This window comes from Hevea brasiliensis, chromosome 13 (genome assembly GCF_030052815.1).
Source record: "Hevea brasiliensis isolate MT/VB/25A 57/8 chromosome 13, ASM3005281v1, whole genome shotgun sequence".
Lineage (NCBI taxonomy): Eukaryota > Viridiplantae > Streptophyta > Magnoliopsida > Malpighiales > Euphorbiaceae > Hevea > Hevea brasiliensis.
The window spans coordinates 38,753,804-38,897,982 of NC_079505.1; positions in this window are offsets into that span (position 1 = coordinate 38,753,804).

The window sequence follows — 144,179 nt, forward strand, 5'->3', positions numbered from 1 at the left end:
AATCTGGATATCCATACACTGAACCCAGAAAAATGACTAAATGAACAGTACATGTTCATTTAGCCATAACTCCCTCTAGATAGGTCCAAATGACCTGAATTTTATATTGTTAGAAAGCTTAGACATAGGACTATAACTTTCATTGAGAACACCCAACCCATAAATGCTCCTAACCAAATGAATTGCTGGCCCAAGTGAGGTCACCAAAATGACCAGAACCATTCTGCCCAGAATTTCCTGGACTAAAGCTCACCCAACTAGTTTTGACAAAATGGCCATAACTTGGTCTATAAAAACCCAAATCCAATGAAACAAGTGGAAAATTTTCCAAAGACATACATCTACAACATTGATGATTTGACCAAAACCCAGAAACTTAGGAAACTAGGTCAATTGACTAGGTTAAGTCAGTGTGAAAATTTCTAGAAATTTCCTAGGGGACCATTTGACCCTAGAATGCTCATTCAGCCATATCTCCCACTAGAAAACTCCAATTAGGATGAGCCATATTGATCTGGAACCCTAAGAAACAGGGATCCAACTTTGGTTTAGACACGGTCATCAAATTATGAACATAAGAACCCTAAAATGGAGGTCAAAGTTACTGACCAGAACTTGGACCCTGAGGACACAGCGTACCTGAGTCCAGGCCAATGATTTGGCTATAACTAATTCTAAAAAATTTGGAAAATTGTAATTAAAATTTTTAAGTTACCATAAGACATAGGGTAATAACTTTTATGAAGAACATTAAGTCTAAAAATGACTATAACATATCCAATTAATTTGACTAATATACACTCCAGAATCTACGAAATTCTGGACCCAGAAAAAGATAGTGAACCAGTTATGGTTATTTGACTATAACTTGAGTTCTAAAACTTCAAATGGCATGATTCAAAAGGGAAAAAAAAGACAAGACATAGAGGAACAACTTACATGGAGGAAGTGTAGCCAAATAAGGGCCACATCTTGGCCAAATTGCTAGGTGAATCTAAGATACTAAACCTAGACCTTGAGAAAGGTTCCTAATATGATTTGGCATATGAGATGAAATAAATTACAATAAGTTACTAAGCATGAAAATGACATGAATCAATGAAACTATGAATATTAAATAACATTATTTTGCCTAGAGTACACCTAGGCTAGTTTATATAGCTTAGATCGATTGGTATACTAATTAAGGACTACATATTGCAGTACTGCCCACAAGAATAATCATTGACCGACAACATATGTCTAAGATGATTGTTCTACTGGCTTTATGCCTGCTTGATGGCCATAGTGCCAATTTTCATTATTTCTGGCTTATGCCTGCCTGCTGGCTTTATGCCTGACATGACCGTTGTATACTGGGTAGACATACGGATGTCTAACTAGTATACACCCGTGTATCCAGTCTTTATAGTCCGTCATTGTAACATCCCCACTGTACGTGTTATGTACGTTCTGTTGCTCCAGTGGCCAAATATCAGTCCAGGCAAGTCAGGATGTCTGGAACTACACTTCGATGATAGTGAACAGACATATAATGATGAAATAAATAAAAAAAATACAAGAAAAATCAAAGAAAAATGAAAGAGAGAAAATGAAACTAAGTTAAACGAGCCCGCACCGCAACGATGGATGATTGCACTGGGAAGGCCGTTGTCGACCCCAGGACCACGGGAAATCCTCGAAATTAAATTTTGGGACGTAAGTAAAGGTCTATTGAAATATAATTCACACTAGAATTATCAAAAAGAAATTAATAAATTAGTACAAAGAAAAACGAAAAATCGAGAAATAGACAAAAATTGGTGTTACCGAAAAATTGAGAATATAACCCGAAGTGGGGCATTTTGGTCATTTGACACTAAGAGCTGCCTTTTGACCTCAATGTCCATTAAGAATAAATGATATTGCACTTAGGAAATGTCATGAAAAATTAAAATAGGATACAATGTGTAAATAGTAAAAGATTAGTGGCAAATGAGCAAAATTAAGGAAATTAAGATTAATGAATTATTTAACCAAGTTAGTGCTCCACCAGTGACATCTTAAGGGACCCATATTAAGCTTTAGTGGACTGAAACTACCATCTTCAACCTCAAAGATAAGAACTAGCCAAATGGAAAACTCCATGAATCCTCCATAGCCGAAGTTTGTTCAACCACCATGCAACCATCTTCAAGCCATCTTTCACCAGAATTTCTTCATTAAAGCTTGCACACTCAACTTGAGGAAGCTTTTGGGAACAAGAAAGGAATGATTTAATCAGGTTTTGGGAAAGCTCTCAAGAGGTAAGTGTCCAAAACCTCTCCCTTGGTTTAATAAACCTTGTGTTTAGGTTGAGGTGAGTATTTTGGTGAGGAGAAATGAAGAAAACATTGAGATATGTAATTGTCCATTTTCAATAGCCATGAATATTTGTTGTATTTGAGTTTTTCTTACCTCTAATGGATGGGAATTATGGTTGATTAACTAAAATGGAAGATGTAGTAAATTAAAATCTAAGTATGAGTATGTAATGCTTGAATTAAGGGTTTGAAATGGAACCTTGATGCTTTGGCAAACTGCCATTTTTGGCAGCCCATAATATCGTGAATTTGTGTGTGAATGTGAAGTTTATTAATGAAATATGATAGTGCTAAATTGTGGGCAGCATGTGCAATTGATATTGAAGTGTGAGTGTATTGAAGTGTATGTGTAATATTGATATGGAGATATGTTGAAATTTGGTAGAAGTGAATGTTGAACTTAATTGTGAATTGTGTGCATTGAGCACTTGAATGTTCTGCCCAAAATTGTTTGCTGGAATTGTGTATAATATATATATGGAAGTGCCATTAATTGAATATTGAAGTAATGAGGAGGAGAAGGAATATCAAATTGGAAGTGTATGTGTTTTGTGCAGGTTGTGTATTGATGGCAGTACCTAAATTAGGTCATAAGTTCCAATTTGTGAACCCAATTGGTATGAGGCCAATGGGGGGTGAAACTAGATACCAAATAGGCCAACTTTCATGTAGAAATGTTTCCAAAATTCTGCCTAGAAATTGACCTTAAAAATGACCAAATTCGGAATAGCAACCTTGCAACCCAGATTTTTGACCATATGAACAGTGATTATTAGGATGACCATAACTCACTCAAAACAGGTCCAATTGACCGGAAAGTTTTACCATGGATAGCTTAGATATAGAGCTACAATTCTTGTGCAGACACCAAAGCCCAGAAATTACTAAAACCAAGTCAAATAGCTTACATAATTTCGGGTACCAAAACTGCCAGGACTAAAAGTGACCTAAAATTGACCAAATTTTGCACTAAAGGTGCAATCTGTCCAGCTTTAGTAAATTGACAATATCTTGGTCTATAAAACTCAGAATGACCTGAAATTTTGCCCCGCTTGCAATAATGCATAGAGCTACAATTTTACTTCTTTGACCAGAAGATAAAAACCAAGAGAAATAGGACTTTAAGCTAAACAAATCTAGCACACCAAAAATTGAGAATTTGACATTTACATACAATGTTGCTTGAAGCAATTTGGCAATGAATGCCAACTTATCAAAATGGTAAATTGCACTATATTGGCAGCATATTGAATTACAATATGTGACATGTTGATGCTAGAAATAACTTATCCATAGTACCTAAAAAGGTCAACATATGCATTGACTTATGAATTACATAATAGCTAGTAAACTCAAAAAAAATTTTGATGAATTAAGCAAGTAATTTATAATGTGCCCTAGTTTGCCTAGTTGACTACTTTGGATAGGTTGGCATGCCAATAGGATTCTGATAGCTGTTCTGTAAATGGCTTCATGCCATACTATATTTTTACAGCTTATTATGCCACACTGTGACTTTAATAGCCTACTGCTATACATATTGTGTAATTATTCTTGGCTTATCGCCAGATTGACAATATGGCTTTTTAGCCACACTATTTGCACACCGGGAGACACTTTGTGACCGATGGTGTGACAGCCCGAGGTATTAGGTACCTAGTGCCAGTATATTCGTTTATCCAGTCTGGTCAGTATATAGGCTACACGGGCAGTTAATTCAAGTACTATTAAATTTAAATAGCTAAATCCAATCTACTGACATACAGCACTACCAAAAATTAGCAAATATTGAAATGTTAGCAAATAAAAGTAGAATCAGCAACTGCAAAGTATATAGATGTTATAAATTCGTAAACACTTTATTTACTTTATTTTAGTGTATATTTCTTTATATTTGGCACCACTAAGCAAAATTGCTTAGCTCGTTGCTTTTGTAACGCATAGGTATTGGAGACATAGCTAGGGAGCCCAGCAGACCTACGACCGGGTGAGACATCAGATCTACACAGGAGTTCAGAGTCATCTGCATTGCATTACATACATGGTAGGACTTAGGATATCTTGTATTTTGTACTTTTGTTGTATTTTTAAAATTCGGCCTTGTATTTTGTAATGTTATGAAAGCTTTAAAGTTTGTAATATTTGGTACATATTAAATAACATGGAGATTTTCTGGATATATTTAAATCATTATGGACCATATTATGGAACTGTTTAATGACTGTAAAAGTCTATTGACTTTACTGAGAAATAGAGACTGTGAAATATTTGAGATTTTGATATTATCATATTAAACTGTTTTCAACAGGTTTGGAAGGACAGTTTGTCCGAAATACAGACGGCACCTTGCCAAATTTTTATTATCATTTTTGAAACACTAATTTTACCAAAGTATGAAAATAGTATCAGCATGATATGAATATTACATAAAAGACTTCTTAAAATTAAACTGAGTTCAGGAAATGAGATAATCACAAACTAGGTGTTCCGGCACGCCGTGTAGCACGCCTTACTCGGCTATGCTATAGACAGGTGAGGGGTGTTACAGTCATAGGTTACTTGGGCACAGTTACGATAAATAAAATTTTAAATTCAAACAAATACATAAGAGAACCATTAATATAAATTATATAAGATCGAATATAATATACATGACTAAAAAGATCCTGATTAACTTAATTGCTTCCAAAAAGACTATAAATTCATATAATTGTATATTTCTTTATAATGTTATACACAGGATAATTATTTCAATTATTTCGATATTTTTATTTCAATTTATGCACCACTAAGCAATATGCTTAGCGCGTTGGTTCTTACCACGCGTAGGTACTAGAGAGCAGCAGCAGCAGTAGTGTTTAGACCGAACTTGGACCATATCTGCTACAGTGTGGGTTGTCACCTCAGCAGTTGTTTTGGTAGGGGTTGTCACCTCATCAGTTGTTTTGGCAGGGCTCATGTACATATTAGATTTTGTATTTTGGTATTGTAAGTAATTAAATGATGTAAATAATTTTGGATTGTATATGAATTGTAAATATTGTACTTGACTTTATATGAATGAAATAAAGTATTTTATTTTCTTGAAAATTGATATAAGCATGAGGAATAATATGATGAATGAATAGATGTAAAGGATATGAATTGTTTTAACAGGTAACATGAAACCCACCATGCACTAATAGAACAGAGGAGACTCTGTCTGGGTCTCCATAAAAATGAAATGGAATAAAAAAAAAAGAAATTTCTATACGTAAGATAATATAATTGAATTAATATTATACATGACAAGACAGTATAAGGTGCTCCTGTAACACCCCTATGTTCGGTAGTACATTCTACTGTTCCGGTGACCAGTGTTGTCCGGACAGCTAGGATGCCTAGAACTACACTTCGTTATGAGTGAGGAGACATAAAATAATGAAATACAAGAAAAGAAAATACAAGAAAAACAAAGGAAAAATAATAGCAAAGAAATGTAACCAAGTTAAGCGAGCCGAGAACCCTAGCGATGGGTGATCAGACTTGGAAGTCACGGCGTGGACCGTTGACTAGCTCGGATCATGGAAACCCTAGAAAATACTTTTAGGACTTAAAGAGACCCCTATTGAAGTATAAATATCATTAGAAATATCAAAGAAAAATTAATTAATTAGTACAAAGAAAAGTGAGAAATCGAAAAACAAACAAAACTCGGTGTTACCGAAAAATCGGGAATACAACCCGAACAGGGGCATTATGGTTATTTGACATCCCGAATTGTCTTTTGACCTAAATGTCCATTAAAAATAAATAATATTATACTTGGAAATATAATGAAAAATTAAATTGGTGGTACCTAAAGTAAATAGCAAAAGTTAAGGGTTTAATGTGGAATAAATGGGAGTTAAACATATAATATGATTAAATTGAGTGAGTAGGCCACTATAGAATAAAGTAAGAACAAAATGGGCAGGTGTAAGTTCATTAAACAATCTGCAAATTCATTTTCTCCAAACCCTTCACCCATGGCCGAATGAATTTCTCCAAAAAGCTCCCATGGCCGCCACCTTCAAACCTTCACAATCCTATGATCAAGCCTTCTTTTCTCACACCTATCTTCATTAAGTTTTATCTCCACATCATAAGGAAGATTTTGATACCAAAATCAAGAGGTTTAGTGAAGGTTTAGCAAGTCCCAACAATAGGTAAGTTTGAGATTTTGAATATTGCTTTGTTAAACTTTGTATACATGTTATGGGTGTTTGATTTGTGAAGAAATTTGAGGAGTTCTTGATATGTCCAATTTTGGACAGCCATGGAGTTCTATATTTGATGAAGTATTCTTACCTATATTTGATGTGGATTCATGTTGAGTAGGGTGATTTAATGTCCTAGTAAGTTATTTCCATATGTAATGGTAATTGTGCATTTGAAATTAAAGTTGAGGAAATTATGTGAAACTTTGGCAAGGTGGAACATTTCGGCAGCTTTGAGACTCCATGATGAATGTATGAATTCATGAAGATATTGGCAGAATTATGACATTGAGGATTGATGGATATGTATATAAATTAGTTGTGGAAATTGTATGAAATAATGAGTAGTGTTTATGTGTATTTCTGGTTGTATTTGGACTTTATGAATTAGAGTGTTATTTGGTGTGTTAAGGATGTTTGTAATCTGCCCAAAGTGACTTTAAAGTGAAGTGGTATATGGTTTTGGTAATGTACCGAAACAGAATTGGGTTGAGGAGTGGATTTATGATAAGGTAAATGTGTAATTGCTACATGTTTAAGCAAGGTAATTAAGGACAGTGTGCATTTTAACCTATAAAACTAAATGTGTAACTCCAATTGGTATGAGACCAATTGGAGGTGAAACTAGGCACAAAATGTGCCAACTTTCATTGAGAAAGCATACCAAAATTCTTCTTGCAAGGTAGCATGAAAAATGACCAATTCGGATTAAGTGCAAATGAGGCCTGAAAATTGACCAATTGGGCAGCAGTTAGTGTTTAGCCCATAACTCACTCAAAACAGGTCCAATTGACCTGAAATTTTAACCATGAATAGTTAAGCCCATATCTACAAGTCTTATGAAGACACCAAAGCCCAGAAATGACCATAAGCAAGTCAAACAGCTTGCACAAGTTCGGGTCCAAAAACTGGCTGAACCAAAGTTGACTAAATTTGACCTAAAATGACCTAATTTGATGCCATTTCACCAGCAATAGTAAAATGACCATAACTTGGTCTACATAGTTCAGAATGACCTAAAATTTTGCCCCGCATTCCACAAGACATAGATCTACAAGTTTGTAGTTTTGACCGAAACCCAAAAACCAAGGGAACTAGGTCGTCCGGCTAGGTCAAACTACTAACCCGGAATCCAGCAATTTGCAATAAAAATGCACTAAACAAGGAAATGAAATTGGTAACGAGTATCAACCCTAAAACACTATCGAATGTGACATATTAGTGACACTAAAACCTAAATTACCTAGAACGCATCGAGGGTCGGTATATTAGGTGATTAAGCAAATAATAGCTTTCAGTGAATTATTTGTCAAACATTATCGATAGAGACAGTTTAATTTAGTACTGAAACACTTCAAATTGTGTTTCTCAGTTACCAAAGACTCAGGAAAAGGGAAGGATATACTGAGTCTAGACCAGGAGACAGTTATCAGAGGTTTGTGCACAACAGCTATTTCCTTTGAATTATTTTCAATTGAAATAAATTTTGACTATCTGTATATATTATTGTTTTAAATTGTGAAACTGTGAAAAATTGTTTGAATGATATTGATGGATACTTATTGATTGAAAAGCATTGGAAATGGTTTGAAACCACAGCTATCACGTATATTGATTTTATTCCCCGCTAGCTTGTCTAGTGGGACGAATTGAATTCCCTCTCTGGCTGAAGTGTTGAGGTGTGTGCCTGTTGAGGACGAATCGAATCAGTACTCATATTTTTGCTAGCTAGCTATGTTATTCCTCATTAGTCATCGACTTTTGGGACGAATTGAACTTTGGAACATGATTAAGCTGTGTGTGATTTATTGATTTGTATTATGAGATTGTGAAATGGAGTTAAATCTTTATTGACATTTACTGTCTTTTGAAGTGAACTATGTTTTGATCTCTGAGATTTATTGTAATATTGTGTTAAATTCCTTCTGACATTCATTGTCTTGAATTTAACTATGATTTTACGTATCCATCATTTAAATGATTTATGAATTGTGATTTAAAGTTGTATTTGGTTAATGTTGTGCACCACTGAGACATTGTCTCGGATAGCTTTTATTATTGTCGCAGACAGTATGCATGCATGTGTTAGCAGATTAGGCTGTTAGTACGTCCAGCGAGAGATTTTTGGGTATAACGAGTATACCATATTTTGCATTTTGTACTGTAATGTATAACCACTGTATGTATATATTGTTTTTGGTTTTGAGCAGTTGTAAATTAAAATTGTACATTGAAGTTGTAAAGTAAATTATGAGTTATTTTGACTTGTAAAAATTGTATTATATTTCTTTTATCTCAGTCTTTGAAAAATTACTGTGGATTTGAGTTGAGAAATATATTATGTTGAGAAATATGTTGGAGTTGAGATTTGGAAATATATTGAAGTGTTTTTTATAGGTTTTCTGAAGAACTGTTTTATCCAAAATACAGATGGCACTCTGCCAAAATTTTTACAGAAATTCCAAATAATTCAAATGTGTTAGTTCTATCACTTCAGTTCAAAAAGGTTTTTAACACCTGTAAATAGTGCTCACCACTGTAAAAGAAGTAAGAAAAAATTTTAAAATCCCTTGTAGTGTATTTTATGGGTTATCAGTAGACGGAGTTGGTAATTCATTAGGTATACTACGGGATCATCTTATGCCTTACCGAGGGGTAGGGTGTGACATGTTTTAGTGGTATCAGAGCTAGTTTTTAAATTATGTTTTCACATGTTACTTGAATATTATTTCTTCATAGTACAACTGCTCAATATCATTGTTTGATAGATACAGTACATTACATTATAAATATGCACTAACGAGAGGAAATCTCCTTATGTTATTTGTTCAGGAGATTTAAAATCCTCGCATTGACTATGGAAGAGGGTGATCGTTCAGTCGATCAATCTATTGAGGCTGAGGTGCAAGGGGATGCCCCAGGCCTACACAAGGTCGATGGTTCAAGAAGACCACCCAAAGAAGACTGCAGCTTTCTGCTCGGGTCACAGATGGTCGCAATGTTCCAACAAATGGCTGGTAATGTGCCTACTCAAGTCCCAATACAGACACCAGTGGTACAACCGCAGTCTCCTACTATGCAGTATGACAAATTGATGAAGTATGGGGCTATAAAGTTCAAGGGGACAGTAGATCCTCTAGAAGCTTAACAGTGGTTAGAGAGGATGAATAGGGTATTCAAGAAACTACATTGCACAGAGGAGCTCAGATTCGAATACTCTGTATCTTTGCTACAGGGGGATGCCTATGACTAGTGGAAAACCATTCCCCACAGTCTGGTAGAACCTGCAGTGCTAACATGGAATGACTTTCTCAGGGAATTCAGACAGAAATATGTCCCTGTTGCTTATGTAGACCAGAAGCTATAAGAATTCCTAAGTCTGAAACATGGGAACAGATCAGTGGCTGAGTATGAAAGAGAATTTTCCCGCCTGAGCCATTATGCAGTAAGTTTACTTGCTACCAGCAGGGAGAGATGCAAGAGGTTTGAAACTGGCTTAAAGCCCAGTATCAGATTACAAGTGGTCGGCTTCAAACACACTAACTTCTCTGAACTTGTTTCTCTAGCCCTAGAGTTGGAAAGAATTGAGTCTGAAGCTGCTCCTGAGAAAAAGAAATCAGAGAAGACAGAGAAAGAGGGAAAATCTATAGAACAGAGTTCCAGTGGTCCTACTGGAAAGAGGAAGAACTATGGGGGACATGGCAGAGGTGGCAAGAAATCTGGTAGGGGAAGATATTCAGGACAGAAGCCTCCCCTATCTGGTCAGCAGAGTACTAGAGGTTCCTACCCTCCCCGCCAATGTGAAACTTGTGGAAGAAATCATGGTGGGATATGCTACAAGGCTATTGGAGCCTGTTATAAGTGTGGAGGCATAGGACACTTTGCCAAGGACTGCACCAGTAGTCGCAGAGTTGGACCACCTCCTACTACTGCAGAAGGGTCAATTCAGAGCCCTGTCACTAGAAGTTCTCAACCACCCAGCAGAGGTAGAGGCAGGGGTAGAGGTATCCCAGTAGGCAGCCAAGGCACAGTGAAACAATCAGAGCAAGACAGTGCTCCAGTCAGAATGTATGCAATGAGACAGAGGGAAGAGGCCGAGACATCTGATGTTGTGGCTGGTACCTTCTCAACTTTTAATCAAGATGTGTTTGTGTTATTTGATCCGGGTTCTACCCATTCTTATGTGAGTGCTAGCATCATTGATTGCATTGCTGTTCCATGTACAAAAATGGACTTTAAGGTGCTAGTAACAAGTCCACTAGGACAGGAAGTCAGGGTTAATAGAATGTATAGAGATTGTCCTTTGGTGATCCAAGGACACACTTTTCTGTCTGATCTCATTGAAATGCCCTTCAGAGATTATGATATCATCTTGGGCATAGATTGGTTAGCTAGGCATCATGCCAAGATTGGCTGTAGGCTGAAGACAGTCACTTTTGGCCTTCCTCGGTACAATGATGTGGTAATACATGGGGAAAGGCAGTTATTACCATCAAACATCATTTAATTTTGCACTAGCCGTAAAAATGATCGAGAAAGGGTGTGAAGCCTACTTGGCACATGTGGTAGACACCCAAGTGGGAGTCGGCATTGAAGGACATCCCTATAGTACATGACTTTCCAGATGTGTTTCCTGATGAATTGCCAGGATTACCTCCAGAAAGAGAAGTGCAGTTTGAAATTAATGTTATGCCTGGTGTGGATCCAATCTCCATAATGCCATACAGAATGGCACCAGCAGAGTTGAAGGAGTTGAAGATACAATTGCAAGAACTACTTGAAAAGGGCTTCATCCACCCTAGTGTGTCACCTTGGGGAGCACAAGTGTTGTTTGTTAAGAAGAAGGATGCTACTCTCCGCTTATGCATTGACTACCGGCAGTTGAATAAGGTGACAATAAAGAACAGATATCCATTGCCTTGCATTGATGATCTGTTTGATCAGTTGAAGGGTGCAGCTGTATTCTCCAAAATTGATCTGTGATCTGGTTATTATCAGTTGAAGGTGCAAGAGCAGAGTATTCCAAAAACTGCTTTCAGAACAAGTTATGGCCACTATGAGTTTCTAGTGATGCCATTCGGGTTAACAAATGCTCCAGCTGCTTTTATGGATCTGATGAACACTATCTTCAGACCATATCTCGATCAATTTGTGGTGGTGTTTGTTGATGACATTTTGATATACTCGAGGAATGCAGAGGAGCATGACAGACATCTGCGGATTGTACGGCAGACTTTAAGGGAGAAACAACTATATGCCAAATTGTCGAAATGTGAATTTTGGCTGAAAGAAATCTCTTTTTTGGGACATGTTGTGTCAGCTGAAGGGATCAAGGTAGATTCCAGCAAGGTAGAAGCTATCCTTAATTGGAAACCGCCCAGGAACATCACAGAAATTCACAGTTTTCTGGGTTTAGCTAGATATTACCGTCGGTTTGTGAAAGGATTTTCTATGTTATCTTCTCCACTGACCAAGCTGCTTCGGAAAGATGTCAAATTTCAGTGCACAGATACATGTCAGCAGAGTTTTGATGAGTTGAAGAGGTGTTTGACTGAAGCTCCAGTCCTCACTTTACCTACTCTGGGTAAAGAATACACAGTTTATAGTGATGCTTCTCACAATGGGTTAGGCTGTGTACTGATGAAAAATCGGAATGTCATTGCTTATGCATCATGCCAGCTGAAACCGCATGAGAGGAACTACCCAACACATTATCTGGAGCTAGCAGCTATTATTTTTGCTCTGAAGATCTGGAGACACTATTTGTATGGGGAGAAATGCTACATTTACACAGATCACAAGAGCTTGAAGTATTTGGGCACGCAGAAGGAATTGAATTTGAGGCAGAGGAGATGGTTAGAACTCATTAAAGATAATGATTGCTTAATAGACTATCAGCCAGGGAAAGCAAATGTGGTGGCTGACGCCTTTAGTAGCAAGACTATGGCAAGTCTCAGAGTTTCTCCTTTGTCCATTGTATATGAATTGAAAGCACAGCATGCCAGTTTAGAGATTGATGATGAGGGACAGACAGTAGTTGCATGGCATGTACAACTAGTGTTGATTGATCAGATCAGAATGGCTGCTCTGTAACACCTTAGGCAAATCCCACATCGACAAAACACGGGAGAGATGCTGGGTTTATAAGTTGATGGTTCGTAACCCATAGTAACGCGTTTTAAAACCGAGAGGGCTTCGGCTCAGAGCGGACAATATCACTAGTGGGCCAGGCCATTACATTTGTGGTATCAGAGCCGCTCCGCTTGCAACCTTGAACGATGGTGGGGCAAACCTCAGCGAGGACGCTGAGTCCCATAAGGGGGGTGGATTGTAACACCCTAGGCAAATCCCACATCGACAAAACACGGGAGAGATGCTGGGTTTATAAGTTGATGGTTCGTAACCCATAGTGACGCGTTTTAAAACCGTGAGGGCTTCGGCCCAGAGCGAACAATATAACTAGTGGGCCGAGCCATTACATTTATGACAAATGTAACAAATGTAATGGCCCGGCCCACTAGTGATATTGTTCGCTCTGGGCCAAAGCCCTCACGGTTTTAAAACGCGTCACTAGGAGTTACGAACCATCAACTTATAAACCAAGCATCTCTCCCGTGTTTTGTCGATGTGGGATTTGCCTAGGGTGTTACAATCCACCCCTTATGGGACTCGCCTCACAGGCGTTTGCCCCACCATCGTTCAAGGTTGCACGCGGAGCGGCTCTGATACCACAAATGTAATGGCCCGACCCATTAGTGATATTGTCCGCTCTGAGCCGAAGCCCTCATCTAGGAGTTACGAACCATCAACTTATAAACCCAGCATCTCTCCCGTGTTTTGTCGATGTGGGATTTGCCTAGGGTGTTACATGCTCAGAGTGATGAAAAATATCAGAAGCTACTGAAAGAAGTCCAGCTGGGTAAGAAACCTGAATTTTCTATGAAAGATGATGGTTTATTGCTACATCAGGGTAGAATGTGCGTTCCTAATGATGCTGAATTGAGACAGATCATTATGAAGGAAGCACATGAGTCTCCTTTTGCTATGCACCCTGGTGGAACTAAAATGTACAGAGGGCTGAAAGAGCATTACTGGTGGATGGGTATGAAGAGGGATATAGCTGAATTTGTTTCCAAATGCCTAACTTGTCAGCAAGTAAAGGCAAAACATCAAGTTCCAGCAGGTTTGTTACATCCTTTGTCAGTACCAGAGTGAAAATGGGAACGAATAACTATGGATTTTGTTACAGGACTTCTAAGGACACAGAGTGGTCATGATGCAGTATTGGTCATAGTTGATAGATTGACCAAGTCTGCTCACTTTTTGCCAGTTCGGATGGACTATAGCCTGCAAAGATTGGCCAGATTGTACATATATGAGATTGTAAAATTGCATGGAGTGCCTGTATCAATTGTGTCTCACAGAGATCCTAGGTTCACTTCTAGATTCTGGGGTAGTCTTCAGAGAGCCCTAGGAACTAGATTGAACTTCAGCACAGCATTCCACCCACAGATAGATGGCCAGTCTGAGAGGGTTATTCAGATATTGGAGGATATGCTACGGGCTTGTGTGATTGAATTTGAAGGTAGTTGGGATACACACTTGCCTTTGATTGAGTTTGCTTATAACAACAGCTACCAATCAAGCATTGGAATGCCTCCATATGAAGCTTTGTATGGCAGAAAGTGCAGAACTCCCTTATGTTGGGATGAAGTAGGTGAAAGAAAGATGATTGCGCCATAAATTGTTCAGCAGACAGAGGAAAAGATCAGATTGATTAGAGATAGACTCAAGGCTGCATCAGACTGTCAGAAGTCCTATGTTGATTTGAAAAGAAGAGATATTGAATATGCAGTGGGTGATAAGGTATTCCTCAAAGTTTCTCCTTAGAAGAGGATTATGAGATTTGGCAGAAAGGGGAAACTGAGTCCTCGTTTCATCGGACCATATGAAGTTCTGGAAAGAGTGGGTCCTTTGGCATATCGGTTGGCATTACCTCCAGTGCTAGCAAGGATACACAGTGTCTTCCATGTGTCCATGTTAAGGAGGTACAGATCTGACCCATCTCATGTACTATCAGTTTAGGAGATTGAGGTAAATCCAGACCTCTCATATGAGGAAGAACCCATAAAAATTCTAGCTTATGAGGTGAAGCAGCTGAGGAACAAACAGATACATCTGGTTAAAGTGCTGTGGAACCATCATTCAGGCCAGGAAGCTCCTTGGGAACGTGAAGAGGATATTAGGAGACAACACCCATAGCTATTCAGAGACTAATGCCAGGTAAAATTTCGAGACAAAATTTTTTTAAGGGGGGAGAATTGTAACACCCCTATGTTCGGTAGTGCGTTCTACTGTTCCGGTGACCAGTGTTGTCCGGACAGCTAGGATGCCTAGAACTACACTTCGTTATGAGTGAGGAGACATAAAATAATGAAATAAGAGAAAAGAAAATAAAAGAAAAATAAAGGAAAAATAATAGCAAAGAAATGTATCCAAGTTAAGCGAGTCGAGAACCCTAGCGATAGGTGACCGCACCGGGAAGTCACGGCGTGGACCGTTGACTAGCCCTAGCCTGCGGGAACCCTGGAAAATATTTTTAGGACTTAAAGAGACCCCTATTGAAGTATAAATATCATTACAAATATCAAAGAAAAATTAATTAATTAGTACAAAGAAAAGTGAGAAATCGAAAAATAGACAAAACCAGGTGTTACCGAAAAATCGGGAATGCAACCCGAGCAGGGGCATTATGGTCATTTGACATCCCGAATTGTCTTTTGACCTAAATGTCCATTAAAAATAAATAATATTACACTTGGAAAATATAATGAAAAATTAAATTGGTGGTACCTAAAGTAAATAGCAAAAGTTAAGGGTTTAATGTGGAATAAATGGGAGTTAAACATATAATATGATTAAATTGAGTGAGTGGGCCACTATAGAATAAAGTAAGAACAAAATGGGCAGGTGTAAGTTCATTAAACAATCTGCAAATTCATTTTCTCCAAACCCTTCACCCATGGCCGAATGAATTTCTCCAAAAAGCTCCCATGGCCGCCACCTTCAAACATTCACAATCCTATGATCAAGCCTTCTTTTCTCACACCTATCTTCATTAAGTTTTATCTCCACATCATAAGGATGAATTTGATACCAAAATCAAGAGGTTTAGTGAAGGTTTAGCAAGTCCCAACAATAGGTAAGTTTGAGATTTTGAATATTGCTTTGTTAAACTTTGTATACATGTTATGGGTGTTTGATTTGTGAAGAAAATTTTCAAGTTTGAGGAGTTCTTGATATGTCCAATTTTGGACAGCCATGGAGTTCTATATTTGATGAAGTATTCTTACATATATTTGATGTGGATTCATGTTGAGTAGGGTGATTTAATGTCCTAGTAAGTTATTTCCATATGTAATGGTAATTGTGCATTTGAAATTGAACTTGAGGAAATTATGTGAAACTTTGGCAAGGTGGAGCATTTCAGCAGCTTTGAGACTCCATGATGAATGTATGAATTCATGAAGATATTGGCAGAATTATGACATTGAGGATTGATGGATATGTATATAAATTAGTTGTGGAAATTGTATGAAATAATGAGTAGGGTTTATGTGTATTTGTGGTTGTATTTTGGACTTTATGAATTACAGTGTTATTTGGTGTGTTAAGGATATTTGTAATCTGCCCAAAGTGACTTTAAAGTGAAGTGGTATATGGTTTTGGTAATGTACCAAAACAGAATTGGGTTGAGGAGTGGATTTATGGTAAGGTAAATGTGTAATTGCTACATGTTTAAGCAAGGTAATTAAGGACAGTGTGCATTTTAACCTATAAAACTAAATGTGTAACTCCAATTGGTATGAGACCAATTGGAGGTGAAACTAGGCACAAAATGTGCCAACTTTCATTGAGAAAGCATACCAAAATTCTGCTTGCAAGGTAGCATGAAAAATGACCAATTCGGATTAAGTGCAAATGAGGCCTGAAAATTGACTAATTGGGCAGCAGTTAGTGTTTAGCCCATAACTCACTCAAAACAAATCCAATTGACCTGAAATTTTAACCATGAATAGTTAAGACCCATATCTACAAGTCTTATGAAGACACCAAAGCCCAGAAATGACCATAAGCAAGTCAAACAGCTTGCACAAGTTCGGGTCCAAAAACTGGCCGAACCAAAGTTGACCAAATTTGACCTAAAATGACCTAATTTGATGCCATTTCGCCAGCAATAGTAAAATGACCATAACTTGGTCTACATAACTCATAATGACCTAAAATTTTGCCCCGCGTTCCAAAAGACATAGATCTACAAGTTTGTAGTTTTGACCGAAAACCGAGGGAACTAGGTCGTCCGGCTAGGTCAAACTAGTATCCCGGAATCCAGCAATTTGCAATAAAATGCACTAGACAAGGAAATGAAATTGGTAACGAGTACCAACCCTAAAACACTATCGAATGTGACATATTAGTGACACTAAAACCTAAATTACCTAGAACGCATCGAGGGTCGGTATATTAGGTGATTAAGCAAATAATAGCTTTTAGTGAATTATTTGTCAAACATTATCGATAGAGACAGTTTAAGTTAGTACTGAAACACTTCAAATTGTGTTTCTCAGTTACCAAAGACTCAGGAAAAGGGAAGGAAATACTGAGTCCAGACCAGGAGACAGTTATCAGAGGTTTGTGCACAACAGCTATTTCCTTTGAATTATTTTCAATTGAAATAAATTTTGACTATCTGTATATTATTGTTTTAAATTGTGAAAATATGAAAAATTGTTTGAATGATATTGATGGATACTTATTGATTGAAAAGCATTGGAAATGGTTTGAAACCACAGCTATCATGTATATTGATTGTATTCCTCACTAACTTGTCTAGTGGGACGAATTGAATTCCCTCTCTGGCTGAAGTGTTGAGGTGTGTGCCTGTTGAGGACGAATCGAATCAGTACTCATATTTTTGCTAGCTAGCTATGTTATTCCTCATTAGTCATCGACTTTTGGGACGAATTGAACTTTGGAACATGATTAAGCTGTGTGTGATTTATTGATTTGTATTATGAGATTGTGAAATGGAGTTAAATCCTTATTGACATTTACTGTCTTTTGAAGTTAACTATGTTTTGATCTCTGAGATTTATTGTGATATTGTGTTAAATTCCCTCTGACATTCATTGTCTTGAATTTAACTATGATTTTATGTATCCATCATTTAAATGATCTATGAATTGTGATTTAAAGTTGTATTTGGTTAATGTTGTGCACCACTGAGACATTGTCTCAAATGATAGCTTTCTTTTATTCTTGTCGCAGTAGACGTATGCATGTGATAGCAGATTAGGCTGTTAGTACGTCCAGCGAGAGATTTTCGGGTATAACGAGTATACCATATTTTGCATTTTGTACTGTAATGTATAACCATTGTATGTATATATTGTTTTTGGTTTTGAGCAGTTGTAAATTAAAATTGTACATTGAAGTTGTAAAGTAAATTATGAGTTATTTTGACTTGTAAAAATTGTATTATATTTCTTTTATCTCAGTCTTTGAAAAATTACTGTGGATTTGAGTTGAGAAATATATTGTGTTGAGAAATATGTTGGAGTTGAGATTTGGAAATATATTGAAGTGTTTTTTATAGGTTTTCTGAAGAACTGTTTTATCCAAAATACAGATGGCACTCTGCCAAAATTTTTACAGAAATTCCAAATAATTCAAATGTGTTAGTTCTATCACTTCAGTTCAAAAAGGTTTTTAACACCTGTAAATAGTGCTCACCACTGTAAAAGAAGTAAGAAAAATTTTTAAAATCCCTTGTAGTGTATTTAATGGGTTATCAGTAGACGGAGTTGGTAATTCATTAGGTATACTACGGGATCATGTTATGCCTTACAGAGGGGTAGGGTGTGACATGTTTTAGTAGTATCAGAGCTAGTTTTTAAATTATGTTTTCACATGTTACTTGAATATTCTTTCTTCATAGTACAACTGCTCAATATCATTGTTTGATACATACAGTACATTATATTATAAATATGCACTAACGAGAGGAAATCTCCTTATGTTATTTATTCAGGAGATTTAAAATCCTCGCATTGACTATGGAAGAGGGTGATCGTTCAGTCGATCAATCTATTGAGGCTGAGGTGCAAGGGGATGCCCTGTGCCTACACAAAGGTCGATGGTTCAAGAAGACACCAAAGAAGCATCGCAGCTTCTGCTCGATTCGCTCGTAGATGGCTGCAATGTTCCAACAAATGGCTGGTAATGTGCCTACTCAAGTCCCAATACAGACACCAGTGGTACAACCGCAGTCTCCTACTAGGCAGTATGAAAAATTGATGAAGTATGGGGCTATAAAGTTCAAGGGGACAGTAGATCCTCTAGAAGCTTAACAGTGGTTAGAGAGGATGAATAGGGTATTCAAGAAACTGCATTGCACAGAGGAGCTCAGATTCGAATACTCTGTATCTTTGCTACAGGGGGATGCCTATGACTAGTGGAAAACCATTCCCCACAGTCTGGTAGAACCTGCAGTGCTAACATGGAATGACTTTCTCAGGGAATTCAGACAGAAATATGTCCCTGTTGCTTACGTAGACCAGAAGCTACAAGAATTCCTAAGTCTAAAACAGGGGAACAGATCAGTGGCTGAGTATTAAAGAGAATTTTCCCGCCTGAGCCATTATGCAGTAAGTTTACTTGCTACCAGCAAGGAGAGATGCAAGAGGTTTGAAACTGGCTTAAAGCCCAGTATCAGATTACAAGTGGTCGGCTTCAAACACACAAACTTCTCTGAACTTGTTTCTCAAGCCCTAGAGTTGGAAAGAATTGAGTCTGAAGCTGCTCCTGAGAAAAAGAAATCAGAGAAGACAGAGAAAGAGGGAAAATCTGTAGAACAGAGTTCCAGTGGTCCTACTGGAAAGAGGAAGAACTATGGGGGACATGGCAGAGGTGGCAAGAAATCTGGTAGGGGAAGATATTCAGGACAGAAGCCTCCCCTATCTGGTCAGCAGAGTACCAGAGGTTCCTACCCTCCTCGCCAATGTGAAACTTGTGGATGAAATCATGGTGGGATATGCTACAAGGCTATTGGAGCCTGTTATAACTGTGGAGGCACAGGACACTTTGCCAAGGACTTCACCAGTAGTCGCAGAGTTGGACCACCTCTTACTACTGCAGAAGGGTCGATTGAGCCCACACTAGAAGTTCACAACCACCCAGCAGAGGTAGAGGCAGGGGTAGAGGTAGCCCAGCAGGCAGCCAAGGAACAGTGAAACAATCAGAGCAAGACAGTGCTCCAGTCAAAATGTATGCAATGAGACAGAGGGAAGAGGCCGAGACATCTGATGTTGTGGCTGGTACCTTCTCAACTTTTAATCAAGATGTGTTTGTGTTATTTGATCCGGGTTCTACCCATTCTTATGTGAGTGCTAGCATCATTGATTGCATTGCTGTTCCATGTACAAAAATGGACTTTGAGGTGCTAGTAACAAGTCCACTAGGACAGGAAGTCAGGGTTAATAGAATGTATAGAGATTGTCCTTAGGTGATCCAAGGACACACTTTTTTATCTGATCTCATTGAAATGCCCTTCAGAGATTATGATATCATCTTGGGCATGGATTGGTTAGCCAGGCATCATGCCATGATTGATCAGAGGTCAAGATACCACTTTTGGCCTTCCTCGGTACAGTGATGTGGTAATACATGGGGAAAGGCAGTTATTACCATCAAACATCATTTCGGCTGCACTAGCCAGAAAAATGATCAGAAAGGGGTGTGAAGCCTACTTGGCACATGTGGTAGACACCCAAGTGGGGAGTCCAGCATTGAAGGACATCCCTACAGTACATGACTTTCCAGATGTGTTTCCTGATGAATTGCCAGGATTACCTCCGGAAAGAGAAGTGCAGTTTGAAATTAATGTTATGCCTGGTGTGGATCCAATCTCCATAACGCCATACAGAATGGCACCAGCAGAGTTGAAGGAGTTGAAGATCCAATTGCAAGAACTACTTGAAAAGGGCTTCATCTACCCTAGTGTGTCACCTTGGGAAGCACTAGTGTTGTTTGTTAAGAAGAAGGATGGTACTCTCCGCTTATGCATTGACTACCGGCAGTTGAATAAGGTGACAATAAAGAACAGATATCCATTGCCTCGCATTGATGATCTGTTTGATCAGTTGAAGGGTGCAGCTGTATTCTCCAAAATTGATCTGCGATCTGGTTATTATCAGTTGAAGGTGCAAGAGCAGAGTATTCCAAAAACTGCTTTCAGAACAAGGTATGGCCACTATGAGTTTCTAGTGATGCCATTCGTGTTAACAAATGCTCCAGCTGCTTTTATGGATCCGATGAACACTATCTTCAGACCATAACTTGATCAATTTGTGGTGGTGTTTGTTGATGACATTTTGATATACTAGAGGAATGCAGAGGAGCATGACAGACATCTGCGGATTGTACTGCAGACTTTAAGGGAGAAACAGCTATACGCCAAATTGTCGAAATGTGAATTTTGGCTGAAAGAAATCTCTTTTTTGGGACATGTTGTGTCAGCTGAAGGGATCAAGGTAGATTCCAGCAAGGTAGAAGCTATCCTTAATTGGAAACCGCCCAGGAACATCACAGAAATTCGCAGTTTTCTGGGTTTAGCTGGATATTACCGTCGGTTTGTGAAAGGATTTTCTATGTTATCTTCTCCACTGACCAAGCTGCTTCAGAAAGATGTGAAATTTCAGTGGACAGATAAATGTCAGCAGAGTTTTGATGAGTTGAGGAGGTGTTTGACTTAAGCTCCAGTCCTCACTTTACCTACTCTAGGTAAAGAATACACAGTTTATAGTGATGCTTCTCACAATGGGTTAGGTTGGGTACTGATGCAAAATCGGAATGTCATTGCTTATGCATCATGCCAGCTGAAACCGCATGAGAGGAACTACCCAACACATGATCTGGAGCTAGCAGCTATTGTTTTTGCTCTGAAGATCTGGAGACACTATTTGTATGCGGAGAAATGCTACATTTACACAGATCACAAGAGCTTGAAGTATTTGGGCACCAAGAAGGAATTGAATTTGAGGCAGAGGAGATGGTTAGCACTCATTAAAGATTATGATTGCTTAATAAACTATCAGCCAGGGAAAGCAAATGTGGTGGCTGACGCCTTAAGTCGCAAGACTATGGCAAGTCTCAGAGTTTCTCCTTTCTCCATGGTATATGAATTGAAAGCACAGCATGCCAGTTTAGAGATTGATGATGAGGGACAGACAGTAGTTGCATGGCATGTACAGCTAGTGTTGATTGATCAGATCAAAATGGCTGCTCAGAGTGATGAAAAATATCAGAAGCTACTGAAAGAAGTCCAGCAGGGTAAGAAACCTGAATTTTCTGTGAAAGATGATGGTTTATTGCTACATCCGGGTAGAATGTGCGTTCCTAATGATGCTGAATTGAGACAGATCATTATGAAGGAAGCACATGAGTCTCCTTTTGCTATGCACCCTGGTGGAACTAAAATGTACAGAGGGCTGAAAGAGCATTACTGGTGGATGGGTATGAAGAGGGATATAGCTGAATTTGTTTCCAAATGCCTAACTTGTCAGCAAGTAAAGGCAAAACATCAAGTTCCAGCTGGTTTGTTACATCCTTTGTCAGTACCAGAGTGGAAATGGGAACGAATAACTATGGATTTTGTTACAGGACTTCCAAGGACATAGAGTGGTCATGATGCAGTATTGGTCACAGTTGATAGATTGACCAAGTCTGCTCACTTTTTGCCAGTTCGGATGGACTATAGCCTGCAAAGATTGGCTAGATTGTACATATATGAGATTGTAAAATTGCATGGAGTGCCAGTATCAATTGTGTCTGACAGAGATCCTAGGTTCACTTCTAGATTCTGGGGTAGTCTTCAGAGAGCCCTAGGAACTAGATTGAACTTCAGCACAACATTCCACCCACAGACAGATGGCCAGTCTGAGTGGGTTATTCAGATATTGGAGGATATGCTACGGGCTTGTGTGATTGAATTTGAAGGTAGTTGGGATACACACTTGCCTTTGATTGAGTTTGCTTATAACAACAGCTACCAATCAAGCATTGGAATGCCTCCATATGAAGCTTTGTATGACAGAAAGTGTAGAACTCCCTTATGTTGGGATGAAGTAGGTGAAAGAAAGATGATTGGGCCATAAATTGTTCAGCAGACAGAGGAAAAGATCAGATTGATCAGAGATAGACTCAAGGCTGCATCGATCGTAAGTCCTATGTTGATTTGAAAAGAAGAGATATTGAATATGCAGTGGGTGATAAGGTATTCCTCAAAGTTTCTCCTTGGAAGAGAATTATGAGATTTGGCAGAAAGGGGAAACTGAGTCCTCGTTTCATCGGACCATATGAAGTTCTGGAAAGAGTGGGTCCTTTGGCATATCGGTTGGCATTACCTCCAGTACTAGGAAGGATACACAGTGTCTTCTATGTGTCCATGTTAATGAGGTACAGATCTGACCCATCTCATGTACTATCAGTTGAGGAGATTGAGGTAAATCCAGACCTCTCATATGAGGAAGAACCCATAAAAATTTTGGCTTATGAGGTGAAGTAGCTGAGGAACAAACAGATACATCTGGTTAAAGTGCTGTGGAAACATCATTCAGGCCAGAAAGCTACTTGGGAACGTGAAGAGGATATGAGGAGACAACACCCACAGCTATTCAGAGACTAATGCCAGGTAAAATTTCGAGACGAAATTTATTTAAGGGGGGGAGAATTGTAACACCCCTATGTTCGGTAGTGCGTTCTCTCCTAGGTGACCAGAGTTGTCCGGACAGCTAGGATGCCTAGAACTACACTTCGTTATGAGTGAGGAGACATAAAATAATGAAATACAAGAAAAGAAAATACAAGAAAAACAAAGGAAAAATAATAGCAAAGAAATGTAACCAAGTTAAGCGAGCCGAGAACCCTAGTGATGGCGCATCAGACGGAAGTCACGGCGTGGACCGTTGACTAGCCCTGGACTGCGGGGAACCCTGGAAAATATTTTTAGGACTTAAAGAGACCCCTATTGAAGTATAAATATCATTGGAAATATCAAAGAAAAATTAATTAATTAGTACAAAGAAAAGTGAGAAATCGAAAATGCAGACAAAACCGATTATTCTTGAAAAATCGGAATGCAACTAACAGGGCATTATGGTCATTTGACATCCCGAATTGTCTTTTGACCTAAATGTCCATTAAAAATAAATAATATTACACTTGGAAAATATAATGAAAAATTAAATTGGTGCTACCTAAAGTAAATAGAAAAAGTTAAGGGTTTAATGTGGAATAAATGGGAGTTAAACATATAATATGATTAAATTGAGTGAGTGGGCCACTATAGAATAAAGTAAGAACAAAATGGGCAGGTGTAAGTTCATTAAACAATCTGCAAATTCATTTTCTCCAAACCCTTCACCCATGGCCGAATGAATTTCTCCAAAAAGCTCCCATGGCCGCCACCTTCAAACCTTCACAATCCTATGATCAAGCCTTCTTTTCTCACACCTATCTTCATTAAGTTTTATCTCCACATCATAAGGAAGAATTTGATACCAAAATCAAGAGGTTTAGTGAAGGTTTAGCAAGTCCCAACAATAGGTAAGTTTGAGATTTTGAATATTGCTTTGTTAAACTTTGTATACATGTTATGGGTGTTTGATTTGTGAAGAAAATTTTCAAGTTTGAGGAGTTCTTGATATGTCCAATTTTGGACAGCCATGGAGTTCTATATTTGATGAAGTATTCTTACATATATTTGATGTGGATTCATGTTGAGTAGGGTGATTTAATGTCCTAGTAAGTTATTTCCATATGTAATGGTAATTGTGCATTTGAAATTGAAGTTGAGGAAATTATGTAAAACTTTGGCAAGGTGGAGCATTTCGGCAGCTTTGAGACTCCATGATGAATGTATGAATTCATGAAGATATTGGCAGAATTATGACATTGAGGATTGATGGATATGTATATAAATTAGTTGTGGAAATTGTATGAAATAATGAGTAGTGTTTATGTGTATTTATGGTTGTATTTGGACTTTATGAATTAGAGTGTTATTTGGTGTGTTAAGGATGTTTGTAATCTGCCCAAAGTGACTTTAAAGTGAAGTGGTATATGGTTTTGGTAATGTACCAAAACAGAATTGGGTTGAGGAGTGGATTTATGATAAGGTAAATGTGTAATTGCTACATGTTTAAGCAAGGTAATTAAGGACAGTGTGCATTTTAACCTATAAAACTAAATGTGTAACTCCAATTGGTATGAGACCAATTGGAGGTGAAACTAGGCACAAAATGTGCCAACTTTCATTGAAAAAGCATACCAAAATTCTGCTTGCAAGGTAGCATGAAAAATGACCAATTCGGATTAAGTGCAAATGAGGCCTGAAAATTAACTAATTGGGCAGCAGTTAGTGTTTAGGCCATAACTCACTCAAAACAGGTCCAATTGACCTGTAATTTTAACCATGAATAGTTAAGACCCATATCTACAAGTCTTATGAAGACACGAAAGCCCAGAAATGACCATAAGCAAGTCAAACAGCTTGCACAAGTTCGGGTCCAAAAACTGGCCGAACCAAAGTTGACCAAATTTGACCTAAAATGACCTATTGCTGTTCCATGTACAAAAATGGACTTTGAGGTGCTAGTAACAAGTCCACTAGGACAGGAAGTCAGGGTTAATAGAATGTATAGAGATTGTCCTTTGGTGATCCAAGGACACACTTTTCTGTCTGATCTCATTGAAATGCCCTTCAGAGATTATGATATCATCTTGGGCATGGATTGGTTAGCTAGGCATCATGCCATGATTGACTGTAGGCTGAAGACAGTCACTTTTGGCCTTCCTCAGTACAGTGATGTGGTAATACATGGGGAAAGGCAGTTATTGCCATCAAACATCATTTCGGCTGCACTAGCCAGAAAAATGATCAGAAAGGGGTGTGAAGCCTACTTGGCACATGTGGTAGACACCCAAGTGGGGAGTCCAGCATTGAAGGACATCCCTACAGTACATGACTTTCCAGATGTGTTTCCTGATGAATTGCCAGGATTACCTCCGGAAAGAGAAGTGCAGTTTGAAATTAATGTTATGCCTAGTGTGGATCCAATCTCCATAACGCCATACAGAATGGCAACAGCAGAGTTGAAGGAGTTGAAGATACAATTGCAAGAACTACTTGAAAAGGACTTCATCCGCCCTAGTGTGTCACCTTGGGGAGCACCAGTGTTGTTTGTTAAGAAGAAGGATGGTACTCTCCGCTTATGCATTGACTACCGGCAGTTGAATAAGGTGACAATAAAGAACAGATATCCATTGCCTCGCATTGATGATCTGTTTGATCAGTTGAAGGGTGCAGCTGTATTCTCCAAAATTGATCTGCGATCAGGTTATTATCAGTTGAAGGTGCAAGAGCAGAGTATTCCAAAAACTGCTTTCTGAACAAGTTATGGCCACTATGAGTTTCTAGTGATGCCATTCGGGTTAACAAATGCTCCAGCTGCTTTTATGGATCTGATGAACACTATCTTTAGACCATATCTTGATCAATTTGTGGTGGTGTTTGTTTATGACATTTTGATATACTCGAGGAATGCAGAGGAGCATGACAGACATTTGCAGATTGTACTGCAGACTTTAAGGGAGAAACAACTATACGCCAAATTGTCGAAATGTGAATTTTGGCTGAAAGAAATCTCTTTTTTGGGACATGTTGTATCAGCTGAAGGGATCAAGGTATATTCCAGTAAGGTAGAAGCTATCCTTAATTGGAAACCGCCCAGGAACATCACAGAAATTCGTAGTTTTCTGGGTTTAGCTGGATATTACCATCGGTTTGTGAAAGGATTTTCTATGTTATCTTCTCCACTGACCAAGCTGCTTCGGAAAGATGTGAAATTTCAGTGGACAGATAAATGTCAGCAGAGTTTTGATGAGTTGAAGAGGTGTTTGACTGAAGCTCCAGTCCTCACTTTACCTACTCTGGGTAAAGAATACAAAGTTTATAGTGATGCTTCTCACAATGGGTTAGGCTGTGTACTGATGCAAAATCGGAATGTCATTGCTTATGCATCACGCTAGCTGAAACCGCATGAGAGGAACTACCTAACACATGATCTGGAGCTAACAGCTATTGTTTTTGCTCTGAAGATCTGGAGACACTATTTGTATGGGGAGAAATGCTACATTTACACAGATCACAAGAGCTTGAAGTATTTGGGCACCCAGAAGGAATTGAATTTGAGGCAGAGGAGATGGTTAGAACTCATTAAAGATTATGATTGCTTAATAGACTATCAGCCAGGGAAAGCAAATGTGGTGGCTGACGCCTTAAGTCGCAAGACTGTAACACCCCTCACCCGATTATAGTATAGCCGAGCAAAGTGTGCTACATTCGTTGCCGGAGCACCCTATCTTATCTTACTTTATTCGTTTCATAATTTGATCTCATTATATTTTAATATTAATTATTTTTCGACGAAGAAACCAGCGGAGTTTCCCTTATTTTATTACTAGTTGACGTATTTTACTATTTACCTGTTTGAAAATTTCAATAATATTTTACAAATAAAATCTCATCAATTATTGTCACACCTTACCCCTCTGTAAGGCATAACATGATCCCGTAGTATACCTAATGAATTACCAACTCCGTCTACTGATAACCCATTAAATACACTACAAGGGATTTTAAAAACTTTTCTTACTTCTTTTACAGTGGTGAGCACTATTTACAGGTGTTAAAAACTTTGGTGAACTGAGGTGAAACAACTAACTCATTTGATTTATTTGGAATTTCTGTAAAAATTTTGGCAAGGTGCCATCTGTATTTTGGATAAAACAGTTCTTCAGAAAACCTGTAAAAAAAGCACTTCAATAATTTTCCAAATCTCAACTCCAATACATTTCTCAACACAACAATTTATCAACACAATTCCATAGGAATTTTTCAAAGTCCGAGATAAGGAAATATAATACAACTTTTACAATCCAAAACACTCATAATTAATTTACAACTTCAAGGTACAATTTAATTTACAAATCGCTCAAAACCAAAAGAAAATATACATACAAATGTCATACATTACAGTACAAACTGCAAAATACTAGTACACTCATAATACCAGAAATCCTCATTGGATGTATATGCACCTAGTCTGCCTCTGTCTGCTCTCTACTGCGATAAAGAATAAAGCTATCATTTGAGACAATGTCTCGATGGTGCCCAACATTAACCAAATACAATTTAAATCACAATTCATAAATCATGTAAATAGTGGATACTTAAAACCATAGTCAAATTTAAGACAATAAAGGTCAATAAGAATTTAAACTCCATTTCTCAATATCACAATAATTTTCCATAAGTCAGATCAGGTTTGAATTCAAAAGACAAGATATGTCAATGAGAGTTTAAAATCCATTTCACAAACACACAATACACATCAAGAAATCACACAGCTTAATCATGATCCATAATTCAATTCATCCCAAAAGCCGATGGCTAATGAGGTATTCAATTCATCCCAAAAGTCGATGACTAATGAGGAATAACATGGCTAGCTAGCAAAAATATGAGTACTCATTCTATTCGTCCTCAATGTGCACACACCTCAACACTTCACCAGAGAGGAATTCAATTCATCCCACTAGACAAGCTAGAGAGGAATACTATCAATATACATGATAGCTGTGGTTTCAAAACATTTCTAATGCTTTTTAATCAATAAGTATCCATCAATGTCATTCAAACCATTTTTCACAGTTTCAAACTATTCACAATATTTTTCAATCAATAAATATTCCTCAAACACATTTCCACAATTTAAAATAATGATATACAAATAATCAATATTTATTTCCATTGAAAATAATTCAAAAGAAACAGTTGTTGTGCACAAACCTCTGATATTTGTCTCCTGGTCTTGACTCAGTATTTCTTTCCCTTTTGCTGAGTCCTTGTTAACTGAGAAACACAATTTGAAGTGTTTCAGTACCAAATTAAACTGTCTCTATCGATGGGGTTTGGTAAATAATGCACTGAACTCAATTATTCGCTTAATCACCTAATATACCGACCCTCGATGCGTTTTAGGTAAATTAGGTTTTAGTGTCGTTAATATGTCACACTCGATAGGGTTTTAGGTTTGGTATGTTTTACCAAAGTCATTTCCTCGCTTAGTGCATTTTAATACAAATTGCTGGATTCCGGAACACTGGTTTGACCTAACCGGACGATCTAGTTCCCTCGGTTTTCGAGTCTCGGTCGAAACTACAAACTTGTAGATCTAGGTCTTATTGCACGCGGTGCAAAATTTCAGGTCAATCCGAGTTAAGTAGACCAAGTTATGGTCATTATACTATTGCTGGTCAAGTGGTACCATTTTAGGTCAATTTTAGGTCAAATTGGTCAATTCTGGTTCGGCCAGTTTTTGGACCCGAACTTGTTCAAGTTGTTTGACTTGCTTATGGTCATTTCTGGGTTTTGGTATCTTCATAAGACTTGTAGGTATGGGTCTTAACTATTCATGGTTAAAATTTCAGGTCAATTGGACCTGGTTTGAGTGAGTTATGGCCTAAATACTCACTGCTGCCCAATTGGTCATTTTTCAGGTCCTAATTGCACCTAATCCGAATTGGTCAAATTTTTAGGTCACCTTGCAAGCAGAATTTTGGCATGGTTTCTCAATGAAAGTTGGCACATTTTGTGCCTAGTTTCACCCCAAATTGGTCTCATACCAATTGAGGTTACACATTCAAGGTTATAGGCTAAAATATACACTGCCCTCAATATGCATTTCACACCCCAACTTCAAACACATACTCACCTTGCAAGGTTTACTTCCATACCCTACCAAACTGTTTTGGCACATTACCAAAAACATTTTCTACATTACATTAGCATTATTTTGGGCAGATTCCAATCACCCTCAACACACCAAATATCATTCACAATTACAATTTCTAAATACCATTACAACCACACCTAAACATTACAAACTTTACATACACTTTACAACATTCATTCACATACATATCATCAATCCTTCTAGGTCAATATTCTGCCCACTCTTCCTTCAATATACACCATTTCTCAAGTGTCCACAAGCTGCCACAAATCATTCATCAACATCACATTGCCGTACCATATGCCAATTCCCATCAAAGTGCATAATTCACCATATAAACATGCAATAACTCACTAAGTTACTAAATCACCATTATTAACATTCTTTCCCATCAATTATATGCACAAATACCTCATCATAAACGTGACCCATGGCTGTCCAAAATGAAAATAACAATAACCTTTCAAACTCAAAATTTTCCTTCACCAAACTAATACCCATAACATGCACAAAAACTTTAACAAAGGATTTCTCAAAAATGCAAACTTACCTTTATTTGTAACTTGCTAAACCTTCACCAAACTTCCCAAAATTGGTATTAATATCTTCCTTGTGGTGTGTAGACCATTTTTCATGAAAGAACCTAAGTGAATGGAGTTGAAATGGAGAGAGGAAATCAAGCTCAAAGAAAACGTCAATGGAGGTTTTCAAGGGTTCTTCAATTTGGCCATTTGAGAGGATTTGAGGAAGATGGGATTTCAGATGGTTAGTGGACCACTTCAGCCATATTTCATGTTTAATTAATCCTATAGTGGTCCACTAACTAAAATTAAAACATATTATAAGTTAACTTTCAACTAATCCACATTTAACCCATTATTTCCACTATTTATTTTAGGTACCACCAAATTAATTTTTCATTTCATTTTCTAAGTGTAATACTATTTATTTTTAATGGACATTTAGGTCAAAAGACAATTCGGGATGTCAAATGACCATCATGCCCTGTTCGTGGCTTTCCGATTTTTCAGAATAACCATATTTTGTCCTGCTTTTTCGATTTCTCACTTTTCTTTGTACTAATTATTTAATTTTTCTTTAATCTTTCTAATGAGATTTATACTTCAATAAGGGTCTATTTATGTCCAAAAATGTTTTCCGTGGTTCCATGATCCGGGGTTAGTCAACGGTCCACGCCGTGACTTTCCTAAGTCATCACCATCGCTAGGTTTCAGCTCACTTACTCGATTACATTTCTTTACTATGAATTTTCCTTTGTTTTTCTTTTCTTGTATTTCATTATTTTATGTCTCCCCACTCATATTGAAGTGTAGTTCTAGGCATCCTAGCTGTCCGGACAACACTGGTCACCGGAGCAGCAGAACGCACTACCGAACTTTGGGGTGTTACAATTCTCCCCCCCTTAAATAAATTTCGTCTCGAAATTTTACCTGGCATTAGTCTCTGAATAGCTGTGGGTGCTGTCTCCTCATATCCTCTTCACGTTCCCAAGTTGCTTCCTGGCCTGAATGATGGTTCCACAGCACTTTAACCAGGTGTATCTGTTTGTTCCTCAGCTGCTTCACCTCATATGCCAGAATTTTTATGGGTTCTTCCTCATATGAGAGGTCTGGATTTACTTCAATCTCTTCAACTGTTAGTACATGAGATGGGTCTGACCTGTACCTCCTTAACATGGACACATGGAAGACACTGATTATACTTGCTAGCAATGGAGGTAATGCCAACCGGTATGCTAAAGGACCCACTCTTTCCAGAACTTCATATGGTCCGATGAAACGAGGACTTAGTTTCCCCTTTCTGCCAAATCTCATAATCCTCTTCCAAGGAGAAACTTTGAGGAATACCTTATCACCCACTGCATACTCAATATCTCTTCTCTTCAGATCAACATAGGACTTCTGGCGGTCTGATGCAGCCTTGAGTCTATCTCTGATCAATCTGATCTTTTCCTCTGTCTGCTGGACAATTTCTGGTCCAATCATCTTCCTTTCACCTACTTCATCCCAACATAAGGGAGTTCTACACTTTCTGCCATACAAAGCTTCATATGGAGGCATCCCTATGCTTGATTGGTAGCTGTTGTTATAAGCAAACTCAATCAAAGGCAAGTGTGTATCCCAACTACCTTCAAATTCAATCACACAAGCCCGTAGCATATCCTCCAATATCTGAATAACCCTCTCAGACTGGCCATCTGTCTGTGGGTGGAATGCTGTGCTGAAGTTCAATCTAGTTCCTAGGGCTCTCTGAAGACTACCCCAGAATCTAGAAGTGAACCTAGGATCTCTGTCAGACACAATTGATACTGGCACTCCATGCAATTTTACAATCTCATATATGTACAATCGCCAATCTTTCCGTGCTATAGTCCATCCGAATCGCAAAAAGTGAGCACTTAGTCAATCATCAACTATAACCCATATCGCATCATAACTACTCTGTGTCCTTGGAAGTCCTGTAACAAAATCCATACTTATTCGCTCCCATTTCCACTGCATCGACAAAGGATGTAATAAACCAGTGGAACTTGATGTTCGCCTTTACTTGCCAAGTTAGGCATTTGGAAACGGATTCACCGTATCTCTTTCATGCCCATCCACCAAGAATGCTCTTTCAGCCCTCTGTACATTTTAGTTCCACCAGTGGTGCATAGCAAATGGAGACTCATGTGCTTCCTTCAAAATGGTTTGTCTCAATTCCACATCACTAGGAATGCACACTGCTCGATGTAGCAATAAACCATCATCTCTCACAGAGAATTCAGTTTCTTGCCCTCTGAACTTCTTTCAAGACTTCGATATTTTTCATCACTGCGTGCAGCCATTCGACCGATCAATCAACACCGGCCGTACATGCCATGCAACTATCTGTCCCTCATCATCAACCTCTAAACTGGCATGCTGTGCTTTCAATTCATATACCATGGACAAAGGAGAAACTCTGAGACTTGCCATAGTCTTGCGACTTAAGGCGTCAGCCACCACATTTGCTTTCCCTGGCTGATAGTCTATTAAGCAATCATAATCTTTAATGAGTTCTAACCATCTCCTCTGCCTCAAATTCAATTCCTTCTGGGTGCCTAAGTACTTCAAGCTCTTGTGATCTGTGTAAATGTAGCATTTCTCCCCATACAAATAGTGTCTCCAGATCTTCAGAGCAAAACAATAGCTGCTAACTCCAGATCATGTGTTGGGTAGTTCCTCTCATGCGGTTTCAGCTGGCGTGATGCATAAGCAATGACATTCCGATCTTGCATCAGTACACAGCCTAACCCATTGTGAGAAGCATCACTATAAACTGTGTATTCTTTACCCGGAGTAGGTAAAGTGAGAACTGGAGCTTCAGTTAAGCACCTCTTCAACTCATCAAAACTCTGCTGACATTTATCAGTCCACAGAAATTTTACATCTTTCCAAGCACTTGGTCAGTGGAGAAGATAACATAGAGAATCCCTTCACAAACCGACGGTAATATCCAGCTAAGCCCAGAAAACTGCGAATTTCTGTGATGTTCCTGGGCGGCTTCCAATTAAGGATAGCTTCTACCTTGCTGGAATCTACCTTGATCCCTTCAGCTGACACAACATGTCCCAAAAAGGAGATTTCCTTCAGCCAAAATTCACATTTCGACAATTTGGCGTACAACTGTTTCTCCCTTAAAGTCTGCAGTACAATCCGCAGATGTCTGTCATGCTCCTCTGCACTCCTCGAGTATATCAAAATGTCATCAATAAACACCACCACAAATTGATCAAGATATGGTCTGAAGATAGTGTTCATCAGATCCATAAAAGCAGCTGGAGCATTTGTTAACCCGAATGGCATTACTAGAAACTCATAGTGGCCATACCGAGTTCTGAAAGCAGTTTTTGGGATACTCTGCTCTTGCACCTTCAACTGATGATAACCAGATCGCAAATCAATTTTGGAGAATACTACTGCACCCTTCAACTGATCGAACAGATCATCAATGCGAGGCAATGGATATCTGTTCTTTATTGTCACCCTATTCAACTTCCTGTAGTCAATGCATATGCGGAGTTTACCATCCTTCTTCTTAACAAACAACACCGTGCTCCCAAGGTGACACACTAGGGCGGATGAAGCCCTTTTCAAGTAATTCTTGTAATCAGTATCTTCAACTCCTTCAACTCTGCTGGTGCCATTCTCGTATGGCGTTATGGAGATTGGATCCACACCAGTGCAACATTAATTTCAAATCGCACTTCTCTTCCGAGGTAATCCTGGCAATTCATCAGGAAACACATCTGGAAAGTCATATACTGTAGGGATGTCCTTCAATGCTGGACTCCCCACTTGGGTGTCTACTACATATGCCAAGTATGCTTCACACCCCTTCCTGATCATTTTTCTGGCTAGTGCAGCCGAAATGATGGTTGATGGCAATAACTGCCTCTCCCCTTGTATTAACACATCATCAGCATCGAGGAGACCAAAAGTGACGTTTTCTTGACAATACCAATCATGGCATGATGTCTAGCTAACCAATCCATGCCCAAGATGATATCATAATCTCAAGGGCATTTCAATGAAATCAGACAGAAAGTGTGTCCTTGGATCACCAAAGGGCAATCTCTATACATCCTATTAACTCCTCGACCTCTGTCTAGCGGACTTGTTACTTGCACCTCAAAGTCCATTTTTGTACATGGAACAGCAATGCAATCAATGATGCTAGCACTCACATAAGAATGGGTAGAACCCGGATCAAATAGCACAAATACATTCTGGTTAAAAGTTGAGAAGGTACCAGCCACAACATCAGATGTCTCTGCCTCTTCTCTCTGTCTCATGGCATAGACTCGATCGAGCACTGTCTTGTTCTCGATTGCTTTATCGTGCCTTGGCTGCCATCGGGTTACCTCTACCCCGCTCTACCGCTAGGTGGTTGTGAGCTCGTGACAGTGGCTCGAATCGACCTTCGCAGAGTAGGAGGTGGTCCAACTCTGCGACTACTGGTGCAGTCCTTGGCAAAGTGTCCGGTGCCTCCACAGTTATAACAGGCTCCAATAGCCTTGTAACAGATTCCACCATGATTCTTTCCACAAGTTTCACATTGGCGGGGAGGGTAGGAACTTCGGTACTCACGACGGATAGGGAGGTCTCATCCTGAATGTCTTCCCTACTGCATTTCTTGCCGCTCTGCCATATCCCCATAGTTCTTCCTCTTCCAAGATGACCACTGGAACTCGATCTCGATTTCCCCTTTTTCTCTGTCTTCTCTGACCTCTTCTTCTCAGGAGCAGTCTCAAACTCAACTCTTTCCAACTCTAGGGCTTGAGAAACAAGTTCAGAGAAGTTAGTGTGTTTGAAGCCGAGCACTTGTACTCTAATACTGGGCTTCAAGCCAGTTTCAAACCTCTTGCATCTCTCCCTGCTGGTAGAGAGTAGACTCACTGCATAATGGCTAAGGCGGGAAAATTCTCTTTCATACTCAGCCACTGATCTGCCCCTCTATTTCAAACTTAAGAATTCTTGTAGCTTTTGGTCTACATAAGCATCGAGGATGTATTTGCCTCAATTTCTGAGGAAGTCATTCCAGTGTCAAGATCGCAGTTCTACTGCATCGTGGGGAATGGTTTTCCACCAGTCATAAGCATCCCCTTGTAGTAAGGATACTGAGTATTCAAGTCTGAGCTCCTCTGTACAATGAAGTTTCTTGAACACCCTATCCATCCTCTCTAACCACTGTTCAGCTTCTATAGGATCTACTGTCCCCTTAAACTCTGTAGCCCCATACTTCATCAATTTATCATATCGCTTGTAGGAGATCGTGGTTGTACCACGGTGTCCGAATTGGGACTTGAGTAGGCGCATTACACCATTTGTTGGAATATTGCAGCCATCTGCCGAGCGAATCGAGCAGGAATCGCGATCGCAGTGGTCTTCTTTGAACCACCGACATTTTGTACACTGGGGCATCCCTTGCACCTCGGCCTCAATAGATCGATCGATCAACGATCACCCTCTTCCATATTCAATGCGAGGATCTTAGCTTTCTGAACAATAACACAAGAATATTCACTCGTTAGTGCATATTTATCTTTGAATGTATTGTATGTATCAAACAATGATATTGAGCAGTTGTACTATGCAAAAAGAACATTCAAATAACAGGTGAAAACGGAATTTAAAAACTTTGCTCTGATACCACTAAAACATGTCACACCTTACCCCTCTGTAAGGCATAACATGATCCCGTAGTATACCTAATGAATTACCAACTCCGTCTACTGATAACCCATTAAATACACTACAAGGGATTTTAAAAACTTTTCTTACTTCTTTACGATGGTGAGCACTATTTACAGTGTTAAAAACTTTGGTGAACGAGGTGAAACAACTAACTCATTTGATTTATTTGGAATTTACAGAAAATTTTGGCAAGGTGCCATCTGTATTTTGGATAAAACAGTTCTTCAGAAAACCTGTAAAAAAAAGCACTTCAATAATTTTCCAAATCTCAACTCCAATACATTTCTCAACACAACAATTTATCAACACAATTCCATAGGAATTTTTCAAAGTCCGAGATAAGGAAATATAATACAACTTTTACAATCCAAAACACTCATAATTAATTTACAACTTCAAGGTACAATTTAATTTACAACTGCTCAAAACCAAAAAGAAAATATACATACAGTGTCATACATTACAGTACAAAATGCAAAATACTGGTATACTCATAATACCAGGAAATCCCTCGCTGGATGTATATGCAGCCTAGTCTGCTGCCCTGTCTATCTCTCTACCTGCGACAGCAATAAAAAGCTATCGCTGAGACAATGTCTCAGTGGTGCACAACATTAACCAAATACAATTTAAATCACAATTCATAAATCATGTAAATAGTGGATACTTAAAACCATAGTCAAATTTAAGACAATAAAGGTCAATAAGAATTTAAACTCCATTTCTCAATATCACAATAATTTTCCATAAGTCAGATCAGGTTTGAATTCAAAAGACAGTATATGTCAATGAGAGTTTAAAATCCATTTCACAATCTCACAATACACATCAGTAAATCACACACAGCTTAATCATGATCCATAATTCAATTCATCCCAAAAGCCGATGGCTAATGAGGTATTCAATTCATCCCAAAAGTCGATGACTAATGAGGAATAACATGGCTAGCTAGCAAAAATATGAGTACTCATTCTATTCGTCCTCAATAGGCACACACCTCAACACTTCAGCCAGAGAGGGAATTCAATTCATCCCACTAGACAAGCTAGAGAGGAATACTATCAATATACATGATAGCTGTGGTTTCAAAACATTTCTAATGCTTTTTAATCAATAAGTATCCATCAATGTCATTCAAACCATTTTTCAGCTTTCAAACTATTCACAATATTTTTCAATCAATAAATATTCCTCAAACACATTTCCACAATTTAAAATAATGATATACAAATAATCAATATTTATTTCCATTGAAAATAATTCAAAAGCAGTTGTTGTGCACAAACCTCGATATTTGTCTCCTGGTCTTGACTCAGTATTTCTTTCCCTTTTCTTTGAGTCCTTGTTAATCGAGAAACACAATTTGAAGTGTTTGATACCAAATTAAACTATCTCTATCGATGGGGTTTGGTAATTAATTCTCTGAAATCTATTATTCGCTTTATCTCCTAATATTCCTACCCTCGATGCGTTTTAGGTAAATTATGTTTTATTGTCGTTAATATGTCACACTCGATAGGGTTTTAGGTTTGGTATGTTTTACCAAAGTCATTTCCTCGCTTAGTGCATTTTAATGCAAATTCTTTGGATTCGGAACCGGTTTGACCTAACCGGACGATCTAGTTCCCTCGGTTTTGGTCTCGGTTGAAACTACAAACTTGTAGATCTAGGTCTTATTGCACGCGTGCAAAATTTCAGGTCAATCCGAGTTAAGTAGACCAAGTAATGGTCATAACACTATTGCTGGTCAAGTCCTACCAATTTAGGTCAATTTAAGGTCAAATAGGTCAATTCTGGTTCGCCCACTTATAGGACCCTAACATCTGCAAGTTGTGTCACTTCCTTATGGTCATTTCTGGGTTTTGGTGTCTTCATAAGACTTGTAGGTATGGGTCTTAACTATTCATGGTTAAAATTTCAGGTCAATTGGACCTGGTTTGAGTGAGTTATGGCCTAAATACTCACTGCTGCCCAATTGGTCATTTTTCAGGTCCTAATTGCACCTAATCCGAATTGGTCAAATTTTTAGGTCACCTTGCAAGCAGAATTTTGGCATGGTTTCTCAATGAAAGTTGGCACATTTTGTGCCTAGTTTCACCCAAATTGGTCTCATACCAATTGAGGTTACACATTCAAGGTTATAGGCTAAAATATACACTGCCCTCAATATGCATTTCACACCCCAACTTCAAACACATACTCACCTTGCAAGGTTTACTTCCATACCCTACCAAACTGTTTTGGCACATTACCAAAAACATTTTCTACATTACATTAGCATTATTTTGGGCAGATTCCAATCACCCTCAACACACCAAATATCATTCACAATTACAATTTCTAAATACCATTACAACCACACCTAAACATTACAAACTTTACATACACTTTACAACATTCATTCACATACATATCATCAATCCTTCTAGGTCAATATTCTGCCCACTCTTCCTTCAATATACACCATTTCTCAAGTGTCCACAAGCTGCCACAAATCATTCATCAACATCACATTGCCGTACCATATGCCAATTCCCATCAAAGTGCATAATTCACCATATAAACATGCAATAACTCACTAAGTTACTAAATCACCATTATTAACATTCTTTCCCATCAATTATATGCACAAATACCTCATCATAAACGTGACCCATGGCTGTCCAAAATGAAAATAACAATAACCTTTCAAACTCAAAATTTTCCTTCACCAAACTAATACCCATAACATGCACAAAAACTTTAACAAAGGATTTCTCAAAAATGCAAACTTACCTTTATTTGTAACTTGCTAAACCTTCACCAAACTTCCCAAAATTGGTATTAATATCTTCCTTGTGGTGTGTAGACCATTTTTCATGAAAGAACCTAAGTGAATGGAGTTGAAATGGAGAGAGGAAATCAAGCTCAAAGAAAACGTCAATGGAGGTTTTCAAGGGTTCTTCAATTCGGCCATTTGAGAGGATTTGAGGAAGATGGGATTTCAGATGGTTAGTGGACCACTTCAGCCATATTTCATGTTTAATTAATCCTATAGTGGTCCACTAACTAAAATTAAAACATATTATAAGTTAACTTTCAACTAATCCACATTTAACCCATTATTTTCACTATTTATTTTAGGTACCACCAAATTAATTTTTCATTTCATTTTCTAAGTGTAATACTATTTATTTTTAATGGACATTTAGGTCAAAAGACAATTCGGGATGTCAAATGACCATCATGCCCCTGTTCGGGTGGCTTTCCCGATTTTTCGGTAACACCGTCTTTTGTCTGTTTTTCTATTTCTCTCTTTTATTTGTACTAATTTTTTAATTTTTCTTTAATCTTTCTAATGAGATTTATACTTCAATAAGGTTCTATTTATGTCCAAAAATGTTTTCCGTGGTTCCCATGATCCGAGGTTAGTCAACGGTCCACGCCGTGACTTCCGTCATGATCACCCATCGCTAGGTTTCCCGGCTCACTTACTCGGTTACATTTCTTTACTATGATTTTTCCTTTGTTTTTCTTTTCTTGTATTTCATTATTTTATGTCTCCTCACTCATATTGAGGTACGGTTCTAGGCATCCTAGCTGTCCGGACAACACTGGTCACCGGAGCAGCAGAACGCACTACCGAACTTTGGGGTGTTACAATTATTTTCATAACCATCTCATTCATATGTCTCAATTTCATATTCATTTCCATGCATTATCTATATATTTCAAATCTGTCTTCGAATCCATACAATCTCATTCATGCTCAAATAACATAAGTAAAATTTTCAAATTTCTTTAATTTACATAATTTCATAATTTACATGATATATATAAATTAATTACATAAATTAATCACTTGAGAGCTTTTCAAGAGCTCAAATTCTTCACTTTCTTTCTTTTTCTAGGCTGCCAATCACTTTCCCAAGATGAGTGGACAAGTTTTAATGAAGAGACATAAGGGTTTTAGGGTAAGAAATCAAAGATTGGAAGGTATAAAAACAACAAAAGCTATGGAGGAAGAGGAATGGATTTTCGGCTGGTTGAAGATGAAGAAGGAGACTAGAAATTTTTGGTCTATTTTTGACTCTTTTAAGTGTTTTAAGAATGCTTGTTAACTTGTGATTGGTTGGGAGTAAGTGAGTGACATCATGTGATGTCATTATCTTTAATTTTCTTTATTTTATTTTCTTTTCTTTTCTACTAACTTCAAATTAATTTTTCATCAACATTAATTCATATTTTATGTCATAATAATTATTTACTCAACTGGACAAGTCGGCCAAAAATCGTCTCTGAAGGCGAAATGACCAAAATGCCCTCCGTTTGGCTTAACGGGTCAAAATTATCTGTACTGATTGAAAATTTTTTCTAAATATTTTCTTGGCATTCTAATGCCATAGGAACCTCAATGACCCTTCTCTGGAGTCCCAAAAATTATTTTATGAATTTTTCCCCGGGTCTAGGGCTCCTCGTTGCGAGAACCGCAACTTCCCTTTGGTTACCCATCGCTTGGGCACCGGCTCGTTTAACTTGGTTGTATTTTATTTCTAAAATTTTTCCTAAATTTTTCTTATTAATATTTGAGTTAATTTTGGTTCCTGACTTTAGTTTAAATATTTTTCTGGACGTTCTAGCTATCCGGACTGACACCGATCACCGGAACAGTAAAATGTACTGAGTTGCTACCGGGAGGGTGTTACAACTCTTCCCCTCTAATTTAAATTTCGTCCTCGAAATTTACTGGGTGTTTTAGGTTCTCAGATAATTCTTTTACCTTTCTATTACTCCATCTGTCTACTTCTTTTGTATATATGGTACTATTTAGTTTTTTTTTTTTTTGAATCCATTTTTATACACTTAGGCATATCATAAAGGAAATACTTTACCTTAAATTCACATCTGGGGCTTCTTGTTCCTCTCCGACTTGGGTAACATTTGGAAGTGGTGTTACTGTTGTACTTGGTCCTTCCACGACCTGCATGCAGGTCCGTGGTAAATTCTTCTTAGGACAATCTTTCAGACGATGGTCTATGGCCCCACATCTATAACAGGCTCCAGTCAATCTCCTACATTCACCTTTATGCCACTTGTTACAATGGCCACATTTTCTTGCTAATCCTGGCGCACTCACTACTTGTGTTTCTGGTTGATCTCTTATGGGTCTAGATCTCCTACTTTGATCAGATGTCTGACTTAACTGTTCTCTCGGCCTCTTATTACTAGATTGTCCAAATTTCCTCTTTTGCTGATCACCACTCCTCTTTTGTTCCTCTTTATGAACACAGCTAATATATTTCTTTCTGAACTCTATCAGAAAGAATTCCCAAGTTACATTGGCTAGTGGCACTACCTTGGTTACGACATCCCACCATCGATATGCAGCTTCTTGTAACAATGAAACTGCACACTCCAAACTCTGTTCTGGTGTGCAATGGAGTTGCTGCAAGACTCTTTCAGTCCTTTCTAACCAATACTCAGCCGCTGTAGAATCGTCTTCCTTTCTACCATTGAAATCTACAGCTCCATATTTCCTAATTTTTCCTAGAGGTGATTTCATTTGACGGTGGTGGAATAACTTGATCATCTGTCCGAAGAATTCAGTCATCTGCTCAAACAAGGCCTGTTGGGGTTGTACAGGCACCTCTCGCACTGGTGGAGCAGGATCTCCCTGATTTCCAACATCACTCCCAGTCGGGATACAACTTACTACTTCTTCTTCTACTGCCCTCTGCGATTCTGAGTCCGTACCTTAACCTAAAATAACCAAGAAAATAGATCTGTATTAGTGTCACCTCAACTCATATAAATGCAATGCATGTTATGCACACAATCTTATTCTATCTATCTATGCCTAGGAATGCCTAAACCGCGCTCTGATACCAATAAATGTAACACCCCTCACCCGACTACAGTATAGCCGAGCAAAGTGTGCTACATTCGGTGCCGGAGCACCCTATCTTATCTTACTTTATTCCTTTTATAATTTGATCTCATTATATTTTAATATTAATTATTTTTCGACGGAGAAACCAGCGGAGTTTCCCCTATTTTATTACCAGTTGACGTATTTTACTATTTACCTGTTTGAAAATTTCAATAATATTTTACAAATAAAATCTCATCAATTATTTTCATAACCATCTCATTCATATGTCTCAATTTCATATTCATTTCCATGCATTATCTATATATTTCAAATCTGTCTTCGAATCCATACAATCTCATTCATGCTCAAATCACATAAGTAAAATTTTCAAATTTCTTTAATTTACATAATTTCATAATTTACATGATATATATAAATTAATTACATATGAAAAAGCTAATTTATTAAATTACATTACATTTCTATTAATTACCTGCTCATAATCTACATTATAATACAATATCTAGCATTTTATACTAAATACAAAATATGATCTATATGGGCCCTATCTACATGCATTACTGAGGAGGTGACAACCTTGAATACTTCAGGCACTTCTGCAGATCTGGACTCCAAAAATCTTAGTCAAAGTACTGCGAGGAAACAAATCCATCGCTAAGCATTCTTTGCTAAGTGGTGCAATAATAGAACAAGAAAATAAAATATACAAATAAAGAAAGAACGAAGCATAATTTGAATATTTAAGAATCAATTTAATTTAATACAATGTGTCTAATATTAATTATCTTTTGTTCTCATTTGTTTCGCTTTGGAAGCGTTTAATTCCGAAATTCAAAGTAATAATGTACGATATACAGAATTAATAAAAATACTCAATTTATATTCATATGGCAAGAGAAGGTACATTTAAAATATTTAGTTAAGTTATACCTATTTTTGCAACTCTTTTGTCATTTTACTTAACAATTTTTATGTGGTTTGGATCATTTCATAATTGTAACTAATTCTTTTAAAGTCTTATTAACTCATTTATTTGATTTCTAATATTTTTAATTACTAATAGTCTTAATTTAGTTCAATAAATTACACTGTCCAAGTAACCTACAACAGGCTGACTAAATTGGATAGCGGGTCGTTGGCACTAGACACCGCGGTGCCTCGGGCCGTCATACCATGGGACGCAGAACGTCAACCACGTATGCAGTCAGTATGGCTAAAAAGCCATGATAACATATAATCAGGCATAAAAGCCATGAATGTTGGCATAAAGCCATGAATGCAGGCATAAAGCCATGAATACAGGCATAAAGCCTTTCGCAGTACTGCTAAGACAATACCCTATTGGCATGCCAAACTATCCAATCTGACACACATGTCTAGGCAATACAAGGGCACATAATATCATTAAATATTAATATGTTGTGTTTTATGACTTCATTATTTCATGATAAATTTCAATTATGATTCATACATTCCTTTCTCATTTATACATTCAAAAATCTACTTATGTAATTACAAATTTTATATTTCAAGTTGAGTTACTAATATTTTATGAATTCCATTTGTAATGGGCATATAAGCCCTAACTATCTATTTACATCAATTAGATGACTTATTTTTCATGTTTCCAGTAATCCATGAAAATTTCATGGACTTCAAATTTATGCTCTTAATTTCCTTTTAACAATTTTGACTAAGATGCATAGTCCACATTTGTCATACCATTCTAAGCATTTAAGCTTAGAATTGGTTCTAGGTCTTCATCTTAATTTGCTAATTATTTTGATTACTATTCACCTTACTTGTCAACCAAAATGTTGACTTTTTCATACATAATAAATTTATTGAACCTAAGTTCTCAAAGATACCACATTTTGCATTCAAAATTTGTTGGAATTAATCTCCAAATCCATTTCCAAGCTTAGCACTAAGGGGGCAGAAATTTCAGATTTTGTGCCCTAACTTCACTGTTCCATTAGGGACTGTTACATTAAGAATTTGAGGAAATGGTAAACATGAAAGTTGTTCCTTATTTTCTCTAGTTGAATTTCTTTTTTCGAATCACTCCATTTGGAGTTTTGTAGCTCCAGATATGGTCCAAAAACCACAGATGGCCGGATTAGAGAACTGCAGAATTTACCAAATCTACAGTACCATGAATAGTGACTGCCACTGCCTTGTTGAATAGGTTCTGGTCATATTTTGGGGTAGGTTTCTTCATGAAAGTTGTTTGTCTATGTCTTATCTTGTTTCTGTAAAAATTTCAGGTCAATTGACCCATTCTACAGTGAGTTATGGCCAAATGAACAGTTACTATTCATTTGGTCATTCTGCAGAAGCTGATTGCAGGGTATCCGGATTGGGGCCAACTTTTGGTCCTCTTGCTTTGGTCTATTGGGCATGGTTTCTTCAGAAAACTTGTGCCATTATAAGTCTAGTTTCATGTCCAATTGGCCAAACACCAATTGAACCTACACAGCCAAAGATATGGCAGTCCAAACAGGCTGGACTCACAGCCTCCCTGCTGCTGTCACTAGGCAGCCTGCCCATTTCACTTTGCCATGCAATAGTTCACTCCTAATTATGGTCAACTTACCTCAAATGGTCACTAATTGACCATTAGAATGTTTTTTTAACAATTTCATAAGCAAAGTCAAATTTTCACTCCCAAACCCTAGCTCAAATTCATGGTTTTGTACAAACTACCCTAGTTAACTAACTAAATCAATATCCTTATGTTTATATACTTTAAACATAATTTCTAGTTCACTCCAAGTCCATCAAAAACACTCAATCCTATTCCTTCCCTAGGGCAGCCGAAATTCATAGAGTACATATACATGAGTTTAGTTCATTTAATCTACCATTTCATAACAATTTCAAGTTCCTAACATGAAATAAGAGAAATACTTATATAAATAAGCACTAACCTCACTTGAGAGCTTTTCAAGAGCTCAAATTCTTCACTTTCTTTCTTTTTCTAGGCTGCCAATCACTTTCCCAAGATGAGTGGATAAGTTTTAATGAAGAGACCTAAGGGTTTTAGGGTAAGAAATCAAATATTAGAAGGTATAAAAACAATAAAAGCTATGGAGGAAGAGGAATGGATTTTCTGCTGGTTGAAGATGAAGAAGGAGACCAGAAATTTTTCGTCTATTTTTGACTCTTTTAAGTGTTTTAAGAATGCTTGTTAACTTGTGATTGGTTGGGAGTAAGTGAGTGACATCATGTGATGTCATTATCTTTAATTTTCTTTATTTTCTTTTCTTTTCTTTTCTACTAACTTCAAATTAATTTTTGATCAACATTAATTCATATTTTATGTCATAATAATTATTTACTCAACTGGACAAGTCGGCCAAATATCGTCTCTGAAGGCGAAATGACCAAAATGCCCTCCATTTGGCTTAGCGGGTCAAAATTATGCATGCAGATTGAAAATTTTTTCTAAATATTTTCTTGGCATTCTAATGCCATAGGAACCTCAATGACCCTTCTCTGGAGTCCCAAAAATTATTTTATGAATTTTTCCCCGGGTCTAGGGCTCCTCGTTGCGAGAACCGCAACTTCCCTTTGGTTACCCATCGCTTGGGCACCGGCTCGTTTAACTTGGTTGTATTTTATTTCTAAAATTTTTCCTAAATTTTTCTTATTAATATTTGAGTTAATTTTGGTTCCTGACTTTAGTTTAAATATTTTTCCGGACGTTCTAGCTGTCCGGACCGACACCGGTCACCGGAACAGTAGAATGTACGGAGTTGCTACCGGGAGGGTGTTACAACTCTTCCCCTCTAATTTAAATTTCGTCCTCGAAATTTACTGGGTGTTTTAGGTTCTCAGATAATTCTTTTACCTTTCTATTACTCCATCTGTCTACTTCTTTTGTATATATGGTACTATTTAGTTTTTTTTTTTTTTTGAATCTATTATTATACACTTAGGCATATCATAAAGGAAATACTTTACCTTAAATTCACATCTGGGGCTTCTTGTTCCTCTCCGACTTGGGTAACATTTGGAAGTGGTGTTACTGTTGTACTTGGTCCTTCCACGACCTCTGTCTGGGTCCGTGGTAAATTCTTCTTAGGACAATCTTTCAGACAATGGTCTATGGCCCCACATCTATTACCGGCTCCAGTCAATCTCCTACATTCACCTTTATGCCACTTGTTACAATGGCCACATTTTCTTGCTAATCCTGGCGCACTCACTACTTGTGTTTCTGGTTGATCTCTTATGGGTCTAGATCTCCTACTTTGATCAGATGTCTGACTTAACTGTTCTCTCGGCCTCTTATTACTAGATTGTCTAAATTTCTTCTTTTGCTGATCACCACTCCTCTTTTGTTCCTCTTTATGAGCACAGCTAATATATTTCTTTCTGAACTCTATCAGAAAGAATTCCCAAGTTACGTTGGCTGGTGGCACTACCTTGGTTACGACATCCCACCATCGATCGATATGCGACTTCTTGTAACAATGAACCGCACACTCCAAACTTTGTTACGGTGTGCAATGGAGTCTGCAAGACTCTTTCAGATCCTTTCTAACCAATACTCATTGCCAGAATCGTCTTCCTTTCTACCATTGAAATCTACAGCTCCATATTTCCTAATTTTTCCTAGAGGTGATTTTCGCTGAAGCGGTGGTAGAATAACCCCAGTCATCTGTCCGAAGAATTCAGTCATCTGCTCAAACAAGGCCTGTTGGGGTTGTACAGGCACCTCTCGCACTGGTGGAGCAGGATCTCCCTGATTTCCAATATCACTCCCAGTCGGGATACGACTTACTACTTCTTCTTCTACTGCCCTCTGCGATTCTGAGTCCATACCTTAACCTAAAATAACCAAGAAAACAGATCTGTATTAGTGTCACCTCAACTCATATAAATGCAATGCATGTTATGCACACAATCTTATTCTATCTATCTATGCCTAGGAACGCCTAAACCGCGCTCTGATACCAATAAATGTAACACCCCTCACACGACTACAGTATAGCTGAGCAAAGTGTGCTACATTCGGTGCCGGAGCACCCTATCTTATCTTACTTTATTCCTTTCATAATTTGATCTCATTATATTTTAATATTAATTATTTTTCGACGGAGAAACCAGCGGAGTTTCCCCTATTTTATTACCAGTTGACGTATTTTACTATTTACCTGTTTGAAAATTTCAATAATATTTTACAAATAAAATCTCATCAATTATTTCATAACCATCTCATTCATATGTCTCAATTTCATATTCATTTCCATGCAATATCTATATATTTCAAATCTGTCTTCGAATCCATACAATCTCATTCATGCTCAAATCACATAAGTTAAATTTTCAAATTTCTTTAATTTACATAATTTCATAATTTACATGATATATATAAATTAATTACATATGAAAAAGCTAATTTATTAAATTACATTACATTTCTATTAATTACCTGCTCATAATCTACATTATAATACAATATCTAGCATTTTATACTAAATACAAAATATGATCTATATGGGCCCTATCTACATGCATTACTGAGGAGGTGACAACCTTGAATACTTTAGGCACTTCTGCAGATCTGGACTCCAAAAATCTTAGTCAAAGTACCTGCGCGAGGAAACAAATCCATCACGCTAAGCATTGCTGCTTAGTGGTGCAATAATAGAATAAGAAAATAAAATATACAAATAAAGAAAGAACGAAGCATAATTTGAATATTTAAGAATCAATTTAATTTAATACAATGTGTCTAATATTAATTATCTTTTGTTCTCATTTGTTTCGCTTTGGAAGCGTTTAATTCCGAAATTCACAGTAACAATGTACAATATACAGAATTAATAAAAATACTCAATTTATATTCATATGGCAAGAGAAGGTACATTTAAAATATTTAGTTAAGTTATACCTATTTTTGCAACTCTTTTGTCATTTTACTTAACAATTTTTATGTGGTTTGTATCATTTCATAATTGTAACTAATTCTTTTAAAGTCTTATTAACTCATTTATTTGATTTCTAATATTTTTAATTACTAATAGTCTTAATTTAGTTCAATAAATTACACTGTCCAAGTAACCTACGACAGGCTGACTAAACTGGATAGTGGGTCGTTGGCACTGGACACCGCGGTGCCTCAGGCCGTCATACTATGGGACGCAGAACGTCAACCACGTATGCAGTCAGTATGGCTAAAAAGCCATGATAACATATAATCAGGCATAAAAGCTATGAATGTTGGCATAAAGCCATGAATGCAGGCATAAAGCCATGAATACAGGCATAAAACCTTTCGCAGTACTGCTAAAACAATACCCTATTGGCATGCCAAACTATCCAATCTGACACACATGTCTAGGCAATACAAGGGCACATAATATCATTAAATATTAATATGTTGTGTTTTATGACTTCATTATTTCATGATAAATTTCAATTATGATTCATACATTCCTTTCTCATTTATACATTCAAAAATCTACTTATGTAATTACAAATTTTATATTTCAAGTTGAGTTACTAATATTTTATGAATTCCATTTGTAATGGGCATATAAGCCCTAACTATCTATTTACATCAATTAGATGACTTATTTTTTATGTTTCCAGTAATCCATGAAAATTTCATGGACTTCAAATTTATGCTCTTAATTTCCTTTTAACAATTTTGACTAAAATGCATAGTCCACATTTGTCATACCATTCTAAGCATTTAAGCTTAGAATTGGTTCTAGGTCTTCATCTTAATTTGCTAATTATTTTGATTACTATTGTCAACACCATATTTTGGCCGATCCCCAAAATCAATAAAACTTTGAAACCGATCCCCGGTACTAAGTCTCCTTCGGACAGCTAATCACATTTCCGATCCCTCTTTAATAGGCTGTCACAATTCCGATCTCTCCCCGCAAAGAATTAAATCAAATTGTTAAGTTCTTGCATCAGTCAAAGCCTTACCAGTCTATCGCTCACCAATCTCTCAAACCCATTGTCGAAACTCAGGACCCGTCAAGTATATTCCTAATAAACGAAATGAACTGGCACTAGATCTTTTCTTACCAGTTTTATTACCGATCTCCTTTTCGAAAGATTAAGAGCTAAGGTTTTGGTTTGGTTTAATGAGGATTCCGATCTTAAGTGTTCAAGTTAAATTTTCAATTTTAATCAAGTCCCATTCAGCATTTATTCCCCACCGATCTCATGCTTATTGTGCTTTCCGATCTCTTATACTTAGATTAATAATTGCATTTAGTTCTTGTTTCGCTATGCTCATACAATCAAATACTTAGGCAATTCAGAGATTTTCCAATCACATCCATTCATTGAACAAAAGAGACATTCCATTTTATTTCATTTTTTGTACAAGCTATTCAGCTGGAGGGTCACCCCACTGATTTACATTTGCTCACTCTCTCTCCCACCCTCGGCTTCCTCCTCACTGTCCTCATCGTCGCCCTCAGGAGCCAGGTCGGCCATCCAAGAGAAGTCTTCTTCTGGGTAACGCTTCTGGAGTTCGGCCAAGAGATCCTTGTGAGCATTCACATAGGCTCCGGCTATTCCCGTCACCATCTCTTCATCTTTCTCCTTAAGCTCCCCATCTTTCTCTTTAAGCTCCTCGATGAGTTGGGCGACTGAGCGGCTCGTTGGCTGTAGCGCTGGACTTCTTGAGAACCCGATTCCTTTCGGGAACAAGAGAGTTCGGCGACTTGTCTTCATAGTACTTCGCCCGTCCCTCAACTAGAGATATATAATCCGGCGGATGAGAGTTGGGATCGGAGGAAGCCACTTCCTGGTTTTTCTTCCCGATCTCCTTACCCAGACGCTGAACCTTTTCCCAAACCATGGTCTGATTCACCAGGCACTCCACGTTCAGGCTCATGGATTGAGTCAAGATATCATCAAGGCTATTCGAGGATAGCCTGTCCCGATCCTCCCGGAGGAAGATGGAAGACCCCAAGACTTGGGCAAAATCGGGGTTCTCCCGAACAGTCCGGTTATTCTTCAGGGACTCGATTAGCTTTTGAGCGCCACGAGAAGAGGTCCTCCCAGAAGATTGAGAAGGACCCCTTTCTGTGCTTGGAACAACTGGAAGAGCCGGAGGCTGCTCTTCCAATCTAGGAGGAGATCGGACAGCTTCAGCGGTCGGCAGATCCGAAGGTTGAGGCGGGTCCCCTTGTACTTCCCCAGATTCATGGCCAAGTGTTCGAAGCATTTCCGAACGCTTCATCTCCTTTATTTTCTGGGAGATCTCTTTGTCCTTCTTCCGCTTCCTAGAACCCTCACCACCCGCCATACCTGCACAAAGAAAAGGTCAGTGAGATCGCTAAGGTCCTGAGAGCTGAGATATAGAAAATACCAATGCCGAGGTCAGAGAGCGGAAGTTCGCGGTCTCGGTCGGTGAGCAGTTGAATAGTCTAATGGTGCAACTCGGCAGTCACCGCATCTAAACAAGAATACTTTTGAGTGGCGGCCTGACTCTTCAGATCCATCACTATTAAGCTTTCCTCTTGGTTCAGGGTAATATGCTTCGGAAGCAAAGGCCCCTGGTACCACCAGCTACGGGGGAAGTCCTCAAAGCAGCTCGGATCTTTGCTCCTCAGAATGAAGAAACGGTTCTTCCAATTCTTAAGGGATGAGGGCAGATCGGAAAAGAGCCCGCAATGGGGCTTCGCCTGAAAGAACCAGTGTTCGTCATCCTTTCGGCGAGTTAGTCTGTGCAGCTCGGCGAACACCTTAGCCGTAGGTCTGATTCCCTTAGCTCGGCATAGACCTCGGAAGGCTACCAAGATCCGCCATGAGTTAGGGTGAATTTGAGCGATGCACGCTCGGTGAAGTTTTAGGACCTCCTTATAGAAGTCATCTAGAGGAAACCGAAGACCGGCCTTTAACTGTTCCTCGTACACCATAACCATGTCATTCTCTTCAAAGGAGTGATCGACACGAAGATCGCCGTGGCACTTGATTAGCTCGTCTGAATCGGGCGAATGTTGTATTCTTGGCTAAGCGATTGCGGTCAATTCTCGAAGAACAAGCGGTAGCTCGTCTATAGGAGAATCTCCTCCACGAAAGCAGTGCACACCTTGATGGTATGATCCGCCCCCGAGCTGGAACGGAGACCCTAGGGGGTTCAGGTTGCGTGCTTGGCCCGACTACCTCTTCTTCATCGGACGACCATGAGAACTGAATGGAAGGAGGGCTCGCCGCTCTCTGACCTTCGACACCGCTCATTTTCAAAGGAAATAAAGAACTTAAACTAAAAAGAAGATCAAAGCCCTTACCGGAGTCTGATCGGCGTCGGAAGAACTTGGGAAAAATGAGAGAACTTCGAAGTTGTGAGCAAGAGACAGAAAATGGAATGAGAGAGCAAATGGCTAACCCCCCCATCCCTATTTATACTAGTCCAAGCATTTAATGCTGACGAGGTTCCATGCAGTGCATCGGTTAACGGGATTCGCCAGCTGTTCTGACACGTCTCTCGAACATTCCGAGATCGGTTAACTGGAGATCGACATAATAAGTTGAATGTTTTGAATGAAGGATTAGTTAAGAGTCGTTTTGTTAGGAACCAGATCGGACAAATATATCAGAGATCGGAAAATAATCAATAAGATAATAATTGGGGAAACGAGACTTTTATTTCCAAAAAGATCGGATTACATCATTAGGGCGATCTCTAGGGATCGGATTACAATAAAGGTCTAACTACATCATTTGGGCGATCTCTAGAGATCTGATTACATTAATGAATTACATCATCTGGGCGATCTCTAAGGATCGGAATACATTGGAGATCTGATTATATCAAAAGGCTGATCTAAGGATCAGTTTGTAACTGATCCCAAGGATATTGCCGACCGGATGCTTCATCCGCTGTCGGAACACCCAATGTGGGAGGAAACCGCTGTCGGAACACTCAATGTGATGAGAAGCCGAATGAACTCAGTTGAGCGACTCAAGATCGGTACAACCGAGGTCCGCAATACAGATCGGTCAAATCCAGTTCTCTCACCATCGTCAGTTAGGGTTATGCGATCACCGGGATCGTAAATTTTCAGCCGGTGGTTAAAGAAGCCCATCGGAAAAAGATCAAAAACCACAATCATGGCCGGAGCGACCGCCGGAGCAGCTAGAACTAGAGAAGTAAGAAGGAAGAGAGGGAAATCAGATGAAGGAAATGTCTCTACCAACAGGGGTATATATAGGGGAAAATGAGCATTTATTCTTTGAAGCGAAAGCGAGCGGCCGGGAATCGAGGGGCAATTAATGCTTTGACCAGACCGGACCTGAGGAAGGGAAAAGATCGGAATAATAGATCGGAAGATGGGAGACCAGCATGAAAGATCGGAAAGAACATGTGAAAGAGATCGGAAAGAGGAGGGATCGAAAGGCAAAAAGAATAAGACAAATCCCAAATAACCGTCGTCAGAATCAGAGCCGAGGTAGTTAAAGTGTTGCGAGCAGAGATCTCCACCATACGCCTAAGAATCGCCCTAATCTTGACAGTGCGAGGTATGTCATGTGATCCTGTACATCCCAATCTCCACCGTTGATCCCACTTGTAAGGACAAACCCGGAACCCTTGGATCAAGAGAGAAGACGACAATGCCAGCATCTTTCGCTCTTAGCCCTTAGATCGTTCCGGACAAGAAGATCTGGGACCGTCAGATTGAAAGAAGAAAAGGACAAACATTCTGAAGAGGGATCTCAGCCATTCATTTTGATTCTCTTTAATTCCTGGACATCCGATCATGTCTTTCGAAATCTTGACCCTCCATCTCCCTCAAAATAAATCCTGACCCTCCACGGGGAGCGCCCGATTCCTATAAATACCTGCATGAAAAACTGTTCAAGGGACGGACGGACAAAAAAGAGAGGCTGTTATTATAGTGGAAGAACTCTGAAAACTTCATTCAGTTTGTTATTCCGCTACTTTGAAGTGTTGATTGGAAAAACTTTTGAAACTAGTTTTCTGAAGTGTTTCTTGAAAAGGATTCTGAATACTGGAACTCTACATTTCCAGTTTGTTCATTATCTGGTCACACCCTCACTTTCAGCCCTTTATCATCTCTGTTTTCATTCCCACTGTCTAAGCTAAACTTCATTCCACTCGGCTTTTATCTTAATCTGATTATATTTTAGCTGAGCTCCCTTCACTTCCCGACGAACATCAGCTCTCAGGCTAATCAGTCCACTGTCTTATCTCTATTTGCCACCCCGTAGCTATTTCAGTAGATTTGGCTCCTCACAGGTTTTTCTGGTTCTTAGTAGCGTGTAAATAGTCAGGCAAGACGTAGGTAACTGCAACTTAGGGGTCTCTTTTAAAAAGAGAGAACCTGAATAACGCGTCAGGAAGATAGCCAAACTACTAGGGCGTGAAATTACAATTCGACAAAGATGTCATAAAGTGGAATAAAACCAAAATAAACAAAACAGAATAGATCGGTCATTAATAGATATTGGCAAAATGAATACATGGAAGGTCGGTAAATCAAGTCTAGTTATCCCCATCTAGCCAAAAGGTATCGAGAAGCCTTATCTCCAGCATCTTTGAATGCCATAATCCTTAGCTTTAGGCTCTTATGTCATGTAGCTGAAATTAAAATCCGGGAGATCGGAAAAGTCCCTTTCAGGCTCCTGTTAATCTAAAAGAGATCGGAGGAGAGTTCTTATCCGGTCTCAACTCAAAATTTTAATAACTATTAAATAGGTTCTTATCCGGTCTCCACTCAAAGTTTTAATAAATAACCATTAAATAGAGATCGGAGGAGGGTTCTTATCCGGTCTCAACTCAAAAAATTTTAATAAACATTGAAAAGAGATCGGAGGGGAGTTCTTATCCGGTTCCAACTCAAAAATTTTAATAAACGTCTAGAGGAGAGTGGAGGAGGGTTCTTATCCGATCTCCCCCCCCAAAATTTTAATTTAAAAGAGATCGGAGGAGGGTTCTTATCCGATCTCCCCCCCAAAATTTTAATTTAAAAGAGATCGGAGGAGAGTTCTTATCCGATTCTCACACCAAATCTTAACCCGTACGCAAAATAATCTCAGAACTTAAAAATTCGTAACGTCAATTCACTAAGGTGGTCTCATTTACTTGTGTATTTGGGTGATCCAAATTCAGTGAGAAATCAAATGTTCCTTTAGCCAAAAGGATTAACATTCCCATGCAAGCCCTCCTAATTAATTTATAAAGAACGCAAAATTAAATCTACTTACCCTTATTAAGGGACGAGGTGGGGTGCCTAACACCTTCCCCACCCGTTTACGGACCCCGAACCTAGAATCTCTGTTTTGAAGTGGTTTCATTTTTAATTTATCTTCCCAAATGGTTTTCTTTAGTTTCCCTCAAAACTAACGTGGCGACTCCTCACTTTTCCCACTTCGGTGAGTGATCGTCCAGGCGACCGCAAAATCCCTTTGCGACAGCTTGGCAACTCCGCTGGGGAACTTAATTTTAACCCCGGTCTAGTGGTCCAAAAGTAGATTTAATTTTGTTAGATCAAATTATAGTTAGATGGGCTCATTCGGCGATGTTTTATACATTAATTATTATTGCTGCTAACTATTTTGTTTTGCCTGTTCTATTTCCTCACAGTGCTCTTCATTTCAAAAAAGGGGAAAAAGGGAAAAATGGAAAAATAAAATCCCCCTGAATTGGGAAGAGGTAAAGGTGTCCCTTCACACACTGAACACTCACACGATGTCCTCACACACTATGGTCCTAACCCGGGCTTTCTTACCCTTTTAGGAAAGTAGGAGGGGGTCATGTAGCATGCAGTGGGTTTTACCCGTTAGTATCCGTGAAGGCTTCGCTCAAATTGAAACTCGTTCTATTCACCGTGATACGTGGAATTTTCCGATAATATCATGGGGGTAGAATGGGGCTCTCTTGTTCTGATGAGGGGCAATTTGGGAACACGTGGCTTTTAGAAAATTAGATCTGAGCTAAACTATCACGATAGTGAAAGCGTAGTAAGCTACCTTGTAAGGTAGAACTATCCAGATAGGTAGCGCTCGTCCGATATCAGGAGTCTCCCTATTATAGGACAAAAGGGGCATACTTACCCTTATCCTTTTTCTGCTTTAATTTCCTTTTGTTCATTTTTTTTGTGAGGGTAATCTTGAATTCTACTAAAACACCTACACATTGTCCTACTTTGATAAATGTGTACGTGTCATCCTGTCAATAGTATGATTCAAAATTACCCTGATTTATCTTGCTAACAAATTTTCCCGCAGGCATTACCAAACCAAGAGTCTGTAAAAGGATAGGCATCATATTTATCATGGCATCCTCGAGTCAGTCGGTAGAAGAAGTTCAGAATGCTAAACTTTGGTCCAAATCGATTCATACTCCAGTACCCCCACAAAATGATGTTTCCAAGGCACATGCTAGCTTACTACCTTCATTAGATCTCAATAAAATTGAAGTCAGAATGAACAGCCTCGAGGGTCTGTCTAATGGATGGAGGTCGCTTCCTGATCAGGTCAAGGTACGATTTGAAGAGAAGTACGGGAGGATTGCAACCTTAATGCGAGCCAAGGTCCAAATCCCGGCATTAAAGGCCATGTTGTCGGTTTGGAACCCTAAGTACGGGGTATTCTCTTTCAATGATATTGATATAGTTCCCACTATGGAAGAATATCAGGCATTACTAGGGATCCCTTATTCAACACAAAATCAGATCTACCTACACCTTGAGCATAGGCAGACCTGGAAATGATTAACACATTTGTTGGGTACTCCCCAAGAAGAATTGAAGTCAAAAGAAACCTCCAAAGGAGACACGCATGGTTGGTATTGGACATATCTCCAGAAATGGTTAGATCAATGCCTCCGAGAAAAACGGTGGGATCAAGCTTCGGTAGCACTCGCCTTGGGAATCTATGGTCTGATTTTGTTCCCGGGACCATTGGGAATCATAACTTGCAACGCGGTGGAAGTGTTCTGGACAGTAGAAAGGTAGCAGATCAATCCAATACCGGCGATCCTTGCGGAGACTTTATTAACCCTTACCTACTGCAGACAACAGGGCAAAGGGTCCCTTAAGTGTTGTTCTCAACTGTTATACCTCTGGATTATCAGTCACATGTGTCCCGTGGAGACGAAGGGATTGACTTGGTACCTTGACCAGCCTCCCATCGAGAGAATGACACAGTTAGTAATCGATCCGAAAAATGAGCAGCGATGGTGGGAGCGGATTTTGAGTTTCAATGGCCATAATTACCGTTGGAGGAAGGCTGTGGGCGTCGAGGCCAACCCGTTCTAATGCATGCGAAGTGTCGGCGGTGTCCCTAATTGGAATAACCGGGTATACAAGTTACACTCTGGCATTGGTAATGAGGCAGTTTGGCTCAACACAGTCTGTGATTAACATCAAAGAATACCACCAAGGTCTCTTCTACCATGAGCTCAAGGAAGAAGAAGGGTTGAAAATGGCTCACAAGTCTTGGGAAAACATCACTCTGATGGAGAAATCACCCAAAGGCCCAAGTGCCTCGGGCGATTATCTTAAATGGAGAACTGACAGGGACCGAGAACACTCTACTGTAGAATTCAAGGACAGCAACCCTCACCAAAACGCCCTATTAGAGGAAGCTGATAATCGCCTGGTTGACTCGCTACAAAAGGCAAATACCGAGAACTCACAGTGCAAAGCAGATGAAACAATTGGAGGACCAATAGCAGAAACTTAAGAGAAGGGTGAGAAGACTCAAGGAAGAGGCAAGAGCCAAAAGGATGGAGTTCGAAAAGCAAGAGCTGCAGTGGGAAAAGGAAAAAGACTCTCTTCAAGCTGAGGCCAAAGAAATAAAAGTGCAGAATAGTAAGCTTCAGGAAAAGATGAAATACCAAGAAATACTCATTGAAGAGTATAAGCAAGAAAACAAAAAGAAGAAGCTTGAATTAAAAGAACAAGCACTACTCATCAACGATATCTTGAAAGAGTGTGCTAAAGAAAGGAAAGAGAAAGAAAAACAAGCTGCTCTCTATCAAGGACTGAAAGAGAACGTTGACCAGCTGGAAAAAACGATAGCACAGGGAAAACAAGAACTATTACCTGAATCCGAGTACGCTCTGAAAGCATTCGATCCTGCCAAGCAAGAAGAAAGGTTGTATGAGTATCTCAGAAAATGTCATCTCATTATAAAGAACCTCCCAGAGCCTAGGCCGATGTAAAGAATATGGTGTACAAATTATTCAGTTAATAAAATGATTTTTGGACCATTGTTTAGTAAATTTGTGAATGAATAATATGACTCCCGTAGGAACTCCCTCGCTAGGGTTATGTGAAAAATTGAATGCGCTATATGGACAGGTATCATAAATGCGCATTCAATCCCGTCATTCACAGTCAGACTATCGGACGATGCCATGATAAAGTTGATGCGATTGTCCTTTTACAGATTTCAACCTGGCTCTCAAATGCCACTGTATCCTTCGTCCAGACCAGGACTTTTAGTTTCTTTGCAAAATTCAAAGTTCATTTAAAATTTTCTTTTTTTTACCCCTCACAGGAAATCAATATTGCTTCAAACAAGGCAAGTCTGACCAAGCACTGCAGTTCAACCTAAGCAAGTGTACTTAAAAAGATCTCGAACATGGAAGATAATGGAAAATCTGGAACAAGTACAGAACCTACGGGGCAAGTCTCCGAGTTGAAAGATCAGCTTTTTGAAATTATGAGACTAATGAAGGAAATGTCTCAGAATAAACCTACTTCAGAGCCTAGCCCATCATTACCTCCTCCGCCTCCTACGACAAATGATCCTCATCAAGCTTCAACTTCTTTTACCTTTCAGTCTCCCATCCCGGACCCGACAATCACTGTCAATCCGGTTACCACAAATAATGACCTACCTTACTCTCATTACCCAACCATTCCAAACACCGACCCTTACCCTTCAAATTCAATCCCTCCAATTCACTTCACCCCTCATCTCCCAACTGGGGGAATATCCCAGGCAGTGGGAGGGGAAAATAAGTCAAAAGAAAGCGGCTATGCTCTAGAGGAAAGATTGAGAGCAATTGAAGGGCTGAATTTGGATGGCTCTGTGGATGTGGCATCACTTAGATTGGTTCCCGATGTGGTGGTACCTCCTAAATTCAAGGTCCCCGATTTTGACAAGTATACTGGGAATTCGGACCCTCGAATTCATTTGGCCACCTATATTGCCAAGATGTCCTCTATGACAGATGATGACAGATTGTTAATCCACTTCTTCCACGAGCCTCTCTGGGCGGCCACGAGTCTTTGCGTTGATTAGATAGGAGCGGACTACGCTCTGGAAGGATTTAGCCGAGGCCTTTTTGAAGCAGTACAAATTTAACTGCGATGTGGCCCTCACAAGGAGGGATCTTCAGAATCTGGTGCAGAAAGACCGGGAAAGCTTCAAGGAGTATGCTCAAAGATGGAGAGAAAAGGCGGCAGAAGTCCACCCTCCGGTGATTGACAATGAGCTGTGCTCTCTATTTATTGAGACTTTGAAGGCTCCCTACTTCAACTTGATGATTGGGAACACTTCCAACAGTTTCTCTGACATCATCCAGACGGGTGAGAGAATTGAAGCCAACTGAAGAATGGGACATTGCAGAGTCGGTGAGAACTCAGAAAGAAAGCGCCAATTTTGGCAAGAAAAGGAGAGTGACGTGCATTCCATCACTCGGCGAATAATTACTCCAGTTCCCCAAAATAACTACCGGCCATATCCTCCCTCTCATGGCCAAACCATCGCAAACATTCCACCTCCTCTCCCAAATTATCCACAACCGCGCCCACAATATGCCCCACCTACAAATTTCCAACCAAGACCACCTCCTCCTCCCGTTCAACCAAGACCACCACAAAACAACCCAAGACCTCCAAGAAACCCTGATCCACCTCTTCCCCTCCCACTCAGTGAAATATATTGATACCTTGTCTGTATAAACCAAATTGTACCAGTCCCCTTAGACCTAATCCAGCCACCATACCCCAGATGGTATGATGCCACTGCCCGTTGTGAGTACCATGGAGGGGCACAAGGGCATTCAACTGATAACTGCGAGGCACTCAGAGGGAGAGTGCACGCTTTAATCCGAAACGGGTGGTTGAAGATCGAGGGAAATGGTTCCCTCCCCAATGTTACCTCAAACCCACTGCCTAACCATAATACGGGCAGTGGTGTAAATATGATAGAGTCTAAGGGAGAAGGATCAACACCAGAAGTGGATAAGCTGGTTCCTTACTTTAAGGAGATTTTTGCTGTAGCAATGAGGGAAGGCTACCTTTGCCCTCAGGTAGCGGGATTTGAAGAGAGTACGGGGTGTCCTTACCATGGAGGGGCAGCTGACCATGAGCTGCGAGATTGTGAGGGGTTCAGGCAAGAAGTCCGGAACTTGTTGTCTCTCAAGGTTCTGAGGTTCCAGGAAAAGTCAAAGACGGAAGAGGGAGTGAACGCCACTAGGTTCAGCCAAACTGCTTCTACCTCCCAACCCAGAATCACCTTCTCACCCCCGGTAGCCTCACCGCCAGTAACGGTTATCCGAACTCTGCCTCAGCTCTCCGTCACCAATACTCACGCCGTCCCATGGAATTATAATTTCCAAGTTTTCACTCAGGGAGCGTCAAGCAGTACGTCGGCTCCTAGTCTTGTCTCACCTCCGGCACCACCAAAACCATGTTTCGCTCCTCATGAGCACTTCAGGATGACTTATGCTGGACCTGCCAGCGACATTACTCCCCAGACCATTTCTCAGCCCATTATCACAACAAAGCCTTCTCCACCTGAGCAAGAAGTCGAGTTTATAACTCGAAGTGGGAGGTGTTACGGAAACGAAGAAAGAGAGAGGAGGAAAGGGAAAGTAAAAATGGGAGAGTCATCAAGAAATACAGAAGAGGAGGTGGAGAAAGCGGGGAAGTAGAGCACATGAGCACAAGGAAGAGGAAGAACTGCTGCTCCAAATAATGAAACAGAGCGAGTATGATGTGGTGGAGTAGTTGAGAAAAACACCCGCCCGAATTTCACTGTTATCACTGATCCTAAGCTCGGAAGTCCACCGACAAGCCTTACAAAGAATCCTGGATCAAGCCTTTGTAAACCCCGACATTACTCCGGCGGTTTGAGAAGATAGTAGAACAAATCCGGGCATCGGCTTTGTAGCCTTTTACGAAGAGGAGGTAGACCCGCAGCTTAGGGCACAATAAAGCTCTATATGTAACTGTGAAGTGTAAGGGTTGTATAGTGGCCAAGGTCCTCATCGATAACGGATCAGCCCTCAATGTACTGCCTAGCGCTACCTTAGCCAGGCTGCCGGTCGACCAATCATATATACGTCAGAGTGCTATAATGGTAAGAGCCTTTGACGGTACCAGGAGAGAGGTGCTGGGAGACATTGACTTGCCAATCCAAGTCAGTGCATGTACTTTCAACGTCACGTTCCAGGTGATGAACATTGGTAGCTTACACTATCTTTGTTGGGAAGGCCGTGGATCCATTATGCGAATGCTGTTCCTTCGACTTTGCACCAGAAGATCAAATACATTAAGGACGGCAAAATCATCACTGTAAGGGGCAAAGAAGCCATACTGGTCACCAAGCCGCAATCACTTCCTTATGTGGAAGCGGCCGAGGAATCGTTGGAGAGTTCTTTCTAGGCCCTTGAATTGCAAGATACCGGGAAGGAGGGGGCTATGGCTATGGTGGCCAAAGTGATGTCGAGGAACGGGTATCAAGAGGGGAAAGGATTGGGCACCGCACTGCAAGGAATCGTGGAACCCATACCGGCTATTCAGAAGATAGGCCGTTGTGTTTTGGGATATGAGGAGGATGCCCTCGTGGATGGGCGGTTCTGGATGAGGAAAATACTTCGGGATCAGAGGTTTGACCAGGAGATGGGAAAGATGAAAATAGTCCCGAGAATTACGGAGATCTTCACTAAACCGGTCATTCAACATCCGCAAATCTGGAAGAATCACCCGATGATCCATCCATAGATGTCATCCAACTGGACTCCTTGTATGAGGCCCTAGTATCGCCAATGGCTGAGGGGCAGGAGTTGGACAACTGGACAACAGAGGATATCCCTGTACTCAATCTCGAGTAAAGTACCTTTGGTTATCAACACTTGATCATTTTGTCCATGGTGACAAGTGTAATACTGTAAATGGACCTTTTCTTATGGCATTAATATTAATGAATTGATAGCGCATTTTAAATCCAATACTCTCTTCCTTTCCTTTTTAATTCCATCCTTATAACACGTTCTATTCTTTATTTATTCAGGACCATTCATCAATTAACACCTAATAATCCAATAGACTCAGAAATCCCTCTGGTTAATTTTGAAATCCCCATAACTGCCATTACTTCAAGTGATTCTGAGGAAGAACTTACACAAGAAGACAGTGAAAAGGATGAGCCCTCCCTCGTGCCTTGTGGAGACGAGACGCACACAATAAACTTGGGCACGGAAGAAGTAAAAAGGGAACTTAAGGTAATGGAGAGTGAAGAATTGGGAGATATGATCAGTCTGCTTAAAGAATTCCTCGATGTATTTTCCTGGAGCTATGATGATATGGTGGGTTTGGACCCTCAGATAGTAACGCACAAAATTCCCTTAATTCCAGGAACGATTCCGGTGAAGCAGAAACTAAGGAGAATGAATCCCGACACACTGCTCAAGGTTCGGGATGAAGTCAAGAAACAGTATGACGCCGGGTTCTTGGAAGTGGTCAAATATCCCCAATGGGTGGCTAACGTCGTCCCGGTAATGAAGAAGGACGGGAGAGTCAGGGTGTGCGTTGACTACAGGGATCTTAATAAAGCTAGCTTGAAAGACGATTTCCCTCTCCCCCACATTGATGTGTTAGTTGACAATGCTGCGGGATTGGGCAGGTGTTCGTGTATTGATGGGGCATCAGGGTACAATCAGATCCCAATGGACGAAGAAGACAAGGATAAAACTGCTTTCATCACTCAATGGGGAGTATTCTGCTATCGGGTCATGCCCTTCGGGTTGAAGAATGCCGGGGCTACTTACCAGCGCGCAATGGTCACATTATTCCACGATATGATGCATAAAGAAGTGGAGGTATACGTGGATGATATGATCATCAAATCCAGGGGAGAAGAGAGCCACGTTCAGGTGATGAGGAGGGTATTCAAAAGGCTCAGGAAATACCACTTGAAGCTGAACCCTGCTAAATGCATATTCGGAGCTAGATCGGGGAAGTTGTTGGGATTCATAGTAAGCGAGAAAGGGATAGAAGTAGATCCAGATAAAGTCCGAGCTATTCAAGAAATGCCGTCCCCAAAAACAGAAAGGGAGGTGCGCAGTTTTCTGGGAAAGCTGAACTACATTTCGAGGTTTATTTCTAATCTCACTGCCAAAGCTGAGCCTATTTTCAGATTACTCCGGAAGAACAACTCTACTCAATGGGATTCAGTTTGTCAAGAGGCTTTTGAGAAAATCAAGCGATCTCACAAATCCACTCAGATTGGTTCCACTGTATGCGTGCCTTTGATCCTGTATATGGCGATTCAGTGAGCTCGATGGGATGTGTTTTGGGACAACATGATGATACCGAAAAGAGAGAGGGCCATTTATTACCCGAGCAAGAAGTTCAATGATTGTGAGTCAAGGTACTCTTTCTTAGAAAAGACTTGTCGCGTTAGCACAGACAAAGAAATCGCCTCAAGCACTACATGTTGAATCACAAGACATGGCTCATCTCCAGGATGGATCCTATCAGATATGTATTCGAAAGCCCATTCGTGCCAGGAAGGATAGCCAAGTGGTAGGTTATACTCTCCCAATACGACATAGTCTACGTGACCCGGAAAGCGGTGAAAGGTAGCGTGATCGCTGACCTCCTAGCGAAAAATCCCATCCAGGATTATGAAGCTCGATTTTGAATTCACGATGAGCATATTAATGAAGTAGATCAGAAGAAGAGGGCCCAGCCGATGTATGGGAAATGTATTTCGACGGAGCTGTCAATTTGTCCGGTAATGGAATCGGAGCTGTACTGATATCCCCGGACGGAAAACACTTCCCGATAGCTGTCAAGTTGAGATTTTACTGTACCAACAATGTCGCAGAGTATGAAGCTTGTGTAATGGGTCTACAAGCTGCTATCAAAATGAAAATCAGAAAGTTAGAGGTGTACGGAGACTCGGCTCTGATAATTTATCAAGTCAAGGGAGAATGGCAAACTAAGGATCCCAAGTTGATCCCATATCAGAAGTACTTACTGAAGCTGATTAAGGAATTCGAAGAAATCTCTTTCACTCATCTTAGCAGAGACAAGAATCAATTTGCTAATGCTTTAGCTACTCTAGCCGTTATGGCTCAAATGGAAGAAGGGCAGACAACTCAAGCATTGAGGGTTAAAGCAAGGGATGAACCAGCCTACTGCTTCATGATTGAAGAAGAGCCCGATGGAAAGCCTTGGTATCATGACATCCCGGCTCTTCAGAGAACTGCAGAATTCCCCTCAGGGGCAAGCAAAAATGAAAAGAAGATGATTCGGAGATTAGCATTGGGATACTTCCCCAGTGGAGAAACCCTATACAAGAGGAGCTCCAACGACGAATTATTGAGATGTGTAGATGCAAAAGAGGCAAAGAGAATCCTCTTTGAGACTCATGAGGGAAATTGTGCAACCCATGCCAATGGGCACATGATGGCCAAGCAAATCATGCGACGTGGGTATTTTTGGACCACAATGGAGAAGGATAGCATCGAGTATTTTCGGAAGTGCCGTAAGTGTCAGATCTATGCCGATCCGATAAACGTCCCACCTCATAAGCTGTTCAACCTCGTCTCACCATGGCCTTTCGCAATGTGGGGCATCGATGTAATTGGTCCCATCAATCCCAAGGCATCCAATGGACATAGATTTATCCTAGTGGCCATCGACTATTTCTCCAAATGGGTCGAAGCAACGTCGTATGCTCACATCACGCAAAACACGTTTCTTAAATTCTTCAAAAGCAACATCATCTGCCGGCATGGCCTCCTGAATGAAATTGTCACTGATAATGCCAAGAACTTGAATGGTCCGAAGGTTCAGAAACTGTGTGATCAATACAGAATCCGACATCTCAACTCCTCCCCATACCGTCCCCAGATGAATGGAGCGGTGGAAGCCGCAAACAAAAACCTCAAGAGGATAATTCGGAAAATGACGGTCACATATAGGGATTGGCATGATATGCTCCCCTACGCTCTTCACGCATACCGGACTTCCGTGAGGACCTCAACCGGGGCAACTCCATACTCACTGGTCTACGGGATGGAAGCAGTATTACCTATTGAGGTCGAAATTCCTTCCTTAAGGATTCTGAAGGAATCAGGAATTGATGAATCAGAATGGATCCAGTCAAGGTTGGATCAGTTAAACCTGCTGGACGAGAAAAGATTAACAGCAGCATGTCATGGGCAATTATACCAGAGGAGAATGGCTAGGGCATTTGATAAAGGTGTCCGCACACGCGAATTCCAACCCGGGGACCTAGTACTGAAGAAAGTGCTGCCGAACCAAAACGATCCCCGGGGCAAATGGTCACCAACCTATGAGGGACCCTATGTGGTTAAAAAGGCATTTTCTGGAGGAGCCTTGATCTTGACCCACATGGACGGTGAAGAATTCCCGAGACCTATGAATGCCGACACTGTCAAGAGGTACTATGCATAAAATGAGTGAAGGATGAAAACCCGAAAGGGCGTCCCAAAAAAAAAAAAAAAAAAAAAACTTGGGATGAAAACCCGAAAGGGCGCCCCAAGAACCAAAATGGAGAAATAAGGAAGGGGATATGAAACCGAGGATGGAGAGGAAACTGTCGTGGCATGAGGCTTCAGAGAACTTGAAATAATGGCAGTTAAAAGACTTCGAAACCAACTATAAGGAATATGTGAGATCTATCCTTGTACCCTTCCTTTTCCTTTGAAAGTCTATCCCTATTTTTCCTAAAGCCATAATAAAATTATACTTTATTCCTTCTGCTTTTGTTTTCCTGTTTACTCACTTTTTAAATACTATCCTTTCTCTTTGTTTAATGCGCTATTGATTAGTTAAAATTTTTGCCATAAGATTTGAATTCGAAAATTGATAACCTCACGTACTTTACTATGAGATTTGCAGGGAATCGCCCTTCAAAAAAAAAAAAAAAAAAGAAAAAAAGAAAAAACTAGGAGTGAAAACCCGAAAGGGCGCTTCTGGTCGAATGGACGAAAAGAAAGTAAAAACCCGCAAGGGCGCTTTCCGTAAAATAAGGAGAAAGTCGGGAACAGAAAAGGGGCATCCGAAGGAATGGGATCATGGGTCAAGTCTTGCAACTCCTCCTCCATTAATCATCGGCCTTCGGTATCTTGTTAAGTACACTTCGTCAGGGAAAGAACTTCATGTGTCAGGGTTAGACTTGCTTTGTAAGTTGATTTTAATTTCATGCAATTTAAATTTCCTGTCATCAACCTCTGGTTCCTTGATCTAAGTTGATTTTAATTCCATGCAATTTAAATTTCCTGTCATCAACCTCTGGTTCCTTGATCTAAGTTGATTTTAATTTCCTGCAATTTAATTTTCTTGTTATCAACCTCTGGTTCCTTGATCTAAGTTGATTTTAATTTCATGCAATTTAAATTTCCTGTTATCAACCTCTGGTTCCTTGATCTAAGTTGATTTTAATTTCTTGCAATTTACATTTCTGTTATCAACCTCTGGTTCCTTGATCTAAGTTGATTTTAATTTCCTGCAATTTAATTTTCCTGCTATCAACCTCTGGTTCCTTGATCTAAGTTGATTTTAATTTCCTGCAATTTAATTTTCCTGTTATCAACCTCTGGTTCCTTGATCTAAGTTGATTTTAATTTCTTGCAATTTACATTTCTGTTATCAACCTCTGGTTCCTTGATCTAAGTTGATTTTCATTTCCTGCAATTTAATTTTCCTGCTATCAACCTCTGGTTCCTTGATCTAAGTTGATTTTAATTTCCTGCAATTTAATTTTCCTGTTATCAACCTCTGGTTCCTTGATCTAAGTTGATTTTAATTTCATGCAATTTAAATTTCCTGTTATCAACCTCTGGTTCCTTGATCTAAGTTGATTTTAATTTCTTGCAATTTACATTTCTGTTATCAACCTCTGGTTCCTTGATCTAAGTTGATTTTAATTTCCTGCAATTTAATTTTCCTGTTATCAACCTCTGGTTCCTTGATCTAAGTTGATTTTAATTTCCTGCAATTTAATTTTCCTGTTATCAACCTCTGGTTCCTTGATCTAAGTTGATTTTAATTTCATGCAATTTAAATTTCCTGTTATCAACCTCTGGTTCCTTGATCTAAGTTGATTTTAATTTCTTGCAATTTACATTTCTGTTATCAACCTCTGGTTCCTTGATCTAAGTTGATTTTAATTTCCTGCAATTTAATTTTCCTGCTATCAACCTCTAGTTTCTTGATCCAAGTTGGTTTTTAATTTTCTAAGTATTCCAACTTCCGTTACCAATTTCTAGGTCGTTAACTTAGGTACACCTAATCGTCCAAAATATGAGTCTGAATCTTTACATAATTCCTACACGGAAATTTTTTTCCTTTAATAGAAATTATGTAAAGAGGGGCAGCTGTCGACACCATATTTTGGCCGATCCCCAAAATCAATAAAACTTTGAAACCGATCCCCAGACTAAGTCTCCTTGGACGACTAATCACATTTCCGATCCTCTTTGATAGGTCACACAATTCGATCTCTCCCCGCAAAGAATTAAATCAAATTGTTAAGTTCTCGCATCAGTCAAAGCCTTACCAGTCTATCGCTCACCAATCTCTCAAACCCATTGTCGAAACTCAGGACCCGTCAAGTATATTCCTAATAAACGAAATGAACTGGCACTAGATCTTTTCTTACCAGTTTTATTGCCGATCTCCTTTTCGAAAGATTAAGAGCTAAGGTTTTGGTTTGGTTTAATGAGGATTCCGATCTTAAGTGTTCAAGTTAAATTTTCAATTTTAATCAAGTCCCATTCAGCATTTATTCCCCACCGATCTCATGCTTATTGTGCTTTCCGATCTCTTATACTTAGATTAATAATTGCATTTAGTTCTTGTTTCGCTATGCTCATACAATCAAAAACTTAGGCAATTCAGAGATTTTCCAATCACATCCATTCATTGAACAAAAGAGACATTCCATTTCATTTCATTTTTTGTACAAGCTATTCAGCTGGAGGGTCACCCCCAGCCTGATTTACATTTTGCTCACTCTCTCTCCCACCCTCGGCTTCCTCCTCACTGTCCTCATCGTCGCCCTCAGGAGCCAGGTCGGCCATCCAAGAGAAGTCTTCTTCTGGGTAATGCTTTTGGAGTTCGGCCAAGAGATCCTTGTGAGCATTCACATAGGCTCCGGCTATTCCCGTCACCATCTCTTCATCTTTCTCCTTAAGCTCCCCGTCTTTCTCTTTAAGCCCCTCGATGAGTTGGGCGACCTGAGTAGCTTCGTTGGCCTGTAGCGCCTGGACTTCTCTAAGAACCCGATTCCTTTCAGCCAGAACAAGAGACTGTTCGGCCAGCTTGTCTTCATAGTACTTCTCCCGTCCCTCAACTTGAGATATATAATCCCGAGCGGATGAGAGTTGGGATCGGAGGGAAGCCACTTCCTAATTTTTCTTCCCGATCTCCTTACCCAGACGCTGAACCTTTTCCCAAACCATGGTCTGATTCACCAGACACTCCACGTTCAGGCTCATGGATTGAGTCAAGATATCATCAAGGCTATTCGAGGATAGCCTGTCCCGATCCTCCCGGAGGAAGATGGAAGACCCCAAGACTTGGGCAAAACCGGGGTTCTCCTGAACAGTCCGGTTATTCTTCAGGGACTCGATTAACTTTTGAGCGCCACGAGAAGAGGTCCTCCCAGAAGATTGAGAAGGACCCCTTTCCGTGCTTGGAACAACTGGAAGAGCCGGAGGCTGCTCTTCCAATCTAGGAGGAGATCGGACAGCTTCAGCGGTCGGCAGATCCGAAGGTTGAGGCGGGTCCCCTTGTACTTCCCCAGGTTCATGGCCAGGTGTTCGAAGCATTTCCGAACGCTTCATCTCCTTTATTTTCCGGGAGATCTCTTTGTCCTTCTTCCGCTTCCTAGAACCCTCACCACCCGCCATACCTGCACAAAGAAAAGGTCAGTGAGATCGCTAAGGTCCTGAGAGCTGAGATATAGAAAATACCAATGCCGAGGTCAGAGAGCGGAAGTTCGCGGTCTCGGCCGGTGAGCAGTTGAATAGTCCAATGGTGCAACTCGGCAGTCACCGCATCCAAACAAGAATACTTTTGAGTGGCGGCCTGACTCTTCAGATCCATCACTATTAAGCTTTCCTCCTGGTTCAGGGTAATATGCTTCGGAAGCAAAGGCCCCTGGTACCACCAGCTACGGGGGAAGTCCTCAAAGCAGCTCGGATCTTTGCTCCTCAGAATGAAGAAACGGTTCTTCCAATTCTTAAGGGATGAGGGCAGATCGGAAAAGAGCCCGCAATGGGGCTTCGCCTGAAAGAACCAGTGTTCGTCATCCTTTCGGCGAGTTAGTCTGTGCAGCTCGGCGAACACCTTAGCCGTAGGTCTGATTCCCTTAGCTCGGCATAGACCTCGGAAGGCTACCAAGATCCGCCACGAGTTAGGGTGAATTTGAGCGATGCACGCTCGGTGAAGTTTTAGGACCTCCTTATAGAAGTCATCTAGAGGGAACCGAAGATCGGCCTTTAACTGTTCCTCGTACACCATAACCATGTCATTCTCTTCAAAGGAGTGATCGACACGAAGATCGCCGTGGCACTTGATTAGCTCGTACGAATCAGGCCGAATGTTGTATTCTTGGCTAAACGATTGCAGATCGGATTCTCGAAGAACCGATGGTAGCTCGTCTATAGGGAGAATCTCCCTCCCTGAAACAGGTGCACGCCTTGATGGTATGATCCGCCCCCGAGCTGGAACGGAGACCCTAGGGGGTTCAGGTTGCGTGCTTGGCCCGACTACCTCTTCTTCATCGGACGACCATGAGAACTGAATGGAAGGAGGGCTCGCCGCTCTCTGACCTTCGACACCGTTCATTTTCAAAGGAAATAAAGAACTTAAACTAAAAAGAAGATCAAAGCCCTTACCGGAGTCTGATTGGCGTCGGAAGAACTTGGGAAAAATGAGAGAACTTCGAAGTTGTGAGCAAGAGACTGAAAATGGAATGAGAGAGCAAATGGCTAACCCCCCCATCCCTATTTATACTAGTCCGAACATTTAATGCTCACGAGGTTCCATGCAGTGCATCGGTTAACGGGATTCGCCAGCTGTTCTGACACGTCTCTCGAACATTCCGAGATCGGTTAACTGGAGATCGACATAATAAGTTGAATGTTTTGAATGAAGGATCAGTTAAGAGTCGTTTTGTTAGGAACCAGATCGGACAAATATATCAGAGATCGGAAAATAATCAATAAGATAATAATTGGAGAAACAAGACTTTTATTTCCAAAAAGATCGGATTACATCATTAGGGCGATCTCTAGGGATCGGATTACAATAAAGGTCTAACTACATCATTTGGGCGATCTCTAGAGATCTGATTACATTAACGAATTACATCATCTGGGCGATCTCTAAGGATCGGAATACATTGGAGATCTGATTATATCAAAAGGCTGATCTAAAATCAGTTTGTAACTGATCCCAAGGATATTGCCGACCGGATGCTTCATCCGCTGTCGGAACACCCAATGTGGGAGGAAACCGCTGTCGGAACACTCAATGTGATGAGAAGCCAAATGAACTCAGTTGAGCGACTCGAGATCGGTACAACCGAGGTCCGCAATACAGATCGGTCAAATCCAGTTCTCTCACCATCATCAGTTAGGGTTATGCGATCACCGGGATCGTAAATTTTCAGCCGGTGGTTAAAGAAGCCCATCGGAAAAAGATCAAAAGCCACAATCATGGCCGGAGCGATCACGAGCAATAGAACTAGAGAAGTAAGAAGGAAGAGAGGGAAATCAGATGAAGGAAATGTCTCTGCCAACAGGGGTATATATAGGGGAAAATGAGCATTTATTGCTGAGCAGAAAACGAAGTTAAGGCTTCGGGAATCGAGGGGCAATTAATGCTTTGACCAGACCGGACCTGAGGAAGGGAAAAGATCAAAGCAATAGATCGGAAGATGGGAGACCAGCATGAAAGATCGGAAAGAACATGTGAAAGAGATCAGAAAGAGGAGGGATCGGAAGGCAAAAAGAATAAGACAAATCCCAAATAACCGTCGTCAGAATCAGAGCCGAGGTAGTTAAAGCGTTACAGACGAGATCTCCACCGCACGCCTAAGAATCGCCCGCAATGCTGACAGGTGCCAGGGTATGTCATGACAGTCCTGTACATCCCAATCTCCACCGTTGATCACACTTGTAAGGACAAACCCGAAACCCTTAGATCAAGAGAGAAGACGACAATGCCAGCATCTTTCGCTCTTAGCCCTTAGATCATTCCGGACAAGAAGATCTGGGACCGTCAGATTGAAAGAAGAAAAGGACAAACATTCTGAAGAGGGATCTCAGCCATTCATTTTGATTCTCTTTAATTCCTGGACATCCGATCATGTCCTTCGAAATCTTGACCCTCCATCTCCCTCAAAATAAATCCTGACCCTCCACGGGGAGCGCCCGATTCCTATAAATACCTGCATGAAAAACTGTTCAAGGGACGGACGGACAAAAAAGAGAGGCTGTTATTATAGTGGAAGAACTCTGAAAACTTCATTCAGTTTGTTATTCCGCTACTTTGAAGTGTTGATTGGAAAAACTTTTGAAACTAGTTTTCTGAAGTGTTTCTTGAAAAGGATTCTGAATACTGGAACTCTACATTTCCAGTTTGTTCATTATCTGGTCACACCCTCACTTTCAGCCCTTTATCATCTCTGTTTTCATTCCCACTGTCTAAGCTAAACTTCATTCCACTCGGCTTTTATCTTAATCTGATTATATTTTAGCTGAGCTCCCTTCACTTCCCGACGAACATCAGCTCTCAGGCTAATCAGTCCACTGTCTTATCTCTATTTGCCACCCCGTAGCTATTTCAGTAGATTTGGCTCCTCACAGGTTTTTCTGGTTCTTAGTAGCGTGTAAATAGTCAGGCAAGACGTAGGTAACTGCAACTTAGGGGTCTCTTTTAAAAAGAGAGAACCTGAATAACGCGTCAGGAAGATAGCCAAACTACTAGGCTGACGTAAACAGCAATTCGACAAAGATGTCATAAAGTGGAATAAAACCAAAATAAACAAAACAGAATAGATCGGTCATTAATAGATATTGGTAAAATGAATACATGGAAGGTCGGTAAATCAAGTCTAGTTATCCCCATCTAGCCAAAAGGTATCGAGAAGCCTTATCCCCAGCATCTTTGAATGCCATAATCCTTAGCTTTAGGCTCTTATGTCATGTAGCTGAAATTAAAATCCGGGAGATCGGAAAAGTCCCTTTCAGGCTCCTGTTAATCTAAAAGAGATCGGAGGAGAGTTCTTATCCGGTCTCAACTCAAAATTTTAATAACTATTAAATAGAGATCGGAGGAGGGTTCTTATCCGGTCTCCACTCAAAGTTTTAATAAATAACCATTAAATAGAGATCGGAGGAGAGTTCTTATCCGGTCTCAACTCAAAAATTTTAATAAACATTAAAAAGAGATCGGAGGGGAGTTCTTATCCGGTCCCAACTCAAAAATTTTAATAAACGTCTAGAGGAGATTGGAGGAGGGTTCTTATCCGATCTCCCCCCCCCCCAAAAAAAATTTTAATTTAAAAGAGATCGGAGGAGGGTTCTTATCCGATCTCCCCCCCAAAATTTTAATTTAAAAGAGATCGGAGGAGAGTTCTTATCCGATTCTCACACCAAATCTTAACCCGTACGCAAAATAATCTCAGAACTAAAAAATTCGTAACGTCAATTCACTAAGGTGGTCTCATTTACTTGTGTATCTGGGTGATCCAAATTCAGTGAGAAATCAAATGTTCCTTTAGCCAAAAGGATTAACATTCCCATGCAAGCCCTCCTAATTAATTTATAAAGAACACAAAATTAAATCTACTTACCCTTATTAAGGGACGAGGTGGGGTGCCTAACACCTTCCCCACCCGTTTATGGACCCCGAACCTAGAATCTCTGTTTTGAAGTGGTTTCATTTTTAATTTATCTTCCCAAATGGTTTTCTTTAGTTTCCCTCAAAACTAAGGTGGCGACTCCTCACTTTTCCCACTTCGGTGAGTGATCGTCCAGGCGACCGCAAAATCCCTTTGCGACAACTATTCACCTTACTAGTCAACCAAAATGTTGACTTTTTCATACATAATAAATTTATTGAACCTAAGTTCTCAAAGATACCACATTTTGCATTCAAAATTTGTTGGAATTAATCTCCAAATCCATTTCCAAGCTTAGCAATAAGGGGGCAGAAATTTCAGATTTTGTGCCCTAACTTCACTGTTTCATTAGGGACTGTTACATTAAGAATTTGAGGAAATGGTAAACATGAAAGTTGTTCCTTATTTTGTCTAGTTGAATTTCGTTTTTTGAATCACTCCATTTGGAGTTTTGTAGCTCCAGATATGGTCCAAAAACCACAGCTGGCCGGATTAGAGAACTGCAGAATTTACTAAATCTACAGTACCATGAACAGTGACTGCCACTGCCTTGTTGAATAGGTTCTGGTCATATTTTGGGATAGGTTTCTTCATGAAAGTTCTTTGTCTATGTCTTATCTTGTTGCTGTAAAAAGTTCAGGTCAATTGACCCATTCTACTGTGAGTTATGGCTTACTGTTCATTTGGTCATTCTACAAAAGCTGATTGCAGGGTATCCGGATTGGGGCCAACTTTTGGTCCTCTTGCTTTGGTCTATTGGGCATGGTTTCTTCAGAAAAATTGTGCCATTATAAGTCTAGTTTCATGTCCAATTGGCTAAACACCAATTGAACCTACACAGCCAAAGATATGGCAGTCCAAACAGGTTGGACTCACAGCCTCCCTGCTGTTGTCACTAGGCAGCCTGCCCATTTCACTTTGCCATGCAATAGTTCACTCCTAATTATGGTCAACTTACCTCAAATGGTCACTAATTGACCATTAGAATGTTCTTTAACAATTTCATTAGCAAAGTCAAATTTTCACTCCCAAACCCTAGCTCAAATTCATGGTTTTGTACAAACTACCCTAGTTAACTAACTAAATCAATATCCTTATGTTTATATAATTTAAACATGATTTCTAGTTCACTCCAAGTCCATCAAAAACACTCAATTTTATTCCTTCCTTAGGGCAGCCGAAATTCATAGAGTACATATACATGAGTTTAGTTCATTTAATCTACCATTTCATAACAATTTCAAGTTCCTAACATGAAATAAAAGAAATACTTATGTAAATAAGCACTAACCTCACTTGAGAGCTTTTCAAGAGCTCAAATTCTTCACTTTCTTTCTTTTTCTAGGCTGCCAATCACTTTCCCAAGATGAGTGGACAAGTTTTAATGAAGAGACCTAAGGGTTTTAGGGTAAGAAATCAAAGATTGGAATGTATAAAAAAAATAAAAGCTACGGAGGAAGAGGAATGGATTTTCGGCTGGTTGAAGATGAAGAAGGAGACCAGAAATTTTTGGTCTATTTTTGACTCTTTTAAGTGTTTTAAGAATACTTGTTAACTTGTGATTGGTTGGGAGTAAGTGAGTGACATCATGTGATGTCATTATCTTTAATTTTCTTTATTTTCTTTTCTTTTCTTTTCTACTAACTTCAAATTAATTTTTCATCAACATTAATTCATATTTTAGGTCATAATAATTATTTACTCAACTGGAAAAGTCGGCCAAAAATCGTCTCTGAAGGCGAAATGACCAAAATGCCCTCCATTTGGCTTAAAGAGTCAAAATTGTCTGTACCGATTGAAAAATTTTTCTAAATATTTTCTTGGCATTCTAATGCCATAGGAACCTCAATGACCCTTCTCTGGAGTTCCAAAAATTATTTTATGAATTTTTCCCCGGGTCTAGGGCTCCTCGTTGCGAGAACCGCAACTTCCCTTTGGTTACCCATCGCTGGGCACCTACTGCTTAACTTGGTTGTATTTTATTTCTAAAATTTTTCCTAAATTTTTCTTATTAATATTTGAGTTAATTTTGGTTCCTGACTTTAGTTTTAATATTTTTCCGGACGTTCTAGCTGTCCGGACCGACACCGGTCACCGGAACAGTATAATGTACGGAGTTGCTACTGGGAGGGTGTTACAAAGACTATGGCAAGTCTCAGAGTTTCTCCTTTATCCATGGCATATGAATTGAAAGCACAGCATGCCAGTTTAGAGATTGATGATGAGGGACAGACAGTAGTTGCATGGCATGTACAGCCAGTGTTGATTGATCAGATCAGAATGGCTACTCAGAGTGATGAAAAATATCAGAAGCTACTGAAAGAAGTCCAGCAGGGTAAGAAACCTGAATTTTCTATGAAAGATGATGGTTTATTGCTACATCAGGGCAGAATGTGCGTTCCTAATGATGCTGAATTGAAACAGATCATTATGAAGGAAGCACATGAGTCTCCTTTTGCTATGCACCCTCGTGGAACTAAAATGTACAGAGGGCTGAAAGAGCATTACTGGTGGATGGGTATGAAGAGGGATATAGCTGAATTTGTTTCCAAATGCCTAACTTGTCAGCAAGTAAAGGCAAAACATCAAGTTCCAGCTGGTTTGTTACATCCTTTGTCAGTACCAGAGTGGAAATGGGAACGAATAACTATGGATTTTGTTACAGGACTTCCAAGGACACAGAGTGGTCATGATGCAGTATTGGTCATAGTTGATAGATTGACCAAGTCTGTTCACTTTTTGCCAGTTCGGATGGACTATAGCCTGCAAAGATTGGCCAGATTGTACATATATGAGATTGTAAAATTGCATGGAGTGCCAGTATCAATTGTGTCTGACAGAGATCCTAGGTTCACTTCTAGATTCTGGGGTAGTCTTCAGAGAGCCCTAGGAACTAGATTGAACTTCAAAGACAAAGATTCCACCCATGCATGATGGCCACCGAGAGGGTTATTCAGATATTGGAGGATATGCTACGGGCTTGTGTGATTGAATTTGAAGGTAGTTGGGATACACACTTGCCTTTGATTGAGTTTGCTTATAACAACAGCTACCAATCAAGCATTGGAATGCCTCCATATGAAGCTTTGTATGGCAGAAAGTGCAGAACTCCCTTATGTTGGGATGAAGTAGGTGAAAGAAAGATGATTGGGCCAGAAATTGTTCAGCAGACAGAGGAAAAGATCAGATTGATCAGAGATAGACTCAAGGCTGCATCAGACTGTCAGAAGTCCTATGTTGATTTGAAAAGAAGAGATATTAAATATGCAGTGGGTGATAAGGTATTCCTCAAAGTTTCTCCTTGGAAGAGGATTATGAGATTTAGCAGAAAGGGGAAACTGAGTCCTCGTTTCATCGGACCATATGAAGTTCTGGAAAGAGTGGGTCCTTTGGCATATCGGTTGGCATTACCTCCAGTGCTAGCAAGGATACACAGTGTCTTCCATATGTCCATGTTAAGGAGGTACAGATCTGACCCATCTCATGTATTATCAATTGAGGAGATTGAGGTAAATCCAGACCTCTCATATGAGGAAGAACCCATAAAAATTCTGGCTTATGAGGTGAAGCAGCTGAGGAACAAACAGATACATCTGGTTAAAGTACTGTGGAACCATCATTCAGGCCAGGAAGCTACTTGGGAACGTGAAGAGGATATGAGGAGACAACACCCACAGCTATTCAGAGACTAATGCCAGATAAAATTTCGAGACGAAATTTATTTAAGGGGAGGAGAATTGTAACACCCCTATGTTCGGTAGTGCGTTCTATTGTTCCGGTGACCAGTGTTGTTTGGACAACTAGGATGCCTAGAACTACACTTCGTTATGAGTGAGGAGACATAAAATAATGAAATACAAGAAAAGAAAATACAAGAAAAACAAAGGAAAAATAATAGCAAAGAAATGTAACCAAGTTAAGCGAGCCGAGAACCCTAGCGATGGGTGACCGCACTGGGAAGTCATGGCGTGGACCGTTGACTAGCCCTGGACTGCGGGGAACCCTGGAAAATATTTTTAGGAATTAAAGAGACCCCTATTGAAGTATAAATATCATTAGAAATATCAAAGAAAAATTAATTAATTAGTACAAAGAAAAGTGAGAAATTGAAAAACAGACAAAACCCGTTGTTACCGAAAAATCGGGAATGCAACCCGAACAGGGGCATTATGGTCATTTGACATCCTGAATTGTCTTTTGACCTAAATGTCTATTAAAAATAAATAATATTACACATGGAAAATATAATGAAAAATTAAATTGGTGGTACCTAAAGTAAATAGCAAAAGTTAAGGGTTTAATGTGGAATAAATGGGAGTTAAACATATAATATGATTAAATTGAGTGAGTGGGCCACTATAGAATAAAGTAAGAACAAAATGGGCAGGTGTAAGTTCATTAAACAATCTGCAAATTCATTTTCTCCAAACCCTTCACCCATGGCCGAATGAATTTCTCCAAAAAGCTCCCATGGCCGCCACCTTCAAACCTTCACAATCCTATGATCAAGCCATCTTTTCTCACACCTATCTTCATTAAGTTTTATCTCCACATCATAAGGAAGAATTTGATACCAAAATCAAGAGGTTTAGTGAAGGTTTAGCAAGTCCCAACAATAGGTAAGTTTGAGATTTTGAATATTGCTTTGTTAAACTTTGTATACATGTTATGGGTGTTTGATTTGTGAAGAAAATTTTCAAGTTTGAGGAGTTCTTGATATGTCCAATTTTGGACAGCCATGGAGTTCTATATTTGTTGAAGTATTCTTACATATATTTGATGTGGATTCATGTTGAGTAGGGTGATTTAATGTCCTAGTAAGTTATTTCCATATGTAATGGTAATTGTGCATTTGAAATTGAAGTTGAGGAAATTATGTGAAACTTTGGCAAGGTGGAGCATTTCGGCAGCTTTGAGACTCCATAATGAATGTATGAATTCATGAAGATATTGGCAGAATTATGACATTGAGGATTGATGGATATGTATATAAATTAGTTGTGGAAATTGTATGAAATAATGAGTAGTGTTTATGTGTATTTGTAGTTGTATTTGGACTTTATGAATTAGAGTGTTATTTGGTGTGTTAAGGATGTTTGTAATCTGCCCAAAGTGACTTTAAAGTGAAGTGGTATATGGTTTTGGTAATGTACCAAAACAGAATTGGGTTGAGGAGTGGATTTATGGTAAGGTAAATGTGTAATTGCTACATGTTTAAGCAAGGTAATTAAGGACAGTGTGCATTTTAACCTATAAAACTAAATGTGTAACTCCAATTGGTATGAGACCAATTGGAGGTGAAACTAGGCACAAAATGTGCCAACTTTCATTGAGAAAGCATACCAAAATTCTGCTTGCAAGGTAGCATGAAAAATGACCAATTCGGATTAAGTGCAAATGAGGCCTGAAAATTGACCAATTGGGCAGCAGTTAGTGTTTAGGCCATAACTCACTCAAAACAGGTCCAATTGACCTGAAATTTTAACCATGAATAGTTAAGACCCATATCTACAAGTCTTATGAAGACACCAAAGCCCAGAAATGACCATAAGCAAGTCAAACAGCCTGCACAAGTTCGGATCCAAAAACTGGCCCAACCAAAGTTGACCAAATTTGACCTAAAATGACCTAATTTGATGCCATTTGACCAACAATAGTAAAATGACCATAACTTGGTCTACATAACTCAGAATGACCTAAAATTTTGCCCCGCGTTCCACAAGACATAGATCTACCAGTTTGTAGTTTTGACCGAAACCCGAAAATCGAGGGAACTAGGTCGTCCGGCTAGGTCAAACTAGTATCCCAGAATCTAGCAATTTGCAATAAAATGCACTAAACAAGGAAATGAAATTGGTAACGAGTACCAACCCTAAAACACTATCGAATGTGACATATTAGTGACACTAAAACCTAAATTACCTAGAACGCATCGAGGGTCAGTATATTAGGTGATTAAGCAAATAATAGCTTTCAATGAATTATTTGTCAAACATTATCGATAGAGACAGTTTAATTTAGTACTGAAACACTTCAAATTGTGTTTCTCAGTTACCAAAGACTCAGGAAAAGGGAAGGAAATACTGAGTCCAGACCAGGAGACAGTTATCAGAGGTTTGTGCACAACAGCTATTTCCTTTGAATTATTTTCAATTGAAATAAATTTTGACTATCTGTATATTATTGTTTTAAATTGTGAAATTGTGAAAAATTGCTTGAATGATATTGATGGATACTTATTGATTGAAAAGCATTGGAAATGGTTTGAAACCACAGCTATCATGTATATTGATTGTATTCCTCGCTAGCTTGTCTAGAGGGACGAATTGAATTCCCTCTCTGGCTGAAGTGTTGAGGTGTGTGCCTGTTGAGGACGAATCGAACGAGTACTCATATTTTTGCTAGCTAGCTATGTTATTCCTCATTAGTCATCGACTTTTGGGACGAATTGAACTTTGGAACATGATTAAGCTGTGTGTGATTTATTGATTTGTATTATGAGATTATGAAATGGAGTTAAATCCTTATTGACATTTACTGTCTTTTGAAGTTAACTATGTTTTGATCTCTGAGATTTTTTGTGATATTGTGTTAAATTCCTTCTGACATTCATTGTCTTGAATTTAACTATGATTTTACGTATCCATCATTTAAATGATTTATGAATTGTGATTTAAAGTTGTATTTGGTTAATGTTGTGCACCACTGAGACATTGTCTCAGCGATAGCTTTCTTTTATTCTTTATCGCAGTAGGCAGATGACAGTAGCAGTTAAATTGAAATGTTTCACGAGAGATTTTCGGGTATAACGAGTATACCATATTTTGCATTTTGTACTGTAATATATAACCACTATATGTATATATTGTTTTTGGTTTTGAGCAGTTGTAAATTAAAATTATACATTGAAGTTGTAAAGTAAATTATGAGTTATTTTGACTTGTAAAAATTGTATTATATTTCTTTTATCTCAGTCTTTTAAAAATTACTGTGGATTTGAGTTGAGAAATATGTTGTGTTGAGAAATATGTTGGAGTTGAGATTTGGAAATATATTGAAGTGTTTTTTACAGGTTTTCTGAAGAACTATTTTATCCAAAATACAGATGGCACTCTGCCAAAATTTTTACAGAAATTCCAAATAATTCAAATGTGTTAGTTCTATCACTTCAGTTCAAAAAGGCTTTTAACACCTGTAAATAGTGCTCACCACTGTAAAAGAAGTAAGAAAAATTTTTAAAATCCCTTGTAATGTATTTAATAGGTTATTAGTAGACGGAGTTGGTAATTCATTAGGTATACTACGGGATCATGTTATGCCTTTCAGAGGGGTAGGGTGTGACAGCTCCAGCACCAAATTTAGCCCACCTTGCTCGACTACACTGTAAACGGGTGAGGGGTGTTACAATTACAACCCTATTAAAGACTGTTGGATCCAGGTGTCTTAACCCATGTTTTGATGATAATAAACAATTAGTGTGCTACTAATGTACTTTGGAAGTGTTTGTGTTGATATTGTAGGTCCTAGATTCAAAATTCTCAAATTGCTTCAAATCTAAGTTAAGGAAGAGCAACATAAGGAAGCAAACATTTATGGGAACCTACAATGTAACTTTTATTTATTTTATATCTTGTAAATCTCATTTTATTAATTATGTTGGCTCAAGTTTAAGTGGTACTAAAAATATCTTGTTCAACTTAGTTTTCACCTAATTTTTTATCAAGGGAAAATTAAATAAAATTTTCAAAAATGCAAAATTAATTTTGAAAAGTATTTTAGTTGCAAAGTACATTGAATTAGCTTTCCAATGGTTCAAATGGATCAAAAATCCGAGTTCGGATAAAAAAGTTATGAGTTTTCTAAACTCTTAATTTCTTAGTGTCTTTACTTATAACTTTTTCTTGACCAAGGCAGACTAAAATGAAATTTTTACATTTAAGAAATGCAAATTTGTTTTTGAAAGTGTTTTCATCGAAAATTTTATCAAATTAGCTTTCCAAGGGTTCAAACGGATCGAAAATCCGAGTTCCGGTGAAAAAGTTATGTATTTTCGAAGCTTAAGTGCTCATTTGACACATTATGTCCAGAGAGCACTTCGGCAGTCGAAAGTGGGAAGTTCGGCAGCCGAAGTTCACTCTTTATATCATGGTTTTTTAGCATTAAAAGTCATTTTGTCCAGAGAGCACTCCGGTAGCCAAAAGTGGAAACTTCGGCAGTCGAAAGTGACTTTTCAAAAGCTGTCTTTTGGCACTTCAACTTTCGGCAGCCGAAGTAAATAACTCCAGCAGCCAAACCTGGGTTTCTGTAACTTGATAAAATAGAGCTTTGGGTGGTTGAATAGCTAGTTTTGCATTTAATGCACCCCCAACGGCTATTTTCTTTTAAAAACTATAAATAGGCACCATTTATGACTGGAAACAAGTTTAGACAACAACAATCTTTTGGAAATTTATTGGGTTCTAATTATTTTCTTCATTCTCTCTCTCTAGAACTTGAGCTACCATAGTTAATATTAAGAACTTGATATTTGAGTTGTAAATTCATTGTTCTGAGAGTTCCTTTAAAGTTGTTGTGAGCACTTATTGTAATTTTGAGTGTGATAGAGCTTTAAATAGCTCTTGAGTGTAAAGAGATTTGTAAAAGAGCAAGGGTTTGCTCTTGTGGTGATTGTAAGGGGTTATTCTTCACCCAAAGAAGACTTTTAGTGTAGTTAACTCTCAAGGAGGGCCTTGAGGAGAGGACGTAGGCTTGGGATAGCTGAACCTCTATAAATTTCTTGTGTCATCATTCTTCCTCTATTCTTCTTTGTGTTTAAATTCCATTTAGTCTTTAATCTTGCAATTAGAACCCAATTCACCCCCCCCCCCTCTCTTGGGTTACTACAAGAGACAACAAGTGGTATTAGAACTAGTCTCCATTCAAAGACTTAATCATCTTAAAGCAAAGATTAATAGCAACCCTCAATGCACAAGAATGTCAATCGATAGTAAATCCCCCTTTCTTTAATGGACATGATTTTCTTTATTGGAAGAATAGGATGTATTACTTCCTTAAATCAGAAGGTGTGGATTTATGGGATATAATTGAAAATGGTCCCTTCATTCCTATCAAAGTAGTAGATGGTGAGCATGTGCCAAAGACAAAGGGTGAATGGAGTAAGCATGATAAGTATATGTTTTCTTTGAATATAAGAGCTATGCATATGTTGAGAATTTCTTTACATGATTTTTCTTATGCTAAAATTTCTAAATGCTCCAATGCTAAAGATATATGGGATTCTCTTGATTCTATATATAATTCTAACCATTGTTGTCAAGTTGATGAAGTTGAGTACACCAAAAACTATTCCTCTCATCAACAAATGGAGCAAATGCTACAAGTGGATAACGCTCATGAGCAAAGCTTCAAAGAACACTCCATGATTGACATGTGCTTAATTGCTTTGAAAGACAAAGAAAAAGAATCAAGAAGAACAAGAAGCATGGAATGTTCAATAACCACAAGATGTGAAGGTGAAGAGATCAATGATGAAGTTGCCAACATGTGCTTCATGGCAAAGGAGGAAAGCTCTAATGTGGTGACTTTAAATAATGATATTGTTGAATTTTCTTATGATAAACTAATTAGTGCTCTTAAAGCTATGAATAATGAACTAGAACTAAGTTATAAGAAAAATAAGCTCTTAAAAACGGAAGTAGCTAGTTTGAGGAAGGAAAATGAGACCTTAACTAAGGATGATAAACCTTTAGGGGATGATATGCAAAAATCCTTAGATGAGCCCTCATTAGAAAATAAGAAATTGAAGAATGAAATTATTGAGCTAAAAACTTCTCTTTCCATATTTGCTAAAGGAAAGGACAAACTTGATGCAATTTTGGACTCTCAAAAGTCTCCTAGCATCAAGGATGGACTTGGCCATAGTAAATTTGCCCATGCACCTCCTTCCAAAACCATCTTTGTTAAAGCATCTAGCTCTAACGAGCCTAATCCCCAAGTGCCTAGTCCAAAGGTGTCCAATCCTAAAGCACAAGATCCAAGGAAATCTTATGGTAATGACACTAGAAAGACTTCATTCCATCACATGCTCCTAGATAAAATGTAAATAGGACATATACATCTAGGAGAGTTGTATCTAGGCCAAACCTTTATAGGGGACATGCTACTACGACTCATAACTATTATCACACTCACCATGCCTCATGCTCACATTCACATAACAGACATAAAAAGATTGGTCATATGAAACCATTTGCTCACCCTCATACACATAGAAGGTTCAATGGACATTGTCACTATTGTGGTAAGATTGGTCACACCAACTATAGATGTGCTATTAGGAAAATCCATCTTGGATATGATAGAATATTTGATTTTAATGATGGAACTACTAACCTCGAAGGACCCAAGTACATCTGGGTACCTAAAGTAAATTGAATTATCATATGTAGGTGTGCTTGAAATCCTCAAAGCTTGAAAGCAAGTGGTACTTGGATAGTGGATGTTCAAGACACATCACCGGAAATGCCAATCTCTTCCTTTCACTTGAAAAGAAAGATGGAGGTGGGCAAGTGACTTTTGGTGATAATGGTAAAGGTAAAATTGTGGGAATAGGTAAGGTTGGTAAGGAAAACTCTCCTATTCTTGACAAAGTGCTTTTGGTTGATAGTTTAAAACATAATTTGCTTAGTGTTAGTCAATTATGTGATAAGGGTTGTAGAGTTGTTTTTTAGTCTAACTCTTGCTTTGTGTCTAGGATGAGTGATAACAAAATATTGTTTATTGGTGAAAGAATTGAAAATATTTATGTTATCGATTTGCATGCTTTGTCTAACAAAGATGTCAAGTGTTTTATTTCTATTAGTAATGACTCTTGGACTTGGCATAGAAGGCTTGCACATGCTAGCATGGGCCTTCTTGCAGACTTGAACAATAATGAGCTAGTTGATGGGCTACCAAAGATCAAGTTTCAAAAGGATAAGGTGTGTAATGCATGCCAAATGGGTAAGCAAGTGAAGAGCACTTTTAAATCTATTCATAAGGTATCTACTTCTAGACCCCTTCAATTGTTGCATATGGATTTGTTTGGTCTTACTAGAGTAGCTATCTTAGGTGGTGCTTATTATGCCTTGGTGATTATTGATGACTACTCTAGGTATACTTGGGTTGCATTCCTTGCTTATAAGGATGAATGTTTTGATATTTTTGAGAGATTTTCAAAAAGGGTTCAAAATGAAAAGGGTTTTCAAATATCTTTTATTAGGAGTGATATGGTAGAGAATTTGAAAATGAGAAATTCGATAAGTTTTGTAACTCACTATGGATCACTCGCAATTTTTCTTCTCTTAGAACTCCCTAACAAAATGGTGTTATTGAAAGAAAAAATAGAACTCTTTTAGACATGGGGAGGACTATGTTAAATGAATATAATTTGCCTACTTATTTTTGGGCAAAAGCCATTAATACGGCTTGTTATGTTTCAAATAGAGTTTTGATTAGACCTATTTTAAAGAAAACCCCTTATGAGCTATGGAATGGCAAGAAACCTAAAATAGGTTTTTTTAGAGTTTTTTTATTGTAAATGCTTCATTTTGAATACCAAAGATAACTTAGATAAATTTAGCTCTAAAACTGATGAAGTTATCTTCTTGGGGTATTCTACATTTAGTAAAGCATATAGAGTCTTCAATAAGAGAACCTCAGTTGTTGAGGAGTTAATGCATGTTGTATTTGATGAAGCTAACCCCTTTGGTCCTAGAAAGGATATTTCTTGTGATGATGATGTTGTAGGTAATCTTGATGAGTTAACTCTTGAAGATCCTCAATCTAGTGGAATTCAAGATCAACACATGGAAGATCCCTTGAAGGACTTGGGAGTTGATCAAGCTGAGCTTCAAGAGCAACAAGGTCAACTAGTTCCATATCAAGAAGTTCAACAAGATCTACCCAAAAATTGGATATTCAAGAAGGATCATCCTAAAGACCTAATCATTGGTGATACATTAAAAGGGGTAACAACTAGATCCTCTCTTAGAAATATATGTAATAACCTTGCATTTACTTCTCAAATAGAACCTGGGAGCATAGATGAGGCCATTAATGATGAGAGTTGGGTACTTGCAATGCAAGAGGAGCTCAATCAATTTGAAAGGAATAAGGTTTGGACCTTAGTTCCTAGGTCAAAGGACCATCTTTCTATAGGCACAAAATGGGTGTTTAGAAACAAATTAGATGAGGATGGAAACATAACTAGGAATAAAGCTAGGTTAGTTTAACATCCTCATTTTTGTAGTCCGTATGTCCTACTATTTTGATAGCTAATGTATGCCCCAGAAAGTCAGAATGTCTGGAACTACACTGTAATGACAGTGAGGAAGTATAAAATAATGAAATATGTGATGAGTAAAATTAAGAAAAAATAAAAGAGATAAAATATGACTAAGTTAAACGAGCCGAACACGTAGTGATGGGTGACCGCACTGGGAAATTACGGCGAGGACCGTTGACTAGCCGTGGACCACGGGGGACCCTGGGAAATATTTTTAGGACATAATTAAAGGTTTACTAAGGTGTAATTGACATTAGAAATATCAAAGAAAAATTAGTAAGTCAGCATAAACGAAAAACGAAAATTAAAGAAATCGGCGGTACAAGGAGTTAATCGGTAGTATCGAAAAATTCGAAATATAAACTAAAGTGGGGCATTTTGGTCATTTGACACCTAGAGTTGACTTTTGACCTAAATGTTCATTAAAAATAAGTGGTATTAAAATTTTAAAATGCCATGGAAATAAGAAATTTTATAACTAATGTAATTAGAGGACTTATGGGGGATTAATTGAAATGTTAATAAGATTTGATTATTATAATGTTAATTATACTTAGCGGACAATTAGTGGAACACTAAGTGGGATTATAAAATGCCAAAATTCTATCCACTTTCACCTTCATCTTCCTCATCACTTGATCTTGCTGAATCCATTTTCTCTCCATTGTCCTCCATGGCCGGCCGCCCATGCAAAGCTCCAATCTTTACTTTCAAGCCATAATTTCTTGTAAGTCTCTTCATCAAAAGTGGTCCTCACATCATGGGCAGTAAGTAGGCAGCAAAAAGGAGAGAAAATATCAAGGTTTAGCAAGCTTCAAAATAAGGTTAGCACTTAATCTTCCCATTTTCCTTCACTAATCCTTGTGTTGAGCTTTGGGTAAGTTGAATTGCTAAGTAAATTTGAGAAAATTGGTAAGTATTGAAGAGTCAATAATTTGGCAGCCTTGACGATATGGGATATTGTCAATTTTAAGAATTTGAATGGTGATTTATATTGTTGATGAATAAGTAAATATAGGCCATGTATAGATTGATGGAAATAATAGTGCCAAAATTTGATGGAATGTGAATTATGTTGACATTGACCAATTGATTTAAGGTATTGTATTGATTATTGAGGATTTGTGTATACTACTGGAAAGTGACCAAATTGAGATTTATTTGATGACAATTAGAAGTGCTTGTATGTAATTGGGTGTTTGGAAGTTGAAGGAATTTTTTTAGAAGTGAAATTGTTTGTGCAATTGAGAATTGGTTGAGGGCAGTGTGCATTTTGAGCCCTAACCTAATTTGTGAAACCCCAATTAGTAAGAGGCCAATTGGAGGTAAAACTAGACATAAAATGTAACAACTTTTCATACAGAAACTTTGCTTAAATTCTATCCATAAAGTGACTCAAAAAGTGACCAAATCCAGATTGCCATTAGTGAACCCAGAATTTTTGACCATATGAACAGTAGCCAGTATTTTGGCCATAACTCACTCAAAATAGGTCCAAATGACCTGCAATTTATATCATTGGAAAGCTTAGACATCGAACTACAACTTTGATAAAGACACAAAGCCCAGAAATGCCATTAAGCAAGTTAAATTGATTGCCCAAGTTGGGTTATAAAAACTGGCCAAATTGACTTTGACTTAAAAATGACCTAATTGTGCAATATAAGTGCAACTTAACCAGCCATAGTAAAATGATCATATCTTGGTCTACACAACTCCAAATGACCTGAATTTTATACTAATGGAAAGCTTAGACATAGAGCTACAACTTTGGTGAAGATAGCAGAACCCAGAAATGCCATTTACTAAGTCAAATTGCTTGCAAAAATTGAGGTATCAAAACTGTCCAGAACCATTGCAACTCAGAATTTGACCATATGAACAGTAGTCACTCATTTGATCATAACTCACTCAAAATAGATCCAAATGACCTAAAATTTATATCATTGGAAAGCTTAGACATAGAGCTACAACTTTGGTGAAGATCACAGAACCCATAAATGTCATTTACTAAGTCAAATTGCTTGCACAATTTGAGGTAACAAAATTATCCAGAACCATTGCAACCCAGAATTTGACCATATTAACAGTAGTCACTAAAATGACCATAGAGTCACTCAAAACAGGTCCAAATGACCTGAAATTTATACCATGGAAAACTTAGACATATAGCTACAATTCTTATGAAGACACCAAAGCCCAGAAATGACCAGAACCAAGTCAAATTGCTTGCCCAAGTTGGGGTACCAAAACTGCCAGAGCTAAATTTGACCTAAAATTGACCAAATTTTGCACTAAATATGCAATCTATCTAGCTTTAGTAAATTGATCATATCTTGGTCTATACAAGTCAGAATGACCTGAAATCTATGCCAAAAGTTCAATAAGACATAGAGCTACAAATTTGCTTGTTTGACTAGAAGCTAAAAACCAATGGAAATAGAACATTTAGCTAGATCAATCTAGCACACTAAAATTAAAAAATTGACAATAATATGCAATGAAGCGTAGAAATAAATTGGCAATAAATGCCAACTTGTGAGAATTGTAAATTGCACTATACTGGCAGCATATTAAAATGCGAATTGTAACATATTGATACTAGAATCAACTTATGCATGATGTATGAAAAGGTCAACATTTTCATTGACCAGTGAATTGTATAATGACCGGTAAACCCAAAAAAATAAAGAAATAAATATTTAATCTTGTAATATGCCCTAGTTTGCCTAGTTGACTAGTTTGGATAGGTTGGTATGCCAATAGGATTCTGACAACTATTCTGTAAATGGCTTCAGGCCGTACTGTGTTTTATGGCTTATTATGCCATATTATGATTTTAATAGCCTATGGCTATATAGATTGTGTTATTATACTCGGCTTAATGCCTGATTGATTATATGGCTTTTTAGCCACACTATTTGCACACCGGGAGATACTTTGTGATCGATGGTGTGACGGCTCGAGGTACTAGGTACCTGGTGCTAGTATATCTGTTTATCCAGTCTGGTCAGTGTATAGGCTACACGGGCAGTCAATTAAAACATTAGTCAATTCAGGCAGTTAAGTTAAGTTAAGCATAAGGAAATTTCACCCGACGATGGGTGACGGAAACGGGAAGTGACTGCGAGCTCGGCTGCTACCCTAAATTTGTGTGAGACCCTATGACACCCCAGGCCTAGGAATAATTGCGAAGTTAATGGGTAATGTGAAAACCACAGAAAAGAATAGATAACCAACTCTAATAATTGTATCAGAGTTCAGGAAGCAACCTAGTGTTGTTGGAAAAACTGATCAGACCGATAAGGGGCAATATGGTCAATTCACCCTTAGAGGTGACTCTTGGTCTAAATGTCCAATAAAATGTAGGAAATTAAAATTGTGAAAAATAGATTACAAGTGAAGAGGTAAGTGAAAGAAAGGGAAAAAGAAATGAAAAATCCAAATTTATGGAAAATCTTTAATTGAGCTTTAAAGAGAAGTTTAGAAGAAGGAATTCAAGGAAAACTAAGAAGAAATGGGAGTTAGGAAAATCATCAATTTAAGGTAAGTCCCTTCCAAACTTGAATTTCCTTTTTAATTCATTGAGTTGAGATTTAAAAGAATGATGATATTGCATAAAAATTTGAAAGAATCATGTGGGCGTGGAAGACCACAAATTTCGATTACTATAGAGGGGTTTAGGGTTTGATGGGTTTGAATGAAATTAAGGGTGTAATTAAGCTTAAATGAATATGTAAAAGTGATTAGTATGTTTGAATTGACATAAATTAAGCAATTGGGAAATTAGGGTTCTTAGTGATTAGAGTTTTAGTAAAATTTAAGGATTTTTTAGGATTGATCACAAATGGGTATTTTTGATGCTTAAATTGATCAATTGGTATGCTTATAAGTGCAATTGAATGCATGGAATTGAAATGAAAATGAATGTGGTAAGAATGAATTCTAGACAGCTTGACCCCTATTCACTTAAAAGGCTATAAGTTGAAATATGTTACTCCAATTTGTGTAAGGCCAATTGGAGATGAAAATAGGATCATAATGCAACAATTTTCATGCAGAAATCTTGCTATAAAACTAACCACAAGTGGACCAAAAATCTGCTTGAATTTGGAATTGGTACCCTATTACTGGGAAGAATTGACCAAATGAACAGTACATGTTCAAATAGTCATAACTTTGTGTAGAGAGGTCGAAAGGACCTGATTTTTAAACCATTGGAAAGCTTAGACATAGTAGAACAACTTTCATGGGGAACAGAAACCTAAATTTTGACCATAGCCTAGTCAAATGGTTAACCAAATTTAGGTCACCAAAACTGTTAGAACCAAAATTTGCCCAGAAAATCTATAAATGACCAATCCAGCCAGTTATGGTTAAAATTCCATAACTTGAGTTACGAAACTCCTAATGAAGTGATTCAAAAAGAGAATTAAACTAGATACATTAAGGAACAACTTTGATGAAGAAAGTTCAGCCAAAGTTTCACTGTAGATTAGTCAAATGGAACAGTAAACATTGAAGACAAAAACTGAAATTTTGGAAATTAATACTAATAAGCCTTGGGTTGCAATTGGCAACCAATGCCAACAAAATTGTGACCCAAAATGTGGTAGGATCATGTGTTTAGAAATTTTATACCTACTAATTATGAAAAAGGTTAACATTTTGAATGAATAGTAATGTGAATAGTAACCATAAACATACCAAATACAAAGAACTTAACTCTTAGGAGAATTTACAATTAAAAATTAAGTATGCAAAAATTCAATTGTTGGATTTATTATTAGAAATAGTTTGAAAGTGTAACACCCTTACTGTAGCAATTCCGTACATTCTACTGTTCCGGTGACCGGTGTCGGTCCGGACAGTAAGAATGCAACACCCCCGTTTGCATAACCTGGTAGATTTCACTGTTCCAGTGACCGGTGTTGGTCCGGACAATTAAGGGGATTAGAACCACACTTAAGACAACTAGAGAAGCCATAAACACAAATAACTAGTAATGTTCAATTAGTTGAGTATAAATAAGAAAAACAGAACATAAGAAGTTAAACGAGCCAAGAGTCACAGCGATGGGTGACCATCTCGGGAAGGACTGCAAAGTCATTTTAAACTCAAATTTCGAATCATAAAATGTGACGCCGCGGTCCTTAGGACCCTTATAAACACAGTGGAAAAGAGAAAATCATGAAAAATAACTGTTAAGCCAGTCAAATAATTAGGTCAGGGAGCTGGAAGAAATATGGAATTAATTGCAAACCGGGATGAACCGGCGAGGGGCAATTTGATCAATTGACCCCGAGAGCTGACTCCTGACCTAACTGTCAAATAAAATCGGAGGAAAGAAAATTTCGGAATTGAAAATTAAATTAAAGAACTAATAGAAAAAAAAAAGGAAAATGAAAAAGGTGTAGGGAAATGACATCATGCATGATGCCATAAATCCCATAATTAATAATTTGATTAAATAGATTTTTGGGTCTTCCAAAAGACAAAAGACATAAAGAAAGAAAAGAAAAAAAAAAACACAAAGTCTTCTTCTTCAAAACGTCACTTTCCTTCTCCCTCACATCTCCATAGTTAAACCTCCATTAAAGCTTGTCTTCCAGCTTTGAAACCCTTACCAAATCCCAACTTCTTCCATAATCACTCCATAAAACCTTATTCCCTTCCCTTGAGAAAGAAATTTAACAAGAAAGAAAGAAGAATAGAGGAGAAAAATTGAAGATTGGAAATCAAAGTTGAGGTAAGCACATCAAATTGAAAGTTTGAGATTAATTGTTGTGTTTTTAGCTTGAATTACTTGTAAATAAACTTAAAATAAAAAAAAATGCGTGAAGGACTAAACTGAAATTCATCCAGAAGGGAGGGGAGAGTGATTTGCATGAGTTTGATTGAGTTAAACATGTTAAAATGCTTGAATGAGTTGAAAGATTGTGTTTATATGCTTTGAATAAGTTAATTACAATGAATTAGTGTGGTTAGGGTTTGAGACCTAGGGTTTTGAGGCAAACATTTTGGAGAAATTGGTAAATGATATATTTGACCTAAAGTGAAGTGAAAAATGGTCACTTGTGACCAAATGAGGTGTGTTAGAAGTGTTGGAATTAAAAGCTAATTCGGATTGGATAAGGTCATGTGCTGGCAGCATGACCAAAATTTCCTTTGAGGGACCAAAAATGAAATTTTACAAGTCCAATGGATATGGGACCAATTGGGGATGAAAATAGGCACTAAATGACACAATTTTCATTTAGGAAGCCTGCCCAAAAAGTGACTAAAACCTAGTGAACAAAGTGACCAAAGTTGAAAAATCGCAGGCTGCCCTGCACAAACTGACCAAATGAACAGTGTTTGTTCATTTGGTCATAACTCGAGCTAGGCAGGTCAAAATGCCCTGAACATTTACCAGTGCTTAGATGAGATATAGATCTAAAACTTTTATGAAGAATACAAACCCAAATTATGCCATTAACCAAATCAAATTACTAAGCAAAGTTAGGTCACTGAATCTGCAGACTGCAGATTTGCCATTTGAGTAGTAAAGTTTCAATGGCTATAACTCTTTTTAGAAAACTCCGATTTAGGTAATTCTTGAACCGATGGAAACCTAAGTCATAGTAGAACATTTCATATGAAGAAAGTTAGACCAAATTATGGACTTAACTTAATCAAATTACTGAATGAAGTTGGATCAACAAATGTGTAGAACCAAATTCTGTAGCATGAATAGTAAACATAATTTGCTTATAACTTGAGCTACAAAACTCTAATTGGGGTGATTCAAAAAGGACAATAAACTTGAGACAATATGGAACATTTTCTATCAAGAAAGTTTTGCCAAATTCCAACAGTAAACTGACCAATGAAATAGTACAATTAGGGATACCAAAACTGAAAATTTGGCAATTTTGCCTAAAAGACCTAAGTTTTGAGAAAATGACCAAAACCAACAAATTTAGTGACCAAAATGTGGTATGTGGGTGAAGTTGGAATTCCCATACCTATTGAGCCTTAGAAAGTCAACAATTTGACTTGAATAGTATAGTGAATAGTAACCCAAAACACAAAATTTCGAGAACGTCGAGTTTAGCACGTTAGAACTAGGTAAAAATAAGGCTAAATTAATTTTTGGATTTATATTAAATTATGGTACTGAAACACAGTAAAATTGTGTGTTTCAGTTGAAAAGAATACCGAGAAAGAACTCGAGGAACCGAGTCAAGGCCAAGAGGCGACTCCCTTGAGGTTTGTGCACAACATATACTTTTTATAATTATCTTCTGCATACAGTTTTGAATAATGTGACATATTGAATTATGGCATTCTTATGATGTTTGATTTAAATTGTGAAAGTTATTGTGCATATTTGAAATGACAATGTTTAGCAAATTGTTAAGATAAGTTTTGAAACCACAGTGTCATGACCATATATTTGAACACCTCACTAGCACGACTAGTGGGGGTAATTAGTTTCAAATTTTGATTCCTTCTCTGGAGAAGTGTTGAGGTGTGCCAGTAGAAGAGGATGTGAATGGATATCCATATATTTGAGCTAGCTAGCCTTGTGATGTGATTTCTCTTTAGCCTCTGACTATTGAGATTCTATTTGTTTCGAATGGCATGATTTAACTATGGGTTTTATGAAATGTGTTTTGATACTTTGAAATGAACTTGGTTTGCATTTAAAATCTCATAATTCATGATTTGTATTTAATTCTCATGTTCAGCCAAATTTTTGAATAAATGTGATTTAAGTTTTGCATAAAAATTATTTTAGTATGTTGTGCACCACTGAGTCCTAGTACTCAGCGATAGCTTCTATTGCTGTCGCAGATATAGAGACTAGAGGAGCAGCAGACTGAACTGCTGAGGTGTGAGGAGCTATCAGCTTGAAGTCACTGGGTATAATTTATACCCTAATTGTAAATATTTATTTTGATGTATGTAATGCACATAAATGTATGGACATGTAAAAATGGGTCTTGAGTAGTTTGTATAAAATTTGTATAAAGTTATAATATATATTGTAGTTTGAAATTTTCTTAATGTAAATTTTGTAATGATGTATCTAAATTGTTTTGTTTCTAATGAAATATGAATGGAACTATTTTATTTAATTTGAATGAAATGGATTGCTAGTATTTTGATGATCATTGGATAGTGGATTTGAAATTTGAAAGTTGATAAATGTGTTGAGAAATTGTTTGAGATTGAGTATGAAATTGAAGCAGTTGTTGAGAAAAATTTTTAGAAGTGCTTTTTACAGGTATTTGAAGAACTGTTTTCTCAAAATACAGAGGGAACTCTGTCAAAATTTTTATAAAATTTGTGTAAAAATAAAATGGGCCAAAAATATTAACTAGTTTTAATTTTAACTAAATGTTTTAAATACTTATTAGAAAATGCTCACCACTTATCAAAAATAAGAAAATTGTTTTAAAATCCCTTGTAGGGTACTTAATGAGTTATTGGTAGGTGAAGTTCGGTAGTTCATTAGGTATTCTACGGGATCATGTTATGCCTTACAGAGGGGTAAGGTGTGGCAATGTTTTAGTGGTATCAGAGCAAAATTTTTGAAGTATGTTTTAACTTGTGAATTTATGTCTTTTCTTTGTTAAGTACAACTGCTCAATGTCCATATTTGTTGCATACAGTGCATTACATCATAAATATGAACTAACGGACGGAATCTCCATGTGTTACTTGTTCAGGAGATACCCTAACTTCAGACTTAAATGGAAGATGGAGATCTCTCAGTTGAGTAGTCTGTTGAAGCTGTGGCACAAGGGGAAGCCCCAGCTTTATCGAATGTCAGTGGATCTGTAGCACGAACCCGGCAAATGCCGCAATTTCCTGCACAATTCGCACAATAGATGGTGGCAATGTTTCAACAAATGGCTGGGGGTATGCCTATTCAAGCTCCACCCCAACCACCTGTGGCACAACCACTGCCTCCAGCCAGACAATGGGGCTAGAGAATTTAAGGGTACAATGGACCCTTTAGAGGCAGAGCAATGGCTTGAAAGAATGGATAGAGTATTTAAGAAGCTGCATTGCCAAGATGAACTAAAGTTTGAGTATTCCGTGTCGCTACTGCAAGGGGATGCGTATGATTGGTGGAAGACCTTCCCCACGGCCTTAGTGAACCACGGTGTTGACACAGGATGACTTCATCAGAGAGTTCAGACAGAAATACATCCCAGATGCGTATGTTGATCAGAAGTTACAAGAATTTCAGAGTCAAAAACAAGGCAACAGAACAGTAGCAGAGTATGAGAGAGAGTTCTCCCGCTTAAGTCATTATGCTGGGAGTCTCCTTTCCACCAGCAAGGCAAGGTGCAAGAGATTTGAGACGGGTTTGAAGCCCAGCATAAGGATGCAAGTTGTGGGATTTCGACACATCAACTTTTCAGAGCTCATGTCTCAAGCACTTGAGTTGAAAAGAATAGAATCAGAAGCAACCCCAGTGAAAGAAAAATCAGAGAAAGCTGAGAAATCAGAAAAAAGACAAGGGGGAAAAATCAGTAGAGCCGAGTTCTGGTGGGACTTCTGGGAAGAAGAAGAAGTTTAGTGGACCCAGCAGGGGTCGAGGTGGAAGATTTGGTAGGGGCAGATTCTCTGGACAGAGACCCCCTAGGTCTGGTCAGCAGTCGAGCAGGGGTTCACATTTTGCCCGCCCCTGCGAGACTTGTGGCAAGATTCATGGGGGGGAGTGTTATTGGGCCACTGGAGCCTGCTTTAACTGCGGAGGTAAGGGTCATTTAGCAAGAGACTGCACTAGTGCTCCGTCTTCGAGATATGGTCCAGCTCCTACTACTGCCGAGGGATCTATTCAGAGTCCTGCTCCCAGAGGTTCACAGTCAGTTGGCAGAGGAAGAGGCAGAGGTAGAGGCACTGCTTCAGGCAGTCAGGGCACAGTTGGTCAGTCTGCACAAGGAAATGCGTCAGCTAGAGTCTACACAATGAGACAGCGAGAAGAGGCTGAGACTTCTAATGTGGTAGCTGGTACATTCTCTATCTCTGATCAAGAAGTATTTGTGTTGTTTGATCCGGGTTCAACCCACTCATATATTAGTGCTAGCATAGTCAGTTCACTTGTTGTTCCATGTGTGCAAATGGATTTTGAAGTACTAGTAACTAGTCCATTAGGACAAGAGGTCCGGGTCAATAGAATTTATAGAGACTGTTCTTTGGTGATCCAAGGACATGTTTTCCTGTCAGACTTGATTGAAATGCCCTTCAGAGAGTATGATATCATCTTGGGCATGGATTGGTTAGCCAGGCATCACGCCATGATTGACTGTAGACTGAAGACAGTCACTTTTGGTATCCCTCTGTATGATGATGTGGTAATACACGGGGAGAGGCATTTACTACCATCAAACATCATTTCGGCTGCACTAGCTAGAAGAATGACCAGAAAGGGGTGTGAAGCATACTTGGTACATGTGATAGACACCCAAGTGGGGAGTCCAGCACTAAGGGACATCCCTACTGTATGTGATTTTCCGGATGTATTTCCTGATGAATTACCAGGATTACCTCCAGAAAGAAAGGTGCAGTTTGAGATTGATGTTATGCCTGGTGTGGACCCAATCTCCATAACGCCATATAGAATGGCACCTGCAGAATTGAAAGAGTTGAAAGTGCAGTTGCAAGAATTACTGGATAAGGGCTTTATCCGCCCTAGTGTGTCACCTTGGGGAGCGCCAGTGTTGTTTGTTAAGAAGAAGGATGGCACTCTCCGCTTGTGTATTGATTATCGGCAGTTGAATAAGGTGACAATAAAGAATAGATATCCATTGCCCCGCATTGATGACTTGTTTGATCAGTTGAGGGGTGCAGCTGTGTTCTCCAAAATTGATCTGAGATCAGGTTATTATCAGCTGAAAGTACAAGAGTAGAGTATTCCTAAAACTGCCTTTAGAACCCGCTATGGCCATTATGAATTCCTAGTCATGCCATTCAAGTTAACTAATGCTCTGGCTGCTTTTATGGATCTGATGAACACTATCTTCAGACCATACCTCGACCAGTTTGTTGTGGTATTCATAGATGATATATTGGTCTATTCGAGGAATGCAAAAGAGCATGGTAGACATCTGCGGATTGTACTGCAGACTTTGAGAGAGAAACAACTATATGCCAAATTATCGAAGTGTGAATTTTGGCTGAAGGAGACCTTTTTGGGGCATGTAGTATCAAAAGAGGGCATTAAGGTATATCCAAGTAAGATTGAAGCTGTCCTTAATTGGAGGCCACCTAGAAATGTCACAGAGATTCGCAGTTTTCTGGGTTTAGCTGGATACTACCGTAGATTTGTGAAGGGATTCTCCATATTGGCATCTCCATTGACCAAGCTGCTTAGAAAAGATGTGAAATTTCAGTGGACGGACAAATGCCAGCAGAGTTTTGATGAATTGAAGAGATGTTTGACTGAAGCTCCAGTCCTGACTTTACCTACTCCGGGTAAAGAATATACAGTATATAGTGATGCTTCTCACAATGGGTTAGGCTGTGTATTGATGCAAGATCGAAATGTCATTGCCTATGCATTACGCCAGCTAAAACCGCATGAGAGGAATTATCCAACACATGATTTGGAGCTTGCAGCTATTGTGTTTGCTCTTAAGATCTGGAGACATTATTTGTATGGAGAGAAGTGTTACATTTACACAAATCATAAGAGTTTAAAGTATTTGGGCACCCAGAAAGAGCTGAATTTGAGACAGAGGAGATGGTTAGAGTTGATAAAAGACTATGATTGTCTGATAGACTATCAGACAGGAAAAGCTAATGTTGTGGCTGACGCCTTAAGTTGCAAGACTATGGCAAGTCTACGGGTTACTTGTTTGTCTTTGGTACATGAGTTAAGATCATTGCATGCCAGCTTAGAGATTAATGATGAGGGGCAGACAGCAGTTGCATGGTATGTACAGCCAGTGTTGATTGATTAGATCAGAATGGCTGCCCAGAATGATGAAAGGTATCAGAAGCTGTTAGAAGAAGTCAGGCAGGGCAAGAAACCAGAATTCTCAATCAGAGATGATGGTCTATTGCTACACCAGGGCAGAATGTGTGTTCCTAATGATGTTGAATTGAGGAAGATCATTTTGAAGGAAGCACATGAGTCTCCTTTTGCCATGCACCCTGGTAGCACAAAAATGTATAGAGGGCTAAAGGAGCATTACTGGTGGATGGGTATGAAAAGAGATGTGGCAGAGTTTATTTCTAAATGCCTAACTTGTCAGCAAGTAAAGGCAGAGCATCAAGTACCCGCTGGGTTGTTACATCCACTACTAGTACTAGAATGGAAATGGGAAAGAATAACAATGGATTTTGTAATGGGACTTTCGAGGACACAGAAGAGTCATGATGCAGTATGGGTCATTGTTGACAGACTAACCAAGTCTGCTCATTTATTTCCAGTTCAGATGGACTACAATTTAGAAAGATTCGCCAAGTTGTACATTGATGAGATTGTGAGACTACATGAAGTGCCAGTATCCATCATATCAGACAGAGATCCTAGGTTCACTTCTAGATTCTGGGGTAGTCTTCAAAGAGCCCTAGGAACTAGATTGAACTTCAGTGTGACATTCCACCCACGCATGCATGGCCGATGCGAGAGGGTAATTCAGATCTTGGAGGACATGCTACGGGCTTGTGTGATTGAATTTGAGGGCAGTTGGGATACACACTTTCCTTTGATTGAGTTTGCTTACAATAACAGCTACCAATCAACCATTGGAATGCCTCCATATGAAGCTTTGTATGGCAGAAAATGTAAAAGCCCGTTGTGTTGGGATGACGTGCGTGAAAGAAAGATGATTGGACCTGAAATTATCCAGCAAACTGAGGAGAAGATCAGGGTGATCAGAGATCGACTTAAGACTGCATCAGACCGTTAGAAGTCCTACATTGATTTGAAAAGGAGGGATATTGAGTATGCAATGGGTGAGAAAGTATTCCTCAAGGTTTCTCTTTAGAAGAGAATTATGAGATTCGGTAGAAAGGGGAAACTGAGTCCTCGTTTCATTGGGCCATATGAGGTTCTAGAAAGAGTGGGTCCTTTGGCATATCGTTTAGCACTACCTCCAAAGTTAGAGAAGATACATAATGTCTTCCATGTGTCTATGTTGAGGAGGTATCGATCAGACCCATCTCATGTACTACCAGTAGTGGAAATTGAAGTGAATCCAGACCTCACATATGAAGAAGAACCCATAGAGATTCTGGCTTATGAGGTGAAGCAACTACGGAACAAGCAAATACCGTTGGTAAAAGTGCTGTGGAACCATCATTCGGGATGAACCGGCGAGGGCCAATTTGGTCAATTGACCCCGAGAGCTGACTCCTGACCTAACTGTCAAATAAAATCGGAGAAAAGAAAATTTTAGAATAAAAAATTAAATTAAAGAACTAATAGAAAAAAAAAAAAGAAAAAAGAAGGAAAATGAAAAAGGTGTAGGGAAATCCATAAATCCCATAATTAATAATTTGATTAAATAGATTTTTGGGTCTTCCAAAAGACAAAAGACATAAAGAAAGAAAAGAAAAAAAAAATAAAACACAAAGTCTTCTTCTTCAAAACGTCACTTTCCTTCTCCCTCACATCTCCATAGTTAAACCTCCATTAAAGCTTGTCTTCAAGCTTTGAAACCCTTAACAAATCCCAACTTCTTCCATAATCACTCCATAAAACCTTATTCCCTTCCCTTGAGAAAGAAATTTAACAAGAAAGAAAGAATAATAGAGGAGAAAAATTAAAGATTGGATATCAAAGTTGAGGTAAGCACATCAAATTGAAAGTTTGAGATTAATTGTTGTGTTTTTAGCTTGAATTACTTGTAAATAAACTTAAAATAAAAAAAAATATGTGTGAGGGACTAAACTGAAATTCGTTCAGCAGGGAGGGGAGAGTGATTTGCATGAGTTTGATTGAGTTAAACATGTTAAAATGCTTGAATGAGTTGAAAGATTGTGTTTATATGCTTTGAATTAGTTAATTACAATGAATTAGTGTGGTTAGGGTTTGAGACCTAGGGTTTTGAGGCAAAAATTTTGGAGAAATTGGTAAATGATATATTTGACCTAATGTTAAGTGAAAAATGGTCACTTTTGACCAAATGAGGTGTGTTAGAAGTGTTGGAATTAAAAGCCAATTCGGATTGGATAAGGTCATGTGCTGGCAGCATGACCAAAATTTCCTTTGAGGGACCAAAAATGAAATTTTACAAGTCCAATGGATATGGGATCAATTGGGGATGAAAATAGGCACTAAATGACACAATTTTCATTGAGGAAGCCTGCCCAAAAAGTGACTAAAACCTAGTGAACAAAGTGACCAAAGTTGAAAAATCGCAGGCTGCTCTGCACAAACTGACCAAATAAACAGTGTTTATTCATTTGGTTATAACTCGAGCTAGGCAGGTCAAAATGACCTGAAATTTTACCAGTGATTAGATGAGATATAGATCTAAAGCTTTCATGAGGAACACAAATACAAATTATGCGATTAACCAAATCAAATTACTGAGCAAAATTAGGTCACTGAATCTGTAGACTGCAGATTTGCCATTTGAACAGTAAGTTTCAATGGCTATAACTCTCTCTAGAAAACTCTGATTTAGGCGATTCTTGAACCGATGGAAACATTAGGCAATTAGAACATTTCATATGAAGAAAGCTGGACCAAATTATGGACTTAACTTGATCAAATTACTGAATGAAGTTGGATTAACAAATCTGCAGAACCAAATTCTGCAGCATGAACAGTAAACAAAATTTGCTTATAACTTGAGCTACAAAACTCCAATTGGGGTGATTCAAAAAGGGGAATAAACTTGAGATAATAGGGAATATTTTCTATGAAGAAAATTTTGCAAAATTCCAACAGTAAACTGACCAATGAAACAGTACAATTAGGGACACCAAAACTGAAAATTTGGCAATTTTGCCTAAAAGACCTAAGTTTTGAGAAAATGACCAAAACCAACAAATTTAGTGGCCAAAATCTAGTATGTGGGTGAAGTTGGAATTCCCATACCTATTAAGCCTTAGAAAGTCAACAATTTGACTTGAATAGTGCAGTGAATAGTAACCCGAAACACAAAATTTCGAGAACGTCGAGTTTAGCACGTTAGAACTAAGTAAAAATAAGGCTAAATTAATTTTTGGATTTATGTTAAATTATGGCACTGAAACACTGTAAAATTGTGTGTTATAGTTTAAAAAAAATACCGAGAAAGAACCCATGGAACCGAGTTAAGGCCAAGAGGCAACTCGCTTGAGGTTTGTGCACAACGTATACTTTTTATAATTATCTTCTGCATACTGTTTTGAATAATGCGAAATATTGAATTATGACATTCTTATGATACTTGATTTAAATTGTGAAAGTTATTGTGTATATTTGAAATGGCAATGTTTAGCAAATTGTTAAGATAAGTTTTGAAACCACAGTGTCATGACCATATATTTGAACACCTCACTAGCACGACTAGTGGAGGTAATTAGTTTCGAATTTTGATTCCTTCTCTGGAGAAGTGTTGAGGTGTGCCAGTAGAAGAGGATGTAAATGGATATCCATATATTTGAGCTAGCTAGCCTTGTGATGTGATTTCTCTTTAGCCTCTGGCTATTGAGATTCTATTTGTTTCGAATGGCATGATTTAACAGTGGGTTTTATGAAATGTATTTTGATACTTCGAAATGAACTTGGTTTGCATTTAAAATCTCATAATTCATGATTTGTATTTAATTCTCATGTTCAGCCAAATTTTTGAATAAATGTGATTTAAGTTTTGCATAAAGATTATTTTAGTATGTTGTGCACCACTGAGTCCTAGTACTCAGCGATAGCTTCTATTCTTGCAGATCTGAGACTAAAGGAGCGTGATCGAGTCTTGAGGTATGAGGAGCTATCAGCTTGAAGTCACTGGGTATAATTTATACCCTGATTGTAAATATTCATTTTGATGTATGTAATGCACAGAAATGTATGGACATGTAAAAATGGGTCTTGAGCAGTTTGTATAAAATTTGTATAAAGTTGTAATATATATTGTAGTTTGAAATTTTCTTAATGTAAATTTTGTAATGACGTATCTAAATTGTTTTGTTTCTAATAAAATATGAATGGAACTATTTTATTTAATTTGAATGAAATGGATTGCTAGTATTTTGATGATCATTGGATAGTGGATTTGAAATTTAAAAGTTGATAAATGTGTTGAGAAATTGATTGAGATTGAGTATGAAATTGAAGCAGTTGTTGAGAAAAATTTTTAGAAGTGCTTTTTATAGGTATTTGAAGAACTGTTTTCTCAAAATACAGAGGGAACTCTGTCAAAATTTTTATAAAATTTGCGTAAAAATAAAATGGGCCAAAAATATTAACTAGTTTTAATTTTAATTAAATGTTTTAAATACTTATTAGAAAATGCTCACCACTTATCAAAAATAAGAAAATTGTTTTAAAATCCCTTGTAGGGTACTTAATGAGTTATCGGTAGGTGAAGTTTAGTAGTTCATTAGGTATTCTACGGGATCATGTTATGCCTTACAGAGGGATAAGGTGTGACATAGAACGTCTGGAAAAATATTTAGATTAGATTGAGGAGTCATAAATAACTCAAATAATGGTAAGAAAAATTTAGAAAAATTTTAGAAATAAAATACAACCAAGTTAAATGAGCCGGTGCCCTAGCAATGGGTAACCCAGTGGGAAGTTGTTGTTTTCACAGCTAGAAGCCCTAAACCCAGGCGAAAATTCATGAAATAATTTTTAGAACTCCAGGGAAGAGTCATTGAGGTTTTTATGGAATTAGAATGCCAGGAAAAGGCTTAGAAAAATTTTTCAATCAATACAGACGATTTTGGCTCAATAAGCCAAACGAAGGGCATTTTGGTCATTTCATCCTCAGAGATGATTTTTGGCCAACTTGTCCAGTTAAATAAATAATTTACATGACATAAAAATATGAATAAATATTGCTAAAACTTGAATTCAAAATGGGTAGTAAAGAAAAAAAAAGAAAATAAAAGAAAAGTGGAAATATGATATTACATGATGTCATTAGTGAGCTCTCCACCAATCACCATTTAATAACACAATTAAAAGTCATTAAAAAGGGAAAAAATGGGTTAAAAATAAAATAATTTTTTTTGTCTCTTCTCTCCCAAAATTGGCATCCCTCTCCTTCTCTCTCTCAACCTCCATTAAAGCTCCCTTGTGAGCTTGATTTCCCCCACCATTTCACCATAAAACCCCATCATCCCTTCACAAAAATTGATCCTCACCATTAGCACAATACTTGGGCAGCAAAAAGAAAGAGAAAAAGAGGAATTCTCAAGCTTTGGGAATTGGCTAAATCAAGGTTAGTGCCAATTCATCCTTAAAACTTTGTGTATACATCATGTGGAGTATGAAATGAGTGTGAAATTAAGAGAATTGAAACAAATTTTGCATGAATAAATTCCACCAATTTTAGTAGCCTTAGGGTATATTAGGGCTTCATTGATTAGATTGAATTATAGTTGTACATGGCTACCATTGAACATAAATTTGATGCTTTGATTCATTGATTGCATGCATATGGAGAATTGAAGTTGTTGGAGTTAGGGTTTGGGCAATAAATTTATGATTTTGCTCATGTATTGGTGAAAGGAAATTCTAATGTTCAATTAGTGACTATTTGGTTATGTTTGTGTAGGAAAGGAAGTGAATTTTGCCATGGGCATTGAGGTTAGTGGTGCTGCCTTGAGTAACCTGCAGGGTTGGATGTGAGTCTAGCAAGGTTGGGCAGCTTTAACTTGAGTTGTGTAGGATCAATTGGTGCAAGGCCAATTGGATATGAAATTAGACACATAATGGCACAACTTTGATGAAGGAACCCTACTTAGAAAACAAACTTAGGATGCTCTAAAGTTTTACCAAATCTGGGTAACACACATTCTGTCTGGGCAAAATGACTAAATGAACAGTGTTTAGTCATTTGGTCATAACTTAGTATAAAAAGATCCAATTGATATGAATTTTATATCAATGGAAGGCTTAGAAAATTTATAACAACTTTCATGTAGAACACAAACTCAAATTCTGAACTTAACCAAATGAAATTGCTAGCCAAATTTGAACTATCAAATATGGCAGAACCAAATTTGCCCACAAAATTCTGGGTAAAAGGCAATCCAAACAGTTATGGTAAAATGGCTATAACTTGAGCTAGAAAACTCCAAATGAGGTGATTCAAAAAGAGAAATGTAACTAGACACAATAAGGAACAACTTTGATGAAGAATACTTGGCCAAATTCTCACTATAGAATGGCCTAATAGAACAGTGAACTCTAGCACCCAAAATTGAAATTTTTTATTTATTCTCCATTGGCTAGAAGTATGGATTGGCAACTAATGCCAATACTTTTGGGAACCAAAATGTGATAAATTTATGTAATTAGGACTCATGTGACTACTATGTATGGGAAAGTCAATATTTTGACCTAAATGGTAAAATGAATAGTAATCTTACATGTGAAACACCAAAAATTCAATCAATAACCTTGTAATGTGCCCTATTACACCTAGTAAGATTGGTTTGGATAGGTTGGCATGCTAATAGGGTTCTAATAACAGTATTGCATATGACATCACGCCATTCTGTGATTTATGGCTTAAGTGGCCATTCTGTAATTTTATGGCTTTTAGCCATTATGATATTAGTATGATACTTGGCCTTGTGCCTAATGTTTATTACAGCTTATCAGCTATTCTGTTGCACACCGGGAGACACTATGTGACCGATGGTGTGACGGCCTGAGGTACTTGGTACCCAGTGCTAGTTGAGCCATTTATCCAGTCCAGTCATCCAGTATAGGTTACTTGGGCAATAAAAAAATGGAAATGGATAAATTTAAGTAAATAACTAATATAAACAGCACTATAAATAATTACACAAAAAAAAATGTGTCTGTATGAAAAATCAACACATACACTGCATATTTATTTCTTTTTAGTTCTTTTTATTTTATTATTGGCACCACTAAGCAGTATTGCTTAACGCGTTACTTTTTGCCACGCGTAGGTTCTGGAGAGACTGATAGAGAGTCCAGCAGACCACAGATTGGGTGAGGCCTATTCACAGATCTGTATAGTGTCCGTGTCACCTCACAGGCTACAGTGCATTGGTAGCATACTAGGTCCCATTTTGGTATTTTATACTATTTATACTTTGTAATTAAACTTTTATTTTATCATGTATATGTGAAACCCATGTAATATAATTTTGTATGAATGTTAGTATTTGTAAATTTGTAATTATAAATGAAAATTGAGTATTTATTTATGTTTTGAGATGTAAAATGAATGAATGACAAATGGAAGAATTTTTGAGAATTGATGAGAAAATTGGGAGTTGTGGAATTGAATGACTATTGGATGTGTTTTTCATAGGTTCTGAAGAACTGTTTTCTCCATTTTCAGCCGATACTCTGCCGGATTTTCTATAAAATTTTCAGAATCTCAAATTAATTTATAATTTCAATAAATGATCTAAATGAGATCAATTTCATAAATTTCACTTAATAATTATAAATAAATAAATCAAGAATGGATAATAATGAATAAGATAAAATATGGTGTTCCGACACACTGTGTGGCATATCTTGCTCGGCTACACTGTATACGGGTAAGGGGTGTCACATTTAGTGCTATCAAAGCACGGTTTAGTGCATTTCTAGGTCTAGATAGAGTCCATACCATGCATTGCATTTGTAAGAGCCGAGGTAATATTAATGCAAATCTGTTTGTTTTTCTTATTTTGATTAGGATATGGACCCCATGTCACAGAGAGCAGTAGATGAGGAAGTTGAGAGTTATGCTCTACCTGCAGCTGAGACTGGAGGTAGGGGAGAACCTACTCCACCTGTTAGTAGTGTGCCCTAGTGCATATCATTTAGTATGTATCTTGTACATATTTTACTAATAAAAGGCATTTTTACTTTTCCGTTTACATAATATATTTATGTGTAATAGAAAAGGTTCATTGATATTTTGTTAGAAATTCTATTCTTAAGTTGTTAAGAATATGAGTGACAGTATTTCTAGCACAAAGTATCATAAAGAGGTTCACAATCGAGGATACTTCACAATAAGGACATGACTTATCCAGAAAGATTGTATTCTTGTTTGTTCCCAATGTATTTATATGAGATATAAATAAGATAGAATGGTGAGTTTCATACCATATAACAAACATGATAGGCACTTATACATGATAAGTAGGTCGAACCAGTTACACTTATGACAAGCACATGGAGTTTACTCTTGTCAATGTATTGTCATAAATCATATCAGTGCATATAATCTTTAGACCTGAGATAGCACAGTTATCTTCTATATAGGTGGTTTGAGTTTGATACTGCTATTATACTTGTACTGTGTATGGGTATACGGGCATGTGTTGGCTCCTACTAGTTATATATGGAGGTAGGTGTTGATCAAGATGGAATCTGTTCCTCTAAGTAAATAGGGATAAAATCCTATGTTCATTTAATTGTTCTTGATGTTTCAAGTTCCTGGCTAGGACAGAAAGATTTAATCAGAAAAGGGTTTCTGATGAGAAAATCTTTTTAATCAAGAACTGGAATTAAAAGAAAACATAATATTCATAGCAAATGGGGTTTGACATAAACCATGACTCCAGCTCGAATTAGGATTTTGCAGCAGAGAGATTCTAGTGCATGGTAAAATATGATTATAGGTTCATTTAAGGTAAACCTTATTACTAATTGGGTAGCCATGGCATGCTATGCTAGGTGTTAACCATGGTCTATGAGGTGCATAAAATGATTTAGAGAAATCATTTCTGGTGAGAAATAGTTCTGATAATATTAAGAGTTTATATCATCTCTTATTGCCAATTAGTGATGAGCCTAGTAAGTGTCACACCCTACCCCTCTGTAAGGCATAACATGATCCCGTAGTATACCTAATGAATTACCAACTTCGTCTACTGATAACCCACTAAATACACTACAAGGGATTTTAAAACTTTTCTTACTTCTTTTTACAGTGGTGAGCACTATTTACAGGTGTTAAAAAAATTTTTGGAACTAAAGTGAAACAGCAACATATTTGAATTATTAGTAATTTCTATAAAAACTTTGGCAGAGTGCCATTTATATTTTGAATAAAATAGTTCTTCAAAAACCTGTAAAAATCACTTCAAATATATTTCTCAATCTCAAACTCCAACATTTAATCAACACAATATGTTTCTCAACATTTGTCAACTCAAATCCACAATAATTTTTCGGTGTTTTCAAAGGCTGAGATAGAAGAAATATATCACAATATTTACAAACCAAAATAATTTACAATTTATTTTATAACTTCATTGTAAAATTTTAATTTACAACTACTCAAAACCAAGAACACTACATACATACAGTGAACATACATTACAATATAAAATGCAAAATACAGTATACTCAATATACCCGATGATCTCTCAGTGTAGTACTAGCAGCCTAGTCTGCTGCCCTGTCAGTCTGTCTACCTACGACAGTAATGAAAAGCTATCGCTGAGCCAATGTCTCAATGGTGCACAACATTAACAAAATGTAACTTTAAATCACAAATCATAAGTCATATAAATATTGGATACTTAAAATCATAGTTAAATTCAAAAGACAGTGAATGTCATAAAGAATTTAAACTCCATTGCACAATATCACAATAAATATCAATAAATCATACACACACAGCTTAATCATGTTGCCAAAGTGCAATTCATCCCAAAAGCCAATGGCTAGTGACGAATTCAATTCATCCCCAAAGCCGATGGCTAGTGAGGAATAACATAGCTAGTTAGCAATAAAATAAGTACTCATTCTATTCGTCCTCAACAGGCACACACCTCAACACTTCAGCCAGAGAGGGAATTCAATTCATCCCACTAGACAAGCTAGCGAGGAATTCAATCAATATACATGATAGCTGTGGTTTCAAACCATTTACAATGCTTTTCAATCAATAAGTATCCATCAAATATCATTCAAACAATTTCTCACAATTTAAAACAATAATATAAAAATAATCATAATTTATTTCAATTGAAAAATTCAAAAGAAATAACTGTTATGCACAAACCTCTGATAATTGTCTCTTGGCCCTGACTCAGTGTTTCCTTCCCCTTCCCTGAGTCTTTGCTAACTGAAACACACAATTTTAAGTGTTTCAGTACTCATTTAAACCGTCTTTAGGAATAAAGCTTAATAATTAACTTATTGAATTCTATTATTTCCTTAATCAACCTAAGGTGTTGACCCTCGATGCACTCTAGGTGAATTAGGTTTTAATGTTACCAATATGTCACATTTGTAGCCTTTTAGTATTGGTACATGTTACCAAATTCATTTTCATTTATATTGCATTTTATTACAATTTGTCGGATTCCGGTATACTAATTTGACCTAGCCGGATGACCTAGTTCCCTCAGTTTTCGAGTTTTGGTCAAAAATAAAAACTTGTAGGTCTATGTCTTATTACACACGGGGCAAAATTTCAGGTCATTATCAGTTATGTAGACCAAGTTATGGTCAATCTAACAATGCTGGTCAGAATGGATCAAAATGGTAAGTTTAGGTCATTTTTAGGTTACTTTTGGTTCGGCCAGTTTTTGGACCTGAACTTGTGCAAGCTATTTGGCTTAGTTCTGGCCATTTCTGGGCTTTGGTGTCTTCATAAGAATTGTAGATATATGTCTAAACTATTCATGGTAAATATTTCAGGTCAATTGGACTTGTTTTGAGTGAGTTATGGCCAAAATACCAATTGCTACCCAAATGGTAAATTTTCAGGTTTTCAAAGCACTAATCCAGATTTGGTCATTTTTCAAGTCACCTTCCAAGCAGAATTTTGGTAAGCTTCCTTCATGAAAGTTGGCACATTTTGTGCCTAGTTTCACCTCCAATTGGTCTCATACCAATTGGAGCCACAAACTTAAGGTTATAAGCCAAAACATACACTGCCCTGCAACATACTCTTCATCACATTCCAATGGACACATTCAACACTTACCAAGTCACTTCCTTCATGTCATTTCTGGTTTGTACCATAACATAAACACATTTAGCAACTCATTTTTGGTCATTTTGGTAGCTTATAATGTCACACCCTACCCCTCTGTAAGGCATAACATGATCCTGTAGTATACCTAATGAATTACCAACTTCGTCTACTGATAACCCATTAAATACACTATAAGGGATTTTAAAACTTTTCTTACTTCTTTTTACAGTGGTGAGCACTATTTATAGGTGTTAAAATTTTTTTTGAACTTAAGTGAAAGAGATAACACATTTGAATTATTAGGAATTTCTGTAAAAATTTTGGCAGAGTGCCCTCTGTATTTTAGATAAAACAGTTCTTCAAAAACCTGTAAAAAGCACTTTAATATGTTTCTCAATCTCAACTCCAAAATTTAATCAGCACAATATATTTTTTTCAACTCAAATCCACAATAAATTTTCATAGACTGAGATAAAAGAAATATAATACAATATTTTTTACAAGTCAAAATACTCATAATTTACTTTACAACTTCAATGTACAATTTTAATTTACAACTGCTCAAAATCAAGAACAATATATACATACAGTGAACATACATTACAGTACAAAATGCAAAATGTGATATACTCAATATACCCGATGATCTCTCGCTGAATGCACTAGCAGCCTAATCTGCTGCTTTGTCAGTCTGTCTACCTGCGACAGCAATGAAAAGCTATCACTGAGACAATGTCTCAGTGGTGCACAATATTAACCAAATACAACTTTAAATCACAGTTCATAAATCATATAAATGATGGATACGTAAAACCATAGTTAAATTCAAGACAATGAATGTCATAAGGAATTTAACACAATATCACAATAAATCTCAGTAATCAAAACGTAGTTAAATTCAAAAGACAGTGAATGTCAATAAGAATTTAAACTCCATTTCACAAATTATCAAAGCTCATAATAACACAATTTAGTCAAATAATTTACGAACACAGTGTTGCCAATTCATACACAACTTAAGCCATGACACAAAATTCTGATCAATGCCGCGTTGTACACCACGACAAAGCAATCACAACCCCACTAATCGAAATCAATGAGGAAGGGAGCTAGCTATATAATGAGTACTCATCCGATCACCTCAACTGGTAAACCAGAGAGCGAGAAAAATAAACGATCACGACTCCATAAATGGAGAAGGAAAAGAAACGATCACAACCCCATAAATGGAGAAGGAATGATATGCTACTGTTATGATAAGTGTGAACACAAAATCAATTCCAAACATTTTATTCAAATGATTCGTGAGAATCCAATAAATTTCTAAAGTCATAAATTCATTCACAAAATGGCAATACAATTCATAATTAACTTCAAATTTTCACAAATCACACTAAATCAATTTTTCCACAGTTTCAAACCATTTACAATGCTTTTCAAGCAATAAGTATCCATTCAAACACATTTCCATAATTGAAAACAATAATATACAAATAGTCATAATTTATTTCAATTGAAAAATTCAAAAGAAATAACTGTTGTGCACAAACCTCTGATAACTGTCTCCTGGGCTTGACTCAGTGTTTCCTTCCCTTTCCCTGAGTTTTTGCTAACTGAGAAACACAATTTGAAGTGTTTCAGTATTCATTTAAACTGTCTCTAACGATAATGCTTGATAAGTAACTCACTGAATTCTATAATTTGCTTAGTCAACCTAATATGTCGACCCTCGATGCATTCTAGGTAAATTAGGTTTTAATGTTACTAATATGTCACATTCGTAGCCTTTTAGGGTTGGTACATGTTACCAAATTCATTTCCATGTATCTTGCATTTTCTTGCAATTTGTTGGATTCCGGGATACTAGTTTGAGCTAGCCGGACGACCTAGTTCCCTCGGTTTTAGGATTTCGGTCAAAACTACAAACTTGTAGATCTATCTCTTATGGAACGCGGGGCAAAATTTCAGGTCATTCTGAGTTATGTAGACCAAGTTATGGTCATTTTACTATTTCTGGTCAAATTGCATCAAAATTGGTCACTTTAAGTCACTTTAGATCATTTTAGGTTCGGCCAGTTTTTGGTCCCGAACTTGTGCAATCTGTTTGACTTGCTTATGGTCATTTCTGGGCTTTGGTGTCTTCATAAGACTTGTAGATATGGGTCTTAGCTATTCATGGTCAAAATTTCAAATCAATTGGACCTGTTTTGAGTGAGTTATGGCCTAAACACTAACTACTGCCCAAATGATCAATTTTCAGGCCTTATTTGCACTTAATACGGATTTGGTCATTTTTCAAGCTACCTTGCAAGCAGAATTTTGGCAAGCTTCCTTCATGAAAGTTGGCACATTTTGTGCCTAGTTTCACCTTCAATTGGTCTCATACCAATTGGAGCCACACTCTTAAGGTTTTAGGCCAAAATGCATACTGCCCTATTGCACTTCCTTTATTACTCATCAAATATCGCTTTTAGCATTTACCAATTCACACATTCTTACCCAATCTGGTTTGTACCATAAACTAAACATATTTTACCACATATTGTTGATCATTTTGGCAGCTTGCAATCACATTCAACATACACCATTAAGTGCAGAATTTGTCAAAATCAATTACAACAATTTAATCACCTATTCATGCTCATTTACATGTCCAACTTCACACCACCACACATATACTCAAACTGCCATAGCAACTAACACAATTCAACATTAATATTCTATAAACCAAACATAAAATAATATCCTTATGGTTCACCAAACCAGGCTGCTGATTCATGCATTTACATTCCATTAATTTCCAAGCGTTAAATTTCAAATACACATCCACATATACTAAGTATACATCACCCAAATAATTTCCTACACACATATACATTTAATCAATCCTTTAATCTACCATTTAGAAGCAAGAATAAGCTGTCCTCAAAGTGTTTCCATGGCTGCCAAAAATACATCTCTCCCTTTAAACATCGAACCTCAAATTCTTTCCACAATTCAAGTACCCATAACATTCCTACCAACTTTAATGAAGCAATAACCCAAAAATACGAACTTACCACTTTGGAAACTCTTGAAAACCTCTCCAAAACTTGGTCTTCTTGCTGCCTATCTACTGCCCATGGTGTGGTGGTCAAGTTTAATAAAGAAACCTTAACCATTGGGAGCTTGGATCATGGATGCATGGAGGTTCCCTTATGGATGGCAATGGAGGTTTTTACTTGAGAATGAATTCGGTTTGAAGATGGAAATGAGGAAGAAGAAGTGAAAGTGGCACTTTCTTGTCCATTAGCACCATTTTATACTCCACTTAGTGCTCCACTAATCTAAATTAACATTAAAATAATCCTAAGTTTTCAATTTCCACATTTAACTCCTAATTTTTGCTATTTAATTTATGTACCACCAATTTAATTTTTCATGACATTTTCTAAGTATAATATCATGTATTTTTAATGGACATTTAAGTCAAAAGACAACTCAGGGTGTCCAATGACCACAATTGTCACACCCTACCCCTCTGTAAGGCATAACATGATCCCGTAGTATACCTAATGAATTACCAACTCCGTCTACTGATAACCCATTAAATACACTACAAGGGATTTTAAAAACTTTTCTTACTTCTTTTATAGTGGTGAGCACTGTTTACAGGTGTTAAAAATCTTTTTGAATTGAAGTGATAGAACTAACACATTTAAATTATTTGGAATTTCTGTAAAAATTTTGGCAGAGTGCCATCTGTATTTTGGATTAAACAGTTCTTCAGAAAACCTGTAAAAAGCACTTCAATATGTATTTGCAAATCTCAACTCCAACATATTTCTCAACACAACATTTTTGTCAACTCAAATCCGCAGTGATTTTTCAAAGACTGAGATACAAGAAATATAATACAAAACTATTCAAGTAAATGAAATCTCAAATTTACATTTACAATAATTTACATTTAATTACATATCAAAATATTTTACAAGAGTTTCTATACAACTGCTCAAATAATTTACATACATATTATTACATGCATACATCAAAACCTATGTACATGGGTATACCTATGATATACCCGAGGTGATCTGAATATATCTTCAAGGAAATTTACTTACTGCTCTATGCTCTTCTTACCTGCGACAGCATACAAAGCTATCACTGAGTGGTGAACTCAATGGTGCACAACTATAATTTAAAACATAGTACAATATACATTGACAAAATTTACAGTAAATAAATTGGGAATCAATACTCATCAAATTTCAAAACTCAAAATATTCTACAATAATGTAAATCATTTGTATAAATGACTTTGATCACAAAATTCAATTTATCAAACCATGACTAACCATTTAAGTAATTCAACAAAATCAATTATACATAAACCATAATTGAAATCACAATTTCTTACCATTCAAAAGCCATTCTCAGATCTCAAAAATCAATCTTTATCTCACTAATATGCAAGACTAATCCGAAGGGCCATATTCGATGTGATTCTAACTCTTTATGGTCGGGAGGTCGAATCGATTCTAACTCCCTATGGTCGGGAGGTCGAATCATCGTGCACGCATACCATCACAATAATGAATCTTCCGCAAGGGCCATAACGATAAAATAAACTTAGATCTAACCTCAAATCAGAGGAAAATCTAAGCCTATGCACGTACCATGGTAATCAAAACACAACTAACTCCATTGTCTTCTCAACAAATGAGAGAGACTGTAATAACCTAGTCAAGCATCTATAGTGAGATATAAAACAATATTACAATCCATTTAGTGAGCATAAATCACAATATAATTCGATTCAAAGTCAATTCTAATATCCAATAATTTTTATGCTCATCACAATTCAAATCATAAATTTGCATTTTTCCATGAAAATTACCTTCACAATTCAAAACATGTTCTATCACAATTTTCCAAAACATAATTTGTTCAATCCATAACAATGCTTAATACTTGTGGAAATACCATTTCACAAAGCTGAATTCATACATACTATAACAATTTTCAACAATCATTGAATTAAATCCAATGCTTGTTAAACATAATACATAAGAAAAATATGTCATTTAATCATATGAAATATTCAAAGTAAAATCAGTTAAAAACTAGTTGTGCACAAACCTCTGATAATTGTCTCTGTCCGGACTCGGTGTTTCCTTCCATTTTCCTGAGTCTTTGGTAACTGAGAAACACAATTTGAAGTGTTTCAGTACTAAATTAAACTGTCTCTAACGATAATGTTCGATAAGTAATTCACTGAAGGCTATTATTTGCTCAATTACCTAATATACCGACCCTCGATGCGTTTAAGGTAAATTAGGTTTTGGTGTCCTTAATATGTCACATTCGATAGGGTTTTAGGGTTGGTACGTTTTACCAAACTCATTTCCTTGTTTAGTGCATTTTCTTGCAATTTGCTGGATTCCGGGATACTGGTTTGACCTAACCGGACGACCTAGTTCCCTTGGTTTTCGGGTTTTGGTCAAAACTAAAAACTTGTAGATCTATGTCTTATTGCATGCGGGGCAAAATTTTAGGTCAATCCGAGTTAAGTAGACCAAGTTATGGCCATTATACTATTGCTGGTCAAATGGCATCAAATTAGGTCAATTTTAGGTCAATTTGGTCAACTTTGGTTCGGCCAGTTTTTGGGCCCGAACTTGTGCAAGCTTTTTGACTTTCTTATGGTCATTTCTGGGCTTTGGTGTCTTCATAAGACTTGTAGGTATGGGTCTTAAATATTCATGGTTAAAATTTCAGGTCAATTGGACCTATTGTGAGTGAGTTATGGCCTAAACATTAACTGCTGCCCAATTGGTCAGTTTTCAGGTTTCAATTGCACTTAATCCGAATTGGTTATTTTTTTATGTCACCTTGCAAGCAGAATTTTGGTATGCTTTCTCAATGAAAGTTGGCACATTTTGTGCCTAGTTTCACCTCCAATTGTTCTCATACCAATTGAGGTTACACATTTAAAGTTATAGGCTAAAATGCATACTACCCTCTATATGCCTTTCAAACCCCAATTCAAACACACATTTAACTTGCTCTACTTTAAATCCCCATACCTAATTCTGATTTTATACCATTCCATATTCATTTATCACTTCTTACTATGGTCAATTTGGACAGAATACAAATATTCTCAATACATCAAATACAACCCTAAACCACAAAGTCCAAATTTAGCAATATATGCACATAAATACACCTAATCATTACATATAATTTCCACCACTAATTTACATACACATTCATCAATCCTTGGTACCATAATTCATCCAATAATTTCATCAAATTAAGTACTCTTCATTGAACTTCAAGGCTGCCAAAGATTTCCATTAGCTATGGTCTTCAATATCTCTTACCAAGTTCCAAATTCAAATGCACTAATTTCACACATACACATGAATTAGCTTGACTACTCATATAATACCATTAATTTCTTTAATTAACTTCAATCCCCATCATATATATGTGAAAACAATTCAAAGTTCTTTAATCACCATGGCTGCCAAAAATAGTACATAATAATAACCCATCAAAACCACAAAATTTCTTCATCAATTCACTTATCTCAAGCTTCCTACAAACTTTACTTAAGAAGGAAAGGAATTTGAACACTTACCTATTGTTGCAGCTTGATCAAACCTCAACTAATCTCCTTCAAATTACCATCAATCTCTTCCTTGTGATGTGGGGAGCAAAGTTAATAAAGCAAGCTTTGGGGTTTGAGTTGAAAATGGTGGACTTTAGGAAGCTTTCAAAATTCGGCCATGGAGGAAGCTTAAGAAAAACAATTCGGCTAAGGGGTTGATGAAGGTTGAAGATGGGTCTTAGTGGATATACACATGTCCCAAACAGCTTTTATACCTCCACTAATTAATATTAAATTATTTTAATACTTAAACTTTCCAATATTCTAAATTACACCCCTTTATTTCATCCAATTCCAATATTTTATTCCAATTTCATTTTTTTTTTGAATTTTCAAAATTTAATACTATTTATTTTTAATGAAAAATTAGATCAAAATTCAACTCTAGGGGTCAAATGATCAAAATGCCCATATTCGGGTTATATTCTCGATTTTTCGGTAACACCGAGTTTTACCGTTTTCTCGATTTTTCACTTTTCTTTGTACTAATTATTTAATTTTTATTTGATATTTCTAATGATATTTATACTTCAATTGATGTCTCTTTAGGTCCTAAAAATATTTTCCAGGGTTCCCCGCAGTCCAGGGCTAGTCAACGGTGCACGCCGTGACTTCCCAGTGCGGTCCCCCATCGCTAGGTTTCCCGGCTCGCTTAACTTGGTTACATTTCTTTGCTATGATTTTTCCTTTGTTTTTCTTGTATTTTCTTTTCTTGTATTTCATTATTTTATGTCTCCTCACTCAAATTGAAGTGTAGTTCTAGGCATCCTAGCTGTCCGGACAGCACTGGTCACCGGAACAGCAGAACGCACTACCGAACTTAGGGGTGTTACAACAATGCCCCTGTTCGGGTTGCATTCCCGATTTTTCAGTAACACCGGGTTTTGTCCGTTTTTCGATTTCTCATTTTTCTTTGTACTAATTAATTAATTTTTCTTTGATATTTCTAATAGCATTTATACTTCAATTGATGTCTCTATAAGTCTTAAAAATGTTTTCCAGGGTTCCCCGCAGTCCAGGGCTAGTAAACGGTCCACGCTGTGACTTCCCGGTGCGGTCACCCGTCGCTAGGGTTCTCGGCTCACTTAACTTGGTTACATTTCTTTGTTATTATTTTTCCTTTGTTTTCTTGTATTTTTTTTTCTTGTATTTCATTATTTTATGTCTCCTCAATCATAACGAAGTGTAGTTCTAGGCATTCTAGCTGTCCGGACAATACTGGCCACCGGAACAGTAGAACGCACTACCGAACATAGGGGTGTTACAATTCTCCCCCCCTTAAATAAATTTCGTCCTCAAAATTTTACCCAATAACCATCTTCTAATAATCATACGTTTATTTTCTCCTTTCTATACGATCGTATAATCTTCTTTTCCTCAAATTTATATAAGAGTTTTAACAATCTAATACAATGTTTAATTTGTTTGGATAACACCAATCTCCTCTTTCTATTGTGCTGTCTAATATTTCAGTTCATGTTCCTTCTTGAATGACCCTTGAGGTCATGTTAGAATCATTTATCTAGCCATTGGTCCTCTAACCATTCTAGTCCATAGTCTTCCTCACATTCGTAACACTTCTTTGTTATATCTGAACCAACTATTCGAATTTTTACTTCCATAACTCTTTTTATCTGTCAATATTCTATAACTTACTTCTTTTTGTATTGAACTATAACCTTTCGATATTCTAACTTTTGAGTTTTAGATCCCTAAGTAGGATTTCCAAGCTTATTCCTAACAATTAAATTCTGTCCTGGCATAACTATACCAAAACAGATGCTATTGGCAACTATTCTCATCTAGGTGTACTATCGGGTAGTACGTAGCTCTACACAATAATCTCAAGTTAGTATTGTAATCTGCAGCTTACAATATAAACATCAAGAACATTGCATAGTTACTACGATACATCCCAATAGATCAAACTTTCCTATCTTTTATACTTTTCGAATTCACTGATATCCGAAACTTATTCTGATTACAATATCCATTAGTAATTACTAACAGTAACATCCTTGCCCTCATTTAGAGTAATTCCATTACTGCATCTTACTTTTATGTCCTCTTGCCTTACATTAAGTAAGCTCGCCAATTAGCATTATAATTTATGGTGTGTCAGAAAATACTTTTCACCGATAAACTCTTCCAAAACTAATTTCACTTATTATCACAATCCTTATCTTAAAGGACTAATCACTAATGCATTAAAATTTATTTCCCTGTAAAGGAATAACAACAGAACATATAATTCTAACACTAACATAAAAAGCATTCAGACTCCAGGTCAAACAATACATAAATGAAGAGTACCATTCTTCTTCTTAATAAACAATACTGGCGCTCCCCATGGTGACACACTAGGGCGGATGAAGCCCTTTTCAAGTAGTTCTTGCAATTGTACTTTCAACTCCTTCAACTCTGCTGGTGCCATTCTATATGGTGTTATGGAGATTGGATCCACACCAGGCATAACATTAATTTCAAACTGCACTTCTCTTCCCGGAGGTAATCCTGGCAATTCATCAGGAAACACATCTGGAAAGTCATGTACTGTAGGGATGTCTTTCAATGCTGGACTCCCCACTTGGGTGTCTACCACATGTGCCAAGTATGCTTCACACTCCTTTCTAATCATTTTTCTAGCTAGTGCAGTCGAAATGACGTTTGATGGCAATAGCTGCCTCTCCCCATGTATTGCCACATCACTGTACTGAGGGAGACCAAAAATGATTGTCTTCAGCCTACAGTCAATCATGGCATGATGCCTAGCTAACCAATCCATGCCCAAGATGATATCATAATCTCTGAAGGGCATTTCAATGAAATCAGATAGAAAAGTGTGTCCTTGGATCACCAAAGGACAATCCCTATACATTCTATTAACCCTGACCTCCTGTCCTAACGGACTTCTTACTAGCACCTCAAGGTCCATTTTTGTACATGGAACAGCAATGCAATCAATGATGCTAGCACACACATAAGAATGGGTAAAACCCAGATCAAATAACACAAACACATCTTGATTAAAAGTTGAGAAGGTACCAGCCACAACATCAGATGTCTCGGCCTCTTCTCTTTGCCTTATTGCATAGATTCTGACTGGAGCACTATCTTGCTCTGAATGTTTCACTGTGCCTTGGCTGCTTACTGGGCTACCTCTACCCCTGCCTCTACCTCTGCTAGGTGGTTGTGAACTTCTGGTGACAGGGCTCTGAACTGACCCTTCTGCAGTAGTAGGAGGTGGTCCAACTCTACGACTATTGGTGCAGTCCTTGGCAAAGTGTCCTGTGCCTCCACAGTTATAACAGGCTCCAATAGCCTTATAGCATATCCCACCATGATATCTTCCATAAGTTTCACATTGGCGGGAAGGGTGGGAACCTCCGGTACTCTGCTGACCAGATAAAGGAGGTTTCTGTCCTGAATGTCTTCCCCTACTAGACTTCTTGCCACCTCTGTTGTGTTCCCCATGATTCTTCCTCTTTCCAGTAGGACCACTGGAACTCTGTTCTACTGATTTTCCCTCTTTCTCTGTCTTCTCTGATTTCTTTTTCTCAAGAGTTGCTTCAGACTCAATTCTTTCCAACTCTAGGGCTTGAGAAACAAGTTCAGAGAAGTTAGTGTGTTTGAATCCAACCACTTGTAATCTGATACTGGGCTTCAAGCCAGTTTCAAACCTCTTGCATCTCTCCCTGCTGGTAGCAAGTAAACTTACTGCATAATGGCTCAGGCGAGAAAATTCTCTTTCATACTCAGCCACTGATCTACTTCCCTGTTTCAGACTTAGGAACTCTTGTAGCTTCTGGTCTACATAAGCATCAGGGACATATTTTTGTCTGAATTCCCTGAGAAAGTTATTCCATGTTAGCACTGCAGGTTCTACCAGACTGTGGGGAATGGTTTTCCACTAGTCATAAGCATCCCCCTGTAGCAAAGATACTGAGTATTCAAATCTGTGTTCCTCTGTACAATGCATCATATCCATTCTCTCTAACCACTGTTCTGCCTCTAGAGGATCTACTGTCCCCTTGAACTCTGTAGCCCCATATTTCATCAATTTGTCATACTGTCTAGCAGGAGACTGTGGTTGTTCCACTGGTGTCTGTATTAGGACTTGAGTAGGCACATTACTAGCCATTTGTTGGAACATTGCAGCCATCTGCTGAGCGAACTGAGCAGAAATCGTGGTATCATGGCCGGTGCCGCCAACCATCGACATTATGTAGGGCTGGGGCATCCCCTTGCACCTCAGCCTCTATAGATTGATCGACTGAACGATCACCCTCTTCCATGGTCAATGCGAGGATCTTAGATCTCCTGAACAAATAACACAAGAAGATTTCCTCCCGTTTGTGCATATTTATAATGTAATGTACTGTATGTATCAAACAATGATATTGAGCAGTTGTACTATGAAGAAAGAATATTCAAATAACATGTGAAAACAAAATTTAAAAACTTTGCTCTGATACCACTTAAACATGTCACACCCTACCCCTCTGTAAGGCATAACATGATCCCGTAGTATATCTAATGAATTACCAACTTCGTCTACTGATAACCCATTAAATACACTATAAGGGATTTTAAACTTTTCTTACTTCTTTTTACAGTGGTGAGCACTATTTATAGGTGTTAAAAATTTTTTTAAACTTAAGTGAAAGAGATAACACATTTGAATTATTAGGAATTTCTGTAAAAATTTTGGCAGAGTGCCCTCTATATTTTGGACAAAACAGTTCTTCAAAAACCTGTAAAAAGCACTTCAATATGTTTCTCAATCTCAACTCCAAAATTTAATCAACACAATATATTTTTTTCAACTCAAATCCACAATAAATTTTCATAGACTGAGATAAAAGAAATATAATACAATATTTTTTACAAGTCAAAATACTCATAATTTACTTTACAACTTCAATGTACAATTTTAATTTACAACTGCTCAAAACTAAGAACAATATATACATACAGTGAACATACATTACAGTACAAAATGCAAAATGTGGTATACTCAATATACCCGATGATCTCTCGCTGAATGCACTAGCAGCCTAATCTGCTGCCTTGTCAATCTGTCTACCTGCGACAGCAATGAAAAGAGATAACACATTTGAATTATTAGGAATTTCTGTAAAAATTTTGGCAGAGTGCCCTCTGTATTTTGGACAAAACAGTTCTTCAAAAACCTGTAAAAAGCACTTCAAAATGTTTCTCAATCTCAACTCCAAAATTTAATCAACACAATATATTTTTTTCAACTCAAATCCATAATAAATTTTCATAGACTGAGATAAAAGAAATATAATATAATATTTTTTACAAGTCAAAATACTCATAATTTACTTTACAACTTCAATGTACAATTTTAATTTACAACTGCTCAAAACCAAGAACAATATATACATACAGTGAACATACATTACAGTACAAAATGCAAAATGTGGTATACTCAATATACCCGATGATCTCTCGCTGAATGCACTAGCAGCCTAATCTGCTGCCTTGTCAATCTGTCTACCTGCGACAGCAATGAAAAGCTATCGCTGAGACAATGTCTCAGTGGTGCACAACATTAACTAAATACAACTTTAAATCACAGTTCATAAATCATATAAATGATGGATACGTAAAACCATAGTTAAATTCAAGACAATGAATGTCATAAGGAATTTAACACAATATCACAATAAATCTCAGTAATCAAAACGTAGTTAAATTCAAAAGACAGTGAATGTCAATAAAAATTTAAACTCCATTTCACAAATTATCAAAGCTCATAATACCACAATTTAGTCAAATAATTTACGAACACAGTGTTGCCAATTCATACACAACTTAAGCCATGACACAAAATATCCGATCAATGTCGCGTTGTACACCACGACAAAGCAATCATAACCCCACTAATCGAAATCAATGAGGAAGGGAGCTAGCTATATAATGAGTACTCATCCGATCACCTCAACTGGTAAACCAGAGAGGGAGAAAAATAAACGATTACGACTCCATAAATGGAGAAGGAAAATAAACGATCACAACCCCATAAATGGAGAAGGAATGATATGATACTGTCATGCTAAGTGTGAACACAAAATCAATTCCAAACATTTTATTCAAATGATTCATGAGAATCCAATAAATTTCTAAAGTCATAAATTCATTCACAAAATGGCAACACAATTCATAATTAACTTCAAATTTTCACAAATCACACTAAATCAATTTTTTCACAGTTTCAAACCATTTACAATGCTTTTCAAGCAATAAATATCTATTCAAACACATTTCCATAATTGAAAACAATAATATACAAATAGTCATAATTTATTTCAATTGAAAAATTCAAAAGAAATAATCAAGCAGTGCACAAACCTCGATAATCGACTCCAGCCTTGACTCAGTGTTTCCTTCCCTTTCCCTGAGTCTTTGCTAACTGAGAAACACAATTTGAAGTGTTTCAGTACTCATTTAAACTGTCTCTAACAATAATGCTTGATAAGTAACTCACTGAATTCTATTATTTGCTTAGTCAACCTAATATGTCGACCCTCGATGCATTCTAGGTAAATTAGGTTTTAATGTTACTAATATGTCACATTCGTAGCCTTTTAGGGTTGGTACATGTTACCAAATTCATTTCCATGTATCTTGCATTTTCTTGCAATTTGCTGGATTCCGGGATACTTGTTGGACCTAGCCGGACGACCTAGTTCCCTCAGTTTTTGGGTTTCGGTCAAAACAACAAACTTGTAGATCTATCTCTTATGGAATGCAGGGCAAAATTTCAGGTCATTCTGAGTTATGTAGACCAAGTTATGGTCATTTTACTATTGCTGGTCAAATTGCATCAAAATTGGTCACTTTAAGTCACTTTAGGTCATTTTTGGTTCGGCCAGTTTTCGGACCCGAACTTGTGCAAGCTGTTTGACTTGCTTATGGTCATTTCTGGGCTTTGGTGTCTTCATAAGACTTGTAGATATGGGTCTTAACTATCCATGGTCAAAATTTCAGGTCAATTGGACCTGTTTTGAGTGAGTTATGACCTAAACACTAACTGCTACCCAAATGGTCAATTTTCAGGCCTTATTTGCACTTAATCCGGATTTGGTCATTTTTCAAGCTACCTTGCAAGCAGAATTTTGGCAAGCTTCCTTCATGAAAGTTGGCACATTTTGTGCTTAGTTTCAGCTTCAATTGGTCTCATACCAATTGGAGCCACACTCTTAAGGTTCTAGGCCAAAATGCATACTGCCCTATTGCACTTCCTTTATTACTCATCAAATATCACTTTTAGCATTTACCAATTCACACATTCTTACCCAATCTGGTTTGCACCATAACCTAAACATATTTTACCACATATTGTTGATCATTTTGGCAGCTTACAATCACATTCAACATACACCATTAAGTGCAGAATTTGTCAAAATCAATTACAACAATTTAATCACCTATTCATGCTCATTTACATGTCCAACTTCACACCACCACACATATACTCAAACTGCCATAGCAACTAACACAATTCAACATTAATATTCCATAAACCAAACATAAAATAACATCCTTATGGTTCACCAAACTAGGCTGCCGATTCATGCATTTACATTCCATTAATTTCCAAGCTTTAAATTTCAAATACACATCCACATATACTAAGTATACATCACCCAAATAATTTCCTACACACATATACATTTAATTAATCCTTTAATCTACCATTTAGAAGCAAGAATAAGCTGTCCTCAAAGTGTTTCCATGGCTGCCAAAAATACAGCTCTCCCTTTAAACATCAAACCTCAAAATTCTTTCCACAATTCAAGTACCCATAACATTCCTACCAACTTTAATGAAGCAATAACCCAAAAATACAAACTTACTACTTTGGAAACTCTTCAAAACCTCTCCAAAACTTGGTCTTCTTGATTCTTATCTACTGCCCATGGTGTGGTAGTCAAGTTTAATAAAGAAACCTTAACCATTGGGAGCTTGGATCATGGATGCATGGAGGTTCCCTTATGGATGGCAATGGAGGTTTTTGCTTGAGAATGAATTCGGTTTGAAGATGGAAATGAGGAAGAAGAAGTGAAAGTGGAACTTTCTTGTCCATTAGCACCATTTTATACTCCACTTAGTGCTCCACTAATCTAAATTAACATTAAAATAATCCTAAGTTTTCAATTTCCACATTTAACTCCTAATTTTTGCTATTTAATTTATGTACCACCAATTTAATTTTTCATGACATTTTCTAAGTGTAATATCATGTATGTTTAATGAAAATTTAAGTCAAAAGACAACTCGGGGTGTCAAATTACCACAATGCCCCTGTTCGGGTTGCATTCCCGATTTTTCGGTAACACCGGGTTTTGTCCGTTTTTCGATTTTTCATTTTTCTTTGTACTAATTAATTAATTTTTCTTTGATATTTCTAATGGCATTTATACTTCAATTGATGTCTCTATAAGTCTTAAAAATGTTTTCCAGGGTTCCTCGCAGTCCAGGGCTAGTCAACGGTCCACGCCGTGACTTCCCGGTGCGGTCACCCATCGCTAGGGTTCTCGGCTCGCTTAACTTGGTTACATTTCTTTGCTATTATTTTTCCTTTGTTTTCTTGTATTTTCTTTTCTTGTATTTCATTATTTTATGTCTCCTCAATCATAACGAAGTGTAGTTCTAGGCATCCTAGCTGTCCGGACAACATTGGCCACCGGAGCAGTAGAACGCACTACCGAACATAGGGGTGTTACATATAACCATTCTCAATATGCACATTATAGTACAGAATTTTCCAAGTCCAATTACAACCAATTTAATCACATGACATAGCTCATTTACATGTCTATATTCAAACCTCTATACACATATACATGCTGCCATAACAAGCATCATAATTCAACAATATAATTCCATAAACCAAACCATGAAACAACATATTTTGGTCTACACTTCAAAGTTGCCGATTGTACATCTTCTTCAATTAGTTTTCAAGCTTCCAAAATCAAGTGTACTATCACACATACATTTAGTATACATCATCAAATTTATTCCCACACACATAAACACTTACATCAACACTTTAATCTACCATTTACATGCAAGGATAAACTGCTCTTATTGAAGTTCCATGGATGCCAAAAATGTACCTCTCCCTTAACTCATCAAACTTCAAAAATCCTTTAACAATTCAACTACCCACAACACCCATTCAAAGTTTAATGAAATAATAATAAAACATACATACTTATCACTTTTGAAATTCTTCAAAACCTCACCAAAACTTGATTTTCTTGTTTACTATCTACTGCCCAAGTTATGTAGAACAACTTTAGTGAAGGAAAATGCAAGGAAATTAGCTTGGATCATGGGAGAATGGAGCTTGGCCATGGATGGCCATGGAGGAACTTCTTTGGGATATTTTCGACTGGTTTTGGGAGGTGAGGAAGATGAGTGATCTGCTATCCACATGGTGATTACATGTCCACTTTAGGGGTGTTAGTGGAGCACTAAGTAAGGGTTTAATATTTGTTTATTCTAAAGTTTTCATATTCCCACATTTAACTCCTATCTTTTGCTATTTAAATTAGGTACCACCAAGTTAATTTATTATGACACTTTCTAAGTGTAATATCATTTATTTTTAATGGACATTTAGGTTAAAAGACAACTCGAGGTGTCAAATGACCACAATGCCCCTGTTTGGGTTGTATTTTTTATTTTTCGGTAATACCGATTTTTGTCATTTTCTCGATTTCTCATTTTTCTTTGTACTAATTAATTATTTTTTTTTTGATATTTCTAATGATATTTATGCTTCAATAGGTCTTTAATTATATCTTAAAAATATTTTTCAGGGTTCCCTACGGTCCAGGGCTAGTCAACGGTCCATGCCGCAACTTTTGGGTGCGGTCACCCATCGCTATGGTCTTCGGCTTGTTTAACTTGGTTACATTTCATTGCTATTATTTTTTTTTTATTTTTTCTTGTATTTCATTATTTTATGTCTCCTCATCCATATCTATGTGTAGTTCTAGGCATCCTAGCTGTTCGGAAAACACTGGTCACAGGAACAGTAGAACGCACTACTGAACATAGGGGTGTTACAGTAAGTCACACACATACACAAGTAATCACCAAATTAAATATGATTTAATTAATTAAAGAGTTTAATTTAAAAATTAAATAGGTTTGATTTACAATTAGATTGTGAAGTCCCTAGCATGGCTTGAAACCAAATCTAGGTTATTAGATGTATAGTATAAGTTAAATTTATATTTAAAGTGTTTAAATATGAATTTAATTAATGAGAAATTAATTAATATAGATTAATTAATTAATTTATATTTAATATAAATTGATTAGAAGAAGAGAAATAATTATTTTGAGTTGAGAACTCAAAATTAAGACATAGGGGTATTTTGGTCATTTCACAGGGTGACATGTGGCACCATGAGATGGTGACACATGGCACTACACATAAGCTTGCCAAATGTCTTTTAATCATGTAAGATGATTAAAATTAAGATTAAATATAGGTTTGACACTTGGCACAATGTGATTGGGTCAATTAAACCTAGAGCCAATCAGAAGGTGACATGTGGCAAGGGTTTTAAGTGGTGACCTAGCTATATAAGTGTAAGGATGAAAGAACAAACATTACAAGCTGCCATTCTTCTCTTTGTGCTGCCACACATGGCTACTCTCCCTTCTCTTCTTCTTCATCTCTCATCTATTCCAAGAGATTAGCAAACAATCTCTTGAATTAAAAATACTAGAAATTATTTCTAGTGTCCTGTTTATATCTGTAATCTCTCAAAAGGGAAAATTTGATTTTCTAATTCATAGAAAAAGCTTTAGAAGTCGTTCAAGGGCTGCCATAGGTGATCTTGGTGTGGACAAGCTAGAGGGACAACATCTACTACCCTAAGACGCATCCCAAAGGTGCCAAACACACTGCAGTGCATCAAAAGGTTAGTGCACTTGTTCTTGATCTAATCTAGGGTTCTAATGAATTAATCTCATTAATTCTAAAATCTTAAATGGCAAATCTAGATCCAAAACATATTGAAAGAGTTTTAATATGCTATTAATCATTGAAATCAAATAGATAAAAATGAATCTTGCATGATGCACGTGATCCTAGGTGAAAAATTTTTGAATTCAATGATATAAACTTGTGTTTTTCATGCTTCTGCTCCTTCAATTGGCATTAGAGCCACTATATTTGCCATTTAGATTGCTGATTATATGGGTTAATTGTGTAGTATAATCATGAGATGATAGATCCATTGCTGGTTGCAAAAAAGGTGGCTGCTTGGGTGATGAAGACCATTGTGTGCGCAAGGTTTGTTCATCCTTTTGGTGCGCATGGTTTTGGGCAATATTTGTGCAATTGTTGTATGATCTAATGCTCATAATTATGTCCATTTTATGTCTAATTAAATTGTTTAATAAGAGTTTTAATCACACCATTAAATTGTGATTCAGATCTAAATTCTAAAAATTATTTGAATGTAATTCAAATCTAAATTTTAAAAGTTATTTGAATGTGATTCAAATATGAATTTTTAAAGTTGTTTGAATGTGATTCAAATCAGAATTTTTAAAGTTGTATCAATCATATTCAAATCAGAATTTTTTAAAAGTTGTTTGAATGTGATTCAAATCTAAATTTTAAAAGTTGTTTGAGTGTGATTCAAATTTGAATTTTTAAAGTTGTTTGAATGTGATTTAAATCTGAATTTTTAAATTTGTTTGAATGTGATTCAAATCTGAATTTTTAAATTTGTTTGAATCATATTCAAATGTGGATTTTTAAGTTGAATATGAGATATTCAATTTAATTTAAGTATATATGTTTTATTTAATTGTTAAATAGTAATATGCGTGATGGATGATCATGGACTATAAAAGACCAATGTGATTGGATTTATTTCTTTTATGTTTTCTTTGGGTTGTAATTTAAATTAATTTATTTTAATTTATTTTGGGCATGTATTATTAAGGTTGTAATAATTTTTGGATTGTAATTTGATTTATTTAGTTCTTGTAAATTCGCCTTGGTATGCCAAGGATTACTATGTAATATTGGATTGCAAGAAGATCAATAAGGTCAAGAGCATTGATGGGACCAGTGGTAGGAATTCAATATCAAGTGTTAATTATGTACTCCTTCAGCAACTCTTATAATATGAATGAATGAAATGCACCTGGGAATGCCCTGATTTAATTCTTGGTGGCTCAGAATTGAATCTCTTAGAAAGTCCATGATCATACCATTTTTATTATTATCCATGAATGCATGAGATGTATGGGAATGTATGCAATTATATGATATATGCATGCTAATTGGATAATGTGCAAAGTGAGACCATAATAGTAATTAGAACGACTACAAAATCTTCCAAACAAATGATTAAGTTGGATATGCTATAATTAAAGTAATTATAACATGGGCCCTCCATTGAGGCAATTATTTTAAGAAATTTTAAATACTTGCATAAGATACAATTAATTTAAAAGATTTTCTTAAGAATAATTGTTAAGCATGAGATGTTGTAAATATTTAAATGGTTTGGTGGCTAATATTGGATGTACCTGAGGGCATCAAAATTATTTGCATAATTACTGGCTCAATGAGATCAACTTAACTAATGCAAGAAAAGTCAATAATGGATGTACCTGAGATTTTGAGCATTAGGGGCTAGGTAAAGGATTGAACCTCACATGAGATGTGATGGGCAAGGAGTTACTCACTTATAGTTTATTGTAATTCCAATAATGGATGTACTTGAGGATGATCAATAGAATTATAAGAATTCAATCACCCACTAGAAATCAATCCAACTAGGATTTCCATTTTTCTACTTTGGAAGTGTAGGATTCGCTAAGTTAGTGGGATGACCAATTTGATTTAAAGACCATAATCATTTTGGTTAATTACATGAAACATTTACTAATTAATCTGGTTATTTTCTGCGATTAATTTTCTGATAATAATGAGCACAAAACAACCACCACCATCCAATATCCTTGCAAGCATACTTGATCGCAATAGGTTGACAAGACCGAATATATCTAATTGGCTAAGAAATTTGAAACTTGTCCTGAACCTTGAACATATAGGATATGTTCTAGACTCAAATGTTGTAACAACCACTCGGTAGCAACTCCGTACATTCTACTGTGTCGGTGACCGGTGTCGGTCCGGGTAGCTAGAACGTTCAGAAAAATATTTAAACTAAAGTGAGGAACCATAATTAACTCAAATATTAATAAGAAAAATTTAGGAAAAATTTTAAAAATAAAATACAACCAAGTTAAATGAGCCGGTGCCCTAGCGATGGGTAACCTAGTGAGAAGTTGCGGTTCTCGCAACTAGGAGCCCTAGACCCGGGTAAAAATTTATAAAATAATTTTTGGGACTCCAGAGAAGGGTCATTGAGGTTCCTATGGCATTAGAATGCCAAGAAAATATTTAGAAAAAATTTTCAATCGGTATAGACAATTTTGACCCGTTAAGCCAAACGGAGGGCATTTTGGTCATTTCGCCTTCAGAGACGATTTTTGGCCGACTTGTCCAGTTAAGTAAATAATTATTATAACATAAAATATGAATTAATGTTGATGAAAAAAATTAATGTAAAGCTAGTAGAAAAGAAAAGAAAAGAAAAATCCATAAAAAGCAAATTATGACATCATTATGATGTCAATTAAAAGTTCCCACCAATTGCATTTAAACAACTATTTAATTAACTAATAAAAGAGACAATAAAGACCAAAGAAATCAAAAAGCCAACAGCCACCTTCATCCTCCCTAAACCAGCCGAAACATTGCCCTAGCACCAAACCTCCATTAACACCTTCAACAAGCTCAATTTCCCTCCTCCTTTCACCATAAATCCTCCTATTCCATTCACTAAAATTCATCCTTGCACCTTGCATAACCTTTTGGCAGCCAAGAAAAGGGAAGGAAGTGAAGTTTAAGCTTGGAAAATTCTGCCCTACAAGAGGTTAGTGCACATATATATCTAAAACTCTTTATTTCCATGTTAGAGACTTAAAAAGGAGTAAGAATTTGTAAGCCAAATGAATACAATTTAGGTGTATGTTTACCATGAATTTCGGCAGCCCTAAGGAAGGGATAGGGTTGATTGTTTTGATGGACTTAAAGTGGATTAGAGATCATGTTTAAAGCATATATATATGTGTATAGTGAATTAGCTAGTTAATTAAGGCATCTTGTGTGAATCATAATGGGAAATTAGGGTTTTGGGAGTGAAAATTAGACTTGGCTTATGAAATGATTAGTGAACATTCTAATGGTCAATTAGTGACCATTTGAGGTAAGTTAATCATAATTTGAAGTGAACTAGAGTGTTACAAACCAAATTGGTAGGCTGCCTAGTGACAGCAGTAGGGAGGCTGTGAGTCCAGCCTATTTAGACTGCCATATCTTTGGTTGTGTAGGTTCAATTGGTGTTTGGCCAATTGGACATGAAACTAGACATATAATGGCACAATTTTTCCGAAGAAACCATGCCCAAAAGACTAAAGTAAGTGGACCAAAAGTTGGCCCCAATCCGGATACTCTGCAAGCAGATTCTGCAGAATGACCAAATGAATAGTAACTATTCATTTGGCCATAACTCACTGTAAAATGGTCCATTTGACCTGAAAGTTTTACAGCAACAAGATAAGATATAGACAAACAACTTTCATGAAGAAACCTACCCCAAATTATGACCAGAACCTACCCAACAAGGCACTCACAATCACTGTTCATTGTACTGTAGATTTGGTAAATTCTGCAATTTTCCAATCCGGCCAGCTGTGGTTTTTGGATCATATCTGGAGCTAAAAAAATCCAAATAGAGTGATTCAAAAAAAGAAATTCAACTAGACAAAATAAGGAACAACTTTCATGTTTACCATTTCCTCAAATTTCCACTGTAACTGTCCCTAATGGAACAGTAAATTTATGGTACAAAAACTGAAAATTCTGCCCCTTAGTGCTAAGTTTGGAAATGGATTTGGTGATTAATTCCAACAAGTTTTAAATGCAAAATGTGGTACATTAGGAGTGTTAAAACCAATACACCTATTTTCTATCCAAAAGTCAACATTTTTGTTGACTAATGAAGTGAATAGTGACACCCAAAACTTGAAATTCACAAATTGATGAATTTTAAAGTATCAAATGCCCTAGTATACCTAACAAGATTGGTTTGGATAGTTTGGCATGCCAATAGGGTTCAGTTAGCAGTACTGCACATGGCATTATGCCATTCTGTGATTTTATGGCTTTTAGCCATTTTGATATTGTGTTGAGACTTGGCCTCGTGCCTAATACTATTTACAGCTTGTTAGCTGTTCTGTTGCACACCGGGAGATACATATGTGACCGATGGTGTGACGGCCCGAGGTACTTGATACCCAAAGGCCGGTTACTCGTTTATCCAAATTCCATCCAAAGATAGGTTACTTGGGCAACCAAATGAATGAAAATGGACAAAGTTAAAGAAATAAATGAATATAACAAATACAAAACAAATAAGACATATACATTCAATACATATTTATTTTCTGTTATTTTCTTTTATTTTATTATTGCACCACTAAGCATCATTGCTTAGCGCGTTGCTTTTGCCACGCGTAGGTTCTGGAGATACTGATCGTGAGCCCAGTAGACCGCAGACTGGGTGAGTCCATCCTACAGCTCTGCATAGTGTCCGTGTCACCTCACCCTCCACAGTGCATTGGTAAGACACTAGATTTCAATTTGATATGTTGTAACTAATTTTTATTTTCTCAAATGTAATCGAACTTATGAAATGTGTTTTGATGTTCATGTAAATAATGAGAATTGTGTTTGTGAATGGAAAAGTGAATGTTTATCTGTGATTTATACATGATTATCACATGAGACGAATGATTGAGAAATGAAATTGAAAAATGTTGAGATTTTGATATTGGAGTTTGGGATTGATTGAATATGAATATTGGAAGTGTTTTTCACAAGTTCCGAAGAACTGTTTTCTCCATTTTTAGCCGGTACTCTGCCGGATTTTCTTTAAAATTTTCGAAACCTCAATAAATTATAATTTTAAAAAATGGCTCAAAGATATTATATTTCACAAGTTATATTCAAAAGCATGATATAAATTAATTAAGGTATAATAGAGTGCGCCGGTACACCGTGTGACATTGCTTACTCGGGTATACTGTACACGGGTAAGGGGTGTCACATTTAGTGGTATCAGAGCACGGTTTAGGCGTTTCTCGGCCTAGATTGAGTCCATACCATGCATTGCATTTGTAAGAGTCGAGGTGACACTAATGCAGATCTGTTTCTCTTTCTTATTTTGAATAGGATATGGACCCTACATCTCAGAGGGCAGTTGAGGAGGAAGTGGAGAGTCATGCTCCACCTGCAGCAGCTGAGACTGGGGGTATGGGAGAACCTGCTCCGCTAGCTCAAGCAGAGCCTGCTCAGCCTCCACAGGCCATGTTCCAGCAAATGGCCGAATTCTTCAGACAAATGGCCAGGGTAATGCCAGCTCCATCACCACCACCACAAAGTATACAAGGGTTGCTCGTTAAGGATTCAGGGGTATGAATTCTTGGCAGACCTAATTGAGTTGCCCTTTCATGAGTTTGACGTGATTTTGGGAATGGACTGGTTGTCATGTCATCAGGCAATAGTTGATTGCAAATTGAAGAGAATTTCTTTAAAAACTTCTGAAGGTAATGAGATCACTGTTGTGGGGGAAAGGACAAATTTCTTGTCCAACGTTATCTCAGCCACAGTTGCAAGAAGAATGATGAGAAAAGGCTATGAAGCCTACCTAGCACATGTGGTGGATACTAGGCAGGCTAAGCCAAACTTGAGTGATATACCCACAGTAAGAGACTTCCCAGAGGTATTTCCTGAAGAGTTGCCTGGTTTGCCACCAGAAAGGGAAGTTGAATTTGCTATTGAGACACTACCGGGTACAACACCCATTTCCATTGCTCCTTATAGGATGGCACCCACGGAATTGAGGGAGTTGAAAACTCAGTTGCAAGAGTTGCTTGATAAGGGGTTCATACGCCCCAGCGTGTCACCATGGGGAGCTCCAGTGCTGTTTGTGAAGAAGAAGGATGGGACTTTGAGGCTTTGCATTGATTACCGGCAGTTGAATAAAGTGACTGTGAAGAACAAATATCCGTTGCCTAGAATTGATGATCTGTTTGATCAGTTGAAGGGAGCAGGAGTATTTTCTAAGATTGATCTCAGATCAGGGTACCATCAGTTGAGGGTGAAGGATGTAGATGTGCCCAAGACTGCATTCAGGACCCGGTATGGGCATTATGAGTTTCTGGTGATGCCCTTTGGCCTAACAAATGCACCAGCGGCATTTATTGACCTTATGAACCGTATCTTCCATCCATACCTAGATCGGTTCGTAGTGGTCTTTATTGATGATATTCTGGTGTATTCCAAGACCAGGGAAGAACATGATGAGCATTTGAGGATTGTTCTGCAAACCCTGAGAGAAAAGAAGCTGTATGCTAAGTTGTCCAAGTGTGACTTTTGGTTGAATGAGATTGCATTCCTTGGACACATAGTGTCAGCTGACGGGATTAGGGTGGATCCCAAGAAAATAGAAGCAGTGATGGAATGGAAGCCTCCCAGGAATACAACCGAGGTCAGAAGCTTCTTGGGGCTAGCTGGGTATTACAGAAGATTTGTGAAGGGATTTTCCTTAATAGCTGCTCCAATGACCAAATTGTTACACAAGAATGTCAGATTTGACTGGAATGACAAGTGTCAGACCAGTTTTGAAAAGTTGAGGGCTATGTTGACAGAGGCACCAGTGTTAACACAGCCAGTGTCAGGAAAGGACTTCGTGGTCTACAGTGATGCCTCTCATAATGGGTTAGGGTGTGTATTGATGCAAGAGGGGAAGGTGGTCGCTTATGCTTCCAAACAGCTAAGGCCACATGAACAAAATTACCCTACCCATGATCTAGAGCTTGCAGCAATTATCTTCGCACTGAAGATATGGAGGCATTACTTGTATGGTGAGAAGTGCTACATTTACACAGACCACAAGAGTCTAAAATATTTGCCAACTCAGAAGGAGCTCAACCTTAGACAGAGGCGATGGATTGAGTTCCTGAAGGACTATGATAGTGTAATTGACTACCATACTGGGAAGGCAAATGTAGTTGCTGATGCTTTGAGCAGAAAGTCCATCACAGCTTTGAGATCATTGAATGCCCGTCTATCTTTGGTTCGAGATGGAGCTATTTTGGCTGAGTTGCAAGTGAGGCCAAACCTGTTACAGCAGATTTTAAATGGGAAAAAGGTAGATGAAAAGTTAATGGCTATTATGAGCAAAATCTCAGAGGGAAAAGCAACTGATTATGGGGTGAAAGCAGATGGGTGTCTGTATGATAAAGGAAGACTGTGTGTACCAGATAATGGGGAATTGAAGGCCAGTATTCTGAAAGAGGCACACACCAGTGTATATGCTATGCACCCAGGAAGTACAAAGATGTATCATGATCTGAAGCTTCAGTATTGGTGGCCTGGTATGAAGAAAGACATAGCTGACTATGTGACTAAATGCTTGACATGTCAGCAAGTCAAGGCAGAACATCAAGTTCCATTAGGATTGCTACAGCCTATACGCATACCTGAATGGAAATGGGATCGGGTCACCATGGATTTTGTAAGTGGTCTGCCTCTCACCTAGAAGAAACATGATGCAGTATGGGTGATAGTGGATAGATTGACAAAGTCAGCACATTTTCTGCCAGTTAGGACTGACTACTCACTAGAGAAGTTAGCAGAATTGTATATCAGTGAGATAGTTAGACTGCATGGAATTCCACTTTCCATTATATCTGATCGAGACCCAAGGTTTACATCGAGATTTTGGAAGAAGTTGCATGAGTCCTTGGGTACACAACTCCACTTCAGCACAGCTTTCCATCCTCAGACGGATGGGCAATCCGAAAGAGTAATCCAGGTAAACAATTGAAACCAATGGAATTGATACAAATATTGAATTAAAATGATAATAATAACATGAAATATATGCCAGGTCCTTGACGATATGTTGAAAAGTTGTGTCATTGAGTTTGAGGGAAGTTGGGATAGATACCTCCCACTGGCAGAATTTGCATACAATAATAGCTACCAAGCTAGTATGCAAATGGCCCTGTATGAAGCACTGTATGGGAGAAAATGTAGAACTCCAGTGTGCTGGACTGAATTGGGCGAAGACAAACTGGTGGGGCCAGACCTGTTGAAACAGACTGAGGAGAAAGTGAAACTAATCAAAGCCAATCTAAAGGTTGCCTCAGACAGACAGAAATCTTATGCCGACTTGAAGAGAAAAGAAATAGAATATGCAGTTGGCGACAAAGTGTTCCTCAAGGTGTCACCGTGGAAAAAGGTATTGAGGTTTGGAAGAAAAGGTAAGTTAAGCCCTAGGTTCATTGGCCCATATGAAGTCATTGAACGTGTGGGTCCGGTGGCCTATAGGCTAGCTTTACCACCAGAGCTGGACAAGATCCACAATGTGTTCCACGTGTCCATGCTCAGAAGATACCGCTCATATCCTTCACATGTCATCTCCAAGGAAGAAATTGAAATACAACCGGATTTGACATATGAAGAAGAACCTCTACGGATTCTAGCTCGGGAAGTAAAAGAATTGAGGAACAAGCAGATTCCACTAGTGAAAGTGCTTTGGAGGCACCATAACACCGAGGAGGCAACTTGGGAAAGTGAATAGACGATGAGGCAATAGTTCCCTCAATTGTTTGCATCAGGTATATTTCGAGGACGAAATTTAAATTAGAGGGGAAGAGTTGTAACAATCACACGGTAGCAACTCTGTACATTCTACTGTTCCGGTGACCGGTGTCGGTCCGGACAGCTAGAACGTTCGGAAAAATATTTAAACTAAAGTGAGGAACCATAATTAACTCAAATATTAATAAGAAAAATTTAGGAAAAATTTTAAAAATAAAATACAATCAAGTTAAATGAGCCGGTGCCCTAGCGATGGGTAACCTAGTGAGAAGTTGCGGTTCTCGCAACTAGGAGCCCTAGACCCAGGTAAAAATTCATAAAATAATTTTTGGGACTCCAGAGAAGGGTCATTGAGGTTCCTATGGCATTAGAATGCCAAGAAAATATTTAGAAAAATTTTTCAATCGGTACAGATAATTTTGACCCGTTAAGCCAAACGGAGGGCATTTTGGTCATTTCGCCTTCAGATACGATTTTTGGCCGACTTGTCCAGTTAAGTAAATAATTATTATAACATAAAATATGAATTAATATTGATGAAAAAAATTAATGTAAAGCTAGTAGAAAAGAAAAGAAAAGAAAAATCCATAAAAAGCAAATTATGACATCATTATGATGTCAATTAAAAGTTCCCACCAATTGTATTTAAACAACTATTTAATTAACTAATAAAAGAGACAATAAAGACCAAAGAAATCAAAAAGCCAACAGCCACCTTCATCCTCCCCAAACCAGCCGAAACATTGCCCTAGCACCAAACCTCCATTAACACCTTCAACAAGCTCAATTTCTCTCCTCCTTTCACCATAAATCCTCCTATTACTTTCACTAAAATTCATCCTTGCACCTTGCATAACCTTTTGGCAGCCAAGAAAAGGGAAGGAAGTGAAGTTTAAGCTTGGAAAATTCTGCCCTACAAGAGGTTAGTGCACATATATATCTAAAACTCTTTATTTCCATGTTAGAGACTTAAAAAGGAGTAAGAATTTGTAAGCCAAATGAATACAATTTAGGTGTATGTTTACCATGAATTTTGGCAGCCCTAAGGAAGGGATAGATTTGATTGTTTTTATGGACTTAAAGTGGATTAGAGATCATGTTTAAAGCATATATATATGTGGATAGTGAATTAGCTAGTTAATTAAGGCATCTTGTGTGAATCATAATGGGAAATTAGGGTTTTGGGAGTGAAAATTGGACTTGGCTTATGAAATGATTAGTGAACATTCTAATGGTCAATTAGTGACCATTTGAGGTAAGTTAATCATAATTTGAAGTGAACTAGAGTGTTACAAACCAAATTGGTAGGCTGCCTAGTGACAGCAGCAGGGAGGCTGTGAGTCCAGCCTATTTAGACTGCCATATCTTTGGCTGTGTAGGTTCAATTGGTGTTTGGCCAATTGGACATGAAACTAGACATAAAATGGCACAATTTTGCTGAAGAAACCATGCCCAAAAGACCAAAGTAAGTGGACCAAAAGTTGGCCCCAATCCGGATACCCTGCAAGCAGATTCTGCAGAATGACCAAATGAATAGTAACTGTTCATTTAGCCATAACTCACTGTAAAATGGTCCACTTGACCTGAAATTTGTATAGAAACAAGATAACATATAGAAAAACAACTTTCATGAAGAAACCTACCCCAAATTATGACCAGAACCTATCCAACAAGGCACTCACAATCACTGTTCATTGTACTGTAGATTTGGTAAATTCTGCAGTTTTCCAATCCGTCCAGCTGTGGTTTTTGGACCATATCTGGAGCTACAAAACTCCAAATGGAGTGATTCAAAAAAAGAAATTCAACTAGACAAAATAAGGAACAACTTTCATGTTTACCATTTCCTTAAATTTCTACTATAATAGTCCCTAATGGAACAGTAAATTTATGGTACAAAAACTGAAAATTCTGCCCCTTAGTGCTAAGTTTGGAACTGGATTTGGTGATTAATTCCAACAAGTTTTAAATGCAAAATGTGGTACATTGGGAGTGTTAAAACCAATACACCTATTTTCTATCCAAAAGTCAACATTTTTGTTGACTAATGAAGTGAATAGTGACACCCAAAACTTGAAATTCACAAATTGACGAATTTTAAAGTATCAAATGCCCTAGTATACCTAACAAGATTGGTTTGGATAGTTTGGCATGCCAATAGGGTTCAATTAGCAGTACTGCACATGGCGTTATGCCATTCTGTGATTTTATGGCTTTTAGCCATTTTGATATTGTGTTGAGACTTGGCCTCGTGCCTAATACTATTTACAGCTTGTTAGTTGTTCTGTTGCACACCGGGAGATACATATGTGACCGATGGTGTGACGGCCCGAGGTACTTGATACCCAAAGGCCGGTTACCCGTTTATCCATCCGATGCCAAAGATAGGTTACTTGGTCAACCAAATGAATGAAAATGGACAAAGTTAAAGAAATAAATGAATATAACAAATACAAAACAAATAAGACATATACATTCAATACATATTTATTTTCTGTTATTTTCTTTTATTTTATTATTGCACCACTAAGCATCATTGCTTAGCGCGTTGCTTTTGCCACGCGTAGGTTCTGGAGATACTGATTGTGAGCCCAGTAGACCGCAGACTGGGTGAGTCCATCCTGCAGCTCTGCATAGTGTCCGTGTCACCTCACCCTCCACAGTGCATTGGTAGGACACTAGATTTCATTTTGATATGTTGTAACTAATTTTTATTTTCTCATATGTAATCGAACTTATGAAATGTGTTTTGATGTTCATGTAAATAATGAGAATTGTGTTTGTGAATGGAAAAGTGAATGTTTATCTGTGATTTATACATGATTATCACATGAGACGAATGATTGAGAAATGAAATTGAAAAATGTTGAGATTTTGATATTGGAGTTTGGGATTGATTGAATATGAATATTGGAAGTGTTTTTCACAGGTTCCGAAGAACTGTTTTCTCCATTTTTAGCTGGTACTCTGCCGGATTTTCTTTGAAAATTTCGAAACCTCAATAAATTATAATTTTGAAAAATGGCTCAAAGATATTATATTTCACAAGTTATATTCAAAAGCATGATAAAAATTAATTAAGGTATAATAGAGTGTGTCGGTACACCGTGTGACATTGCTTACTCGGGTATACTGTACACGAATAAGGGGTGTCACAAATGTTCCTGGTCCCTTACCTCCAGAGGCCACTCAAGAGAAACATGAAACTTTGGACAAGAGGAAGGAGCATGATATGAGAGCTAAGGGTTACATACTTGCTTCCATGAGTAATGAGTTACAGAAGCAACATGAGAACATGTAGAGTGCGAGTGAGATCCTCCTTCACCTACAAGAGTTGTATGGTGAGCACATCAAGAATGCTAGGTATGAGATATCTAGATAGTTATTCCGCATGAGGATGTCTGAGGGATAGAATGTTAGGGATCACGTCCACAAGATGATTCAGCTGATTGAGCAGCTGGAACATCTTGAATTTAACATGCATTTCCAACTGCAGACAGATTTGATCCTTCAGTCCCTTCCTGAGTCTTTTAGGAATTTTGTGACAAATTTCCATATGACTAAACAGGAATGCACCTTGGCTGGTTTACTCAATATGCTAGTTATTGCCCAAAAGAATATGTTGGGCAATAAAGGAAAAGAGGTAGCTTTGATTGCATCTTCTTCTACTGGAAAGTCCAATAAGAAGAAGGGCAATAAGAAAAAGAAACCTCAAATTCCTGGTCATTCCAAGAAAATAGCTAAATAGAAAGGAAAAACTAAAGCTGATGGAGGCAAAGGAAAGTGTTTCCATAGCTAAAAGGATGGGCCTTGTAAAAGGAACTGCCCAGAGTATCTTGCTTCTCTGAAGGACAAGAAGGATAGACCTTCAGAAGGTATGTCTATATCTTGTTATTTAGATTATGATGATACCCATAGTTCATCTACAGCTTAGGTTTTAGATACTGGTGCCAGTTCTCACATTTCTTATGATTGCAGGAACTAGCAAATAGTAATAGCTTGCGTTCTCGAGATGTTAGAGTTCGAATTGGCAATGGCTCAACTGTTGAAGCTTTAGCCATAGGATCTAAATCTTTTTACATGTTTGGACATGTTTTGTGTTTGGATAATATTTTATGTGTACCTGATGCTTTTAAGAACATCATTTCTATATCTAGTTTGACTAGAAATGGCTATGAATTTTAGTTCACAGATGATGTTTGCAATATTTATTTTGGAAATAAATATATTGGTTTGAGTTATATGAATGATGGTCTTTAATATTTGGATAATAATGACAAACACAAAATGAATGCAATGCCATGGTGAAAATCAACTTAAGTTCAAAATATATTTGGCATTTAAGGTTATGTCATGTTGCAGAAGATAGGATTGCAAAACGGGAGAAAATGGGGATTCTATCCTCATTAGGCTCTGAGCCTACTACAACTTGTGAATCTTGCCTTCAGGGCAAAATGACTAGATCACCCTTTGTTAGACAAGGGCTAAGAACTGAAAATATTTTGGAGCTAATACATAGTGATGTATGTGGTCCATTTAAGGAAATGGCTAGACGCGGTTTTCATTACTTTATTACCTTTACTGATGATAAATCAAGGTTTGGGTATTTGTATTTGATGAAATACAAGCATGAATCCTTTGAAAAGTTTAAAGAATTGAAATCTAAAGTAGAAAATCAAACAAAAAAAAGTATTAAAGCTCTTTGATCAGATCGTAGAGGAGAATACTTGAGTACTGAATTTGATGAATACTTGAGAGAGCATGGCATTGTTTCGCAACTGACTCCTCTAGGAACACCACAGCTGAATGGTGTATCTGAAAGGAGAAATCGTACCCTATTGGATATGGTACGTAGTATGATGAGCTATACTGATATGTCAATCTCCTTTTGGGGTTTTGCATTAGAATCAGCTTTGTATATTCTGAATAAGATTCCATCAAATTCAGTTTCTTCCACACCTAATGAGATATGGCATGGAAGAAGACCAAGTCTTAAGCATGTTAAGATTTAGGGTTGTCCAGCTTATATCAAAAAGCTGAACATTGAAAAATTGTAAACCAGATCAGAAAATGGTCGATTTGTTGGATATCCAAAAGATAGTTTTAGGTACTATTTTTATTTGCCTACATCACAAAAGGTGGTGATAAGTAGAGATGCCTCATTTCTTGAACAATAGTTTGTTCAAGAAGGAGGCAAAGGAAGGTAAATAGAGTTAGAATTAGAGAATTCTGACCAACCAATAGATTAGATGGATATAGATCCATCTAGTCAACCTACACCTGTTGATGAAACATCTACAGTTATTCCTCGTAGAATAACCAGGGTATCTCATCCACCAGTGAGATATGGTTTCCTTCATGAAGAAGAACAAGAGTTGTCTACTCATGAAGAAGTTGATCATGGAAATGATCCACTTACCTATGAAGAAGCTATATCAGATATAGACTCTTCAAAATGGATTGATGCTATAAAATTTGAGATTGATTCCATGTATAAGAATCAAGTTTGGGATCTTGTTAACCCACCTAAAGGTATTGTACCTATAGGGAACAAATGGGTTTTCAAGAAGAAAATTGGTTCTGATCGAAAGGTAGAGACCTATAAGGTAAAGCTAGTAGCGAAAGGGTTTCGCCAAAGGCAAGGAATCGATTATGATGAGACTTTCTCGCCTGTTGCCATGCTTAAATCAATTAGGATTCTATTAGCAATAGCTGCACATTATGATTATGAGATTTGGCAGATGGATGTCAAAACAACTTTTCTCAATGGATACATTGAAGAAAACATTTTCATGGAACAACCTAGGGGTTTTGAATCCTAAGATGGTTCTAAAGTGCGCAAGCTAAAGCGATCCATTTATTGGTTAAAACAAGCTTCGAGGAGTTGGAACATCCGTTTTGATGAAGCCATTAAGTCATTTGGTTTTATAAAAAATGACGATGAGCCATGTGTATATAAGAAGGTTAGTGACAGTTCTATCACTTTCCTTGTCTTATATGTGGATGATATTCTATTGATGGGTAATGATACAGGTATGTTGACAACAATAAAGGTATGGTTGTCAAATACATTCTCCATGAAAGACTTAGGGGAGGCAACCTATATTCTTGGGATTCGCATCTATAGAGATAGAGTGAATAGAATAATTGGTTTATCCCAAAATCTATACTTGGAAAAGGTGTTAAAGAGGTTGAACATGCTTGATTCCAAGAGAGGATTGTTACTAGTGAGATATGGTATCCACCTTTCTAAAGAGATGTCTCCAAAGACACCTGAAGAAAGAGATAAAATGGCTAGGATTCCATATGCTTCGGCTATTGAAGGTTTGATGTATGCAATGTTGTGTACTAGGCTGGATATCGCATATGCTGGTAGTTTGACTAACATGTATCAATTCAATCCAGGTTTGGAACACTGGATAGCTGTCAAGAATATCCTTAAGTACTTGAGAAGAACTAAGGATTTATTCTTGATATATGGAGGCAGTGACTTACAATTGGATGGTTATACTGATTCTGATTTCCAATCAGATATCGATGATAGAAAGTCTACCTCTGGGTATGTGTTCATTTGTCATGGAGGTGTAGTCAGTTGGAAGAGTTCCAAACAGAGTACGACTGGTGATTCTGAAGGAACGGAAGCGTAAAAAACACAAGTTTATACCATTGAATTCAAAAATTTTCACCTATGGTCACATGTATCATGCAAGATTTATTTTTATCTATTTGATTTCAATGATAAACAACATATTAAAACTCTTTTAATATGTTTTTGGATCTGTATTTGCTATTTAAGATTTTAAAAATAATCAGATTAATTTTAGAACCCTAGATTAAATCAAGAACGATTACACTAACCTCTTGATGCACTGCAGCGTGTCTGCGCCTTTGAGATTCGTCTTCAGGACACCAGATGTTGTCCCTCTAGCTTGTCCACACCAAGAACACCTATGGCAGCCCTTGAACAGCTTCTAAAGCCTTTTCTATTAATTAGAAAATCAAGTTCTGCCTTTTAAGAGATTAGAGATGTAAACAGGACACTAGAAACAATTTCTAGTGTTCTTAATTCAAGAGATTGATGGCTAATCTCTTTGAATTGATGAGAGATGAAGAAGAATAGATGAAAAGCCTCAAAGTGGCGTGAAAAAGCAGAGGAGTGGCTGCTGGTTGCTTTTTCTTTTCATAACAACACTTAAATAGCTAGGTTAACACATTAAACCCTTGCCACATGTCACCCTTTCATTAGCTCTAGGTTTAAGTGAACCAATCACATTGTGCCAAGTGTCAAACCTATATTTAATCTTGATTTTAATCATCTTACTTGATTAAAAAACATTTGGCAAGCTTATGTGTAATCCCATGTGTCACCATCTCATGGTGCCACGTGTCACACTGTGAAATGACCAAAATGCCCCTGTGCCTTAATTTTGAGTTCTTAACCCAAAATAATTAATTTTCATCTTCTAATTAATTTATATCAAATATAAATTAATTAATTAATCTCTATTAATTAATTTCTCATTAATTAAATTCATATTTAAACACTTTAAATATAAATTTAATTTATACTACACATCCAATAATCTAGATTTAGTTTCAAGTCATGCTAGGGACTTTGCAATTTAATTGCAAACCAAACCTATTTAATTAATCAATTAAACTCTTTAATTAATTAATTAAATCATATTTAAATAGGTGATAACTTGTGTATGTGTGTGACTTACTAGGCTCATCACTAATTGGCAATGAGACATGATATCAACTCTTAATATCATCAGAACTCTTTCTTACCATAAATGATTTCTCTAAATCATTTTATGAACCTCATAGACCATGGTTAACACCTGGCATAGCATGCCATGGCCACCCAATTAGTAATAAGGTTTACCTTAAATGAACCTATAATCATATGTTACCATGCACTAGAATCTCTCTGTTATAAAATCCCAACTCAAGCTGGAGTCATGGTTTATGTCAAACTCCATTTGCTATGAATGTTATGTTCTCTTTTAATTCCAGTTTGTGATTAAAAAGATTTTCTCATTAGAAACTCTTTTCTGAATAAATCTATCTGTCCTGGCCAGGAACTTTAAGCATCAACAACAATTAAATGAACATAGGATTTTATCTCTATTTACTTAGAGGAACAGATTCCATCTTGATCAACACCTACCTCCATATATAACTAGTAGGAGCCAACACATGCCCATATACCCATACATAGTACAAGTATGAAAGCAGTATTAAACTCAAACTACCTATATACAAGATAACTGTGCTATCTCAGGTCTAAAGATTATATGCACTGATATGATTTGTGACAAAACATTGACAAGAGTAAACTCCATGTGCTTGTCATAAGTGTCACTGGTTCGGCCTACTTATCATTTATAAGTGCCTATCATGTTTGTTATATGGCATGAGACTCACCATTCCATCTTATTTATATCTCATATAAATAACTTGAGAACAAATATGAATACAATCTTTCTGGATAATTCATGTCCTTATTATGAAGTATCCTCGATTGTGAACCTATTTATAATACTTGTGCTAGAAATATTGTCACTCATATTCTTAACAACTTAAGAATAATATTTTTAACAAAATATCAATGGACCTTTTCTATTACACATAAATATATTATGTAAACGGAAAAGTGGAAATGCCTTTTTATTAATAAAAATATGTACAAGATACATACTAAATGATATGCTCTAGGGTATACTACTAACAATCTCCCATTAGCACTAGAGCCATTCATTACAATATCTTAAACCTATCTTCTCAAGATGTTGGTCTAACTGAGTCTGTGACATAGGCTTAGTGAATGGATCAGTTGGATTTTCAACTGATGCTATTTTCTGCATGGCTACATCGCCTCACCCAACTATTTCTCTAATAATGTGGTAGCGCCTTTCTATGTGTTTGGATTTCTGGTGAGACCTTGGTTCCTTAGCCTGTATGACTGCTCCATTATTGTCACAGTGTAGTGGAACTGCTGACTCAATGAAAGGAACTACTATAAGTTCTGTCACAAACTTCTTTATCCAAATAGCTTCCTTTGCAGATCTCGATGCGAGAATATACTCGACCTGTAGTGGAATCTGCAGTCGTGCTCTGTTTGGAACTCTTCCAACTGACTGCACCTCCATTACAAATGAACACATATCTAGAGGTAGACTTTCTATCATCGATATCTGATTGGAAATCAGAATCAGTATAACTATCCAATTATAAGTTTTCACCTCCATAAATCAAGAATAAATCCTTAGTTCTTCTCAAGTACTTAAGGATATTCTTGACAGCTATCCAGTGTTCCAAACCTGGATTGGATTGATACCTGCTAGTCAAACTAACAGTATATGCGATATCCGGCCTAGTACACAACATTGCATACATTAAACTTCCAATAGCCGAAGCATATGGAATCCTGGCCATCTTATCTCTTTCTTCAGGTGTCTTTGGAGACATCTCTTCAGAAAGGTGGATACCATGTCTCACTGGTAACAATCCTCTCTTGGAATCAAGCATGTTAAACCTCTTTAACACCTTTTCCAAGTATAGACTTTGAGATAAACCAATTATTCTTTTCGCTCTATCTCTATAGATGCGAATCCCAAGAATATAGGTTGCCTCCCCTAAGTCTTTCATGGAGAATGTATTTGACAACCATACCTTTAAAGTCATCAACATACCTGTGTCATTACCCATCAACAGTATGTCATCCACAAAAGTGATAGCACTGTCACTAACCTTCTTATATACACATGGCTCATCCTCATTTTTGATAGAACCAAAGGATTTAATGGCTTCATCAAAACGGATGTTCCAACTCCTCGAAGCTTGTTTCAACCTATAAATAGATCGCTTTAGCTTGCATACCTTGGAACCATCTTGGGATTCAAAACCCCTAGGTTGTTCCATGAAAATGTTTTCTTCAATGTATCCATTGAGAAAAGTTGTTTTGAAATCCATCTGCCAAATCTCATAATCATAGTATGCAGCTATTGCTAATAAAATCCTAATTGATTTAAGCATGGCAACAGGCGATAAAGTCTCCTCATAGTCGATTCCTTGCCTTTGGCAAAACCCTTTCGCTACTAGCCTTGCCTTATAGGTCTCTACCTTTCCATCAGAACCAATTTTCTTCTTGAAAATCCATTTGTTCCCTATAGGTACAATACCTTCAGGTGGGTCAACAAGATCCCAAACTTGATTCTTATACATGGAATCAATCTTGGATTTCATAGCATCAATCCATTTTGAAGAGTCTATATCTAATATAGCATCTTCATAAGTAAGTGGATCATTTCCATGATCTACTTCTTCATGAGTAGACAACTCTTGTTCTTCTTCATGAAGAAAACCATATCTCACTGGTGGGTGAGATACCCTGGTTGTTCTACGAGGAACAGCTGTAGATGTTTCATCAACGATTATAGGTTGACTAGATGGATATATATCCATCTGATCTGTTGGTTGGTCAGAATTCTCCAATTCTAACTCTATTTGCCTTCCTTTGCCTCCTTCTTGAACAAACTGTTGTTCAAG